This window comes from Coenobita brevimanus, chromosome 18 (genome assembly GCF_032717465.1).
Source record: "Coenobita brevimanus isolate Jiangsu-jjx chromosome 18, ASM3271746v2, whole genome shotgun sequence".
Classification (NCBI taxonomy): domain Eukaryota; kingdom Metazoa; phylum Arthropoda; class Malacostraca; order Decapoda; family Coenobitidae; genus Coenobita; species Coenobita brevimanus.
Window position 1 is genome coordinate 18,567,175 of NC_136971.1, and position 144,179 is coordinate 18,711,353.

At 45.2% G+C, this 144,179-nt stretch overlaps 1 protein-coding gene across 1 annotated transcript; it reads left to right on the top strand.

The window, feature by feature from the left end:
• The first annotated feature begins 29,079 nt into the window (after positions 1-29,079).
• LOC145391410 (glucose-induced degradation protein 4 homolog) lies at positions 29,080-101,630 on the top strand. The gene is made up of 4 exons (XM_080266017.1): positions 29,080-29,267; positions 48,641-48,808; positions 75,298-75,530; positions 99,863-101,630. The coding sequence occupies exons 1-4, from the start codon at positions 29,112-29,114 to the stop codon at positions 99,924-99,926; spliced, it is 621 nt and encodes a 206-aa protein (XP_080122143.1). The 5' UTR covers positions 29,080-29,111; the 3' UTR covers positions 99,927-101,630.
• Positions 101,631-144,179: the final 42,549 nt, after the last annotated feature.

Here is a 144,179-nt window from a genome sequence, read left to right on the forward strand (position 1 = left end):
CTAGGCAATTTGGTCCAGACATAAGGTGAAGGGGATTAGTCATTGCCTCTGAGTGGCATCATGTGAACAGTAAACCTTACCTTCAGGAGGGACGTGAACCGTCGTGGATTACAACAGCCTGGAGCACCTTAATCCATTAAATCACCATTCTTGATACTGAATACTTTGCCACTGCAGACTCACCTCCAAAGCACACCCTGATGCAGTTTTCTTGGAGCCTCTGTATTCAGACCTGTATTTTTTGTCATGGCCTTCATAACACCATTCATTTTACATCCCTGAGCAATTTTGTTCTTCATTTCCTCTACATATTTACTTAACTTTTCTTTTACCGCTCCTAGGTCCTTCATATCGAGGCTCCTATGACATATTAAGGCTCCTATGACTCACGCAGCTAAATAAAGCCGTCTAGCAGTAACTGAAAAACAACACCAGAATTGTCCCAATTGCAGACCGTGGGAGGGATAATGGTGATGATATTATCTCCTTCAGGCTCGTATGACTCATTCTCAGCCAAATAAAACTGTCTGGCCTTAGGTGAAGAAAATGCTAGAGAAGGAACGAGCATGAGATAGTAAAGGTGCGAGCTATATTTTGCCATCACTGAAGTCAAAGATCTTGACAGATTCAGTTGGTTTTCTCAGTTAACATAAAAGTGGACATTCGCCTCTGTCAGGCGTTTGGACCGGAAAACTGTTTATCCTAAGTGATGTATAGAACGTACAGTAATTGTTTACGAAGTTACGTGCAATTTATTAATATGTAAACAAATGCTTATTTGATGAACGATGCATACAAGCTGAGTGATAAAGCTGAACACAGAAACTACTTTTATATGCTGACAAATATCTCAACCCCTTTGTCACTGACTTATTACGTAAGAAAAATGTAAATGAACACGGCTGACTTATTGAGTGTCAGCCAAAATATTGATTTGTTGTTTTTTAGAGCAATAGGTCAAAAGCCATGGGTACTTGGCAAGGTCAACTTGAGCAGTTCTGATCCGATTTACACCAGACTTACTGGAAGGGTTGAGGGTAAGGCAGGAACGAAAGGAGTGGATTTTGAGAACATCAGTTAGAGGGCAAGGTTACAGGGAAAGGCCAAGGGTCAAGGCTACTGCGCAAAAACAACTCAGTTTTGATCTGATCTGACCCAAACTTGATGGGGGTATTAAGGGTCAGACAAGAACGGAGAGGTTCAGTTTTGAGACGAATAAATCAAAGGTGAAAGTTACATAGCAGAGTCAAGTATGACCCATGCATCTCTCTAGACCAGGGGTGGGGAACCTCTATTAAGGGCCATTAGGATATTTTTAACATCATTCGCGGGCCATACAAAATTATCAACTTAAAATCAACTGTAGCCCAGTACATAATATACTGTGTATATATATTCGTTCATTAGCTTATGAAATTGCATTTATGAATCGCCTCGCGGGCCTGATCAAATGGTTGTGCGGGCCTAATATGGGACGGAGGCCGGACGTTCACTATCCCTGCTCTAGACCTATGGATTCTCTACGTTAAGACAGATCCCACATAATGTATACCGACGGCGTCATTCAGATTATAACGTATCCGGAACGGTTGCGATCAACGCTGACAGTCAAAACACTATAACAGATCAACAAGGGAGGTCGTCGATTGCTTAAACTGCGCCGCATCATAAACAATCGAAGGGGGGAAGGCTGGTAAAATAATAATAATAATAATAATAATAATAATAATAATAATAATAACAATAATGATAATCATCATCATCATCATACAGACCTCCTTTCCCACCCTAGGGTAGGGCTGGGAGTAGCAATGTCTAGATAGCCCAGACTTGCCCAGTCTAATGGGCCATGTTTCCATTCACTCATCTTTCAAGCCCCCGGAATCCTGGCACTAACGGATACGCCAAGAACATTCACCACGCTTTGTAGCTTCACATAAACGAATCCGACAAAGCCAATCCCGACATTTCCACGTTAAAAAAGGGTGCCAAATCCCTGATCATGTGCTTCTCCTCACAACATTCATCTATCCAGCTCGATCTCTTGTCAGTTCCCTAGCCTCACCGATTGCCAAAGCTCTTCCTCACAAACTCATCCACCATATCTCTCCACCTTCTTGGCCTACTTCACCTCCTCCCTCCTTCAAGTTCGCTCAGTTACACTACTTTTACCACTCTATTGTTATCCATTCTCTCCATATGACCATACAATCTTAGTACACTCCAGTTCTGGTGTCCACCGACTTCCATATTCCACATCTTTCACGAATCATATTATTTCGTACCCTAGCCACCGTCTGTACTCCACATACATTCCTCAGCAGTCCCATCTCCACTGCTCTTGCTCTCGACTTTCCATTTTCATGTCACATCATAGTCTCACATCCATATGTTAAAGATGGCACTAACACTCATTCATGTAAGCCTCGTGCAGCTGCAACACTCAAGCCTCTGTTTCTTATCAAGGCCTTCATTGCACCAGTTACGTTTCTTCCTTGTGTCACTCTACTTTCAACTTCTTTTGCACATTTTCCTCTCTTTTCTATCACAGTACCCAGGTATTTAAACTCTCTCACCAATTCCAGTCTCTCTCCATTCACTGTAACATCGCACTGGGAGTCACCTTCTCTCTCAATAACCATCACTTTACTCTTTTCTACATTTACTTTCAAGGCACGACGCTCACAGACATCAGCAAACCTGCACTAGCCTACCAAGTTCTTATCCGGTATTTGCAAGAAGTACTGCATCATCAGGATACAGCAAATTTGAGATATTCCATCCATCACCATTCACTACCAACGCCATCCCCCTCTCCATTACTCTTGTTTTTACTGCTCTCATCACCCCATCCATATATATATATTGAACCATGGGGACATCACACAACCTTGTCGCACGCCCATACCGATCGTGAACTATTCACTTAGATGCCCATTAACCCTTACACATGCTTCACTACCATCATAAAAACTCGACGGCATCTAGTAGCTTACCATCTACACCGTACATATGCAAAACTTTCCACAATCCTTCTCTGTCCACTTTGTCGTATGATTTTTCCAGATCCATGAATGCCATAAACACCTTATGGTCCCTCTCATAAGCTTTCTCTGCTTTCTGTCTCACTGCAAATAATTGATCCACACTTCCTCTGCCACTCCTAAAGCCACCCTATTCATCACTCACTAGGACTTTTGATATCTCTCTTACTTTCTTAATAATAATTCTTCTGTATACCCTCCCTACCGCACTCAATAAACTTATGCCACGATAATTCTTGCATTCACTTCGCTCACCTTTTTTTTTGTACAGGGGTATAATCACAGCCTTTTTCCACTCTGCTGGCACACCTTCACTCGTCCATGCCTTCTTATATATCTCCAACAAGCACTTCATTCCACTCTTTCCACTACATTTAAGCATCTCTGCATGCACCTCATCAACACCAGCTGCTTTCCCATTTTTCAGCCACTTCACAGCACTCTTCACCTGTGCTAATGTCACGTCTCCTGGCACTGCATTCCCACTTTGCACCCCCCCCCCCCAAAACTAATCATGTTTACAGCTGCTCTGCTCTCTATTCCCATTCATCAGGCTTTCAAAATATTCTTTTCGTCTGGTCCTTACTTCATCCCCATGGGTTAATAATCTACCACCTACATCCTTCACACCATCACATTTCTTTCCACTTTCACTTCTACATTTCCGCAGCTGTTTCGAGAATAACTTCCTATTTTCAGCGAAGTTTGCATTACTTTTTCTTCCTAGATTATTATTTACCTCCTTCTTTTTCCTCTTCACTAGTCTCTTTACATGCTTCTTGCTCTCGATATATTCAGTTCATATTTCAACTGAACCCCTGTCCTCATGCACTTTAGCCACTTCTTCCTCATTTCCTCCACCGCTCTCATAATCTCATCATCCCACCATGCCGTACCTTTCTTCTTTGTTGTTACTCTTGCCACACCACACACCGCTTTAGAATTCCTAACTAAGCAATCCCTATATGCATTCCACAGGCTGTCCAGATCCATTTCATTCCAGTTCACTGATTCTAACTCTTCAACTTTGGTCCTGTAATCATTTGCCATTTCTTTGGTCCTCAGCTTTTCAACTTTCAGACTTTCTCCCTGACTGCTCCTTTCTCTCCTGATCCACCTCACTCCTCTCATCTTGGTCTTGCATACCACAATCATATGATCTGACAGACCTCCACATCGTTCTCTCACGGCCCTCGTATCAGCAACCATTCCCATCATCGACTTCTCTACGAGCATGTAATCAGTCAAGCTTCTTTCAACACGATCCCCGTTTTCTCTATACCATGTATATTTATGTGCATCTTTGTGTTTGAAATACGAGTTACAAATGCACAACCTCCTCTCCTGACACATATCCTTTAGTTGCTTCCCATTGTCATTTTCTCCTGGTACTCCATAACAACCCATTATATCATCCTCAGAACCAGTGCCTACTCTTCCATTCATATCCCCCATTACGATCACATTATAGCTCCTTGGCTTTTCTCCCACAACTTCATCCAGTTCATTCCAAAACCTGTCTTTCTCACATTCCTGTCCTCGCACGGTGCATACACTACAATGACTGCAACTTTCACTTTCTCAAACTTGAACTTGACATACACCTCGAGCTGACACATTTGTAGGCTTTCACTACACTCTGCCACACCTCATTCATCAACAAGGCAACTCCTTCCTTGCATCTTCCTCGCCCATTCATTCCCGATCTTACACATTTCACACCCTCCCACTCCTCCACTTCACACCCTTCCATCTTCGTTTCACACAATGCCATCACTGCATATCTCACACTCTTGAACACATTCACCACTTCCACCCTCTTGCACTCCTCATTGACACCTCTCACATTCCACATGGATATGCGAATCTGCCCATTTGGTTGGGGCTCTGGGCAATAATAAGGCCCTGCGAGGCTCTCTGAAACGACTGCCATTATTAAGTGATTTTAGATAAGGGAATCTGTGGGACACTTAACCCCGCAGGAAACCCCGGTTATATGGTTACCACCCAGCACAGTAAATGATTTCCTGGGTACAGGAAACCATTTGGCTTGTCACTCAGTGTTACTCAGTAATAATAATAATAATAATAATAATAATAATAACAACAACAATAATAATAATAATAATAATAATAATAATAATGGGCGTGATAAACAGAGGAATAAGTGCAATGTACTGAAAAATTAGGTGGACGGTGGAGTTCGGCCGGTGGGTCAGGAAAGTATACCACGTGAAACAGTACTGTGGGATTAGTAGATACAGTACAGTGCAGTGAAGGTTAATTTCAGGATATTCTGCTAGAAAGATATGTCGTGAGTAAAGAAATGAGCTTGGGGGACAAAGAAATGGGTGAATTTAGCTTGAATTATGGTACAGGGAGGGGAGGATCCATGAGAGAATGCGCCGTGAAAATGGTTGACGTAGGCATAGTGGTTCGAGTGCAGTGAAGGTATTTTAGGACAAGTATTTACTCTGCGGACTCCTCTTCCTCGGCTTTTTTTTTTTTTTTTTTTTTTTTTTTTAAGCTTTGATGTTGTTTGATCGTAAACGGGTTGATCTGATGTAGGTGGTTGGATTGTTTACTTAAATGTTAAATTAACCTCGTCAATCCCTATCACTGGTTGGGCTATCTCCGCGACGAGCGTGACTTTGGCCACCATACTGAAACACCATCCTCGTCGCCTCCATCATGGTAATGCATTTGGAACACTGTTTTTAGCTTGCTGTCTCTGTTTCTCTGTTGCTTCCGTAAGCTGCGCAGTGGATCCTGGAACTATTTTCCGGATTCATCGGCTGATTTCAAAAGGCGCGGGCGTCAGGCGTGGTGCATAAACGTAGCTGCCACTACATCAGCGCTGCCCTGGGGCCCTGGCGGTGGGCACACCAACTACGTTGCGCTGCCCGTGAGAAAGCCCTTCCATACCTTCGATATATCCGTGCTCCTGTAATGCTGTGTTTTTAAGGCGACTTCTCGTCGTAAAAACACTAGCTACTGAAGTGGGGTCCTCTTTCTAGACCGGATGTAAAGCACTAACAAAGGAACAGGACATAAAAACCAGGCAGTATACCGTATCACATCTATTACCTAGGTCCTACTCATAACAGTACACATAGAATGATATTTAGGATACAGAGACACAGAGATACAGAATTAACACTTGGCTTCACAGAATGATCATATGCATTATCACTATTACACAGGGAGATCGCGGGTATTCTTTAATAGAGTTCTCATGTCACTTGGAGGTAATATATAAATGGGGTTGTTCACTTTATGTTCTTGAATGGGATTCTTATGTCACTGGGGGGTAATATATAAAAGGGGTTGTTCACTGCAAGAATACCGAGATTGAGAGTCTGGTTCAAGGATATTACTATAATAGAGGTAGGGTGCGGATAGCGACACTCGACACTGTCACCTGGTCACGAAGACACGTACACTTATCTTTCAACTCGCCCGCGCTCCTACCTCTAGACTCACAGAGAACTCTCTGGTTCCTTGATGTGGGGAGGGACTAAACCAATTTACAAAAATACACTTTCTGCCCTGATAGCACTAGATTCTAGTGGGCCACTGTTTAATATATTCTACTGTGTAGGCACTGTCACTGTTCTCCTGTTCGCTGTCACTGTCACTGTTTCCCCTTGTTTCCTGGGTTTAGTAATATCACTGTTGCACTTAGGATACAGGGAGGCTCTCCCGTCTGGGGGCCTCCACCTGAGAGGCGGCCCTCGTATTAGGGCCGCGCCGGTGGGGTGCAGGGAGGCCCTGTGGTCTGGGGGCCTCGACCTGATAGGTGGTCCTCAGGACTGGGGCCGAACAACCGGAGCAGTCGGGCCTGTTTCCTCCGACTCCGGGGAGTGAGGGAGCCTGGATCGCCTTCGTCGTGGGTTGTGGAGTCGGGCCTGGGCGTCCTGGGACTGCGGGTACCAAGAGGGAGAGGCACCGTCAGGACTGGACTGCGGCAGCGACTCCTACGGGGCTCCGGCAGGAACAAGGAACTCCCGGGTGTGGGCGGTAGGTCCGATATCGGGCCTTGCCACCACTCTAATGTCTCATCCAGGACTATATTCCCGGATGGCGACGAGACGAAGGGCTCCCCGAAGGGAAAGAGGCTAGAGGAGGACTCACACTGCCCGTGGTCTCTCGAGTGTGTATGGAGGCCTGAGCCGGGGATCTCCTTCCCCTATTGCACACCTTGGCTGTGGCCGTGAACTTGCCCGGCGTACGTGGTACACCTATAGGGTGATCGATGTCGCCCTTTTGCCGTGGCAAGGTACCGACGGCGTGGTGTTCCTCCCGTAGTAGGAGACAAGCCAGAGGGAGGGGCACAGAGGCTGCACTCTCTCCAATACGGACTGATCCTACCTGCAGGGAATTCTCTACCCTGGTACGTGCCCCGGCCGGAGCCGAGTGTCTGCCCGTACGGAAGACGACTAACGGGCGAACTGGTTTGCCCGTCCGTTGCGGCTGGGTACCGACCCCGGGACGCCACTTCCGTAATAGGGTAGTGCTACACGTACGGTAGCAGGGGCTCTTTACCCTGGACCGTATTCTGGCCGTAGCTGAAGAACAGCAGGAGAGGGATGCACTAGGGCAACTCTCTCTCCCTGGTGTGTTAAGGCCGGAGCCTGGGGTCGCCTTCCCCTTTGCACACTCTGTTAGGCTGTAGCCTAGGTCTGTCAATCTCTTTACTTTTATTTAGGCCGTAGCCTTGGGCCTCCTGCCCTAGAGGGTGTAACAAGACTGTCAATATGGTGTTACCTGGGACTGATTTAGCTTCAGTCCCACCCCTATTCTGTCGATCACTGCTCTGCCTGCACAGTAGTTCACTTCCCCTGATCACCTGGGGTTGGGGCACTTGCGGGGAATAGGGACCCAGGGCCGTGATGCCCTGATGACCCTCTTGCCCGAGGTCACTAAACTCACTGGTGTGTCCTCCTGGGGTGGTGGTGGGGTGGCGGCTCGGTGGTGGTGTGGGGGGTGGTGAGGTGGGAGGTCTGGCGGCGGGCACGGCGGGCATTTTAGCTCCATACTGCAGAGCTCGGTGAACTGAGTGGGAGGAGGTGTTTAGGTCGGATATGTTGAGTGCCACTGCTGAGCATGGCAAAATAGTGCGATCTGTATGCTAAAATCTTTTTGGTTTCATTCCACAAGGTTAGCTTAATATCTAACAACACAGTAATATTTTTACAGCCTACACTACCAAATCAGTCCAATCAGGACAAAAATAAATAAATAGATTGTAATGTTAGGTGTTTTAGGGTCGGCTTCCCGTCCCTCTAACGCCTAGTGTGAAGCTGGGTTCTCAATCTAAACCGGAGCTTAGACAAATAGGAGAGAGGCAGGACACAAAAACTCAAGGCAACAACCTCACATGTGTATTACTAATTCTACAGTGGAACGGGAAGATGTCACGAATACAGATACACTGGACAATTATAATTCTTAGGCCTAGATATGGGTTATTAGTATCGGGTAGGATACTACTCAGGTCAAGGTCGGGTAAGATGAATATCACTTAGGGCAGAGGTTTATATACTATTATTGCAGGAAGTCCAAGTTATATATTTGTGGAGTGGGTGGTACTATTTCACTGTTGGTAATCATTACTTTAACACTGGGGTCTGTGTAAGATTTTTAAAATGCGTGCTCCCCCCGCCGGACCCCCCACCCCAGCCCTGCCTCCACCCCAGGAGGACACCACGGTGGGCCAGGAGAATGCGACACTGGACCAGAGCGAGACTGACTCAGGTGCGTCCCGACCTTGTGTCCCTCTTCCCCTCAACCTGCCCAACCACGACGTTGCAGGAATGTGAAACTACTTCTCGGCTGGACCAGCCCTCGTCAGGATTGGGGTGGGACTGTTCCAGATACAGTCCCATGAAGCACCGTGTTAGCGGCCACTGTATGTACCGGGGAGGGAACAGCCACTGTACATCCCTCAGCTGCTTCCCCCTGCAGCCCCACGATGACGGCCACTGTACGTGTCGGGGAAGGAACGGCCACTGTACGTCCTTCTGCTGCAGCCACATCTGGAGCCTGCCTCGGTGTGACGGCCACTGTACGCACACCGATAGGCAAAGGCAGGAGGAGTGGAACTGCGACGATGGCCACTGTACACATCAGGGAGGGAACGGCCACTGTACGTCCCTCATCCACCTCCTCCTCCTCCTACAGGAGTAGCACTGCAGTAACGGCCACTGTACGTACCGGGGAGGGAACACCCACTGTATGTCCCTCAGCTACTTCCCGTTGGGCAGGCAGACCTGCGGCAACAGCCATTGTATGCACCAGGGAGGGAACGGCCGCTGTACGTCCCTCATCTGCCTCTTCCTCCTTTGGGAACAGCCCTGCAGCGATGGCAACTGTATGCGCCGGGGAAGGAATGGCCACTGTACGTCCTTCTGCTGGTACCCCAAGGGGCTGTGGAACCACGACGACAGCCACTGTATGCGTTGGGGAAGGGACGGCCACTGTGCACCCTTCGTCCACAGTCCTGAGGGTTCTTCCAGAGGAGAAGGTCCCTTGAGCGGCCCACTCTCCACCCCTCAGCTGTGTGGGACGCCCTTCAGTCTCTCCCTCCAGGTGTGGTTCCCCGGAGGTGCTGCCGTTCCAGGAATGGTGGTGAGGTCCTGTCGCTGAAGGCAGGGTTGACGCCCTCCTGTCTGCTCCTGGACGACGCCGGATCCTGACGGATGCCCCGTGGGCGAGGTGCTGCAGCCAACCCCTGATGGCACCCCCACCTATAGGCAACTGAAGTCCCAGGCCTCCCAGGGCCAGCCCCCGGACTCCAGGGCGGGACTGCTCTGGCCCCACTCACTGTCAGCCCTCCGCCAGGAGCAAGAAGTGGCAGGCCTGACTGCTGACACTGTTTGGTCCCAGTCCTGAGGGCCCCTTACCAGGTCGAGGCCCAAGCAGGAAAGGGCCTCTCTGCACCCCAGAACAGACACAAGCCCAGACTGCGATGCCCCCGAGAGCTGTCCCGTGCCTTCTGCAGGAGGGCTCCCCAGTAGGGCTCCCTCCAATCCCCGGGCGCCACCTCAGTTAAGCCCAGACTTCTGTATGTGGTATAGAAACAGTGAGACCAAAACACCACCCATAAAGTGTCTCTACCCCAGTTTGTCCAGAGTGCTGTGTTATTGCCTAAGCGCCCTAGAACCAGAGTAATGTACCAGTGTATGGCCAAGAGACCAATATACCACGCAGAGTCCAAAGAGACCGTGTGTATGAACAGTGTCACCATATCTATGTGATATTCTCTTGTGTAGTAACTCAGGTGTAAGCACAGTGCCCGTGAGATATATTGTACCAGTATTAACTGACCTGTCACTATACCCCCTCCACATTCAATGTACCATTGTATGTATATTGTAAGGAAGTGGACTAAGGCAATATATGTGTTAAGGTGTCTTGCCGAGTTTTTATGCCCTGTTCCTTTGTAAGTGTTCTATTTCCGGTCTAGAAAGAGGACCCTGCTCAGTCGCTGGTGTCTTTAGTACGAGAAGTCGGTCTAAAAACACCCAGCATAACAATTTTAGTATGATGCGGCATTACTAGATGGTAGCATATTCACTGTAATAGACCCGTATTTCACTGCTTGGCCGTGTTCACGGTTTCACTGTTACTTGTATTCACTCCACCACTTTTATATTGCCACTGATGTTTCTCTCACTGACTTCCTGTATATGGTTAACTCACTGCTCTGCCTTCACGTCGCTAAGTCACAGACACTGTGCTCTCACTGTCATTCCTTTCAGGTCTGGGTGTTGTGGCGGTCAGGTACGGGCGGTGGAGGTGACCCAGCCTCTCTACTGACGGGGCTGGGTTCTGCCAGGGGCCTTTGTGTTCAGGGGCCACGGGATCACGCGTAGGGGCGTCCTCTCTCATCTGGGGCTGTGGGTGGTGAAGGGTCCCGCGCTTTCGGGGCTTGGGGCGGGAGTACGGCCCTCAGGGCTGGGGCCGAATAACTGCCTGATCTTCTCGCTCAGGCGCCTGACAGAGGACAAAGATCTCCGGTGTCTGGGTGTAGGGAGGTCCCGCCCAAGGGTCCTGGGGGTAGTCTGGAGGTCCCGAGGGCTGTGGTCCCCGGTGTCCAGAGACGCCGTCAGGAGGGGGCTGCAGCGTCGGCCTACATCGGGGTCAGTCAGGCGAGTCCTCTCCAGATCCGGGTGCAAGGTGAAGAGCCCGGTGGAAGTCACCGGTCCTTTTCAGTACTCCTCCAGGCTGGGGGCCTGGAGTCAGCACCTGACAGAGGAGCAGCTACCGGCCGTCTCCTGCCATAGGGCCAGGCTACTGGCCGTGGCCTTCTCAGGGCACAGCTGCAGGCCGTCGCTAAGGCCTGGCTACTGACCGCGGCCTGGGGGAAGGAGCGGCTATGGGCCGACTCAGGGACACCTTCAGAGCAGCTACAGGCCGTCTCCTGATGAAGGCGTGAGAGGCTACAGGCCATCTGTTTGTCTCCAGAGCAGCTGAGGCTACAGGCCATCTGTTTGTCTCCAGAGCAGCTGAGGCTACAGGCCATCTGTTTGTCTCCAGAGCAGCTGCAGGCCGTCTCCTGTAGGAGGGTCGAGCGGCTACAGGCCGTCTTGTTAGGGACATCTTCAGAGCGGCTACATGCCATCTCCTGACGAAGGCAGGATTGGCTACAGGCCGTTTCCTGATTCCCTCTGGAGTGGCTACGGACCCTCTCCTGCAAGAGGGTTGAGCAGCTACAGGCCGTCTCGTTAGGGGCACCTTCAGAGCAGCTACAGGCCATCTCCTGACGAAGGCTGGAGGGGCTACAGGCCATCTCCTGTTTTCCTCCAGAGTGGCTGCAGCTCGTCTCCTGTAGGAGAGTTGAGTGGCTACTGGCCGTCTCATGGGTGCTGACTGGAGTTGGAGTTACAGCTCCATCCCGAAGTTGGTTGGGGATGGCTCGTCTGGAAGGTAGTCTTGTATTCCTGCTATGGTGGTGGCGGGTGAGCTCCAGGTCATAGGGGTGCGCAGCCCGGGCAGACTTATGTCGTTGTCACCCTGAGTCCCGGTGCGCTGTCGGTGCTCCTCGGTGAGCTCCTTCTGGGGGTGTTAGGTCGCCCTCTGTGGCACTATACTGCATTTTATAGATAGATAAATAATTACGTAAAAGATGGTGAAAAGGAGAGAGAGAGAGAGAGAGAGAGAACATGTAAAATCAGTTTTAACCAATGATTATTTCAAAGTTTTCTCCAGCAACAACAAAATAAGTTCATGTCCTCATTTACCTGGCATCACACACACACACACTGTATATATATATATATATATATATATATATATATATATATATATATATATATAAAATGCCGAGTATAGGCTCCAGGGGCGATATGACACCCCCAGAAGGAGCTTACAGAGGGGCAGACAGCGCAAGGTCCAGCTCAGAGCGAGAGGGATGTAAGTCCGCCCGGGCCGCGCTCCCCTATGACCCAGAACTCGCCCACTGCCATCATAGCAGGAAACCGCAACTACCTTGTGGGCAAGCCGACCCTCGAAAGGATCGGGGTGGAACTATTCCTCTAGCTCCAGGCAGCACCTCTGCAACGACCAGTAGCTGTGCCCTTTTTGAGATGGCCTGCAGCCACTCACACCTTCTTCAGGAGACGGCCAGTAGCCGCTCCCGACTTTGTCAGGAGACAGCCGGTAGCCACTCCGAAGATGCCCCTGAGACGGCCAGTAACTGCTCACCCCTCCCTCAGGAGACGGCCGATAGCCGCTCCCACCTTCATCAGGTGACGGCCGGTAGCCACTCCAAAGGTGCCCCTGAGACGGACGGTAGCCACTCACCCCTCCCTCAGGAGACGGCCGGTAGCCACTCCGAAGGTGCCCCTGAGACGGCCGGTAGCCTCTCACCCCTCCTTCAGGCGACGGCCGGAAGCCGTGCCCCTAAAAGGCCATGGTCAGCAGCTGGACTCTATGGCAGGAGACGGCCAGAAGCCGCTCCCCCATCAGGTGCTGCCACACCCCCACAATGTAACATCCTCCAGGAGAAGGGTCCCAGTCCTGAGGACCTGTGGAGAGGCCCTGTACTATCCCCAGGGTTGTTCTCCGTCCAGCCGGCTCCAGAGGGACCCTACCCTATGGACTCTGACAACGGTCGACACCTGATAGCATCCCCGACGGCAGGGGACCACAGCCACCAGGCCCCTGAGGCCACCCCCAGGACCCCCAGGCGAAGCCTATCCCCACCCCGATGCAGACGACCCTCATCCTCTGTCAGGCGCCTAAGTGAGCGCTTCAGGAGGCTGTTCGGCCCCAGCCTTGAGGGTTGCACTCCAACTCCCAGCCATGACAGTGCAGGGCCACTTTGCCGCCCACAGCCCCGGACAAGAGAGGACGCCCCGACGGTTGATGCCATGGCCACTGGATACAGAGGCCACAGGCAGAACTCAGCCTCCATCGGGAGTCAGGCTGTGAGGCATCCTGCCGCCCCCCCTCCCAACTAACCTCGCTGCTGCCCCACCGACAGTGAGTGACAGTAAAGAGTGCAGTGACAGTGTAACAGTGACTTGAATATCGGGCAGTGTATTATTCGAGGGAACCTAAGTCCAAGGCCTATTAATGTGTAATAGTTAGGATTTGGGCAGACAGTGAAATAGTGCGAACAAGAAGAAAGATCTAATACGACTGTGGTGATTTCACTGAACATCAGACGTGGCCTTCGTAATGTAATTCCTCTTCACTGCAAGACCTGTGGATTAGTTGCCCAGCCTAAATACAGTTCATATTTCCCTCCAAGTAACAGTGATCTATTCCCCTGCCCAAAAGACTGCAAACACAGTTCATTGTGCCATTCATATGCTATCCTGAACTATTGTTTAAAAAGTATTCTGCGTGATATTACTGTCGATGATACTTGCACATGACTTATGATTACCCAGATTCCTGTTGTTGTGACATCTACCTGTTCCACATATAGAATTAGTCAATACACGTGTAAGGTTGTTGCATTGAGTTTTGTGTCCTACCTCTCTCTTATTTGTCTAAAGTCCGGTCTAGAAAGAGAACCCAGCTGCACACTAGGCGTTCAAGGGACGGGAAGCTGATCCTTAAACACCTAGCATAACAATATATATATATATATATATATATATATATATATATATATATATGTGTGTGTGTGTGTGTGTGTGTGTGTGTGTGTGTGTGTGTGTGTGTGTGTGTGTGTGTGTGTGTGTATGGAGTCTCTGTGGTACAGTGGTAAAGTGTGCGTTTTTCTACACTGAAGAAGGAGGTTCCCGCCCCGTCACGGTAATAAACTTTGGGAGCGTTCTTCTGGCTACATACTGTATTGGCGGACATCAGGGGTGCTGTGGTTGAACCAGTGTCGCATACTATAAAGTATGCTTGCACCCAGCTGGCCTGTGCGGGCCGATTACACTTGGTTCACAGACTTCACACACATCCAGAGCCAGTCCAACATTACAGTACAATTACAAGCACTTCTCACCCTACATACAATCTCTGCCAGACAGCCTAAGCCACTTGGTAGAGATACAATGGCTGTATCGTCCCCGCTTTGGCTGGGATAGGCTGGTCCTGCAGCAGACATTCAAACGGCTGATGATATATATATATATATATATATATATATATATATATATATATACAGTATATATGAAGTGCCCTCCCCCATGGGAAACCCCGGTAGGGGTCCACCCCCAGGAGAACTCACGGCCCAACACCCACCCCAGGGGGAGACCACAGGGAGGCAAATAGGGCGTGCATAAGGCCCAGGCGAGACAGGCCTATGTCTCCCACGACCTTCTGCCCCTGTTCCCCTCAACATGTTCACGAGCAGGAACGCCGCCCCCACAGACTACTCTGCAGCCGAGCTAGCCCTCGCCAGGATCGGTGTGGGACTTGTCCTAGTACAGTCCCAGGCAGCACCGCAGTGATGGCCACCGTCCACACTGGGAAGGAAGAGACAGCCACGGTTTCTGCTGCTGCTCCCTGTAGGACTGCGGTGACGCCACTGTCTGCACCGGGAAGGAAGGGACGGCAACCATACACCCTTCACCTGCAGCCGCTCCTGGGAGCAGCACCGAGGTGACAGCCACCGTCCGCATCGAGAAGGAAGGGACGACCACCTTATGTCCTTTGGCTGACACCCCAGAGAAAGGCAGGATCATGGTGATGGCCACCGTCTGCACCAGGAAGGAAGGGATGGCCACCGTACGCCCTTCTCCTGCTGTCCCAAGGGCCAGTGGAACCGCAGTGATGGCCACTGTCTGCACCAGGAAGCAAGGGACAGGCACCATACGCCCCTCGTCCACTGCCCTTGCGACTACCCCTCCAGAGGAAGTCCCTTGCTCAGCTCACCACCTACCCAGAGGCTAAGCAGGACGCCCCCAGGTGCCCAGTGGCACCCCTAGGCCTCTGAGGCATGACCGACCCCCCAGCTCCACTGGCAGGCAGTCCTCCTTCAGGAGCAGGCAGAGGCAAGCATGCCTGCTCGCCCTGTTCCGCCCCAGTCCAGAGGGCCGCCTTCCTCACTGATGCCCCACTAGGGAATGGCCTCCCTCCATGGTGACCAGCTGCCCACTCTGGACGACCCAGCCCCCAGCAGTAGTTCCGAGCCTCCTGCGGGAGGGCACATCTGTCGAGCTACCTCCCACGCCCAGACGACACCTGTAAGCAGCTCAAGTCCACAGAAGCACAGGGCCAGAGTCAATTATTCCAATTGTGTCCCCTTAACCTGACCTGTGTATCATATTAATATTGCATCTGTTCTGTGTGTAATTAAAGTAATATACGTGTAAGGTTGGTTGACCCGAGTTTTTATGCCCTGCTGCTCTTGTTGTGTATTCTAGATCCGGTCTCAAAGGAGAACCCCAGTTCAATAGATAGTGTTCTAAGGACGAGAAGTCGACCTAAGAACACATAGCATAACAAAATATATATATATATATATATATATATATATATATATATATATATATATATATATATATATATATATATATATTACTGCTTGCCTGCAAAGCTTTGATGGACTAACAGCCCTTCCATCACAAAATGTTTGCAAATACCTTTATCTTCGTTTCCATACCATTATTCAATCCACAATGACCAATTTTGATCAGTAAGCCGGAAAAATTATTTTTGCACATTTTCGCGTGTGGCCATTTCCTACAATTTTGCGTCGTCGTGTCGCACTCGATCACAAAAATGTTGGTTTGGTATATTTCTGACACTCCCTGGACTTACCCCGACCTAATGAAAAAAGAATTAGGTCGATACCTATTACTGTTCTCGTGAAAGAAACGAACAAACGCACCAACATTTTCCTGTGTCAAGATTTCCGACAATGTTGCGTTATTGCGCTACGCGCGATCGCCAAAATTTTTGTTTGGTATTTTTCTGACATTCCCTGGACTTATCCCGAACTAATGCAGAAAGAATTAGGTCGATATCTGTTATCGTTCTCTTGAAAGAAACGAACAAACGCAGAGACAGACACATACATAGCCTGGCTTTATCATTTAGATACAGTGCTCCTAACTTACATAGCCTATTTTCAGATACCACTGAGGGGAACACAGTCACTGGAGCCCAAACAGAAAGATCAGTTACGTGACAAAAAGGACTAGGTAAGACGGGGATGTGAGAAGGACATGCTGAAAAATTCCTACCAGTAGCGATACTCCAAAATTCATCGTCCCAGCAGATCAAATCCAAGTTCCCCATGATGCTGATCCCCAAACATCATAGAAAACGTCAAATTAGAAGGGGAACTATGTAACAGAAGATAAGGAGCCTTGCTATCTTTGGTGCTGGAGTTGGGAGAGTATGGATACAGTTCATGTCAAAATCATCCGGCTTTATTACTTATGTTAACCTATTATTACCATTACAATATTTTGCAAAAGTAAAGTAAAAGCATTGTACACTGAATTTACTCAGGTAAAAAAAAAAAAAAAAAAAAATCATCATCATCATTATCCGGACCTCCTACCCCACTCAAGGGCAGGGTGAGGAGTAGCAATGTCCAGACAGCCTAAATTTACCCAAACCAATGGGCCACACTTCCATTCACTCATCATTCAAACCCCCGGAATCCTGGCTCTATCCGATACGCCAAAAACATTCACCACGTTCTGTAGCGTCACATAAACGTATCTGATTGAGTTAATCCGGACGCTGCCACGTTAAAAAGGGGTGCCAAAATCCCGGTGCACTTCTCCTCACAACATTCATCCAGCCAGATCGATCTCTTGTTAGTTCCCTAGCCTCACCGACTTCAAACCTCTCTTCCTCACACACTCAACCACCATATCTCTCCACCTTCTCCTTGGCCTACCTCGCCTCCTCCCTCCTTCAAATTCGCTCAGATATACCTTTTTCACCATTCTATTGTTATCCATTCTCTCCACATGACCATACCATCTCAGGACACTCTCTTCGATTCTGGTGCCCACCGACTTCCTCACTCCACACTTTTCACGAATCATATTATTTCGTATCCTATCCACCCTCTGTACTCCACATACATTCCTAAGCAATCCCATCTCCACTGCTCTTACTCTTGACTTTTCATTTTCATGCCACACCAACGTCTAACATCCATGAGTTAAAGTTGTCACTAACACTCACTAATGTAAGCCTCTTACAGCTGCAACACTCAAGCCTCTGTTTCTTATGAAGGCCTTCATTGCACCGGTTACTTTTCTTCCTTGTGTTACTCTGCTTTCAATTTCTTTTGCACATTTTCCTCTCTTTTCTATCACAGTACCCAGGTATTTGAACTCTCTCACCAATTCCAGTCTCTCTCCATTCACTGTAACATCACACTGGGAGTCACCTTCTCTCTTAATAACCATCACTTTACTCCTCTCTACATTAACTCTCAAGGCACGACGCTCACAGACATCTGCAAAACTTTGCACTAGCCTACCAAGTTCTTGTCCGGTATTTGCAAGAAGTACTGCATCATCAGGATACAGCAAATTTGAGATATTCCGTCCATCACCATTCATTACCAACGCCATCCCTCTCTGCATTACTCATGTTTTTACTTCTCTCATCACTCCATCCATATATATATTGAACAACCATGGAGACATCACATAACCTTGTCGCACGCCCACACCGATCGTGAACCATTCACTTAGATGCCCATTAACCCTTACACATGCATCGCTACCATCATAAAAACTCTTGACAGCACCTAGCAGCTTACCAACTACGCCGTACATGCACAAAACTTTCCACAGTCCTCTCTGTCTACTTTGTTGTATGCTTTTTCCAGATCCATGAATGCCATAAACACCTTATGGTCCTTCTCACAAGCTTTCTTTGCCATCTGTCTCACTGCAAATATTTGATCCACACATCCTCTGCCATTCCTAAAATCACCCTGTTCATCACTCACTAGGACTTCTGATATCTCTCTTCATCCATCCATCATCCAATCCTACATTGCCCCATGAGGAGTGTAGGGGCCCTGGGCTAAGCTGTTGGTCCCGACATTTATGATGAGAGTGACCAGCCTCACTCATCCCTGAGTGGCATTACATGAGCAATCAACCCCAACCACCCCTTGGATAAACCTTCACCGGCTCAATCCGATTGGAGCACAATAATTACTCACTAACCCACCAGGCGCCAAAATTTACTTTATAATAATTCTTCCATATACCTTCCCTACCACACTCAATAAACTTATGCCACGATAATTCTTGCATTCACTTCGCTCACCTTTATTTTTGTACAGGGGTACAATTGCAGCCTTTTTCCCCTCTGCAGACACAGTTTCACTCATCCATGCCTTCTTACATATCTCCACTTCATTCCACTCTTTCCACTACACTTAAGCATCTCTGCATACACCTCATCAACCCCAGCTGCTTTCCCATTTTTCAGCCGCATCACAGCACTCTTCACCTGTGCGACTGTCATGTCTCCTGGCACTGCATTCCTTCTCTGCACACAACCTAAACCAATCCTATTTCCAGCCGCTCTGCTCTTTCTACTCCCATTCGTCAGGCTTTCAAAACATTCTTTCCATCTGGTCCTTAATTCATCTCCATGGGTTAATGATCTACCACATGCATCCTTCACACCATCACATTTCTCTTCGCTTTCACTTCCACATTTCTGGACCTCTTTCCAGTATAACTTCCTATTTTCAGAGTAGTTCGCATTCATTTTTCTTCCTAGATCCTCATTTACCTCCTTCTTTTTCCTCTTCACTAGTCTCCTTACGTGCTTCTTGCTGTCATTATACTCAGTTCTTATTTTAACTGAACCCCTATCCTGTAACCACTTTAGCCACTTCTTCCTCTATTCCTCCACCTCTCTCTCAACCTCCTCATCCCACTATGCCGTACCTTTCTTCTTTGTTGAACTCTTACGACACTACACACCACTTTAGCATTCCTAACTAAGCAATCCCTATATGCATTCCACAGGCTGTCCAGATCCATTTCATTCCAGTTCACTGATTCTATCTCCTCCTCTACTTTGGTCCTGTAATCATCTGCCATTTCTTTGACCCTCAGCTTCTCAACTTTCAGACTTTCTCCCAGACTGCTCCTTTCTCTCCTGATCCACCTCACTCCTCTCAGTTTGATCTTGCATACGATAGTACTGATCTGACAGACCTCCACATCGTCCTCTCACGGCCCCCGTATCCGCAACCATTCCCATCATCGACCTCTCTACGAGCACGTAATCAGTCAAGCTTCTTTCAACACGATCCCCGTTTTCTCTATACCATGTATATTTATGTGCATCTTTGTGTTTGAAATACGAGTTACAAATGCACAACCTCCTCTCCTGACACATATCTTTAGTTGCTTCCTATTATCATTTCCTCCTGGTACTCCGTAACAACCCATTATGTCATCCTCAGGACCAGTGCCTACTCTTCCATTCATATCCCCCATTATGATCACCTTGTAGCTCCTTGGCATTTCTCTCACTACTTCATCCAGCTCATCCCAAAATCTGTCTTTCTCTTACTCCTGTCCTCACACGGTGCATATATGCTACAATTACTGCCACTTTCAGCTTTTTCAAACTTGAACTTGACATACATACACCTCGAGCTAACACATTTGTAGTCTTTCATTCGACTCTGCCACACCTTATTCATCAACAAAGCAACTCCTTCCTTGCATCTTCCTCGCCCATTCATTCCCCATCTTACACATTTCACACCCTTCCATTCTTCCACTTCGCACCCTTTCATCTTCGTTTCACACAATGCTATCGCAACATATCTCGCACTCTTGAACACATTCACCACTTTCGGGACTTTGGCGAAAGCTTTGCCATTGCACTTGACATCTCAAAGGCTTTCGATCGAGTCTGGCATTAATCTTTAATTTCCAAACTGCCCTCCTACGGTTTCTATCCTTCTATCTGTGCCTGCATCGCTAGCTTCCTTTCTGGTCGTTCTATAGCCGCTGTTGTAGACGGCCATCGTTCTTCTCCTAGATCTATCAACAGTGGTGTTCCTCAGGGCTCTGTCCTATCACCAACTCTCTTCCTTTTATTCATCAATGATCTTCTAAGCTGTACATCTAACCCTATCCACTCATACGCTGATGACTCCACCCTTCACCTTTCCATTCGGTTCCCGCAACGCCCATCTCAACAGTTACTTCAACAAACAAGGGCTGAGGTTATGGCACACCTAATGTCTGACTTGGCTCGTATCTCTGACTGGGGTAAAAATAATATGGTTGTTTTTAATGCATCTAAGACTCAGTTCTTACACCTATCAACCCGATAAAATCTTCCACAGGTATACTCTCTAATGTTTAATAATATTCAGCTTAGTCCTGCATCATCCTTGAACATGCTTGGGGTTTCATTTACTCGGGACTTATCTTGGAAAGATCATATTACATCTCTTGTAAAATCTGCTTCCAAGAGATTGGGTATGCTAAGCCGACTCCGCTCTTTCTTTACCCCTGCACAATTGTTGACTCTATACAGGGGTTTTATCCGCCCCTGTGTGGAGTACAACTCTCATGTGTGGGGAGGCTCCCCACATACAGCTCTTCTCAATAGGGTGGAGTCAAAGGCTTTTCGTCTCATTAACTCTCCTCCTCTTACTGACTCCCTTCAACCTCTGTCTCTTCGCCGCACTGTTGCATCTTTATCTCTTTTCTATCTCTTCTTTAATGGTCACTGCTCCTCTGAACTGTCTGCTTGCATTCCTCCACCTCTACGACGGGCGCGTAGCACCCGTCTGGCAGCAAACTCCATCCCTTTTCTGTCAACTCTCTAATGCAAGAGTTAACCGTTACCCCCAGTCTTTCATTTATGCAACAGGTCAACTCTGGAACTGTCTCCCTCTGTCTGTATTTCCTGCTGCCTATGATCTCCAGTCTTTCAAACGCAGTACGTCCAGGCATCTCAAAATGATCGGATCTTGAATTTGGCTCTCTATTGTATTTTGTTTTTCTCTTGGAGGGAACTGTTACTGCGGGCTCATGGCCTTTGGTTCCTTCTTCCTCGCATAAAAAAAAAAACTTCCACCCTCTTGCTGAAAGTGTAAGCTAAACTTTAATTTCTCACTGAACTTCATAGCTGATTATTTGGTGTCGGAACAAGTGATATCGGCAGAAATAGAGACAGGCGAATAAGGCAGGGGATCTGAGGGGGGGGGGAGCAGTCCCCCAGGACTATAGGATTTTTTTTTTTTTTTTTTTTAACACGGCTGTACTACGAATAGATTTCTGTCAGGAAAGGAACGTGGTGTGAGGGTGGCACACTTCCGTTATCAACCACAGCTGTATTTATCTACGCATGGAGCAAGGAGATGAATGTTATACTTAAATATTATTTATTATGATTATTAACCAACCTACCCAACTTAAAAAAAAAAATCTCCCCCCAAAATACGTTCAAATTTAGAATCAGCTTATAAAAATCTGTGCTAGGAACGAAATTGACAAAGTGGGGGAACATGCACCAAACACAAGAGATCCGATAAGCTTATCAGCACCAGAAAATGAGGATCGACTATCAACTACTAAGACTGCAAGTCAGCAGTCGAAGACTGATCCTCAGGGGCTGCCCAGCTCGATCTGCTGCGTTACGAGACAATGGGTCTAAGTCAAGACGATCTGGCTTGAGATATATTTCCATTCTGGATGACTTATGCTCAGTAAATTGTTGTATGAACAGACTAGCTTAGGAAGCTTTATATACCTGTTGAGCGTAAGATGACAACATAACCTGGAACAAGAGAAATCAGTATTAGGCTAAAGATGGTGAGAATACTGTACAAGACTAGTTAATAGAGGAGACAATGTGATTTACAAAATAGGAGCAACGTCTCCACATGAGTTAAAGCATGAGTGGAAGCAGCTCTAAACACCACACTATTGTCCACCACACCCAGAAGAAATATCGTGACCAGAACAAGTGTGTGTGTGTGTGTGTGTGTGTGTGTGTAATTCACCGGGTCGGTCAGGATCACTTGATGGTCGTGATCGTCAGCTTTTACCCTCCCGGAAGGGAGCTGAGAGCTCATATAGTCCGATCTAAGGACAAGGCTGTGACCTTCACACACCCACACACCCGTCCCCTTGCTCGAGGAGGACAGTAACCACCCACTTCGTCAGTGAAACTTTTCGCAACCTGAGCAAGCGAGAACGTTACCACTGGTGTGTGTGTGTGTGTGTGTGTGTGTGTGTGTGAACCATTGGTTTATATTCAATATTCATATAATGTCTATGCTCTAGCTTTCAAAACACCTTTGTGTTCTTACCTAATTGTATCTTTACAGGAATGAGTCAAGCTCGTACTGTCCCGTGTCTTAAACCATATTTATCGTACATATCCTTAAATTTGTGAATTGTTTTGGCACACACTATTTCATTCGGTAGTGCATTCCATTGATCAATTGCTCTGTTTGGGAAACCGAATTTCCTTACGTCTTTATCACCTCTCTTCTTATGCAGTTTTTTGCAGTGTCCTCTTGCTGACGCTTCTCCATATGTTAAGTAATCATTTATGTCTATTTTCTCCTTCCCTGATATGCACTTATATAGCATTATCATGTCACCTCTTTTCCTTCTCTCCTGTAGTGTTGGTAGATTCAGTTTATTTAGTCTTTCTTCGTAGCTTAGGTCCCTTAAGCTTGGTATCCATCTTGTAGCGGCCCTTTGAACTTTTTCAATCTTGTCTATATGCTTTTTGAGATGAGGACTCCAGACTACTGATGCATATTCCAGGGTTGGTCTAATGAATGCTGTTATTATCCTTCTTAGCATGTCTTCATTTATGTATGTGAATGCTATTCTCATATTTGCAAGCAGTGTATACATGTTCCGTACCTTCTCGCTGATGTGGTCAGCCGGAGATAGTCTGTTATTGATAATCACACCCAGGTCTTTCTCTCTTTCTGATGTGTATAGGGTTTCATTTCCTAACTTATAATCCCAATCAGGTCTTTTTCCACTTTTACCAAACTTGATTACATGACACTTGTCCACATTGAATTCCATTTGCCATGTACTACTCCATTCATGAAGTTTATTTAATTCTTCTTGTAGCTCCCTACAAGAGTCTGTGCTAGTAATTCTCCTTTGTATTTTTGCATCATCTGCAAACATATTCAGATAGCTCTCATTTCCAGTGTTACTGTTTATATCATTTATGTACACTAAAACATGATTGGTGCCAGCACCGAACCCTGTGGTACTCCACTAGTCACTTCTTTCCATGATGAGTAGTTTCCTCTTAGTACTGTCCTCATTTCTCTTTTCATGAGAAAGTCTTGCATCCAACAAAACAGTTTGCCTCGAATTCCTCCTTGATGGTACAGTTTCCATAAAAGTCTTTGGTGTGGTACTGTATCAAAAGCTTTCTTGAAATCTCAATAGATACTGTCCACCCATCCTTCCCTTTCCTGTATTGTGTTTGATACTCTGTCATAGTAGCTCAACAGATTAGTAACACATGATTTTCCTTTTCTGAAACCAAACTGTCTTTCTGTTATCATACTGTGTTCTTCTAGTTGATTTACCCAAGCTTTTCTTATAAGTTTTTCTAATACCTTGCTTACAACACTGGTCAGTGATACTGGTCGGTAGTTGAGAGGATTTTGTCTATTTCCTTTCTTGAATAAGGGGACAATATTTGCTTCTATCCAAATATCAGGTAGTTTCCCCTGACTCAAGAATTTCTTGAAAATTAAAAATAATGGTTTACTTAACTCCTTTGCACATTCTCGTAATACCCAACATGAAATTTCATCAGGACCACTTGCTTTTCCTCTGTCTAATCTACTTAACTCCTCCTGTATTACTTTTTCTGCTATTTGTATATCTGGTAGTATGTGTGGACATGCGTGTTCCACATAGTCCCTCTCAAAAATTTTTTCTTCTGTAAAAACTAATTGGAAATTCTTATTTAGTGCTTCACAAATATCTTTCTCTTGTGTATAAGTGATTCCCTCGTCCGTAATGGATTGTATTATATCTTTTACTTTGGTTTTGCTTCTAATATAGCTGTAAAACAGCTTTGGTTGATCACTACTTTTATTTATTACATCCTCCTCAAACTGTTTTTGGGCTTCCCTCCTTATTCTTGTATAGTCGTTTCTTGCCTGTTTGTAATTATTATACGCCCTTTCACTATTGTGTCTTCTGTATCTATTCCACAACAAATCTCTTCTTTCTTTTGATTTTTTACATTCTGTATTGAACCATTTCTGTATTTTCTTATCTGCTTCTTTGTGCTGTGGGATGTACTTCTGGACTCCTATTTCATAAAATTCACAAAATTTTCTATATACAGCATTTAAATCTTGTCCTCTAGGCTCATTTTCCCAATCAACTTCTAAGAAATACTTCTTTAGGTCTTGATAATTTCCCTTTTTATAGTTTAGGCTCTTTTTGTAACCGTCATTGCTGTTTACTATGTCATATGCTATCCTGAAGTTATAATTTAGTACTGCATGATCGCTTTTGCCGAGTGGAGGGTGATATATTAAACTGTCAATGTCATTCTCTTGCCTAGTAAATATTAGATCTAGCACTGAAGGTACATCAAGTCCTCTTTTTCTGGTGGTTTCCCTCACATGTTGCGTTAAGAAAAAACTCTTGTACGAGATCCAGGAGCTTTTGGTCCCAACAGCTTTCTTGGCTATTTATATCTAGAGTATTCCAATTTATATTTGGACTGAAGTCCCCAGTTAGTATAATTCTTTCCGATTTCTCTTCCATTTTATGTAGCAATGATCTTATACTCTGAATTGTACTCTCTGCCAGGTCCTCATAGTCGTCTCTTTCCCATGTGTTTAATCTGGGTGGTATGTACAAATTGGCTACAATTACTTTACCTTCAGATGTGTCGATCTCTACTGCAATCAGTTCTACTTGTGATGGTATATCTAGGTTTATTTCCTTGACTTTTAGATTTTTCTTAGTTAATATTATAATTCCTCCTCCTTTTTTTAAATTTCTGTTTCTTCTCCATATATTGTATTCCTCTAAGTTTAGTATGTCATTGGATATCCTTGGTGTTAATTTTGTCTCAGTTAAGCATATTATTTGTGGTTCATTTTCTCTGACATAATCACTCATCTCTAGTAATTTAGATACCATTCCATCCACATTTGAGTACATCAACTTTATCATCTTGTTTATATACTTGTCATGACATGGTTCTACTACCTTCCTCCTTTTTCTTCCATCCTGTTTGTGTACGGTACCACTTTCGTACCTGCAATCCTATTACTTTGTAAAAATATTTCTTCTTCTCCTCTTCTGATCTTCCCTCATTTTTTGTTTTTGCTTCGTCCCTTTTCTCTTTCAGTAATTCCAGTTCCTCTTGTGTTAGGCATCTTTTTATCCATACATTTTTGAACTCTTTTTCCATAAGATTCTTTGCGTTTTTTAGTATCTCTTCCACAGTGTTTACACTCTGGAAAGTCACCTTTAGAGGCCTTGTCTTGCTTTTCTCGTATTTCCCTAACCTTTTATGTTCCTCTATGTCTTTACTACAGATTTCCTCTGATACTTCTTTCAGTTAAGCTCATTACATTTGCCATCTCCTTTTGTCTCTAGTGATCTTGTTTTTAACTTCTTCCTCTTCTATACCAGTGATTACTATTGATTTATTTATTTCTACAGAATCTCTGACTAACTTTGGATTGTTTTGGATTATTCTTTTCACTTCCTTTTTAATGCTTTTTTCTTCCACCCTTGTTTCTAAGTCTTTCTTTACTTTCACCATTTCAGCATACGTGGTTTCTACATCATTTTTGTAGCTTTGCACAGCTTCATTCACCTGTGTTATCTTCTCCTCAATATCACTGCTCTGGTCCATAAGACTGCTTGCTTGTCTAATTGTCTCTGTGTCATTTTTTAACTCTTGCATAACACTCTCGTGATTGACTACTGTACTTGCTATTTCACTCACTTTCTTCCTAGCGTACTCAATTCCACTGTTAGTTCACTGATGGTTGTGTCTTTCTTATTGGCCTCCCTTCCTAGTTTTTCTATCTCTTCCTTTTGCAAGTGCATTTGCTTCTTTATTTCATCAATTTCATTTTTGAAAGCCATTTCTAGTTTGTGTACACGTTCAGCCAGTCTATTGTGAGTCTCCACTTCAACCAGTTCTTGGTAGAAATCATCATTTTGCTTTTTACTTTTATCCCTTTTCTTTTCCAAATTTGTTTTACTGAAGTATGTATCCATTTTGTAATACTAAATGAACAGAGTATGTACTTACAGAGTATGTACACTTTCCCCGTGTTGCTGTAGTATAAACAAACCCAGCTGACTCAACGCATCGTGGTTCTTTGTTCTGTTTGAACCAGTCTTATTTAAACTTATTATTTCTTTTCCTTTTAATAATGAAAAATCATTTAGTCTAACCTGGTCCAGAGCTTGACTCATTCAAAGATACTAATTTAGGTAATGCCGTGTTGGTCTGGTATGGAGTGCCGGTGACGGACGTCTACCTCCGATGATTCCCTCTGTGTGTGTGTGTGTGTCAAGGTTCCTTTTCTGCCTGTAGCCTGGTTACCTTCCTGCTCATCCCCCTCCTCTCTGATCGGTCCGTTTCGAAAGAAAATTAAAGATACCGTACCAAGACATACATTGTAAAACAGACTACAACCCATTTTTTTAAAAGTCTGATCATTAAACTGTTGGTTTTTGCTCTCGCCTGGCATTTTCACCATTTAAAATTTTCCCAGTGCCCAGTGCTGTAGCAGCCGTGGCTCAGTGGGTTAGAGCGCTCCACTCTGACTGATGGGTCGGAGGATTGAATCCATCCAAGGGTCATTGGTAGACATCAGGAAGGGCATCTGGTCATAAAATGCTACACGCTTTAATCCAAAAGTCCTCTACCCAGGGGCATCGCCTTAGCCTTTCGGGGATACCTGGTGTAAAAAAAAAAAAAAAAAAATCCGTGCCAGTCGCTCGCCACGTCCACAGGCGACAGCTTCTTGTCTCTCGCATTCATGGATTTACTTCCTAATCTGACTGATGCTTAATAATTATGTCAAGCGGTGATGAGCAGTAGGAGAGTGAGTATGGAAGTTATGAAGTCACTGCATGATAGTATTGTGATCCCTACCCTGACGTATGGAAGCGAGGCGTGGACCTTGCTAGAGGGGAATAAGTCAAGAGTGAGAGCAGAAGAAATGAGTTGTCTGAGAGGAGCATGTGGAGTGACATGGTGGGACAGGTTGACGATTGAAGTGAAAGAACATTGTGGGGTGGATGTGGATATGATTGAGAAAGTTAGGAGAAATACACTGAGGTGGTTTGCACATGTGAAGAGAATGGAGCCTACTTCTTCCTTAGCCTTTATCATTCTTTTTCTGTGTCTGCCCTCCTCTCTTCCTATTTCTCCCATCTTTCCTGTCACTTCTTATTGCTTTTCTTTCCTTTACAGGTGCCTTTACATTGAGTGACAAGCTAGTGGTGGCGACCATGATCTACTCACTTGATGTAGTGCTGCCTACTTCCTCCTTAGCCTTTATCACTCTTTTTCTGTGCCTGTCCTCCTCTCTTCCTATTTCTTCCATCTTTCCTGTCACTTCTTATTGTTTTTCTTTCCTTTACAGGTGGCTTTACATTGAGTGACAAGCCAAATGGTTTCCTGTAAGCCAAGAAACCATTTACAACGCTGGGTGGTAACCATTTAACCAAATCATACGTGCTCCCTACGTGTCAGCAAGTGGGTTGGTGGAGGGTTAGTGCCCCTCCCCGTAAAACAAATAACTCAAAAGTCAAATGGCCACCCCTTACGGGATTATGGCGTCTGGCAATAGACACATAGACGAGCCAAATGGTTTCCTGTAAGCCAAGAAACCATTTACAACGCTGGGTGGTAACCATATAACCAACCCATACGTGTTCCCTACGTGTCAGCAAGTGGGTTGGCGAAGGGCTAGTGCCCCTCTCCGTTAACTCAAAGTCAAATGGCCACCCGTTGCGGGATTTTGGCGTCTGCCAGTAGATAGATGTACATTATATAAATCATCAGTCATTTAGAGGCCCATAAAGAAAGCGTGGAGAGGGGGCCCGCGACTGGACCTCCCCCCACCTCCGCCCCCCCAAATGACACTCCTTCATGGCATGATGGGATATACTAAAATAATTCAACGTATATTCTACCTCCCCTCTGCATGGGCTGACTGAAACTATGCCAAAAAGTATTTCGCAGTATATGAGTAGTTTATAATTTTCATTGTGTGTGCATTTATTCATTGTTACCTGGAAGAAAGATGTTTATGCGATAAGATGGTGCGATAATGTTATCCTAGATAAGTAACCAGGGCAAGATAAATACGCCGTGACTTCGTAGTTTCTCCTGAACTGACAACCTCTAGGCGCCTCTGATTCAGGTTCCAGTAATATTTACTTTGCTAATCTGTGGGTATTAATGGATTGATAATTTTCACACTGACAATATTTGATATTTCTGTTCGGCTTCTTGCACTGTCTTCGAAATTATGGGACAGTTAAAAGTAAGGATAAATGAAATAATTTTTAAAAGACAGTGAACTTACCAGCAGGAATAAGGTCTTGTTTATGTTGAAGGAGCAGCAGAAGGGGGTCTACCATGCCTGTTAAAACGGAGATGTCGTCGCTCGATCCGCCTCCCCCAGCAAACTCTGGTCAGCCTGGGGTCACAAGAAGCCTCCTCTACAATGGGTCAAGGTTCCAGGGTCATCAAAAATCCAAGGGTCAATCTTACGACGTGGAGGTGGTGTTGCAGGTCAGGTCATTCAGTTCTTTTCTCTCCAAGGGAGGGGCATTGCGTATTATCAGTTAACTAAGCCTATGGATTTATTTAAGGAATCCTTTATTATGAAAGTAGGCATTGATTCTTGAAAACAAGAATCCGTGAATATCGGAGAGCCATACAAGTCGACTTCGTGTCACTTTCGTATGTGGTAGACGATAGTGAAAGTGGAATCATCGTGAGTGATTTGGCCTTGCTCAGAATATTCTTCCTGGTTTCTTAAACAGTAGATGGCCGGAGCTCATTCATAACCAGAATAAAGTATCTGAAAGTTACAAAAATGAGGTACATAGTGATTTTTTTGTGGAGAGTTAACATAAGGAAGACTACTTAAAACCCTTGCCTAATAAAATCGTCTGGTGGCAGTTAAGATTTCTCCCATCCTGAAAGGCAGGGTACCCAGATAGTGTTTTCATATTCCAGTATGAAAATGTACCAGTGTTTGATGTTAAAATAGATAATGTGCTGGTGTCCTATTTACAAATGTTGAGGGTTAAAGGTGTCAAGTGATTAACTTGCAGGGGCTTGTATTAAAACATAGTCAGATGGGTTAACATAATTTTGTAATTAATCACAAACAATAAGCAGGAGAACCAGGCTTCCAAACTTCATCAAGGCACGCTGCAAGTACTGATGAGGCTAAATAGGGATGTCAGGGGACTCACAGATAAACATTGGCCCCATTCTCCTAGCACAGTCCTCAGACAGCTGCATAGTACAGTACTAAAATACAAGTAAAATAACACATAAAAAGTAAACTGAAATTTCATCACAATATATATATATATATATATATATATATATATATATATATATATATATATATATATATATCATCATCATCCATAACTAGTCCACTGCTGATCATCATCCATAACTAGTCCACTGCTGAACAAAGGCCTCCCCCAACCTTTTCCATGAATTCCTTGACTGGGCCAATCTTGCCATGTTTTCCCTGCAAATTTCTCTATCTCATCTCCACCTCCTGTCTGGCCTTTTTCTGTTATGCTTACAATCTCTTGGTGTTCAGTCTGTCAGCCTCTTGTTCCATCGGTTATCCCTTATTCTTGCTATATGGCCTGCCCACCTCCATTTCTGTTCTTTTATAACTTCTATAATATCTTTGACTTTAGTCTGCTCTCTCACCCAAGTTGATCTTTTCCTGTCTCTTAAAGATATTCCCAACATTGACCTTTCCATTGCGCTCTGAGAACAGATTAATTTATTTTCCATCGATTTTGTCAGTTTCCAGGTCTCACAACCATGCATCATAGCTGGAATTATACATTCGTTATATACTTTTCTTTTCATACAAATTGGCAAGCTACTTTTCATAATGTCTCTATGTTTACTGAAAGCTTTCCATCCATTTGTTATGCATCTTTTTATTTTGCTCTCATGATCTTTTGTTAATTTTAGTATTTGTCCTAAGTAGTTGTACTCCTCAGCTTCTTCAAGAATTTCAGTGCATATTCTGATGACACTCTTTGGTGTTTGTGGATTAAACATTACAGTACTTTAGTTTTACATTGGTTCATCTTCAGTCCTACTTTCAGACTTTCTCTGTTCAGGTCATTTAACATTTCTTGCAATGCCTCCGCTGTTTCTGAGATTAGGACAATGTCATCTGCAAATCTTTAATGATTTAGCTTTTCTCTTTTATTTTTCCACTGCTTAGTGGAAATAAAGTTATTTATTTATGTATTTATTTATTCTTGAAATACCTTACTTTCTAGGCATGCTGTAAATAATTTTGGTGAAATTGTATCTCCCTGACACATGCCCTTCTCAATCTTAATTTTTTCCGAGTCCTTATGTAATTTAACTGTAGCAGTACCCTCTTGATATATGTTTTCGAGCAGTTTTACAATGTTCTCATTCACTCCTTGTTCTCGGAGTGAATTTATAATCACTTTGTGCTCCACTGAATCAAAAGCCTTTTCGTAATCAACAAAACCTAAGCGCAGTGGTTTATTATATTCTAGTTTTCTCAGTTAGCTGATTCATTGTATGTAGATGATCAGTGGTTGAATACCTGCTTCAGAATCCTGCCTGTTCACGAGGTTGGTTCTCCAAAATTGTTGTTATTCTGTTCATAAGGACTTTAGTGACGAGTTTGTAAATGACTGATAATAAGCTAATGGGTCGATAATTACTAAGATCTTTTGAGTCACCGTTTTTGTAAAGTAACTCTTACATTACACCAAGTTTTGGGAATTTTCTTCTGTTTAATTTTTTCCGAGTCCTTATGTACAGTAATTTAACTGTAGCAGTACCCTCTTGATATATGTTTTCGAGCAGTTTTACAATGTTCTCATTCACTCCTTGTTCTCGCAGTGAATTTATAATCACTTTGTGCTCCAAATTTATAATCGCTTTGTGCTCCACTGAATCAAAAGCCTTTTCGTAATCAACAAAACCTAAGCGCAGTGGTTTATTATATTCTGTAGTTTTCTCAATTAGCTGATTCATTGTATGTAGATGATCAGTGGTTGAATACCTGCTTCAGAATCCTGCCTGTTCACGAGGTTGGTTCTCCAAAATTGTTGTTATTCTGTTCATAAGGACTTTAGTGACGAGTTTGTAAATGACTGATAATAAGCCAATGGGTCGATAGTTACTAAGATCTTTTGAGTCACCTTTTTTGTAAAGTAACTCTTACATTACACCAAGTTTTGGGAATTTTCTTCTGTTTGATACAGTGGGTAAATAAGTGAGCAAGCCTATTTTGTACTTCTACTCCTGCATCCAACAGTAAATCTGTTACTATTCCATCTTCTCCTGGAGCCTTCCCTCTTTTCATATTTTTAAGACAAATATTTACTTCGTCTGGCGTTACCTCAGGTATATCACTTTTGTCAACTGAAAAGTTAGCTATTGGTACTACTGTCATTGGTGCATACAGTTCTTTGTAAAATTCTTCAACTCTCTTCACCATCTTATCTGTGCATTTAATGATTTCACTGTTTTTTTCTTTCAGTGATGTCATTTGTTGCTTTCTTAGTGCCATTTTACTTTGGACCTGTTTCAGACTTTTTCCATTTTTGATAGTTTCTTTGATCCGATCCATGTTTCTCTTTCTTTTTTCTTCTCTTTGACTTTTATTGATAAGCTTATTTAATTCTGCTCGTTCTGTTTCATCATTCTTTGTTTTTACTTTCATTTCCTTTGTTTTTTTTCGTAAGCTCAAGTGTCTTATGAATATTTCCTGGCTTTAGTTGCATTAGGCTTCCCCACTACCTCCGCTGATTCTCTTTGCACTTTTGTTAGTCTGTCATTCAGCTCATCAATGTCACCCTCAGCATTGCTTAGAGCCTGAAATCTGTTCCTTATTTCCAACTGAAAGGCTGGTTTGTTTTCATTTACTTTTATTGGGCATATCTTTTTATCTTTAATCATCTTCTTTCTTTCACTTCTGAAATTGAATCTGGCTGTGCATCCCACCATTCTATGATCACTCCCTATATTTACTTTGTTGATAACTGTGACATTTGTGATCGTGATATTCTTATCTGCTATAATGAAGTTGATTTCATTCTTTGTTTCTCCATTTGGGCTTCTCCAGGTCCACTTTCCCCCTGTTCTTTTGTGGAAGAATGTGCTTATTATTCTCATGTTGAACATTTCAGCAAAATTTACAAGCATTTCTCCTCTTTCATTCCTTTCTCCCACTCCAAATTTTCCCATACATGCTTCTCCATTTTTTGACCTCCCAACTTTTGCATTGAAGTCTCCCATGATTATAGTACAGTACAGTATATGTTGTCTTTTCTTCTTCCATATTCTGGGAGATGTCATCATTGAATGTTTCTATTTCTTCATCTGAGCTTTGTGAAGTTGGTGCATATACTGTACTTGTATTATTTTCAGGGTATATTTTTTGCACAGTCTAATGACAACAAATGCTGCTCTGTCAGATACACTGCTGAATTTAACAATGTTGTCTGCAAGATTTCTGTTAATTAGATATCCTGTGCGACTAAGTCTTTCATTTTCCCTTCCTCTGTAGTAAAATAGGTGGTTGCTGTCTTTGAGCTGAATTACTTTTTCTTTTTTTCTGTGGATGTCTCTCAAACCTACAGTATCCCAACTAATGTTTTCCAGTTCAGCCATTGGGTTATCAAGTTTGTAATCTGCGAGGCTTCTCACATTGTATGCATAGATCTTCATAGATTTCAGTTTGTTTAACCCCATAAACGCGGCCGTGAACAGTCGACCCCCCCCCCCCGAGTGGCGGGGTTGTATCGCGGTCTGAGTACCTGTAGGAAAATATTAGCCAAAAATCAGAGATTAACCCTAGAACATTATACTTGGTATGGCAGATAGTACTTACATTCAGCTTTCTCCAGAGGCAGTTGTTGAGCCTTCGTGGACTACCTAAGGACTTGTGGAGACTTGCAAAGTTGGGTAACCAAATCTTCACTTTCACACCTCCAGCAACCCGGTTTCCCCTCTACCACAGCCTCATTCTGTCACAGTAAACTTTATACTACAACGTAAAGGTAGTTTGGAATCCGTATTTGTACAATAAGCACTGAAAATAAGGCTAAAATCAACGGAGCGTACGGCTGACATGCACCGTGGTGGCGGTCTTCCCGTCACTCAACAAACATTTCCATTTTCACAGCTAAAAACATGTATACTACATTATTTTCAATCATATTACTTCCCAAAAGATCACCACGGCGCGCTTTTTATTCTGCCTTACACCCGCCACTTTATTCTCGTTCCTGTCGGCCGCTTGCACTGACTGGGAAGAGCTAGAACTCGTCATAATGTCACTTTGAAAGCCTGCAGTAAACTGACGCTAAACAGGGGCAAATCGTTAGAAAAAAAGCTAGTGTTACAACTGGGAAAACAAGTGTTTCCTATTAGCATAAACTGCTTGTGAGAGGAGAGCGCAGATTTACAGTTCTGAGCGCTCAGAGCGCTGCCATGTATCACAGCCAGGCTGGCCGGGCCGTGGTGGGGGTGGGGGGACGGGGGAAAAACGCGATACTTGGCAACAACTGAGGTCAGTAGTACAAAGGTAAAGTATGCTAATTGTAGCTAAAGGGTGGTGGTACTGATAGACAATACCAGCTGGAGCCTGCTTGCCCGCGGTTATTCAAAATTTACTAGAATCGCAAATGTGACGATCCGCCGTTATGTCCTTTTTGCCGAGCGTCGCAATACCAGCTGGAGCCTGCTTGCCCGCGGTTATTCAAAATTTACTAGAATCGCAAATGTGACGATCCACCGTTATGTCCTTTTTGCCGAGCGTCGCAAACGAGACGATCCGCGTTTAAGGGGTTAATATCCAAGAGTCTAATTTTCCAACATATATATATATATATATATATATATATATATATATTTGGGTCTGGTTAGTACTTGGATGGGTGACCGCCTGGGAACACCAGATGCTGTTGGCATCCCTACGTGTCAAGTGGGGTTGGTGGAGGATTAGTGCCCCTTCCTGTAAAACAATTAACTCTGAGCCCTTGGCCACCCCGTTTGGGATACATGGCGTCTGGCAATGAATGAATGAATGAAATATATATATATATATATATATATATATATATATATATATATATATATATATATGTGTGTACACACACACACACAGTGGAATTTCAAATTTCAGTGGGAATATGTACCTAGAAATCACCGTGAAATTCAAATCATCAAAATTTAAACTGAACTTGTTATGGGAAAAATTAGTTTGGGTCCAGGGATTCCGAACCTGACTACCTAAAATCATGATTTTTTGCCCACACCTCCTGTAAACTTTATGAACTATTATTGTGGTTAAGTAACTATTTCTGCATTGTATTGCCATATTGTCTGCACGTGTATGCTTGGTGTATTTCTGCCCTTTCCTGTATTGCCATTTCTCCTTTGGCTGTGAAGATTTAGAGGTGCCAGGCTGCTCTCGTCCATTACCACTGCTATCCGAAGAACCACTCTTGCTTGCCATCTTGAAACAGGTAAGTTGTGACGAAAATACAAAGAAATACATACAACTAAATTGCAGTGAAATGCATGTCCACATGTGGAAGGTACAGGCTGAAAGTGCAGCACTTGGCTGTAGAGGGCTGGCTGCTGGCAGGACAGTTGCAAAATGGCCGCCAACAGAGCATCGCCTTGCACATGGCTTGTTGTTGGTGGTGCCTACTACCATCTGGGAGCTCTTGTCTTTAAACATGACTGTTTTTTTTCTCAGTCTCTATTGTTCATTTGTATGTTGCTTCTTATATTCATAATTACTGTACTGTACTTCTCTGTTTCAGTATTCTGCCTACTGTATTTGCTACCACCTATAAATCATTTTGTTTTAGTATTTCTACTGTTGATTCTCTTCCTTTAATTTCTGTTGTTATATATTTGAGTTATTAAAGTATTGATTAATTAATAATAAGTATATTTATAGAATGATGGGGAATCGTCCAGGGTGTGAATTGTCTTGACGGGAAATCGTCCATGTTTTGATGGGGAATTATTTGACGGTGAATTGTCTCGGAACCATATCATCGTATGCTTCATATACTGTGTGAATAAATGATGTTGATTTTCATTCTCCTCTTGACACGTCACATACGATATTAGGTTAGGCTCATACTTTTTCTTATAATTTTCCTCCACTTCTAGCATTTTGGTTCGCATCAAAAATATTATCTATTTGTTTTGGTTGGAGAAATAGGTTTTTGGTGTTGGAAACGTTGGAAGAGGGGGAGAGAAGTGTAGATGAGATGTGGGAGGATGTGAACAAAGTTTTGCATGAGACTGCTGAATGTACGATTGGAAGGAGACATAGATTCAGGAGAAAGAAATGGATATCAGAGGAAACGTGGGATATGATAAAAAAGAGAGGTGAGGCTAAATTGAGGAGTGAGATGCAATGCGTTGATGAACGAGAGATTGAATTAGCAAGAGCTGCGTACTGGAGTTTGAATTCAGAAGTAAGAAGGTTAGCTAGGAGAGATAAAAGAAGATGTGTGGATGAAAAGGTTGCAGAGACTGAAATCTTAATAAACAAAAATGATGGACAGAGTCAAAGAATAGCATATGAATCGATTAGAGAACTGAGTGGTAATGCAGATAAACGCAAGGAAATACCAGTTAGAGACAGGGAAGGAAATTTATTGACCAAAGATGGAGATATTAAAAATAGATGGGAAGAGCATTTTGAGACAGTTCTTAATAGACCAATACCACCAGAAGAGGATATACCGTCTGCTCAGGAAGATTTAAATATAGAAACAGGAGAGTTGAGGCTTGCAGAAGTGGAGAAAGCAGTAAAACAGTTAAAGAATAATAAGGCACCAGGGGAGGATGGTTTATTTCCGGAAATGTTTAAAGTGGAGGGGGATAGATTAATAATGATCTTGACCAAGCTATTCGATAAGATATGGGTGACGTGGTTACTACCATCAGTTTGGAAGAACGGTGTAATTGTTAAAGTTCCGAAGAAGGGAGACCTGAGTGAATGTGGTAATTGGAGGGGAATCTCTTTGTCACTGATAGCTTTGAAAGTTTTCAGTAGAGTGTTGTTAAATAGGTTGGAGCCGGTGGTTGAGCGTATTCTGAGGGATGAACAGGCTGGTTTTAGAAAGGGATGTGGTTGCAATGATCAGATCTTTATAGTTAGGCATTTGATGCAGCAAGTTAATGAAATGAGAGTACCGTTAAGTCTTTGTTTTGTTGATTTTGAAAAGGCTTTTGATAGTGTTTCGAGAGAGACTATGGGGAAGATCATGAGACATTATGGAATACCAGAGGAGTTTGTGAGGGTCATTATGAACATGCATGAGGACACATTTTGTAAAGTGATGGTTGATGGTTGTCTGAGTGATTCGTTTGAAGTCAAGTCCGGAGTAATTCAAGGTGGTGTTCTATCACCTTCACTATTTATATTGGTCATTGATTACATTATGAAATGCGTTGGAACAGAAACCGGTGCAGGTATACTTTGGGGAGAGAACAGGAAACTTTTGGATTTAGATTATGCAGATGATATAGTTTTGATTTGTGATGGGCCAGAAGAGATGCAGAGAGTGTTGGACTGTTTGGTGAGTGAAGGTCGCAAGGTGGGTTTGGTTATTAATTGTGGAAAAACTGAAATAATCAATATGAATATGGAAAATGCGCAGGAATGTGTAACTGGAGGTATGGTTGTAAAGCAAGTTGATAGGTTTAAATATTTAGGTACTTGTTTAGCCAAGGATGGGTCTTTGAACTTTGAATTCGAGGAAAGGTTAAAGAAGGCTAATCAGGCAATGGGAATGCTTAAAAATATTTGGAATAATAACAATTTTTCTATGCATACAAATATCAAACTTTATAAGGTAATGGTTAGGAGTATCTTAATTTATGGACAAGAGTCTTGGTACAGCACAGTGACTACGGAAAATAAATTCTTGGTGTTTGAAAACAAAGCACTTAGAAGAATATTAGGAGCTAAGTGGTGGGAAAGGATACCAAATAGTAGAATTAGAGAAATAACGGGAGTGCAGCCGGTCGATGAATATGTTAGGTTCTCACGATGGAAGTGGCTAGGACATGTGTATAGGAGACAGGGAATAGTACGAGGTACACCAGGGTGGGTGGCACTTGGTAGGAGAGGTAGAGGAAGGCCAAAAGAGACGTGGATGAGGACAATGAGACGGGAAGCTGGAGATGAGTGTTGGGGAGATCTTGAGGAGTTAGCACAAGATAGGATGTGGTGGTGTGAGTTCATCGAGGCCCTATGCATCCCCGAGGGTGCCACAGGAAATGATTGATTGATTGATTTGGTTGGAGTCTGGCCCTGAGTGCACGTCACATACGATATTAGGTTATGTTGATACTTTTTCTTATAATTTTCCTTCTTCTAGCATTTTGGTTTGCATCAAAAATAGTATCTTTGCTTGTTTTGGTTGGAGTCTGGCCCTGAGAGCATCGAAAAGTAAGGTAGGTAGACCACTCCAAAATGCATCAAAATTTGATTCATTGAATTCTAAACTGTCAAAATTTGAGATTCCACTGTATATATATATATATATATATATATATTTATATATATATATACACACACAGTAATCCCCTCAATATCCGATGTTATAGAGCCTAAGGCACGTCCGGAAAGTGGTCCTGTCCGGATATTGGGCCCCAGCCTCCTGGACTTGTACTTATGGACCCTAACTCAGAAAAACACCTACCGTATACAACTCCCTCTGGACATGCATTGGACCTATTTAAGACCCAAATCACACCAATAGAGGACATAAAAGACTGAAATAAATGCAAAAGAACCATAAAATGAGGTTTTAGAGGTGAGTTTATACAATATTAAACATTCTGGGTACTTAAAAGAAGTCCCTGGCTCCTGGACTGGTAGTTATGGACCCTAACCTAGCCTAACTCAGAAAAACACCTACCTACTGCACATGCATAGCACCTAAGACAATATTCACACCAATAAGGTACATAAAAGAGCGAAATGAGGTTTTCGAGGTAAGTATGTGAAATACAGTACAATATGAAACATTCTGGGTACTTAAAGCAAGTCCCTGGCCATCTCGATGAATAACCTGCCTCCTCCCAGACTCTGACAGTAAGAAGGAGTTCCTGAAGCACTTGCAGTACACTGTTCATGAAGTTTTGCACTGAACTTAGTCATTTGCACTCAGAATTCCATTCTCTTAACACTGTGCACTCTTGTCTTACTTGCGCTCCAGTGTATCTTAATGAAAAACATGTTGCACTCTGCACTTAAAGTCTTTCCACTCATAAAACCATTTTCTAAACATAACACACTCTGGTTAATTTACGTTACATTGAAAGTCAATTAAATCTTTGTCTTTTCACTCAGAACTCAAATTCCCTAACACTATGCACTATTTTTTTTTTTTCACTGCACAACACTGTAATTTCCCGTGTGGTCTTGTGGAGAAGTTCCAGGCGTCTAATCACTGTCAGAGTCTGAGCGTAGCTCATGCAGGTGACCTAGGGGTGCATCGCTGGGTCGTGGTGATGGCGTACCCACTGCAGACGACTCTGAAGAGAGGCGCAAACTCATGTCGAGTGGTGATCCACCGTGCCTGATGTGCTGGGCTGTGGCTCGGAGCATGAGGGCCTGTCTTGGGGAGGCAATGGATTGGAGCCAGGGCTGGGCTCAGCGATGGTCACGGGCCTAAAAAAGCTGTCAGTGGTTGAGTGACGCAAGGAATGACGATTTTGATGATTAATGATGCGCTGCCTGAAAGCACGCACTTCCTCCACAAGTCCCAAGGGCCCCATCTCCCTGTCGCAGTCCAGGTGCTCCAGGTAGTCCAGAATGAATTCTAGGTGTTCCCGGAGTGCGCTCAGCTTGGGGATGACTGGAGTAGTGTCACGCTGAGAGGAGTCCGCATCATCATCGCCATCCTCTTTGGAATCTTCAAGCTGGGCACTCACACCTGCAACTGGAGATGCAATCTCGATATCAGACAATGTCTGATACCCAGGATCGCCCTCGTTGTCATCCAACCACTCACGCACTTCGTCCACATCAGCATCGTACTCATGCGCATGTAGACATGCATGGAAGTCATCCACGTCAAAACCTAGGATTTTGTGCTCCACATCCGTTCCGAGAAGCAGATGAGACCAACCATTTTCTAGAGTCTTGACAGGGATTTCCTTCCATGCACTGGCCCAGTTGTAGATGGCAGACTTGATGTTGTAGCGGCGAAGGTTTTCCGAAGTCCGCTGGCCCCACGTGTCCCGTCCCTCCCTGCGCTCGTCCTCGTCCTCGAGAACAACCATAACCTCGTCCTAGAACTTCTGTCGGTACAGCCTCTTCGTTGCCACGATCACTCTTTGGTCCATTGGTTGGATGAGAGCAGTAGTATTAGGTGGCAGAAACATGCACCTAATGCGCCCATTCTCAACCACCAAGTCCTTGTCGCACGGGTGAGCAGGTGCATTGTCGAGGAGAAGGAGGGCCTTTACCTTGTCGCGTGGGATTCCCAGTTTCTCCGTCTGGTAATGGATGACCTCCTTGACGAAATGGTGGTGGAACCAGTCTCTGAAGATGTAGGCTGTGAACCATGCCTTCAGGGAATGGTACCAGACGACAGGAAGGACATCCATCACCCCACAAAGACACCGAGGCTGCTTTGCACGACCAACAATAACGGGCTTGAACCGGTGCATGCCGTTAGCATTGGCACAACACAAAGCAGATATCCGTTGCTTGCAGAGCTTGCGGCTAGGTACACGCTTCTCCGTCTCCTCAGCTAGAGTGTTCGTAGGCAAAGAGCGATAGAATAAGCCAGTTTCGTCAGCGTTATAGACTTGACCGAGAGTGAGGCCCTCCCTGTTGATCAAGCGCTTCACCTTGTGCTGAAACTCCTCTACTCCATCCTCGTTGGCGTCCAAAGTTTCACCATGAGACTTACGGTTGGTAAGGCCATGTCGTAACTTGAATGCGAAGAGCCAACCTTCGGATGCCTTGAAGTCTGGGGCATCGTGAAGCCTTGCGAACCTCTCAGCAGCAGGCTTCAGCTCCATGCCACGCAGCACCACCACAAAAGCGAGCATGTGGGCGGCCATGACGATGAGCATGCACACACAATGAGAGATGGGCGGTAAGTGGGGAGGATGCAGGGGTGCTGTAGCGGACTTCGGTGGAACGATGCACCAAAACACATTTGGCCCACGCTGCGCGTGCCAACTTCAAATTACAGGTGGGAATAATCAAATTTTTTTCGAATTTTTTGCAGTTTTTGGCCCATTTGGGGAATATTGGATCCTGGGACGAAAATGTCCAGTAATTGGGGATGTCTGGAAATTGAGCGTCCAGATATTACGGGGATTACTGTATTATCACATTATTATGTCTTACATGGTTGTGTTCCATCACCAAATTCGTCTCATACTACCTGCTTGTGACTTGATTCTAAATGTTGTGTACTTTTTTCACAGCAGTGCACCAACCTACCTTCCTAAAGCCAGACGCCACAATCTCATAAGGGGTGTCCGTTTGTCTCTGAGTTAGTTATTTTATGGGGAGGAGCACTAAACCTCCACCAACCCAGTTATTGACACATAGGGAACATGTATGGGTTGGTGATATGGTTACCACCCAGTGATGTAAATGGTTACCTGGCTTACAGGAAACCATTAGGCTTGTCAATTGGTGTAAAGCCATCTGAAAAGGACAGAAGTGTAGCCTAAAAAAAAATGACAGGAAAGATGGGAGAATCAGTAAGAGAGGAGGTCAGGCAGAGAAACTTTTTTTGAAACAGCGACAGTACACCCTCGATATAACTAACTGGTACCAGACCCTTGACGTTAAATCTGAACACCATGCTGTTCAATAATTTCCCAGGCATCGTGGCTTTTACTGAACAAAGATCATTAAATATAGTGTTGTTTGGCTGTACACTCATACACAATAACATACAGTACAGCCAGGTCTAAATGGCTCGTTTTCTCAGTAAATGCTTTATTTACGAACATGTGTTTATTCTTACATTTCAGGAAGTAATTGCACTGCAAATAAAGACTGCAAGTAGACCTTGGATAAATCTGTGTTTGTTCGTCACACCACTCTGGTCAGTGTTTCCTGCACTGAACAAAATTCGTTAAATGAATATGATGTTTGTCTGAAGGTGGTCGTTTAAAGATGGTTCGGTAAGTTGAGGGTGTACTGTACAGTGACTCTGGGTAACATTTAATAAAAGAATAAAGAGCTTCTTACCATGAGGAGGAAAGGAAGGGTTTAGTATGGGTGACCAGATGTTTGCTAGTAAGGTCAGTCTGTACCAGGTAAGTGTAGCCATCAATTTAATTTAAAAGCTAATTTTGGACAATGAAAATGGCCGCAATTTAATAAAGTATGGTATCTGAAATTTATATGTGTCCAAAATTTGGACATTAAAATTTTTGTGGTTAGAATGAAGCTGACCCTCATTACGCAGAGAACTGGTGTGAAATGAATCACTTATATGATGACAAAAAGGTTAGGATTTTTTTTTTTTTTTTTAATATGATAGAATTTTTGCCCACATGGTGATTGTGATCCCATATGAATTCTTGTTGGTTGACATACAGTTGCTGTTTTTGCGTATACAGTCACTTTTATGCAAGTCTGCAGCCATTTGTTTGTTTCAAGGTGGCATTTGCACTTGTCACTACTGGGTGTGTTTGAGACAGTGATGGAACAGTTGTGTGGTGTTTGAGTTCAAGCAGCTAGGGAAGGGCAGTAACGTGAAATAACTACCAGTTTAAGTACATTGGAAACTTGTTTTTAATCATATTTTTGGTGGTGAGCGGCAAGTGAAGTACAGTGAAGCGAAATAACAACCAGTTTAGGTGAGTTGCAAACTGTTTGTAGATTTTGTTGGATGGGTGACTTTTGGCCAAAAACATATCCCCATTGACCTGACGTTAAAATTGACGATATCGAATTATGACAAATCGTTATGCAGTGGATTTTTTCAGATACATCCTCATCTGAAAGGGGGCATGCTGTACTCATACATGATAAACATCTCCAGCTGAAGTCTCTACTGCAGAGTTACATTAGCATCTCTCAGCTCCTTGCCTTTCCTTCAAAAGGAGGATGGTGGTCTGGAGGAAAACAGCAGCTTCAGCCTTCAGTCCACCCAGTTTATGCTCAGATGAGCCTGTGGTCACAAGAAACCATGCACACTTATTCTTTCTGATGTTATTTTGCAAACTTTAACACATCATTAGAAGTGTATGATTAACCCATACCATCCCAGGTATTTTTGCAATTTAATACCCACCTGGTCCTGGACCAAAAATGGAAAAAATTTTTATAAAAAATAATCCAAAAGGACACATAATTCAAGGAAAAGCAAAAAAAGGTACTCCTTATAGGAGAAACAAGAGCAGGATGGCCATCTGTTGTGTTTTTAGCCCAGTTTCCTAAGCCATGAGTGCCGTATTCCCGCCCAGCTGGGAGGGATGAGAGAGAACAGGCGAGGAGAACGAGGGATTCCCCGTTCGCAATATCCTCTTCCACTGGCTCATATTCCTCCCCAGAAGAGTCATCTAGGTCTTCCTCTTCAGAAGAATCACTAAATGAAGGGACAGAAAGGCCCATATGACCATTTCAGCAGCCTCCTATAGCCCAATGAGGCAGAAAAGTGGCATGATTTTTTCAGCATTCTGACACTGTGATGGACAGTGGCACACTGATGTTACCCACTCATGCAGAACCAAACTCATTGCCACAAATGCTTGGGCACAGTGTTGCCAATATGTTAAGCTACACGTTAGCAAAAAATTAGCTAGATTGAAGTGGTTTGAGACACGCTACAGCGCTCGAATTTAGCTGTTGGCACCATCACGTCACTGGGATTAATTGAGATATTTTGTACTGTCGGCACCATGCCGATGGCGGGATGGTACGGGTTAAATAATTTTTGAAATTTAGCCATTGTAGCAAGACAACTAGTTGTCTGATAGCATACTCTTGTTGCTGAAGTGCATCTGCTGAACATAATGAACTTGCATCTTGAAAATTATCATCTGCTACACATGCATAGAGATAATCATAGTACTGTACATTTCTTGTTGTGCTCCTAGCTTGTGTAAAATTTGCATCTGGTGGACATTATGCTGAAGTTGTTTTTCTGTTGCAGTCCACTACTCTCCCATCTGGGAATAGGGAGAAATTGAGGGGTGTTTGTTTAGCCAGGCAGTGGAACCACCTTGTTATATTGATGACATCATGGAAAAGTGTCCTCTTCAGCACTACTTTCAGTAAGCCCTCTTGTGGGAAGCCTCCAGCACTGAATCCAAACATCCATCCATCCATCCATCCATCATCCAATCCTACATCGCCCCATGAGGAGCGTAGGAGCCCGGGGCTAAGCAGTTGGTCCCGGCATTTAAGATGAGAGATACTATCCCAAAAAATGTTTGGTCTGTATGGTGGTTGCAAGCAGTTGACTGAACAACGGGGTCAGTCTAACTTAATCTGGCACTGTGCAAACACTTCTGCTGCCACAGCGCTGCTGCTGACCTAGTCAATTTTATTTTCATGATGTAGCCTAATGCAGCGTGTTATGCTTCTTAAATTTTATCTTAGTGTGGATATTATCACGACCCAGATATGTTATAATTCTCTTATTGACCATAGAAAATGTGTTTAGTTTCATTTTTATCAGTCAGAAGCTGTTGGAGGTATTGTTTATTGAAGTTCGATGAAGGAGAGTGTTAAATGTTGGAGTAAAATTAGTTTTCCATGACTGACTGTTTACATAACCATAAAACTACTTCCAGTACCAAAAGAAATTCTTTATCTAAAACCACTTGGGTGCAACACTCCAAAGAAACTTGTTCTAGTCAGCCCTTAAGGTAACTGCAGCTTATTTTTTAGCTGAGTTAAGATGATGATGCTTTAGAAATGGATTGTTTTAACACCTTGGCTTCGTATCTATCTATCTATCTATCTATATACCTAGGCTGCTTCCCCCAAGGAAAGGGAGGTAGCCGAGACAGGACGACACACTCCCCATTTACTCATCCATTCAAACACATTCATTCGCATCTTAGCCCCAAAGGGGAGAACGGACAGATCCTCACCGCCCCACACCGCACAAGGGTCAACTGCGCAATGCAATCAGTGACATCAGCAGCAGGGCCTGACAGCAGAACTGGTTTACCCCTGCCACATCATAACAGACCCATCCCCTTACCCGCACCTGACCTGACAAGCTGATCAGACCAAATGTGGGAGAATATCCCCTCAGGGCTGCGTCATCACTTAATCATTCACAATTTCTATCCATTTATTTCTGTCACGCACAGCCACTCTTCCTTGCTCAACAGACATTCCTCTCGCATCCAGTGCTCTCTTCACACTGTCCATCCATCCTATTTGTGGTCTTCCTCTCAGCCTTACACCTCTCACATCAGATCTAGTTATCTTTTTCACCAGTCGCTCATTATCCATTCTCTCCATATGCCCAAACCATCGCAACACCCTCTGCTCAACTCTACCAACCATCCCCCGAACAACTCCAGTTCTCCTTCTCACTTCATCATTTCGCACTTGATCCATACGTGTCACTCCACACATACTCCTCAGACACCTCATCTCCATTACATTCAAACTTTTCCTCTCTGCTACACCTATATTCCATGTTTCAGCCCCATATAATGCAGTCGGTACCACAACACCCTCATATAGCCTTCTCTTTACATCCATTCTAAGCGAACGACATCTAAACACTTTTTTCATTCCTTCCAGCACCTTTCCTACTTCATTTATTCTAAACTTCACTTCTGCATCTATTCTTCCATCCACAGCAACATGTGACCCTAGATATTTAACACTCTACCTCCTCAAGCAACTCGCCATTCAAAACTATATTCATCCCCCTACCATCTACCAACCTTGTACACTTCATCACTTTACTCTTATTCTCATTTACTTTCAATTTCCTCCTTTCACATACCCTTCCAAACTCCTCTACCAACTGTCTCAATCTCTCCTCTGAATCAGCCACCAGTGCAGTATCATCTGCAAACAGCAGCTGCTTCAGATTCCACTCTCCACCATCAACATTCACCAGACTCAGACCTCCACCTAAAACTTGCATTCACCTCCCTTACAACACCATCCATGTAAATATTAAACAACCAAGGCGACATCACACATCCCTGTCGCAGCCCCACTCTCACAGGAAACCAATCACTCACAGCATTTCCCACTCTTACACACGCTCTACTATTTACATAAAAACTTTTCACCCCTTTTAATAACCTACCATGAAGTCCATACAATCTTAAAACAGTCCACAAAGCCTCCCTATCAATTGTATCATACGCTTTCTCTAAATCCATAAATTCCCAAAACACATCCATGCCTTTCGCTAAATACTTTTCACACACTTGTCTCACAGCAAACACCTGATCCACGCATCCCCTCCCTCTCCTAAAGCCACACTGCTCATCACCAATCACTCCCTCTGTACCCTGTCTAACTCTCATAATTAACACTCTACCATACACCTTGCCTACAACACTCAACAGACTTATACCCCTAAAGCTAGTACATTCATACTTATCACCCTTGCCTTTATACAATGGGACCACACAAGCACTTGCCCAGTCAATTGGCACCATACCTTTCACAAAGCACACATTCAACAATCTTACTAACCAGTCAACAATAGTCACTCCACCACCCTTCAGGCATTCCACAGCACACCCATCCATACCTGCTGCTTTCCCTGTTTTCTTCTCCTTTACTGCCTTCTCCACTTCCTCCTTCGTGATCAAAGAGTCATTCAACTCTCTCAACACATTTATTCCTTGCACCCTTCCATCCGCCACAATCTCAGCCACCCTTTCCTCCTCTACATTTAACAATCTTTCAAAATACTCTGCCCACCTCTTCCTTACTGCATCCATCTCAATTAACATCCTTCCATCCTCTGCTTTTACTCATTCTTCCTTCCCAGACTCTCCCTTTCGCACCCTTTTCACCTCCTTCCAAAACATTTTCTTATTCTGTTGAAAATTCTCTGTCAGCCGCCTACCCCACCTCTCATCTGCTGCCACTTTAGCATCACGCATAGCCCTTCTTGCCCTATTCCTCTTTTCCTTATACCTTTCATATGACAACTCATCCTTCCTCTGCAGCCACACTTCATATGCACATATCTTCTCAGCCACAGCCATACTTACTTCCTCGCACCACCATTCACTTCCTTTTCTTACACCACCACCCACACGTCTCACACCACACACCTCTTCTGCATGCCCCACCACAGCACTCTTAAACAACTGCCATTCCTCCTCCACACTGCCATTTTCCCGATCTTTCACTACGTTCCACTCATCTTTCAATTTCTCCTGATACTCTATCTTTTTCTCTCTTTTATCCAGCTCACTCACTTTCAAAACCTCCCTGCCACGCCTAACCCTCCTAGCTCTCACCCATCTCTTTCCTACTCTTAACTTTCCCTCCACTAGGTAGTGGTCAGACATATCTCCACCCTCCCCTCTCAGAACTCTCACATCCAACAATCTTCCTTTTACATTCCTAGACACAACCACATAGTCCATCAAAGCTCTATCAATAACCCTTCCACCCTCCTGTCTCACCCATGTATACTTATAGATATCTTTCTTCTCAAACAAAGTATTTCCATTCACCATCTCTCGCTCAACACACATCGCTATCATTCGTTCCCCATTTTCATTTCTTCCAGGCACACCATGCATACCAACTACACCTTCAACTGCTACATTTCCCACTCTAGCATTCAGATCTCCCATCATTACCACATTCACATTCGTTCCAAAACTCTACAGACACTCATCAACATCTTTCCAGAATGACTCCCTCTCTTCTTCATCCCTTTCACTACCAGGCCAATATGCACTCACAAACACCCACAACTCACGTTCAAATTTCGCTTTCACCCACATCAGTCTCGATGACACCTCCTTCCATTCAATCACACACTGCTGTACTTCCGGACTCACTAACAAGGCCACACCTTCTCTTGCCCTTCCTCTGTCAGCACCTGACTATCTTCCATTCACACTTCCAAACATAGACTCACCCTTCCCTTTCATCTTCGTTTCACTCAAAGCTAACACATCCAACTTTCTTCTCACAAAAATTCTCCCAATCTCCTCCCTTTTAGCCTCAATCGTACTACATCCACGCACATTCATAGACCCAATCTTCAGGGTACGGGGATAACTCCATCCCCCAACCTTTTCTCTGGCCTGTCTCTTTTTAGGAACTAAAAAACAGAGGAGGGGGTCCCTAGTCCCCTCACCCCGCCCCTTTTAGTCGCCTTTTACGACACGCAGGGAATACGGTGGCAATATTCTTCCTAACACAACCTGGCCGCAGAATAGTAGTACCACCCCATAGTGCGGCCAGATTGTGTCCCCCCCGCCACAGGATATATTGTGAACTTTTCAGTCATTTTTTGGGCTTGCTGCATGCTTATGCTTGATAAGTGGGTTGTGAATCTTCAGTGTGTAGTGTAAACTTTGGCTGAGTAAAATGTTATGTTTGATTAGGTATAAGTGGGTCAAAACACATGGTGAAAACACAATTGTTTTTTAACTTTTTCCTGCACCACGGACAGGAAAAGTTTAGGGCCGCCGCGACCTAGGGTTAAATACATGTTAAGTCAATTAGCTCTTCAGATGTTGTGGATACGTATTTGTTGATTAACACAGATTTATTCATTACAGGGTATTGTGGTACTGTATTTGCCAGTTTTAGAGTTTTGTCCATACAGTGCAGTTATTCTATTCACGTAAAGACTAAGATGGGCTAATTGTAGACAGCCTGTGTGTGACGATAATTTTATTTTTATCCTTTTCAACAGCATGTAGATGAAGCAAATTCATACCTATGTGGCTACCTCAAGATTAAGGGCCTGACAGAGGAGTACCCAACCTTAACCACCTTCTTCGATGGTGAAATTATTAGCGAAAAATTCCCCTTCCTCACACGTAAATGGGATGCAGATGAAGAGGTCGATAAAAAACATTGGGTGAGAACTTGGCCATAACTTTCTGTATATTATGCACTGTAGGGTAGAAACATTTACTAGTTCCTCCTTATTTACATCAGATTCATTCATTCCTGATCTTTTGCATGTTGTTGTTGAGTTCTTTATGAAAGTTTTATTACTGCAGTACTTGCATCTTCTCGAGTTCTGTGGAGCTTTGCTACAGGTTCTTCTGTAATATGCAAGTTTACAGGGAAATTAAATACACAGTTTTTACTTTTACTGTGATGTTTTCTAGATAGTCATCCTTATAATATTCAGTTCCTTCTTTTCCTCCCAGGAACCTTTCTGAAAGAGGCTGGCCATGACAGAACTGTCTTTCTACCATCAGTACTTTATTCTCACATACCTCTTCCTCTTTATCTCACTTCTTTTTCTTATTTCTTAACCAAAGTTTATCTGAATAATGTTATTGTGGTGGTGGTGGTGATGTGACTCCAGATTGGTCGGGATGTAGACCTGGTGGACTGAATTAAACAAGACACTTCAATTGGGTACTCACACTGATCTTTTGTTGAGAGTATATGAAGAATTGTGTTGTGGAAGAGAAGTGCATTATTTAAGTGTGTTGTCATGTGATGGTTAGCAGTATGATGTTGGCAAAATGGATTGTTCATGAGATGAATTTAGTGTTGGTACTGAAGCAGTGAAGGGTGTTAGGCATATCATAGCATGGTTAGATGAAGGTACATATCTTAGGGAAGGATAGGTTCCATGGGATGAATGTCTGGTGGAGGTACATGAAAGATGCTGTTTGATTGTAGGTTTTGGATGGCTGTAGTGGCTATGTGCCTGTGTACTGTACTGTATTTGAAATATAGCATTGGGTAGAGGGGGGGGGGGATGCTATTGAGTCATTGTGTATAGTGTTTAGAAATTGTGTTATTGTACTTTCTTGAAGCAAGGGGTTCAGACCTTATGGAAGGAGTGTAAGGAAAATGACATTTTGTATAATTGGAGACCCTCTCTGCCAGGTTTCAGGCAGGATTGGGTTCTTGAGGGTCAGCCCCAAGTGTGGCACCCAAAACCATTTGGCCTTTTTTTTTTTTTTCCCCAGGGGTCCTGGCCAAAGTCTCTATGTAGTCATGGTTTTTAACCTTGGAATGCGAAATGTTGCATAATGGTAGATGTTCATGCTGGCCTTGTTTTAGGGTATGTCCTCATTGAGAGCAAGAAGGCGGGCTCAGGCGAGAATGGGGATGGGCTGGAGCTTTTGTATGTTCGCACTTGGAAAGAGAGCCACGGTGGTGGGCACAAATTGCCATGGCAACGTCATCTCGTCACCTTCAGCGACTGCAGGCGGCACGATACCTGGTGCAAAGAATAAAAAATGGCCTACCTACGAAAGTTGCTGTTGCAGGAAAACAGCATACTGAAGCATGAACTGCATCTTAAATGAGAGAAGCGGTGGGTTCACCAGATAAACAAGGAGAGAGCGACATGGTAAATATTATCATCTCACCCCACGAATAGAAGAGGACACTGAAAATTTTTATGAGTATTTCCATATGAAGCCTGACACTTTCCACAAGAGGTCTAGCTACTGGATCGTCTTTTTGAGGAATGTCTTTTGCATTTAGGATGAGGAAAACAAATATTGCAGACATTGTCACAAAAGTTTGCACAGTAATTTGGGATGAACTAAAATCTTTATACATGCCAGTTCCAGATGAAACAATCTACAGATGGTCAACTGATGAATTTGCATCAAAATGGAGTTTTCTCAGTTGCTATGGCTGCATTGACGGCAAACATGTACAACTGAAGTGTCCTAATGGTAGTGGGTCTGTGTTCTCCAACTACAAACAATTCTTTTTGATAATCTTACAAAGTGTGTTTGATGCAAACTGCAAATTTTTTATAGATGTTGGAGCAAGCAGCAGACAGTGTGATGGAAGGGTGTTTAGGGAAGTGATCATTACATACACCTTGAAATGAATGCTTTCAAATGTCCCACTCAAAGAAAGCTACCCAACTCTTTGCAGAAAGTTTAGTATGTTTGTTTGGGGGATGAAGCTTATCCCCTTCTTTGGTATTTGATGAGACCTTGCCCTAGACAAGGCTTAAACCACGACAAAAGAGTGTTTAATTATTGTCTGTCGAGAGCCAGAAGATGTGTTGAGTGTGCTTTTAGAAAATGAGTAAAGCTATTGAGACATCAGTTGAAGAAACAGTACAGATCACAAATGCTGTTTGTGTCTTACACAACATGATCTTCAAGAAGGAATAGGTGCAACAACCACTCATTTTGGTGATGAGGGAGAAAATCTAGGCAATGTGCAGTTTTCTAACTCAGCAGAAAAAAGTTACACAAGAATGGCAAAAAATGTGGGAGACATTTTCACAGAGTAATTCTGCTCAGATGAAAGCTCAGTACCCTGGCAAAATCACACAGTTTTAGCTTAATTTACCTGTCTAGTGCTATAAAGTATGCATATGGCCTTACTGAACCATTTTGTATCAAAATATCTCTACCATCTCTCACCATACTGTTAAAACTATAAATTGACTGCTATTCACCCATAAACAAACAACAAATTATACCACGAGATTAGTATGCATATGTAGAATTAAACTCCTATTTTTTTGTCCAGTCCTCTTCTATTGCTGTGCAGTATATGCTTTGTTACTGTGGTTAATATGAGATGCATCCCATATAGATGGTGTTAGTGAAGCTTCAATATGAGCTGCTGTATATCCATTCTTCGCGCACGGTTGAAGTGAGAAAAGTTAACTGTCAACTCTTCCCGCTTGAACCTGCGCGACCTTGTGCTGTTGCCAGCTCGCAATCGCTGGCAGTACGGCCACTTATATAAAGCTACTATGGTTTGAAATCTCCCGCCCCAGCCCGCTGTCACGCATGCCCACCTTCTTGCTGTCAGTGAGGATATACCCGTAGGCAGGGTGAGACTCCTGATGGCCACCCTTCATGAAGGGGGACTGCTCTCATGGGAGGGAATATTATAGTTTTTATACGTGCATACAAAATTTTGCACAACAGAACACTTCACCCAGATAAAAGTTTACAGAGGGCAGAACTCTCAGGATTTGCCCTACTACCATCTCTGTAAATAATTATTCCTTTCCCTATACGATATTGCACAGGTGGGTGCAGCTATTAAAGGTGTCCTTTGTCTTGTTTCTTTCATTGTGTAGGAGATGGTGCAACATAAATTTACAAGGCATGAATGACTTGTACTGAGGCAATGAACTTTTTTCCACTCATGTTTATGTGGTAGTTGACTTTTGTTCCTTGGTGCAGGTGATGTAATCATACAGTATAGGATTTTTGTACAGTAGCCAATATATACATATGACAGGATGGGTCCAGTGACATCCAGAGTTGAATGTTTAGCTCTTGGTATCCAAGGGAGGAGTGTAATGATCATGCATACCTAAGTCATGATATGAGTTCTCATATAAAGCTGTTTGTTATTAACAACATATTTACTATAAGTTTGGCAAAATATCACTAAACTGAACTTGTCACCCCCACATGAGTGAAACCACACGCATCTCCAAGTACTGGAATCCCCCCTTATCTGAAAAGGTTCAGTCAAAGAAAGTGCATTCAGATATTGGGTTTTCAGGTAATGACAACAGTATACCATGGGTTTATGGTTTATGTAAAGTAGTGCTGGTCAGTGCACAGCAAATAGAAGGTCTGCACCCACACTTCTGCACTTGTTCTTTGGCCTCTTCCACACCACACTTCCACACACCTCTTAAGTTTTCGCACTTCCGGACAGCTGCACCCACACCCAAGATATATTTATACTGTATATATATATATATATATATACAGTGAAATTTCTAATTTCGATGGACATGCGTCTCAGAAAATCACCGTGAAATTCAAATCATCGAAATTTAAACTGAACTTTTTATGGGAAAAATTAGCTTGGGTCCGGGACCTCCGAACCTAATTATCTAAAATCATGATTTTTTGCCCACACCCCCTGTAAACTTTGTGAACTGTTATTGTGGTTAAGTAACTGTAGTTCTGCATTGTATTGCCATACTGTCAGCAAGTGTATACTTGGTGTATTTCAGCCCTTTCCTGTATTGCCATTTCTCCTTTTGGCTGTGGAGATTTAGAGGTGCCAGGCTGCTCTTGTCCATTATACCACTCCTGCTTGCTATCTTGAAACAGGTAAGTTGCAACAAAAATACAAAGAAAATACATACAACTGAATTGCAGTGAAATGCATGTCCACATGTGGAAGGTACAGGCTGAAAGTGCAGCACTTGGCTGTAGAGGGCTGCCTGTTGGAAGGACAGTCGCAAGATGGCCGCTGACAACAGAGCATCGCCTTGCACATGGCTTGTTGGTGGTGGTGCCTGCTCTCATCCAGGAGCTCTTGTCCTTAAACAACGTGACTGTTATTTTTTCTCAGTCTCTATTGTTCATTTCTATGTTGCTCCTTATATTTATAATTACTGTATTTCTCTTCATTTCAGTATTCTGCCTACTGTATTTACTACCACCTGTAATTCATTTTATTTTAGTATTTCTACTATTGATTCTCTTCCTTTAATTTCTCTTGTTATATCTTCGAGTTGTTAAAGTATTGATTAGTTAATAATAAGTATATTTATAGAATGACGGGGAATCGTTCAGGGTGCGAATTGTCCAGACGGGAAATTGTCCATGTTTTGACAGGGAATTATCTTATGGGCGAATTGACTGAACGGTGAATTGTCTCGGAACCATACATCATATGCTTCATATAGTGTATGAATAAATGATGTTGATTTTCATTCTCTTCTTGACACGTCACATACGATATTGGGTTAGGCTCATACTTCTTCTTATAATTTTCCTTCACTTATAGCATTTTGGTTCACATCAAATATATTATCTTTGCTTGTTTTGGTTGGAGTCTGGCCTTGAGAGCACATGTCACATATGATATTAGGTTATGTTGATACTTTTTCTTATAATTTTCCTTCACTTCTAGCATTTTGGTTCGCATAAAAAATATTATCTTTGCTTGTTTTGGTTGGAGTCTGGCCCTGAGAGCACGTCACATACGATATTAGAGCCGTGATTTCACGAGAAATAAGTCAAATGTTCTGATTGACTGACCAACTCAGCTGGGTTGATCTTCGGCAAGTGATCGCCTATACAACAAACTATCAGCTGATCACTCTCCCTCCTCCTGCTCACTCACTGACAACAACAAATATGGCGACATAAGTAATAAACAATGTCTACCTGTATATGGAAAGCATAGAAGCAACTGCATGACTCGTCGGCGAAGAGGTGAAGGTGCGGCCTTATTCTTTACCAACATCCGCGGCCTTACCACAAATTTAAACTCAGTTCATTTTTTCCTTCAGTCCGTATCCCCTTTGGCCCTTTTCCTCACAGAACCACAAATCTCACCCTCTACTGATATATCTCCATTTTGTTTTCCCGGTTACCATCTCCTTACAAACTTTCGAAACAAGGGCGGCACCTGTTGTTATATCAAATCCCAATATGCAGTTGATACTATTTTAAACTTCACTTCATCCAGTTTTGATTACTCATTATATAAATTAAATTGCCAAAACTTTACCAAATATATCTGTGTAGTTTATCGTTCCCCCAATGCTTCTTCGGAACCCAGTGTATTTGATTCCATATCCACTCAGTTGAGTAACCTTGACCTTGCCCTTGGCAGTGAAATTACCATTTTGGGTGATTTTAACATACACAATGTTGAATGGTTATTGCATTCTGCCCGGACTGACGATGCTGGTCTAGAATGCGAGCTGTTTGCGGAATCGTTTAATCTCACCCAGTTGGTAAAGCAACCAACCAGAATACCTGATAATCCTGACCATAATGCCCATCTCTTGGATTTATTCTTGACAAATAATCCAGATCAATACAGGATAGAGGTACTGTCACCACTTGGATCCTCTGACCACAATCTCATCAAAGCCTCATTAGTTAACCCTCCTACACCTCCCCATTCCGAACCTGTCAGGGTGACCCGATGGCACTTTGACAGGGCAGACTGGGATGGATTTAGAAATTATCTTGCTGATGTTCCATGGCAGTCTTTCTTCTCTAGTGATCCCAATATTACCCAGTCCCACATTTGCGACTTAATACTAGCTGGTATGGATTTATTCATACCAAGTCAACAGTTCACTAAAAGATCAAACTCTCCAAAATGGTTTGATGGCAGTTGTGCCAGAGCAACAGCCCAAAAGTCATTAGCATATAACTCTTACTTAAAATCAAAAACATCTGAATCACTCTCCCAATTTAAAATTGCTAGAAATCATGCAAAAGCTGTATTAAATCTATCTAAATCAAACTTTCTTCAAAAGCGAGCATCAAAACTACTTAACAACCCTAATGACAATAGAATATTCTGGTCAACTCTTAATTCTTTCAATAATAACTTTAACAAGTCATCTTCCATTCCCCCACTAAAATCTTCAGATGGCAATATTACAAATGACCCACGTGGGAAAGCAGATATCTTTGCTAGTACCTTTGCAAGAAACTCTACCATAGATGATACCAGCCAGAATGTCTCAGTACTGGAACTTGATTCTCCCGAAATTGCCCCACTTAAAGTACAGACAAGATTCGTAAAATCCATCCTAGACAATTTACCTACCAACAAAGCTCCAGGCCCAGATGGAATTCCTCCAATTGTTTTGAAAAAGTGTTCCCCTGAACTTGCCTCTGTCCTAGCCAAATTATTCAGACTATGCATACGTACTTCTTTATTCCCAAATTCATGGAAAGAAGCCAATATCCACCCATTTCTGAAGAAAGGAAGTTCGTATGACCCCTCCAATTACAGACCAATAGCTGTCACATCTTCTCTTGGTAAGGTATTTGAAACTTTAATTAATAAGCATATTGTTAAACATCTTGAATCCAACAACTTAATTAGTGATAGACAATATGGTTTTCGCCACGAAAGATCCACCATTGACATACTCAGTCTCTTAACTCATACCATCCATCAATCAATTGATCTTTTTGGAGAAACTCATGCAGTAGCTCTTGATGTCTCTAAAGCTTTCGACAGAGTATGGCACCGTTCCCTGCTGTCCAAACTCCCTTGCTATGGACTAACGTCTTTTGTTCCTTTGATTTCTTCTTATCTTAGTGACAGGAAAATAAGAGTAAAAGTAGATGATGTATATTCGAATTTCCACTCAATTAACGCTGGCGTGCCGCAGGGATCAGTTCTGGCGCCAACCCTATTTCTGGTTCATATTAATGATCTCTTATCTGTCACTCACAATCCCGTTCACTCATATGCAGATGACTCAACACTACATAGTTCATTCACAATCAGACATCCATTTACAAAGTCTAATATCTCTACCTCTCAACTCAGTACAGCCATCTCCATAAATCAAGATCTAGCTACAATCAGTGAATGGGGACAAAACAACCTTGTCTCTTTTAATGCTAGTAAAGCTAAATATATACAGTTTACTAATAGACAGATATTGCCAGATTCGTACATTACCTTCAGTGCTACTAATATTCCCATCTCCAAAAGTATTGAAATTCTTGGTGTCTCACTTAACAGTGCCCTCAGCTGGACCTCTCATGTCAGATCACTTGCTAAGGCCGCCTCAAAGAAACTTGGATTGTTGTACAGAGTCCATAACTTCTTCGCCGATGAGCAGTTAGCTATAATTTATAAGAGTCATGTGCACTCTCAGCTTGAATATTGCTCACCCTTGTGGAATGGTTGTGGAGAGGTTGCATTGAGACAACTGGACAAAATTCAGAATAAAGCTGTTAGAATCATTAACAACCCTGCCATTACATATAAACTACCTCCCCTGCAAGTAAAAAGGAATGTTGCCTCCCTTGCATTATTTTACAGATATTTTTTTGGCAAGTGCTCAGACGAGGTTGCGTCCATGGTGCCGCCTCTCCATGCCTTCCCTCGTGCTACACGGGCATCTGGTAGCGCTCATGACTGGAATGTCACTCAACCATATTGCAGAACTTCTGCCTATCAGAATTCTTTCATTCCCCGAACTGCATCTCTCTGGAACTCGCTTCCCTAGAGTTGTTTTCCTCCAAATTTCAACCCACAGCTTTTCAAGTCTAACTGTTACAGATATTTTATGAATGGAGGACACCAGTAGTCTGGTGTATGGATTTTTTTTTTTTCCCCCATTTGTTTTTCCTTCCTCCGTTCTGTTATTTAAAAAAAAAAAAAAAAAAAAAAAAATGTAATGACATTACAAACATTTTTGTCATTGTAACACCAGCCACACTTCATTCGCAAGCTGACACTATTATCGAAATGTTGAGCTTGTAAATCTTTGGACCTGTCTGCCTTCACCACATATATGGTACTCATCAGAAGTATTGAGTGCCCTGCGTCCCTCCTACGAAACAAACCTTTCAACATTGAAAAGACATAAATAATGCATTTTATTTACTTTTAATGCTTCATAGGGTATCCTTTACGCTTCTTCACGGACCTGAGACGTTTTGGAAGTGAAAGGACGAGGCTCCTGATGTGCTGGAGGGGTATTTTCTCCCAGGAGTCACGAATGGCGACTTCCAGCTTAGGTAGAGAGCTCATGTCCTTCCCTTGGAGACTCTTCTTTACGAGGTACCAGAGGTTTTCAGTCGGGTTGAGGTCTGGGCTATTTCCTGGCCAGTCTTTCGTGAATGATACCTCGCAGTCACGAAGCCAATTGGTGACTGATTGGGCCATGTGAGCAGGTGCACCGTCCTGCTGAAACACTCGTGCACCTGTTAGCTCGAAGGAATCTGGTAAATGATCACACAGAAGCCCCAGGTAAACATCCTGATTCACTCTTATGTTCTTGGGAAGCACAACAAGCTTCCCCAAACCTTGACCAGAAAAACAAGCCCATACCATGAGTGAATCAGGATGTTTAACTGTGCTTTCCACATACCGTGGGTCAAGTGGGTCACTACCTTTGCGTCGTACACATGTGCTTCTCTGTTACAGGTGACACTAAACGTTGCCTCATCAGACCACAGCACTGACAACCATTGCTCCTCACCCCAGTTAAGATATTTATTAGCAAAGGCAAGCCTATGAAGTCACTGGTTTTTTGTGAGAAGAGGCTTCTTCACAGGCCTGTGACTTGTGTAACCAAGTTCAAGGACCCTACGAGACACTGTTCTCACAGACACCTCACCAAACACTTCTGGGTTGCTCTCCTTTATTTTCCTTGCTCTCACACGAGGATTAAACTCCACTGCACGTTTTAAAACATTGACAGACCTTGGGGAACTTTTCCTAGGCCTACCAGACCGCAGTTTCTTTGTGGGAACTTCACCACTGTTTTCTACTTGAAACCGAGCGCACCAACGACTCTGTCAATCATGCCACACCAACCAATTCACTAATTTCCTTTGTCTGGTGGCCTGCCTCCTTTAGAGCAATGATCTGGGATATGATTTCACTCGATAGTTCACGGGTAGGTCGTTTCGTTCATTTCGTTTCGTTTCGTTTCGTTTTTAAAGGCTCCAACATGCTTGCATGTGTCGGCCTTGGTCACGTAATGGTGGCTCTCCACGCTGCACGATCCATTGCAGCCTCCCTGTTCAGTCCCTTAACCCTAAGGTCACACTTAATGACCTCGTCCCATGTCTTTCTCGGTCTACCCCTCATAACCCCACCCCCAATATTAACACTTCTCACCTTCCTCACCCAATTATCATCCCCCATCCTCTCCACATGTCCAAACCACCTCAATCTACCTCTCCTCATCACAACACCAATACACTCCAGTCCCATCCTACCTCTCAACTCTTCCATTGTAAACCCAGCCCCTCCAGGCCTTGGACGCAGGGACGCACTGCACATCCACCTAATCATTGTCATTTCTGTATGTCTGAGCCGGCGAATGTCTTCCTCCTTCACTGCCCAGGTCTCACTGCCATACAGCATTACACTCCTAACACATGCTGCATACAAAGACCCCTTAGCACGTAGGGAGAGCCCTCTCAATGTCAGGAGAGGCAAGAGCTCCCTGAACTTCTTCCAACCACTTCTCACCCTAGCCACAGAGCTAGCTCCAGCCCCACCTCCAGCACACAACATGTCTCCCAAATAACAAAACTCTTCCACACACTCAAGAGATTCACCAGCAAGTTCAATCCTTTCACGTCTGACGATCTCCACCTGCTCACCCCGGCACGCCGTACACATAAAATCAGCATTATCTCGCAGTCTACCTCTGATACCACTACATCTCTTATGCACCCATTTATCACACACACCGCACAAGATGGAATTACTTCCCATGCCCTTGTGGCAAACTGCACATGGCCACTCTCCCTCGTCTTTGACAGTACCGCCACCAACCCTAGATATCATCACTTTTGTTTTATCTGCATTTACCCTTAAACCTTTTTCCCCCACACCATCTCTCCACTTCCTAAACCTTTCCTCCGCCTCCCTTTCATTCTCTGCAATCAACACCAAATCATCAGCATACAACAACTCCCACGGGAGTCCGTTTCTTAAGTCACGTGAAAGGGCTTCAGGTACCATGATAAACAACATGGGACTCAAGACTGACCCCTGATGCACACCAACATTCACGGAAAACTCATCACTCAAATCTCCATTCACTCTCACCTGGGTGTGAGCACCCACATACATGGCCATAACCACCCTAACCAGACACTCCTCCAAGCCAAGCTTTCTCATTGCCCACTTCACCACCTCTCTAGGGACTCTGTCAAAGGCCTTTTCCAGATCAAGAAAAACAAAATAAAGATCCCTTCTCCTACCAATATATTTTTCCTGAAGCTGTCGAACAATGAATATGGCATCAGTGGTCCCCCTACCCGGCATAAACCCAAACTGCATCTCATCAATATTCACTCTTTCTCTAATCATACCTTCTAAAACTCTCTCCATTACCTTCATTATCTGATCTAAAAGCTTAATACCTCTATAATTTCCTCTTTCCAGGGCATCACCCTTCCCTTTATACACATTTACAATTACACTCTTCAGCCAATCATCTCGGACAACACACTCATAAATAATCCTATTTATCAGGTCAGTGACTAAACTCACCCCTATATCGCCTGAGACCTTCAACATTTGCCATAACAAAGTGGTGAAGGCCAAAACACTGCAGGACATTTGGTAAAAAATGGCACAATAAGAGAGGGAGACGTGGCGGAGGTCCTCTCTCTCTTAGGCAGCCCTTAGGCAACTGAGGCGGGAACCAACCAGCGCGTCGGAAGGCCTCAGGGTACTGTGACGTCATGCTAGCGACGCAAACTTTTGGCTTAATTTTTACCCACAGAAATGGGTGATTCTTTTTTGGCTATAAGTATTGCGCGCCCGGCGGTAGGCGCTCGATAATTTTGACGAGCACTGTATTTTGAGTACTTTAATTTTGTGAAGAAATTTGCATGGTTAACTAAATAATAACCACCATATAATTCTTATTTACTTAGCCATGATTAAATGTGAGGAAAAGTGGGAAGAATGTGGAGAAGTACTGAGAATCAGCTGAGCAGTGTTTACGTTTGCAATCCAACAGCAGCAGGTTGGAAGGGGGCAACATTGCTCCCAACCATTGTTGAGGTGAAGTCAGCCTGAAGGGTCCCGGTTGGAATTTGATGATGTCACAATGTCGGCTTTTGTCCTCGCCTGGACAAGAAAATGGTGCCAAAGTCAACATTATGACGTAACAAGTCAACAGAAGTATACTTTGGTTGACTTTTAATTTTTGTGAAATCATGGCTTAGGTTAGGTTCGTACTTTTTCTTGTAATTTCCCTTCACTTCTAGCATTTTGGTTTGCATCAAAAATATTGTCTTTGCTTGTTTTGGTTTGAGTCTGGCCCTGAAAGCATTGAAATACGCGACTTTGCATCAGTAAGTAAGGTTGGCAGACCACTCCAAAATGCGTCAAAATTTGATTCATCGAATTTCAAACTGTCAAAATTTGAAATTTCACTATATATATACATTATAAACTTTTATCGCAAGGAAATATATAAGTTTTTATTATTATTATTATTACGGTAATACTTTTGTAAATTTTTGTTTTATATTCAGTGTTCAATAGAAAGTTTTAATACAATAGTTTTTTTTTTTTTTTTTGAGAGAGAGAGGAGAAATTTACTAGAATACAATACAATGTCATTGACTCTATCGGATATGTTTTTGTGAAGCTACAGAACATGGTGAATGTTTTTGGTGTATCAGATAGAGCCAGGATTCCAGGGGCATGAATGGTGAGTAAATAGAAGCATGGCCCATTGGATTGGGCAGATTTGGGCTGCCTGGTCATAACTGCTCCTCACCCTGCCCTAGGGTGGGAAAGGAGATCTGGATGATGACACTATCATTTAATTTTATTATATACTAATACTTCATCATCATTATCATCATCATCATCATCATCATCATCTGGACCTCCTTTCCCACCCAAGGGCATATTACTTTATTCACAGCTACTCAGATACAAAAGATAAAGTACAAAAGTGTATTTGTTAGTGGATATTGCCGTTAGTGTGTGTGTGTGCGCACACACTTCGGTTACCTCCCGAGTGGTGACATCACTGGAAGGGTCCTGTGGTGTATAGGCAGGGCCTAGTCAGTTGGCTGTGTGAAGCTGGTGGGTGGGGTTGTTTTGCATTCTTATAGTATTTATGTTTATTTTTACTAGACACTATACATTATACAGTTCACTTTAGCACTCCTTCACCTTCTCCTCCTCCTCCTCATTCTCCAACTTCTGTAATATATTGCCAGCTGGGTCACCAGATTTTGTCTATTAGGCTGTCATGACTGATCGAGTGATCTAGGCACATTTGCCGTCCGATTTGGAGAAAAAGGAAAATATTCGGCTGGGACACCTCATGCCTGCATGATCACTGATTGCAGTTATTAGTATTTAGTATTTAATACTACGGTATTTATCATCTATGATCAGTTTGCCATGCAAATGCTGTGTGATCAATGTCCCTTCACATTTATTTTTATTTTCTTTTTGAAGTGTGCGAACGGATGTGCGGACCAATCCGCACTTCCTGACCAACACCTCCACACCTTTTTACTGAGATGGCCACACACCGCACCTCCGCACACCATTTCGCACTTCCGCACAGTGCAGATATGCGGTGATGCAGAAGGTGTGCGGAACTTGCCCAGCATTGATGTTAAGTGGCCATGGAGTGTTACTGTATGAGTTTATCCAGCCCCTTAACATCATCATAATATAGTTAGTAAGCAGCACAGCACTGTCAGCAGAAGTCATACAATATTCACCTAATGCAGCACAATACAGTGTACAAAAACAGAACATTCATAACAGTAAATTTGAACTTTACCATTTGTGTTTGGTCACAGCCACATAACAGTAAATTTGAACTTTACCATTTGTGTTTGGTCACAGCCACATAACAGTAAATTTGAACTTTACCATTTGTGTTTGGTCACAGACAGTAAATTTGAACTTTACCATTTGTGTTCATTCATAGCCATTTTGGATCACCTCCCTCCTAACAGTATAGCCTGCTGAAAGATATAGCTTTACTCTAACTTTATCCAGCCAGTTGTAGCATCCAGTCATAAGCTAGTCAATAATGACCTTAAGCAGCACAACATTAGCAATGGAAGTTGCATTGTTGTTGTTGTTGTTGCTTAACCCCAGTCCCTTCGGCCGAGCAGACCCATTGAGCACAGATAAGCAACTGCATCTGTGGAGTCATCCTGCAGTAGCAGTAGGGATCCAGCACCCATTATGGTAGACAGCACCTCACCAGGGTTGAACCAGGGACCTTCTCACAGTGAGGCGCAGGTAAATATGGGAAGGTTAGACTTTGGAGTGGATGCTGCAGCCACTCCATCAGGGGTTCATGGCATCATCATGCTTAGGTTCCCCTTCAGCGACAGTGCCAGGCATCGCCACACTTAGATTCCCCGTCAGTGACAGTGCACAATGTGAACAGTCTGAGTTAAAAAGAGACCACACAATCACATACAACTGATGCTGTGTCAGCACAGTGTTTAATGTTGCCAGCTCGGCATTTTATCAGGTAGATCGTAGACTGTAGCACAAGTCGAACGTGGTAGTACTCCTGAAGTGGATGGAAAGCTGGTGATAGAGAGAACTGGAGCTCCCATTTCACCACCCCTCATGACCAGCTCCTTATCATCTCCCTCTGCTGAACTCATTCAGTGTTTTAGTAACACAGAGAATCCCAACATTACTCTCCTGTACATTTTCCCCAAGTGTTTGCGTCAAACTACATGCACATATCACGCCACACTTCCTGTTTCAGAATTTAAAAGTGACATTACAACACCCATCCTGTTGGTAAGTGGTGGCAGCCATTATCCACTCACATGAAGCAGTGCAGCCTACATCATCATCACCAGTATCATTCCATCTCTCTGTCTGCCCTCCTCACCACCTACTTCTCCCTTTCCTTCCTGTCTTTCTTTTTATTACTTCAGGTGGCTCTACAGAGGAAATAATTTACAATCCTTGGTTGTAACCATGTAACCAGATAACGTGGTGATGTGGAGCCTGCTATGGTGTCCCTGCTAACTGGGTGGACACAATTGCAGCGTTCATCCAGGAACCAAATTTAGCAGTGCCTTGTTGTGGCAAGCCACTGTCACCTACAAAGGGACATCAGTACACTGCATAGGACATTGGAGTCTGTGGGAGTGAGGATAATAAAGATCCCACCATCTGCCCTTCTCAGTGGTAACCGATATGTACTGAACCATTTAAGGCCATTCCTCATATTTTCTCTGTTGAACACCATCTCTCTTCCCCTAAACCTCACTTTCTTTTCCTCATTTCCTCACAGATTTAGCTGTCTGAGGCAACTGAAAGGAAACCCTTCTCTGTATCGTCTTGCTTTCTTGTAATACGTTTGCTCGGTATACTTCTCACTACTGTTTTTACGGTTGATTCAATCACATTAAATGACTTGGCTATGTTATAAACTCTTCACAGAGGATTGAAGACAGTGGTTTGGCTCATATGTTCTTTCTCAATGAAATAATAGTCATCAGATTGACTCTAGGTGGTATGAAGTGTGTAAGTGTGGATTTGTATGCATGTGAAGTGGAGTCATAGTTCCAGGGCTTGAATAGCGAGTGAGTAAGAGTGCAGCCCATTGAGTTGGGCAGCCTTTGGTTAGTTTCTCCAGTCATTCCCCCCCCCCCTCTCTCTCTCTCTCTCTCATCATAGGGTGGAAAAAGAGGTATGGATGATGATTATGATGAAAGTATATTGGATAATAACTATCATATGCTTTGCAGGCTACATGAGTAAAATATCATAAACTTTGGCATATATTGGCTGCACTGAAGCATCTGTGGAATCAAAATTATCTTATTTCATTTTTACATCTTAGTTCAAGCTACAGTCTCATCTTATTTATTATGTTCATTTATCAAAGTGCAGTTCATCTTCAAAAATTTTTACAGTATTCTCTTTCAAGTTTAACCCGGCAACTGCTGCATAAGGTTTCTTGGTCTGTCCCCCCATGCGCAAAAAAAAATATAAGAGAACATTTTTTTTTCTCAGAAATAATGAAATGAAAGAGTGCTTGGAAAAGTAAAGGAAAAACATATAGGAGTTCATTATTTACATTAGTTCAACCGTGGTGAAGTAATGGAGTTACGCATCTAACCTTTCCCCTTCATACTAGTAATAGGGAGATACTGAGGATGCGTGGGTGGTGGCTGGACACGTGGCTGGTGATGGAAGTAGCTCAGGTGAGATGCCAAACGACAATAGAAACACACCCATTAAAAAAAAGAGAGAGAGAGAGGAAAAAAATGCTCATATGATGTGTGTAGCAGCTACACATTTTCCATCATAAAAAGTATGTAGCAGCTGTCGGGTTAAGTATCATTCTTATTGTAAGTTTGGACTTCTAATGGTGCTAGTTCATTTAGGTGTGGGTACCTATCATCCACTCACTCAGTGTAGACATGCCATATGATCTCTACACTGAGTGACAAGCCAAATGGTTTCCTGTACCCAGGAAACCATTTACTACACTGGGTGGTAACCATATAACTGGGGTTTCTGGTAATGGTTAAATGTCCCCCAGATTCCCCTATCCAAAATCACTTAATCATGGCAGTTGTTTCAGAGAGCCTCGGAGGGCCCAATACCTGCCCAGGGCCCCAACCAAGTGGGCAGACTCGTGTGGCCATGTGGAATGTGAGAGGTGTGAATGAGGAGAGCAAGAGGGTGGAAGTGGTGAATGTGTTTAAGAGTGCGAGATATGCCCTGATGGCATTGTGTGAAACGAAGATGAAAGGGTGCGAAGTGGAGGAGTGGGAGGGTGTGAAATGTGTAAGATCAGGAATGAATGGGTGAGGAAGATGCAGGGAAGGAGTTGCCTTGTTGATGAATGAGGTGTGGCAGAGTGAAATGAGAGACTACAAATGTGTCGGCTCGAGGTGTATGTATGTCAAGTTTAAGTTTGAGAAGGTGAAAGTGGCAGTGATTGTAGCGTATGCACCGTGTGAGGCCAGGAGTGAGAGAGTGAAAATCAGGTTTTGGGATGAGCTGGGTGAAGTAGTGGGAGAAATGCCCAGGAGCTATAAAGTGATTGTGATGGGGGATATGAATGGAAGAGTATGCACTGGTCCTGAGGATGACATAAGGGGTTGATGGAGTACCAGGAGAAAATGATAATGGGAAGAGACTAAAGGATATGTGTCAGGAGAGGAGGTTGTGCATTTGTAACTCGTATTTCAAACACAGAGATGCACATAAATATACATGGTATAGAGGGAATGGGGATCGTGTTGAAAGAAGCCTGATTGATTACGTGCTCGTAGAGAAGTCGATAATGAGAATGGTTGCTGATACGAGGGCTGTGAGAGGATGATGTGGAGGTCTGTCAGATCATATGATTGTGGTATGCAAGATCAAGCTGAGAGGAGTGAGGTGGATCAGGAGAGAGAGAAGCAGTCAGGGAGAATGAGTGAAAGTTGAGAAGCTGAGGATCAAAGAAATGGCAGATGAATACAGGACCAAAGTAGAGGATGAGTTAGAATTACTTAATTGGAATGAAATGGATTTTTTTCTTTTTTTTTTTTCTTTTTTTTTTTTTTAATGTGAGGAAGAAGGAACCAAAGGCCATTAGCCCGCAGTAACAGTTCCCTCAAAGAGAAAAACAAAATACAATAGAGAGCCAAATTCAAGATCCGATCATTTTGAGATGCCTGGACACACTGTGTTTGAAAGACTGGAGATCATAGGCAGCAGGAAATATAGACAGAGGGAGACAGTTCCAGAGTTGACCTGTTGCATAAATGAAAGACTGGGAGTAACGGTTAACTCTTGCATTAGAGAGTTGGACAGAAAAGGGATGAGAGTTTGCTGCCAGACGGGTGCTATGCGCCCGTCGTAGAGGTGGAGGAATGCAAGCAGACAGTTCGGAGGAGCAGTGACCATTAAAGAAGCGATAGAAAAGAGATAAAGATGCAACAGTGCGGCGAAGAGACAGAGGTTGAAGGGAGTCAGTAAGAGGAGGAGAGTTAATGAGATGAAAAGCCTTTGACTCCACCCTATTGAGAAGAGCTGCATGTGGGGAGCCTCCCCACACATGAGAGTTGTACTCCACACAGGGGCGGATGAAACCCCTGTATAGAGTCAACAATTGTGCAGGGGTAAAGAAAGAGCGGAGTCGGCTTAGCACACCCAATCTCTTGGAAGCAGATTTTACAAGAGATGTAATATGATCTTTCCAAGATAAGTCCCGAGTAAATGAAACCCCAAGCATGTTCAAGGATGATGCAGGATTTAGCTGAATATTATTAAACATTAGTGGGTACAACTGTGGAAGATTTTGTCGGGTTGATAGGTGTAAGAACTGAGTCTTAGATGCATTAAAAACAACCATATTATTTTTACCCCAGTCAGAGATACGAGCCAAGTCAGACATTAGGTGTGCCATAGCCTCATCCCTTGTTTGTTGAAGTAACTGTTGAGATGGGCATTGTGGGAACCGAATGGCAAGGTGAAGGGTGGAGTCATCAGCGTATGAGTGGATAGGGTTAGATGTGCAGCTTAGAAGATCATTGATGAATAAAAGGAAGAGAGTTGGTGATAGGACAGAGCCCCGAGGAACACCACTGTTGATAGATCTAGGAGAAGAACGATGGCCGTCTACAACAGTGGCTATAGAACGACCAGAAAGGAAGCTAGCGATGAAGGCACAGATAGAAGGATAGAAACCGTAGGAGGGCAGTTTGGAAATTAAAGATTTATGCCAGACTCGATCGAAAGCCTTTGAGATGTCAAGTGCAATGGCAAAGCTTTTGCCAAAGTCCCGAAAGGAGGATGACCAGGAGTCTGAAAGGTAGGTGAGAAGATCGCCAGTGGAGCGTCCCTGACGGAACCCGTACTGACGATCAGAAAGAAGGTTGTGATAGGAAAGATGCCTTAAAATTTTTCTATTGAGAATTGATTCGAAAACTTTTGAAATACAGGACGTTAAAGCAATTAGATGATAGTTGGAGGGTTGGGAGTGGTCACCCTTCTTTGGGACTGGTCACCCTTCTTTGGGACTGGCTGAATGAAAGCAAACTTCCAGCAAGAAGGAAAGGTACAAGTTGACAGACAAAGGCGAAAAAGTTTGCCTAGGCAGGGTGTAAGCATAGAAGCACAGTTCTTGAGAACAACAGGAGTGACCCCATCAGGCCCATATGCCTTGTTAGTACTGAGGCCAGTGATGGCAGAAAATACATCAACTGAAGAAACAAAATGGAGAGGAGAGGAGAAAGTGTGAGAGAATGGGAGTATGGATGGGGTATATGTGCAGGAGTAGATGAGAATGAGAGGGCAAAGGAAGGAGTGTGTATATTTGTGAGTAAAAGATGGAAGAAGAGCATAAGACAGTATGGATCAGTTGGGTCAAGGATTGTGTGGGTAAAGTTGAAAATTGGAATATAAATGTGGGCAATTGTGTGTGTGTATGCGCCAACGCAAGATCGTGCTAGAAAAGTGAGAGAAGAGTTCTGGACAAATGTGGAAGTGTGCATGGAAAAGTTTGGAAAGAATGAGAGAGTGTTTTTGATTGGTGATATGAATGGTAAAGTTGGTAATGTGAAGATGGATGGAATAGTTGGTGAGTGGGGTGTGCCTGCCGAGATAGATGAGAATGGGAGTGCATTAGTGGACATTTGTGCTGGGAGGGGGTTGGTGATAGCCAATACCCTCTTCAGGCATAAAATGATCCACAGGTATACATGGCGAGTGATGAGAAGGGTGGGTGGTGAACTGAATGAAAGGAAGGCAATGATTGATTATGTGTGTGTGGATGAAAGGATGCGAAGATGTGTAAAGGATGCAAGAGTGTATAGAGGCTGGGGGAGTGGACTTTCTGACCACTACTTGGTGGTGGCCAGAATTAGGATGCAAGTAAGATGGAGGAATAGAAGAAGGGAAAGACGAGGGGAAGGAGTAGTTGCAAGGAGAGTGGAAAGGTTACAAGAGGATGAGAAAAAGGCAGAGTATAAGAGAGAAGTGGAGGAACGATTGGGCAAATATGAATTGGGGCAGATGGGAGACGTGGAAGGTATGTGTAAGATATTTACAGAAGAAATATGTGCAGCATGTGATGTGGTGTGTGGAAGGAAGAGAAGACGGAGGGGGGTGCAAGGAACAGCGTAGTGGACTGAAGAGGTGAAACAGGCTGTGGCACAAAAGAAGAAAGCATACAATGAATGGATGAGAAATAGGGGCGTGGAAGAAGTTGAGAGGCGGAAGAGAGAGTTATATGTGGAAAGGAAGAGAGAGGTGAAAAGATTAGTAAGAGAGAGTAAGAAGAGAGTGGATGAGGAATTTGGAAGGAATTTGAGTGTAAAGTGGAGAGACTGTAAGAAAATGTTCTGGAGAGAAGTGAAAAGAGTAAGACAGGGTGGAAGTGAAGTTAGCAGGGGAGTGAAAGATAAAAATGGTAGATTACTAGTGGAGAAGGGAGAAAAAGTGAGCAGATGGAGAGAACACTTTAAGGAATTGTTGAACGTAGAGGATGGAAGTAATGTGAGTACAGTATAAGTGGCTGGGGAATGGCTGGGAGAAGGAGGGAGATGAGAAGACAGGAAGAAATCAGTAGGATAGAAGTTGTGGAAGCAATGAAGAAAGTTAAATCGGGGAAAGCCACAGGAATTGATGGAGTGTGTGGTGAAATGCTGAAGCATGGGGGAGAAATAGTAGTAGAATGGATGTGGAAGATGTGCAGATTGGCCTGGGAGGAAGGTAGAGTCCCGGAGGATTGGAAGTCAGGTATAATTATTCCCTTGTACAAAGGAAAAGGGGAAAAAGAAGTGTGTGGTAATCATAGGGGCATTTGTCTTCTTAGTATAATAGGAAAAGTGTATGGTAGGATACTTATAGACAGAGTTAGAGAAAGAACAGAGAAATTAGTTGGAGAAGAACAGGGAGGCTTTAGGAAGGGAAGAGGTTGTGTAGATCAGATATTCATTCTTAGATCTTTAGTGGAAAAGTTTCTAGAGAAGGGAAAAAAGTTGTATGCGGCTTTCATGGATTTGGAGAAAGCATAATTATGACAGGGTGGATAGACAAGGATTGTGGAAAGTGTTAAGAATATATGGAGTAGATGGGAAGTTGTTGAATGCTGTGAAGAGTATGTACGATGGTGCGAAGGCTGCAGTGCGTGTGGATGGTGAACTAAGTGAATTTTTCTCTTTGAAAGTTGGTTTGAAACAGGGATGTGTCATGTCTCCATGGTTGTTCAATCTGTACATGGATGGGGGTAATAAAAGAGGTACAAGGTAGGGTAGTGGATGTTGGAGTGGCCCTGGTGAGAGAGGATAGTGTTTGGAAACTCCCTGTACTGTTGTTTGCAGATGATACTGTGTTGTTGAGTGAAGACGAAGGGGAGCTGCAAGGCTTGGTGGATGAGTTTGAGAGAGTGTGTAAGAAACGGAACCTAAAGGTGAATGTAGGGAAGAGTAAAGTGATGGTCTTTGCGAGAGGTGAAGTTAGTGAATGTACAGCGAGGTTGGATGGTGAGGAATTGGAAAATGTGAGTACGTTTAAGTATTTGGGTAGTGTGATGAGTAAGGATGGAGGTTTGGAGGGTGAAGTGCTTGAAAGGGTACAGCAGGGAAGAAAGGTTGCTGGTTCCTTGAAAGCAGTGATAAGAAACAGGGAAGTGAGCATGGAAGTGAAAAAGTTACTACATGACAGTATTGTGATACCAACTCTAACGTACGGAAGTGAAGCTTGGACATTGTTGGAAGGACACAAGTCAAGAGTGAGAGCAGTGGAAATGAGTTATTTGAGAGGAGCCTGTGGAGTCACGTGGAGAGACAGGCTGACGAATGAGGATATAAAGGAGCGTTGTGGTGTGGATGTGGATGTGATAGGAAGCGTTATGAGGAACACACTGAGGTGGTTTGGCCATGTGGAGAGGATGGAGGGTGAAAGACTGACGAAGAGAGTGTATGTGAGTGAGTTGGAGGGGGGAAGAGGGAGGGGGAGGCCGAGGATGAGATGGAGGGATGGGGTGGAGAGGTATATGAGAGAGGGGGGTGTGAGTTGGGAGCAGGGCAGTGAAATGGCGGGGGACAGGGTGACTTGGAGGCGATTTGTTTGTGGCCACCCCAAACGGGATTGAGGCGTCTGGCAATAGATAGATAGATAGATAGAAGAAATTTTAATGTCAGCTATGAGGAAGTCAGAGGGGGGAAGTGATGGAGGAACAACACCAGAATCGTCTAAGGTGGAATTGGAGGAGAAAGTCTGTGAGACGAGATCTGCTTTATCAGTAGAAGAAATAGCTACAGAACCATCATAGTAGAAAAGAGGAGGGAAGGATGATGAAGTAAAGTTGTTTGAAAGATTTTTGGCAAAGTGCCAGAAGGAGCGGGAAGAATTTGAGTTGGAGAGTTGAGAGCATTTAGAATGGATGAAATTATTTTTAGTAGAGCGAAGAACAGACTTAGCACGATTCTGGGCAGAAACGTAAAGATGATGTGATTCAGGGGTGGGTTGGCTCCGGTACCTTTTATAGGCCCCCTCCTTGTTGCGGACAGCATTAGAACAAGCGTGATTAAACCAAGGCTTTCTTGCATTAGTCAAAGGATATGAGAAAGGAGTGTATGCTTCCATGCCCGAGAGAATAACCTCCATAATGCGCAAGGCACACTCAGATGGCTCCCGGCCATGAAAGCAATAATCATTCCAGGGAAAATCAAAGAAGTACTGCCTGAGGGCCTCCCAGTCCGCGGCTCCAAAATGCCACAGACGATGTTTCCCTGGAAGGTCCACAGGCCGTACCGGAGTGATAGGACAGGTTAAGGTAATAAGGTTGTGATCGGAGGAGCCCAATGGAGAGAAAAGATTAACAGAGTAAGCAGAAGGATTAGTTGTGAGGAAGAGGTCAAGTATGTTGGAGCTCTCTCCAAGGCAGTCACTGGGGAGCGCATATAGGGATTGCTTAGTTAGAAATGCTAAAGTGGTGTGTGGTGTGGCAAGAGTAACAACAAAGAAGAAAGGTATGGTATGGTGGGATGAGGAGGTAAAGAGAGCGGTGGAGGAAAAGAGAAAGAAGTGGCTAAAGTGGTTACAGGATAGGGGTTCAGTTGAAATAAGAAATGATTATGTTGAGAGCAAGAAGCACATAAAGAGACTAGTGAAGAGGAAAAAGAAGGAGGTAAATGAGGATCTAGGAAGAAAAATGAATGCGAACTACTCTGAAAATAGAAAGTTATTCTGAAAAGAGGTGCGGAAATGTAAAAGTGAAAGCGGTAAGAAATGGGATGGTGTGAAGGATGCAGGTGGTAGATTATTAACCCATGGAGATGAAGTAAGGACCAGATGGAAAGAATATTTTGAAAGCCTGATGAATGGGGATAGAGAGAGCAGAGCAGTGGTAAACATGATTGGTTTTGGAGGTGTGCAGAGAAGGAATGCATTGCCAGGAGACGTGACACTCGCACAGCTGAAGACTGCAGTGAAGCGGCTGAAAAATGGGAAAGCAGCTGGGGTTGATGAGGTGTATGCAGAGATGCTTAAATGTAGTTGAGAGAATGGAATGAAGTGCTTGTCGGAGATATGTAAGAAGTCATGGATGAGTGAAACTGTGTCTGCAGAGTGGAGAAAGGCTGTGATTGTACTCCTGTACAAAAATAAAGGTGAACGAAGTGAGTGCAAGAATTATCGTGGCATAAGCTTACTGAGTGTGGTAGGGAAGGTGTATGGAAGAATTATTACAGAGAATGTAAGAGAGATATCAGAAGTCCTAGTGAGTGATGAACAGGATGGCTTTAGGAGTGGCAGAGGATGTGTGGACCAAATATTTGCAGTGAGACAGATAGTAAAGAAGGCTTGCGAGAAGGTCCGTAAGGTGTTTATGGCATTCATGGATCTGGAAAAGCATATGACAAAGTGGACAGAGAAGGATTGTGGAAAGTTTTGCGCATGTACGATGTAGAGGATAAGCTGTTAGGTGCCGTCAAGAGTTTTTATTATGGTAGTGAAGAATGTGTCATGGTTAATGGGCATTTAAGTGAATGGTTCACAATCAGTGTGCGCATGCGAGAAGGTTGTGTGATGTCCCCATGGTTGTTCAGTGTATAAATGGATGGGGTGATGAGAGAAGTGAAAACACGAGTAATGGAGAGAGGGATGGTGTAGGTAATGAATGGTGATGGATGGAATATCTCAAATTTGTTGTATGCTGATGATGCAGTACTGCTTACAAGTACCGGACAAGAACTTGGTAGGCTAGTGCAGAGTTTTGCTGATGTCTGTAAGCGTTGTTCCTTGAGAGTAAATGTAGAAAAGAGTAAAGTGATGGTTATTGAGAGAGAAGACGACTCCCAGTGCAATGTAACAGTGAATGGAGAGAGACTGGAATTGGTGAGAGATTTCAAATACCTGGGTACAGTGATAGAAAAGAGAGGAAAATATGCAAAAGACGTTGAAAGTAGAGTGACACAAGGAAGATAAGTAGCTGGTTCAATGAATGCCTTGATAAACAGATGCTTGAGTGTTGCAGCTGCACGAGGCTTACATGAAGGAGTGTTAGTGCCAACTTTAACATATGGATGTGAGACTATGGTGTGGCATGAAAATGAAAAGTCAAGAGTAAGCTCAGTGGAGATGGGACTGCTGAGGAATGTATGTGGAGTACAGAGGGTGGATAGGGTACGAAATAATGTAATTTGTGAAAAATGCGGAATGAGGAAGTCGGTGGACACCAGAATTGAAGAGAGTGTACTGAGATGTTATGGTCATGTGGAGAGAATGGATAACAATACAGTGCTTGTCAGAAGTATCGAGCGCCCTGCGTCCCTCGTATGAAACAAACCTTTCAACATTGAAAAAACATATAAATAATGCATTTTATTTACCTTTAGTGCTTTGTAGGGTATCCTTTATGCTTCTTCATGGACCTGAGACGTCTTGGAAGTGAAAGGGTGAGGTTCCTGAGGTGGTGGAGGGGTATTTTGTCCCAGGAGTCACGAATGGCGGCTTCCGGCTTAGGCAGAGAGCTCACGTCCTTTCTTTGGAGATTCTTCTTTACGAGGTACTGAGGTCTGGGCTATTGCCTGGCCAGTCTTTCTTGAACAATACCTCGCAGTCACCCCAATTGGTGACTGATTTGGCATTATGAGCAGGTGCACCATCTTGCTGAAACACTCGTGCCCCTGTGAGCTTGAAGGACCCTCGTAAATGATCACACAGATGCTCCAGATAAACGTCCTGATTCACTCTGCAGTTCTTGGGAAGCACAACATTCTTCCCCAAACCTTTACCAGGAAAACAATCCCGTACCATAAGTGAATCAGGATGTTTAACTGTGCTTTCCATGTAACCTGGGTCAGGCGGGTCACTTCCTTTGCGCCAGTACACACGTGCTCATCGGGTACAGGTAACACTAAATGTTGCCTCATCAGACCACAATACTGACAACCATTGCTCCTCACCCCAGTTAAGGTATTTGACTTCAAAGGCTAGCCTACGAAGTCGCTGGTAACGTGTAAGAAGAGGCTTTCTCACAGGCCTGTGACTTGCGTGACCAAGTTCATGGACCCTTCGAGACACTGTGCGCACAGAAACCTCACCAAACACTTCCGGGTTGCTCTCCTTTATTTTCCTTGCACTCATGAGGATTAGACTCCACTGCACATTTTAAAACATTAACAGACCTCGGGGAAGTTTTCCTAGGCCTACCAGACTGCGGTATCTTTGTGGGAACGTCACCACTGTTTTCCACTCGAAAACGGGCGCACCACGTACGCACTGTTGATTGAGCCACGCCAACCAATTCACTAATTTCCTTCGTTTGGTGGCCTGCCTCCTTTAGAGCAATGATCTGGGTTATGATTTCACTCGATAGTTCACGGGTAGGTGGCATAACAAAGTGTTGAAAGCCAAAACACTGCGAGACGCTCGGTAAAAAATGGCGCAAAAAGAGAGGGAGACGCGGCGGAGTTCCTCTCTCTCAGGCAGCCTGTAGGCAACTGAGGCGGGAACCAACCAGCGCATAGTAAGGCCTCAGGGTACCGTGACGTCATGCTAGCGGCGCAAACTTGTGGCTCAATTTTTAGTACCAAAAACGGGTGATTCTTTTTTGGCCAAAAGTATTGCGCGCCCTGCCATAGGTGCTCGATACTTCTGATGAGCACTGTAGAGTGGTGAAGAAGGTATATCTGAGTGAATTCGAAGGAGGCAAGGTAGGCCAAGGAGAAGGTGGAGAGATATGGTGGATGAATGTGTGAGGAAGAGAGGTTTGGATGTTGGTGAGACTAGGGAACTGACAGGAGATGGAGCTGGCTGGATGAATTTTGTGAGGAGAAGTGCATGATCAGGAATTTTTGGCACCCCTTTTTAACGTGGCAGTGTCTGGATTGACTCTGTCGGATACGAGTATGTGAAGCTACATAATGTGGTGAATGTTTTTGGCGTATCCGATAGAGTCAGGATTCCGGGGGCTTGAATGATGAGTGAATGGAAGCGTGGCCCATTGGATTGGGCAATTTTGAGCTGTCTGGACATTTCTACTCCTCACCCTGCCCTTAGGTGGGAAAGGAGGTCCGGATGATGATGATGATGATGATGATGATGAGTTCATTTAGGGGTTCATAGGCCTAAGGTGAGCCAGAGATTCCATAAATATATTCTAGTGTTTCTCTTTAGTCGGGGGGGGAGGGGGGAGGGAGTCTAAGGACTTATTTTAATGGATGATGAATATGGCCTCTTTAGAAATATACACCACAGTTTTCAGAAGCTGTCGGCTGTAGTTTGGCAACAGTGTCTGTTGACAGTCCCCCACCCCCCTCCCCAGTATTTTGTGAACAGTGTTAACAGTACAGCTAATGTGTATTGTAGACTGCATCTTGTGGTATCAGGATATTTAATATTTACTGCAAGTTGTATTCTTCCATTTAAAAGGAAGTTTGATAAACTGTACATTTTTCATTCAGTGGATAATACATATATTTTCTGTTGCAGGGCAAATTCCCACCGTTCTATCAATACACTAAAACCTTCAACTCTGACACATTCGACTACAGTGTGCTTCGAGATTCTGAGCATGTGTTTATGAGATGGAAAGAACACTTTCTTGTGCCTGACCACACTGTAAAGGATATAAATGGGGCCTCATTTGCTGGGTTTTATTACATCTGCTTCCAGAAGAGTGCGGCGACTATCGATGGATATTATTACCACAGAACGTCAGAATGGTGAGTTACTTTGGGTATACTTCATCCATTTATACTGATCCTTTATTTATATCTTAACCTTCATTACCTTCCATGCCATGCTGTCTTATTTATGTTTAACTGCCTTCTTTTCCCACATCTCTGCTTGACTTTAAGCTCTTTTACGTATAATGTACCCTTTCCAGCACCTTATTTTTATCCATTCTTTATTGACCATACCATTGATATACTCTGTCATACCATTTCAGTACACTTCCTCTCTGCACTTCTTTAACAAATCACATTTACACTCAGCACATTCCACTAGTCCCATTTCCATTGCTCCTACTCTTAACTTTTCACACCTGCCATACCAGTCTCACATGCATACGTATTCAGGAAGGTAACAGACATACATGCAGTCTGCCTAACACCGGTCACCTTTTTCCCTAAACTTTTCTGTTTTCCACTTCCATTACACATTAGCCTCCCTTTCTGTTAATGTTTTGTTTTGTTTCTTGTCATATATGAAGGCATGAGCATGCTGGCATGCATTGGCCTTGGTCATCTTATGGCAGCTCTCCATTCTGCTCAGTGCAGTTTCCTTGTTCAGTCCCATATCCTTGAGGTCACACACTATGACCATTTTTCTGGTCTTCTTTGGTCTACTCCTCGCAACCCTATCCTCAAGCTTCACACCTCTTACCTTCCGCACTTAGTCGTCATCATCCATCGTCTTAGCTTGCCTAAATCACCTCATTCTACCCGTCCTCATCACATCGTACACCTCTCATCCTTCCTGTCAACTCTTCAATTTCAGTTCTAACCTTCCCAGGCCTCTCATTCAAGAATGTACTATGTATTCATAATTTCTTTATATTTGAGTCTACAAATATCCTCTTCCTTTGCTACCCAGGTCTCACTGTCATACAGCATTAGCCTGCACTAATAACACATAGCAACTACTCAAACAGCAAAACATACACAAGAAACAAAACTATGCAGAACACAAAAAACATCTACATTTCATAATTTCACCACCATTAGACAAGACCGGGCTGATGGCAGTGGTAGTGGACTCATCACCTTGGTACACAAAGCCATCAACTTTTGATACTAGTGCACATACAGAATCAGTTCTCCCCCCACATGACACCACATCAGAAATACAATCAATTAAAATACGCACTGGTAACAAATCACACATAACAGTTGCCAATACATTAATTCCTTCCCAATCATTCCCCACACAATTACTCTCCTCAAACACACAACATAACTAACATACCTGTCATCCTGAGTGGTGGTTTCAACATGAAAGCGTCGGCCTGGCATGTCAACAATCGTGACGCAGACAGAGGGCTAGTACTACAATCCCAAACAGATAATCTTTTCATCCTCATCAATCTCCATCAACATACCCATAACCCACACCAAGCCCTCTTCCTCCCATCATCCCCAGACATCACCTTTTGCTCCCCAAACCTCGCCCCCACAACATCCTGGAAAGTGGTCACTCTCCTTATAATTAACAGCATGTTGATTATTTTCACGCTATGTAGGCTAGCAGATTAATCAGAGAGAGCTGACAATCCACCATCTCCATCCTGTGTATCCACATACATGTGAAAAATCCTTTTGGTAATGCATTATTCTGATTCATTACCAAATGAATTTTTCATTACCAAATTGGCCCACATTTGGTAATGAAAAATACCAAATGGCATCCCTGACATGGGAGAGGAGAGGGGGGAGGAAGGAAAGGGTGAAGGGACCGTGATGTAAGATGCTGTTTGGCACCGCGCGGCAATTTCAAATTACGGGAGGGGGAATTTTTTATTTTTTTATTTTATTTTTTTCTTTTTTTGGCCATTTTTGGGATCTGAAGGTCCAGGCCCACAATGTCCGGTAAGTGGGGTGTCCGGAAAGTGGGCATCCGGATAGTATAGGGATTACCGTATATATATATATATATATATATATATATATACCCCCTGGGGGTAGGGGGGTTTTCAAGAATACTCCCCCAGTATCCCTGCTTGTCGTAAAAGGTGACTAAAAGGGTTGGCGAAGGGTTAGTGCCCCTCCCCGGAAAACAACTAACTAAAAAAACAAACAAGAAGCCTCGGACAAGGACTGACCAAACGATGACGACCCAGGACCGGACAAAGGACTTGGTAATGAGTACATGGAATGTAAGAGGAGCGAATGATGAGGTGAAAGAGAGAGAGATTGTCCAGGTGCTCGAGGGTGCGAAAGTGGATGTATGTGGAATAACTGAAACAAAATGGACAGGAGAAAGTGTGAGAGAATGGGAGTATGGATGGGGTATATGTGCACGAGTAGGTGAGAATGAGAGGGCAAAGGAAGGAGTATGTATAGTTGTGAGTAAAAGATGGAAGAGGAGCATAAGACAGTATGGATCAGTTGGGTCAAGGATTGTGTGGGTAAAGTTGAAAGTTGGAATACAAATGTGGGCGATTGTGTGTGTGTATGCGCCAACGCAAGATCGTGCTAGAAGAGTGGGAGAAGAGTTCTGGACAAATGTGGAAATGTGCATGGAAAAGTTTGGAAGGAATGAGAGAGTGTTTTTGATTGGTGATATGAATGGTAGAGTTGGTAATGTGAAGGTGGATGGAATAGTTGGTGAGTGGGGTGTGCCTGCCGAGATAGATGAGAATGGGAGTGCATTAGTGGACATTTGTGCTGGGAGGGGGTTGGTGATAGCCAATACCCTCTTCAGGCATAAAATGATCCACAGGTATACATGGCGAGTGATGAGAAGGGTGGGTGGTGAACTGAATGAAAGGAAGGCAATGATTGATTATGTGTGTGTGGATGAAAGGATGCGAAGATGTGTAAAGGATGCAAGAGTGTATAGAGGTTGGGGGAGTGGACTTTCTGACCACTACTTGGTGGTGGCCAGAATTAGGATGCAAGTGAGATGGAGGAATAGAAGAAGGGAAAGACGAGAGGAAGGAGTGGTTGCAAGGAGAGTGGAAAGGTTACAAGAGGATGAGAAAAAGGCAGAGTATAAGAGAGAACTGGAGGAACGATTGGGCAAATATGAATTGGAGCAGATGGGAGATGTGGAAGGTGTGTGTAAGATATTTACAGAAGAAATATGTGCAGTATGTGATGTGGTGTGTGGAAGGAAGAGAAGGCGGAGGGGGGTGCAAGGAACAGCGTAGTGGACTGAAGAGGTGAAACAGGCTGTGGCACAAAAGAAGAAAGCATACAATGAATGGGTGAGAAATAGGGGCGTGGAAGAAGTTGAGAGGCGGAAGAGAGAGTTATATGTGGAAAGGAAGAGAGAGGTGAAAAGATTGGTAAGAGAGAGTAAGAAGAGAGTGGATGAGGAATTTGGAAGGAATTTGAGTGTAAAGTGGAGGGACTGTAAGAAAATGTTCTGGAGAGAAGTGAAAAGAGTAAGACAGGGTGGAAGTGAAGTTAGCAGGGGAGTGAAAGATAAAAATGGTAGATTACTAGTGGAGAAGGGAGAAAAAGTGAGCAGATGGAGAGAACACTTTAAGGAATTGTTGAACGTAGAGGATGGAAGTAATGTGAGTATAAGTGGCTGGGGAATGGCTGGGAGGAGGAGGGAGATGAGAAGACAGGAAGAAATCAGTAGGATAGAAGTTGTGGAAGCAATGAAGAAAGTTAAATCGGGGAAAGCCACAGGAATTGATGGAGTGTGTGGTGAAATGCTGAAGCATGGGGGAGAGATAGTAGTAGAATGGATGTGGAAGATGTGCAGATTGGCGTGGGAGGAAGGTAGAGTCCCGGAGGATTGGAAGTCAGGTATAATTATTCCCTTGTACAAAGGAAAAGGGGAAAAAGAAGTGTGTGGTAATCATAGAGGCATTTGTCTTCTTAGTATAATAGGAAAAGTGTATGGTAGGATACTTATAGACAGAGTTAGAGAAAGAACAGAGAAATTAGTTGGAGAAGAACAGGGAGGCTTTAGGAAGGGAAGAGGTTGTGTAGATCGGATATTCATTCTTAGATCTTTAGTGGAAAAGTTTCTAGAGAAGGGAAAGAAGTTGTATGCGGCTTTCATGGATTTGGAGAAAGCATATGACAGGGTGGATAGACAAGGATTGTGGAAAGTGTTAAGAATATATGGAGTAGATGGGAAGTTGTTGAATGCTGTGAAGAGCGTGTACGATGGTGCGAAGGCTGCAGTGCGTGTGGATGGTGAACTAAGTGAATTTTTCTCTTTGAAAGTTGGTTTGAAGCAGGGATGTGTCATGTCTCCATGGTTGTTCAATCTGTACATGGATGGGGTAATAAAAGAGGTACAAGGTAGGGTAGTGGATGTTGGAGTGGCCCTGGTGAGAGAGGATAGTGTTTGGAAACTCCCTGTACTGTTGTTTGCAGATGATACTGTGTTGTTGAGTGAAGACGAAGGGGAGCTGCAAGGCTTGGTGGATGAGTTTGGGAGAGTGTGTAAGAAACGGAACCTAAAGGTGAATGTAGGGAAGAGTAAAGTGATGGTCTTTGCGAGAGGTGAAGTTAGTGAATGTACAGCGAGGTTAGATGGTGAGGAATTGGAAAATGTGAGTACGTTTAAGTATTTGGGTAGTGTGATAAGTAAGGATGGAGGTTTGGAGGGTGAAGTGCTTGAAAGGGTACAGCAGGGAAGAAAGGTTGCTGGTTCCTTGAAAGCAGTGATAAGAAACAGGGAAGTAAGCATGGAAGTGAAAAAGTTACTACATGACAGTATTGTGATACCAACTCTAACGTACGGAAGTGAAGCTTGGACATTGTTGGAAGGACATAAGTCAAGAGTGAGAGCAGTGGAAATGAGTTATTTAAGAGGAGCCTGTGGAGTCACGTGGAGAGACAGGCTGACGAATGAGGATATAAAGGAGCGTTGTGGTGTGGATGTGGATGTGATAGGAAGCGTTATGAGGAACACACTGAGGTGGTTTGGCCATGTGGAGAGGATGGAGGGTGAAAGACTGACGAAGAGAGTGTATGTGAGTGAGGTGGAGAGGGGAAGAGGGAGGGAGAGGCCGAGGATGAGATGGAAGGATGGGGTGGAGAGGTATATGAGAGAGGGGGGTGTGTGTTGGGAGCAGGGCAGTGAAATGGCAGGGGACAGGGTGACTTGGAGGCGATTTGTTTGTGGCCACCCCAAACGGGATTGAGGCATCTGGCAATAGATAGATAGATAGATAGATATATATATATGTATATAGTGGTAGGTGGTGGCGACCATCATCCACTCGCTTGATGTAGTGCTGCCTACTTCTTCCTTAGCTTTTATCATTCTTTTTCTGTGCCTGCCTTCCTCTCTTTCTCTCCCATCTTTCCTGTCAGTTCTTATTGCTTTTCTTTCCTTTACAGGTGGCTTTACATTGAGTGACAAGCCAAATGGTTTCCTGTTAGCCAAGAAATCATTTACAACACTGGGTGGTAACCATATAACCAAACCATACATGCTCCCTCCGTGTCAACAAGTGGGTTGGTGGAGGGTTAGTGCCCCTCCCTGTAAAACAAATAACTCAAAGTCAAATGGCCACCTCTTACGGGATTATGACGTCTGGCAATAGATAGATAGATATATATATACATATGATGAGTCACCCCTAGGCAGAAGGAAGAGGAAAAAGTGAAGGAAAGAAAAACAGAAGATGGATGACTTTACACCCCCTTTTGTCTTTTTTTCCTTCATTCTTTCCTCATTCTTTTGTATATGAGTAACTGTACACTGAGTGACAAGCCAAGTGGTTTCCTGTACACCAGGAAACCATTTACCACACTGGGTGGTAACCATATAACCAAATTATGGCACCTGGTGGTTTAGTGGGTAATTAAGGCGCTCTAGTCAGTTTGAGCCTAAGTTTATATCCAAGGGTTGGGGTTTATTACTCATGTAATGCCAGTCAGGGATGAGTGAGGCTCGTCACTCTCATCTTAAATGTTAGGACTAAGTTGCCTAGCCCCAGGCTCCTACACTCCTCATGGGGCTGCATAGGATTGGATGATGGATGAATGGATGGATATATATATCTATATCAATCTATCTATCTGTCTATATATACAGTAATCCCCGTACTAACTGGACGCCCACTTTCCGGACACCCCACTTACCGGTCGTTGTGGGCCTGGACCTTCGGAACCCAAAAATGGCCAGAAAAAGAAAAAATCCCATCAAAATCTGAATTTTTTCCCACCCATGATTTGAAATTGCCATGAAGCGCCGAACAGCTGTTTACACCACGGCCCCTTCACCCCTTCTTCCTCCCTCCCCCCTCCCCTGTCAGGGTTGCCATTTGGTATTTTTCATTACCAAATGTGGGCGAATTTGGTAATGAAAAATTCGTCTGGTAATGAATCAGAATAATGCATTACCAAATGGATTTTTCACATGTATGAGGATACACAGGAGGGAGATGTTGGATTGTTTGCTCTCTCTGATTAATTTGCTAGCCTACATAGTGTGAAAATAATCAACATGCTGTTAATTGTAAGGAGAGTGATTACATCTACTTCCACTTGTATATATAATTAGTGAAGAATAAATGCTAGCTTTACAAATTTGGTAATGAAAAGTTAAATTTGGTACTGAAAATTGAGGAGTTTGGTAATGTGGCCATTGCAATCTGGCAACTCTGTTTCCCTGTCACCAGCACTCCCAACAGTTGCTGCCTAACTTCGATTGCGAGCAGATGCTTATCGTAATGGATGCCACACGTGCTCGTTTTTTGTGAATAAACAGTGAATAAGCTGCAATACCTCGCCAGTAGACCACATGGGAATTTACAGTGTTGTGCAGTGTTAAATTAGAATTTAGAATGCAAAGGATTACCTGTGGAGTGCAAATATACGGTTGAAACTGGTGGTTGAAACTGGCGTGGTGCACTTAAGAACAATGTGCAGTGTTAAACAATTATAACTCACAGTGCAAAGAATTAAGTGCAGCACGACACTGGATTACTGTAAGTGCTTCAAGAGCATTTTCACCACTGCCAAAGCCTTAGAGAAGGCTCCCACAGACGTGCTGTAAGTACCCTGGCTGAGGTACAGTCACTTCTAATTCCTCATTCTTTGGTTCCTTTTCATTTATTTCATGCTTTATGTCCATTATTGGTGTGAAAAGGGTCTTAACCTCTAAAACGCGGGTTGTCGCGTTTGCGACGCTTGCCAAAAAGGACATAACGGCGGATCATCGCTTTTGCGATTCGAGTTAATTTTGAATAAACGCAAGCAAGCAGGTTCAAGCTGGTATTGTCTATCAGTACCGCCACCCTTTAGCTACTATTAGCATACTTGACCTTTGTACTACTGACCTCCGTTGTTGCCAAGTATCTTTTTTTTTTACCCCCCCCCCACCGCGGCCCGGCCACCCTGGCTGTGATATATGGCAGCGCGCTGACTGCTCAGAAATGTCAATCTGCGCTTTCCTCTCGCTTGTTTCCCCGGTTGTCACACTAGCTTTTTTTCGCGCGGTTTGCCCCTGTTTAGCGTCAGTTTACCGCAGGCTTTCAAGGTGACGTTATGTCGAATTCTAGCTTTTCCGAGTCAGTGCCTTCAAGCCCTCTGAAAAAGGGCTTTGTGACCTCTACCCCTTCTAAACCCTTACTAGGGAGTGCAAAGGGCCTGAGTGAGTCTGCTATAGGCCTAGAATTACTGAAAGCCTCTATGGACTACGGTAGTGATGTTGGTGTGTTGTCGAGCCTTGCAGAATCAGACACTTTGTTGAGTGCTGAGTCTGAGGTGCAGGAAGAGACAATTGCTGTGCCTAGTACCTCGTCAGGCAAGGCTCCAGTGCAGAAAGGAGTGGCGTATGGCAAGGGGGCAAAGAGGAAGCGAAGTGGTGACCCCGGTTCCCAGTCATTGTTCTCCGCAGGCTGGCCATTGTCCCCAACCTCAGGTCAGGCCGCCACCATACCGCCTCGCACCCCCAGCCCCATTCTCTCGTCATCGTCTGCTGTGATTTCTCCAGAGTCTTCGGAGTCTCCTTCACCACCTCGGAAGGGAACTAGGCAGTCTGGTAGTCGTAGAGGTTTCTGTAGGCCCCGTGTTCGTGCTGGCATGAGTAGAAAAGTGTCTCCTAGTGCTGAAATTAGTGGTAAGGTTTATCGCACTAGGCAACTCACCAACCAGCCTACTGTGAGTGACCTTGAACCTTCTCCCACTCTCTCCACCACCACCACAACCGCACATTCTCGACCTAGCTCACCCACTGCCACACGGCCTGCCTCACCCACTGCCTCACCGCCTGCCTCACCCACCGCCACACGGCCTACCTCACCCACTGCCTCACCGCCTGCCTCACCCACTGCCACACGGCCCGCCTCACCCACTGCCACACGGCCTGCCTCACCTTCTGATGCACCCATCCACTCCCAGCCTAGGCAGGGCACTCTGGACGCCTTCATGTGGTCTGAGGGCTCTGATTTTGTGCCAGAGGATCTGCCCTTTGATTCAACTGGGTGTGGGATCCAGGCTGACTTCCCTGTCCCAGAGGGTGGCGAATGCTTGGACTACCTGTTGGCCTTCCTGGATGACGAAGTCATGCAGCATATTTGTACCGAGACCAACTGGTACGAAGGACAATGTGCTGCAGTTCGTGAAGGTGAAGGTGCAACGCCATCCACGTCGCGGATGGCAGCATGGGTTCCTGTGACGATCCGGGAACTATTTGTATTCATCGGCTTGATGCTTCTCATGCCACATAACTGGAAGCACAAGCTCGAGGAGTACTGGAGTGCTGACGACCTTTGCCCCACACCCATCTTCAACAAGTACATGACTCGGGATCGTTTCAGGCAACTCATGACGTACCTGCACTTCGCAAACAACGATGAGCCTTCTCAGACTGACCCCCTATGGAAAGTGAGGGAAATCCTGACAATGATCAAGGACAAGTTTATGACGTTCCTTCGGCCCTTCAAGAAAGTAGTGATCGACGAGTCCTTGGTTTTGTTCCGGAGCCGTCTTCGGTTTGTGCAGTATATTCCTAGCAAACGCCACCTCTTTGGAATAAAGTTTTTCGTGCTGTGCGACTGCAAGACGGGGTTCATCCTAGACTTTGTCATCTACACCTTCAGCAATATGGACTTGGACAAGACCGACCCCCTTGGATTCTCTGGTTCTGTGGTGAAAGTACTTCTGGAAAAGTACTTTGGCGGGAATCATGTCCTGTATACGGACAATTATTATACAGCACCGAAACTCGCTAAGTATCTTTCAGAGCACGGCGTCGGCTCCTGTGGCACTGTCAGGAGCAATAGGGCACACTACCATGCCTTCCCCGAGGCTGCAAGATCAAAGCGGGGAGACGTGCACCTGAAGAAATCAGAGAAGATGCTGGCGATACGGTGGCACGACAAGAGGGTCGTCAATATGCTCACCACAGTACACAAGGGGGAAATCCAAGCCACAGGGAAGGTCAGCAGAAGGACTGGCGAGCCTGTGATGAAGCCTGATGCTGTAATTGACTACAACATCAATATGCGGCTGGTGGACAAGTCTGATATGATGATCGGAGAGATTGACTCCCTGAGGAGGAACCGGTGCTGGTACAGGAAGGCGTTCTTGCACTTGCTTGATATGTGTATGCTGAACGCCTTCATCCTGTATAAGATCAAGAACAGGAAGCCAGCTAACTACTCTCTCAGGTGGTTTTCAAAGACTTGTGTCTACCAGCTGCTTCAGCGTTTTGGGCAGGTACTGCCATCAGGTCCCAGGCGCCACTCACAGACACGTCCAGACCACCTATAGTGCCAGGACTACCTTCAGCGACACCGCCTGGAGCCACTGCCTAGCACTGCCAAGAGGAGAAAAGCACTGAGGAGGTGCTATATTTGCAGCCACACAAACCGGCAAGAAGGAACTTTTAGATGCACCTCCTTGCAGTGCAAAGAGTGTCAGATTCCCCTGTGCGCTTACCCGTGTTTCATTGACTACCACAGCCTGAGTAGATATTGAAAATAAGGGTGGAAATATGTAAATAATATTGAGAGTGACAGTGATACTAGTGCTTAGTTTTCTTGTATGTACTGACAGTGACAGTCAGTTGAGTGTAAATTAGTGTATGTAGTTGCAAAAGCACTGACAGTGACAGTGATTTCAGTGTAAATTATTGTACATAGTAATAATATAAGTATTGAGAGTGACAGTCACTCCAGTGTAAGAAGTTGAAAGCATATTTTTCTATTCTGTGTTATGACAATGACAGTTTGGTGTGTAGGAAAAATTATTTTTATAAGTAATGACAGTGACAGTGATGAATTAGGCACTAAACTGACAGCGAGAGTGAAAGTGAGCGATAGAAATGTAGTGCGAGCGGCCAACAGGAACGAGAATAAAGTGACTGGCGTAAGGCAGAATAAAAGTGCGCCGCGGTGGTCTTTCTCATTCCCGCTTCACAATACTGGCAGTGACAGTGATTTTTATGGCTGTAATAGTGACATGCGAGCCTTTGGGAAGTACTATGATGGAAAATAATGTAGTATACATGTTTTTAGCTGTGAAAAGGGAAATGTTTGTTCAGTGACGGGAAGACCGCCGCCGCGCTGCATGTCGGCCGTATGCTCCGTTGATTTTAGCCTTATTTTCAGTGCTTATTGTACAAATACGGATTCCAAACTACCTGTACGTTGTAGTATAAAGTGTACTGTGACAGATTGAGGCTGTGGTAGAGGGGAAACCGGGTTGCTGGACGTGTGAAAGTGAAGATTTTGTTACCCAACTTTGCAAGTCTCCACAAGTCCTTGGGTAGTCCATGAAGGCTCAACACCTGTCTCTGGAGAAAGCTGAATGTAAGTACTATCTGCCATAAAAATTATAATGTTCTAGGGTTAATCTCTGATTTTTGGCAAATATTTTCCTACAGGTACTCAGACCGCGATACAACCCCGCCACATGGGGGGGGGACGGCTGTCGACAGCCGCGCTTTAGGGGTTAAATAGGTTTAAATAGGTGCTATGCATGTCCAGTAGGGATTTGTATAGGTGTTTTTCTGAGTCAGGCTAGGTTAGGGTCCATAAGTTCAAATCCAGCAGGCAGGGGCCCACTTTCCGGATGGGACCATTTTCCGGACATGCCTTTGACTCTGTTACATCGGATAGTGGAGGGATTACTGTATATATATACAGTAACTTCTCAAATAACACGAGGGTTATGTTCCTGGAGAGGTCGCGTTATCAAAAAACGCGTTATTTAAACATAATTTTCCCATAAGAAACAGTGGTAATATTGGGGGTTACGTTCCTGGACTCTGGGAAAGTCTACCCATTTGGGAAGTTATGCTACTCTAAACTTAAAAGCAACAATATTAATTTGAAAGAAAATCCACAAAAAACAAAAACATTATATTTGGGGAGAAGTAAATATTTGAGCCCTAGTTGGGCCAAAGTGTTGTTTACTTTTCCCCAGATACATACAGTACTGTTTTTGTTTTTTTACTTGGATTTTCTTTCAGTTTTGCTTCTTTCATGGCATTGTGAAAGTTCTTCAACATTATTAATGCATTAGTAGGTCACAGAAACAGTACAGTAAAAGCAACATTTTTGTTATGGTAAGCAGGTCACAAACACTAACAACATGCAGCATCACTTCATCAACGCATCACTCGTCATCTGCTGCTGTCCCTCCTCACCCTTCTCCCCCACCCTCACCCCTCCCCCACCTCGAAATGCTCTTGATTTGTAGACTTAATTTACCATAGTGAAACAGATACAATATACAGTAATCCCTCTACTTTCTGGACGCCCACTTTCCGGACATCCCCACTTGCTAAACATAATCGTCCCGGGATCCAATATTCCCAAAATGGTCCGAAAACCGCAAAAAATTCGAAAAAAAAAAAAAAAAAAAAGATTTTTTCCTGCCCGTAATTTGAACTTGGCGCTTGCGGCGCGGGACAGCTTTGTTGTGGTGCGTCATTCCTCCGACATCCACTAGAGCGCCCCTGCATCCTCCCCACTTTCCGCCTGTCTCTTGTCGTGAGTGAACGCTCGTCGTCATGGCTGCCCATGTGCTCGCTTTTGTGATGGTGCCTTACCTGCTGCAGGCACTCCTGTTGTTCTCGTGCCTCTCCTTCGTGTGTGTGATGATGGCCCCGCCACCTGAGAAGAGGAAGAGAGTGGCATTGACTCCAGAGAAGAAGCGGGAGATATTGGAGAAAGTAGATGCGGGATGGTCTTCGTCATGCATCCTCCGTGAGTTCAACCTGGCCCGATCTGCTTTGTTTGATATTAAGAGATCCCGAGACAAACTCATGCAATACATGGCTGACTTCTCGTCGAAAAGCAAACGCAATGTGGATAGGAAGATGATGTGTACTCCCAAGTTTGCTGAAGTCGACCGCTCCACGTTGATTTGGTATCGACAGCGACGTGCTGCTGGTGTGATGGTATGTGGTACAGAGCTGAAGGCTGCTGCTTAGAAGTTTGCAAGGCTTCACGACACCCTAGACTTCAAGGCATCCGAAGGTTGACTCCTCGCGTTCAAGTTACGACATGGCCTTACCAACCGTAAGTCTCATGGCAAAGCTTTGGACGCTAATGAGGATGGAGTAGAGGAGTTTCGGCACAAGGTGAAGGGCTTGATCGACAGGGAGGGCCTCACTCTCAGTCAAGTCTACAACGCTGACGAAACTGGTTTATTCTATCGCTCTTTGCCTACAAACACTCTAGCCGAGGAGATGGAAAAGTGTGTACCCGACCGCAAGCTCTCCAAGCAACGGCTATCTGCTTTGTGTTGTGCCAATGCTTACGGCATGCACCGGCTCAGGCCCGTTATTGTTGGCTGTGCAAAGCAGCCTCGGTGTCTTCATGGGGTGATGGATGTCCTTCCTGTCGTCTGGTACCATTCCTTGAAGGCATGGTTCACAGCCTACATCTTCAAAGACTGGTTCCACCGCCATTTCGTCAAGGAGGTCATAAATTACCAGACGGAGAAACTGGGAATCCCACGCTACCAGGTAAAGGCCCTCCTTCTCCTCGACAATGCACCTGCCCACTCGTACGACAAGGACTTGGTGGCTGAGAATGGCCGCATTAGGTGCTTGTTTCTGCCACCTAATACTACTGCTCTCATCCAACCAATGGACCAAGGAGTGATCGTGGCAACGAAGCGCCTATACCGACGGAAGTTCCTGGACGAGGTAATGGTTGTTTTCGAGGACGAGGACGAGCGCAGGGAGGGACGGGACACGCGAGGCCAGCGGACTTTGGAAGACCTTTGCCGCTACAACATCAAGTCTGCCATTTACAACTGGGCCAGTGCATGAAAGGAAATCCCTGTCAAGACTCTAGAAAATGGTTGGTCTCGTCTGCTTCTCGGAACGGATGTGGAGCACGATTTCCTAGGTTTCGACGTGGATGACTTCCATGCACGTCTACGTGCGCACGGCGACGATGTTGATGTGGACAAAGTGCTTGAGTGGTTGGATGACGACGAGGGTGATCCTGGGTAGCAGACCTTGTCTGATATCAAGATCGCATCTTCAGTTGCAGGTGTCAGTACCCATCTTGAAGATTCCGACGATGATGCCGACCCCTCTCAGCATGACACAACTCCAGCCATCCTCAAGCTGAGCGCACTCCGGGAACACCTAGAGTTCGTTCTGGACTACCTGGAACACCCGGACTGCGACAGGGAGATGGGGCCTTTGGGACTTGTGGAGGAAGTGCGTGCTTTCAGGCAGCTCATCATAAATCGTCAGAATTGTTGTTCCTTGCGTCAATCAATGATTGACAGCTTTTTCAGGCCCATGGCCCCTGCTGTGCCCAGCCCTGGCTCCACTCCGTTGCCTCCCCAAGATAGACCCTCATGCTCTGAGCCACAGCCCAGCACATCAGCCACGGTGGAGTCACCGCTCGATGTGAGTTTGCGTCTATCTTCTGAGTTGTCTGCGCCAGTGATGGAGAGTGAAGATTTGTCCATGATGGAGATCAGCTGGGTACTGTGTGCCTTTGATAAATTCAAGGAAGAATTCAAGGACATCGAACGCTCTCAGTTGCGAGTGGAGGAGGTGATGGCTTCACTGGACAGAACCTTCCGGTACTACACAGACAAGCGCAACCAGGAAGTAATCAGATGGAAGCAAACCCTCATCACCCGTTACCTGTGGCTTGAAGAAAGTGAGGAATCACTCCCTTCAACATCAGAAGAGCCATATCCTGAGGAGGATCAAGAGGAGGATCTGATGTCTGAGGTGTCAGAAATAGACTTTGAAGGGTTTATGAACGAAGTGGAGTGCATTAGCTAGTGAAAGTGTTGAAAGTGCTGGGACGAGAGTGTTGAGGAAGGTGGTGTGTCGAGTGGTGTGGTGAGTGATGCAGGAGATGTACACTAGGTGCCTCATCCTGCCTCAGATCCCCTTCTTACCTCCATCAAACCTGTTGTCCTCATGGGTTAAGGTGAGCAGCCATATTCTTGTTGGTTTAGCTAAGCCATATCCTTGTTGATTTAGCAAAGCCTTAATCTTGTTGGTTTACTTTATCTTAGGTAATATGTCTTCGATAGTTTCCCTGTACAGTACAATACTTAGGTTTGGAAAGAGTATCAAGCGTTGCCCACGAAGGGGGGTGCTGCTTATATGTAATTTTTTCCGTAAGTTTATGTATTCTGAGTATGCAAATTCCTAGTACGCGATGTCCTCTGCCGCCTGTATATTCGCGTACTGTTGGTACCTACCGTACAGTCAGGGAAAGTTCCGGATTACCCACCTCACGGAGCACTGGTGTGAGAAGAGTGAATGTAAAGCAGCAGCCAGACCTTGTGTGTCTGGTAACTGTGAGCGTGAAGGAGTGGGAGGTGGGGAATTGGGGTCAGAGGAGAGTTTGGTGATAGGTTGGGAATCACGTGTAAGTCTGCAGTGTATGACTTGGATGGTGTGTTTGAGTTAATTTAGTAAGGATAGATGACAGTATGATACTAATATTTTATTTTAAAAACTATGTACATGTCTGTAGAGGTAGTGTTATCAGGAAAGTTATGGAAGTTTGCTGGGTTTGGACAGAGGTTTGAATGCTTTCATTCCCTCTCGACTTTAACATGAGACGTTTCCTCAAGAGGTATTCGTAACGATATAACATATATTTATATTTTGTGTTGACTCGAGTACGAAGCCACTGTATCATATATATATATATGTAATATATACAATAGAACCTCTCTCATTCGGACTATATGGGGGGAAGGGTTGTCCGAATTAGCAGATTGTCCGGACCATCAGGGTAACCTCCAGTTCATACCAAAAACTATCTACATATGGTATGCTTGTTAATTATTAACATATGTGGCATATGTCAACCCTACATAACTGCAAAAGATGAAAGGATACTAAAATAACCAAACTAATCATGTACGATAGTTTTGTATTGCATAATTTACAGGTAAGGCCATGACAAGAAACTAGCCTACATTTTAAATTGTAGTAAGTGACTAAGGCCCGTGTAGGCAAAAAAAGAAATTAATTAATTAACTGTAATATTTGGAATAAAAATAAAACTTATGTAGGCAAAAAATACATTGTCATCTTTGGCATATTGATAACGCCCATATGGGCAAGAAGCTAATGTTTGATGTACAAGTAAAGCACATTTAAATACAAAAAATAACCTACAATAATCACTAAACACTGCAGAATATTCTGACCCATTTTTGTGTAAGCAAACTCCCACTTTTAACACCTTTATTCATTGCAGAAGCTACACTTGCATTAAGGGGCATGGTAAGGAGGATTAACTTTTGAAATACAGCGTAAAAATATAAATGGTTGGTGAACTAGTTGATGGAACAAATGCTAGTGGGTGTTTAAACAGGCGCCCATGTTGCGACCTAGCGTGATCCGAGACTAAACGAATGATGATCGCTTTCCGCACCGATACTGAAAATGACTTTAGAATTACTTTCAACATATTTTTAGAGCTTATTATTTTTAAATTTTGTCCGAATTAACAGAAATCCGGATTAAAGGGGTCCGGACCAAAGAGGTTCTACTGTATATATATATATATATATATATATATAGATAGATAGATAGATTTATAAGTTCTTATAAATTTATTTAAATAAATTATTCTCTTTCATCCCACTATAAACATCTGCCAGGAAACATTTCCTGTGTTGTTCTGGTAATTATTCATCTCAAACTTAGAGTCTAGGTTAGTGTGTAAGAAAAATTAAAAAAAAAAAAATCTATGAGTGAGGTTTTCCTTTTCCTTTTGACAGAATGACATCGTTTCGTTTCGTTTTTAAAGGCTCCAACATGCTTGCATGCGTTGGCCTTGGTCACCTAATGGCGGCTCTTCATGCTGCATGAACTATTGCAACCTCCCTGTTCAGTCCCTTAACCCTGAGGTCACACTTAATGACCTCATCTCATGTATTTCTCGGTCTACCCCTCATAACCCCACCCTCAATATTAACACTTCTCACCTTTGTCACCCAAGTATCATTCCCCATCCTCTCCACATGCCCCAACCTTCTCAATCTACCTTTCCTCATCACAACACCAATACACTCCAGTCCCATCTTACCTCTCAACTCTTCCATCGTAAACCCAGTCCCCACAGATCTTGCACGCAGGGACGCACTGCACATCCACCTAATCATTGTCATTTCTGTACGTCTGAGCCTGCGAATATCCTCCTCCTTTACTGCCCAGGTCTCACTACCATACAGTATTACACTCCTAACACATGGGCGCATACAAAGACCCTTAGCACTTAGGGAGAGTCCTTTCAATGTCAGGAGAGGCAAGAGCTTCCTGAACTTCTTCCAACCACTTCTCACCCTAGCCACAGAGCTGGCTTCAGCCCCACCTTCAGCACACAACATATCTCCCACATAACAAAACTCTTCCACACACTCAAGAGATTCACCAGCATGTTCAATCCTTTCAGGCCTGACAATCTCCATCTCTCCCCGACACGCCATACACATGAAATCAGCATTATCTCGCAGTCTACCTCTGATACCACTACATCTCATGTGCACCCATTTATCACAAACACCGCACTAGATGGAATTACTTCCCACTCCCTTGTGGCAAACTGCACATGGCCACTCTCCCTCGTCTTTGGCAGTACCGTCACCAACCCTCGATATCATCACTTTTGTTTTATCTGCATTTACCTTTAAGCCCTTGTGCCCTGTACCATCTCTCCACTTCCTAAACTTTTCCTCCGCCTCCCTTTCGTTCTCTGCAATCAACACCAAATCATCAGCATACAACATCTCCCACGGGAGTCCGTTTCTGAAGTCATGTGAGAGGGCTTCAGGTACCATGATAAACAACATGGGCCTCAAAACTGACCCATGATGCACACCAACGTTCACGGAAAACTCTCCATTCACTCTTACCTGGGTGCGAGCACCCACATATATAGCCATAACCACCCTAACCAGCCACTCCTCCAAGCCAAGCTTTCTCATTGCCCACTTCACCACCTCTGTAGGGACTCTGTCAAAGGCCTTTTCCACATCAACAAAAACAAAATACAGATGTGAGTACGTTTAAGTACTTGGGTAGTGTGATGAGTAAGGATGGAGGTTTGGAGGGTGAAGTGCTTGAAAGGGTACAGCAGGGAAGAAAGGTTGCTGGCTCTTTGAAAGCAGTGATAAGAAACAGGGAAGTGAGCATGGAAGTGAAAAAGTTACTACATGACAGTATTGTGATACCAACTCTAACGTACGGAAGTGAAGCTTGGACGTTGTTGGAAGGACACAAGTCAAGAGTGAGAGCAGTGGAAATGAGTTATTTAAGAGGAGCCTGTGGAGTCACATGGAGAGAAAGGCTGACGAATGAGGATATAAAGGAGCGTTGTGGTGTTGATGTGGATGTGATAGGAAGCGTTATGAGGAACATACTGAGGTGGTTTGGCCATGTGGAGAGGATGGAGGGTGAAAGACTGACGAAGAGAGTGTATGTGAGTGAGGTGGAGGGGGAAAGAGGGAGGGGGAGGCCGAGGATGAGATGGAGGGATGGGGTGGAGAGGTATATGAGAGAGGGGGGTGTGAGTTGGGAGCAGGGGAGTGAAATGGCGGGGGACAGGGTGACTTGGAGGCGATTTATTTGTGGCCACCCCAAACGGGATTGAGGCTTCTGGCAATAGATAGATAGATAGATATTTTTCTTGAAGCTGTCGTACAATGAATATGGCATCAATGGTCCCCCTACCTGGCATAAACCCAAACTGCGTCTCATCAATATTCACTCTTTCTCTAATAATATCTTCTAAAATTCTCTTCATTACCTTCATTATCTGATCTGAAAACTTTATACCTCTATAATTTCCTCATTCCAAGGCATCACCCTTCCCTTAATACACATTTACAATTACACTCTTCAGCCAATCATCTGGGACAGCACACTCATAAATAATCATATTTATCACATCAATGACTAATTTCACCCCTATATCTCCTGAGGTCTCTGTAACTATCACTCCCAGTGAACATTACAAAAGCAAAGGCAAAGAAGCATACCTTTGACAGTAAACATGTATTATATGTGCTGTAATGTTGACAGACTCAGAGAACTGTATTATACCATACAAATAACATATTGCTTTTGAACTTTGGGAGAATGTCAGATGCATTATCATTGGCTATTGTTACTGTGACGTGAGAAACTCTCCAAACCCTCCCATCTCTGGCCATCCTCCCTCCCACTCACTGTTACCAGACATGTGGGGTCTGGCTGCTGCTTCGTGACTATTTGTCGACCACCAGTGCTCCGAGCAGTGGGTAATGCGGAACTTTCCCTGACTGTACATATAGTGTAAAAATGAAGAAGCATATGCAAGATCTATATGTGCATGTATATATACAGTATATATATATATATATATATATATATATATATATATATATACACACACAGTAATCACTCCAATATCCAACGTAATAGAGCCATAGGCAGGTCCGGATAGTGGTCCTGTCTGGATATTGGGCCCCAGCTTATGGACTTGTACTTATGGACCCTAACTCAGAGAAACACCTATACAACTCCCTCTGGACATGCATAGCACCTATTTAAGACCTAAATCACACCAATAAGGCACATAAATGACTGAAATAAATGCAAAAGAAGCATAAAATGAGGGTTTAGAAGTAGGATCATACAGTATTAAACATTCTGGTGACTGGCTCCTGGACTGGTACTTATGGACCCTAACCTAGCCTAACTCCGAAAAACACCTTCCTACTGCACATGCATAGCTCCTAACACCCTATTCACACCAGTAAAGGACATTAAAAAGTGAAAAGAGGTAAGTATAGTATGGAAAAAAGTACAGTATGAAACATTCTGCCTACTTACAGCAAGTCCATGGCCACCTCGATGAATAACTGCCTCCTCTCGGCCTTTGACAATAAGAAGGATTTCCTGAAGCACTTCCAGTTCCCTGTTCCTGAAGTCTTGCACTGAACTTAGTCAGTCGCACACAGAAGTCCGTTCTCTTCACAGTGCGCACTCTTGTCTAACTAATGCTCCATTGTAACTTACCAAGTGTTGCATTCTGCACTTTAACTATTCCCATTCTTCTAATAATTTTCCAAAGCCAAAACAAACAAGTCTATTTACGTTAAATTTTGTTCCAATTGAGTCTTTTCTCTCACAACTGTAAATCCTTAACACAACACACTGTTTTTTTCACTGCACAACACTCTAAATTCCTGTGTGGTCTAGTGGAGAAGTTCTTGCTGTTTATTCACTGTCAGAGTCCGAGAGTATCACTGGCAGGTGACCTAGGGGTGCGTCGCTGGGTCGTGGTGATGGCATACCCACTACAGACGACTCTGAAGACAGCCGCAAACTCACGACGAGCGGGGTCTCCACCATGGCTGATGTGCTAGGCTGTTGCTCGGAGCATGAGGGCCTGTCTTGGGGAGGCAATGGAGTGGAGCCAGGGCTGGGCACAGCGGGGGTCACGGGCCTGAAAAAACTGTCAATGGTTGATTGACGCAATGACCGACGATTCTGACCATTGATGATGCGCTGCCTGAAAGCACGCACTTCCTCCACAAGTCCCAAGGGCCCCATCTCCCTGTCGCAGTCCAGGTGTTCCAGGTAGTCTAGGACGAACTCTAGATGTTCCCGGAGTGCACTCAGCTTGGGGATGGCTGGAGTAGTGTCCTGTTGAGAGGAGTCCGCATCATCGTCGCCTTCCTCATCGGAACCTTCAAGCTGGGTACTGACACCTGCAACTGAAGACGCGATCTCGATATCAGACAATGTCTGATACCCAGGATCGCCCTCGTCGTCATCCAACCATTCACGAACATCGTCGCCGTGCGTACCTAGCCGTGCATGGAAGTCATCCACGTCAAACCCTAGAAAATCGTACTCCACATCCGTTCCGAGAAGCAGATGAGTCCAACCATTTTCCAGAGTCTTCACAGGGACTTCCTTTCATGCACTAGCCCAGTTGTACAGCGCAGACTTGATGTTGTAGCGGCTAAGGTTTTCCAAAGTCCGCTTGCCTCGTGTGTCCTGTCCCTCCCTGTGCTCATCCTCGTCCTCGAGAACAACCATCACCTCGTCCAGGAACTTCCTTCGGTATAGGTGCTTTGTTGCCATGATCACTCCTTGGTCCATTGGTTGGATGAGAGCAGTCGTATTAGGTGGCAGAAACATGCACCTAATCCGGCCATTCTCGGCAACCAAGTCCTTATCTCACGAGTGGGCAGGTGCATTGTCGAGGAGAAGGAGGGCCTTTACCTGGTCGTGCGGGATTCCCAGTGTCTTCGTCTGGTAATTGATGACCTCCTTGACGAAGTGGTGGTGGAACAAGTCTTTGAAGATCACAGCTGTAAACAATGCCTTCAAAGAATGGTACCAGACGACAGGAAGGACATCCATCACCCCACGAAGACACCGAGGCTGCTTTGCGCGGCCAACAACAATGGGCTTAAGCCAGTGCATGCCGTTAGCATTGGCACAACACAAAGCAGATATCCGTTCCTTGGAGAGCTTGCGGCCAGGTAAACGCTTCTCCGTCTCCTCGGCTAGAGTGTTCATTGGCAGCGAGCGATAGAATAGACCAGTTTCGTCTGTGTTGTAGACTTGACCGAGAGTGAGGCCCTCCCTGTCAATCAAGCCCTTCACCTTGTGCCAAAACTCGTCAACTCCATCCTCTTTAGCGTCCAAAGCTTCGCCATGAGCTTTACGGTTGGCAAGGCCATGCCGTAACTTGAATGCAAAGAGCCAACCCTCGGGTGCCTTGAAGTCTAGGGCGTCGTGAAGCCTGGCGAACTTCTCAGCAGCAGCCTTCAGCTCCGTTCCATGTACCATCACACCAGCAGCACATTGTTGTCGATACCAAATCAATGTGGATCGGTCGATTTCTGCAAACTTGGGAGTAATTTCACCTTCCTCTCCACGTTGCGTTTGCTTCTCGACGAGAAGTCAGCCGTGTACTGCATGAGTTTGTCTCGGGATCTCTTAATATCGAACAAAGTAGATCGGGCCAGGTTAAACTCGCGGAGAATGCGGGAAGAAGATCACCCCGCATCTACTTTCTCCAATATCTCCCGTTTCTTCTCCAGAGTCAACACCACTCTCTTCCTTTTCTTAGGTGGCGGTGCCATCATCACACACACTAAGAGGAGGCCCGAGAGCAGGAGGAGTGCCTGCAGTAGGTAAGGCACCACCACAAAAGCGATCACGTGGGCAGCCATAACGATGAGCATGCACTCGCGGCGAGAGACAGGCGGAAAGTGGGGAGGATGCAGCGGCGCTCTATTGGACGTCGGAGGAATGACGCGCCACAACAATGCTTTCTCGCGCCGCACGTGGCAAGTTCAAATTACGGGCGGGAAAAATTCGTTTTTTTTTGGGGGGGGGGGGTTCAGACCATTTTGGGAATATTGGATCCTGGGACGATTATGTCCGGTTAGTGGGGATGTTCGGATATTGGGCGTCCGGATATTAGAGTGATTACTGTATATGTATATATGTATATATATACAGTATATATATCATCATCATCATCATCATCATCATCCAGACCACTTTCCCACCCTAGGGCAGGATGAGGAGTAGCAACATCTAGACAGCCTAAGTTTGCCCAGTTCAATGGGCCGTGCTTCTGTTCACTCATCATTCAAGTCCATGGAATCATGACTCCATCAGTTAGGCCCAAAAAAACTTTCACCATGTTCTGTAGCTTCACATATACCTATCAGATAGAGTCAGTCTGAATGATGTCACGTATGCCAAATCCCTGGCTATACGTTTTTCTGCACAAAATTCATCCAGCCAGCTTGATCTCTTATCAATCCCAACTTCCATACATCTCTTCCTCACACATTCATCCACCATATCCCTCCACCTTCTTCTTGGCCTACCTCGCATCCTCCCTCCTTCATGTTCACTCAGATATACCTTTTTCTTCACTCTATTGTCATCCATTCTCTCCACATGACTATACCGTCTCAGTACACTCTCTTTGATTCTGGTGTCCACAGAATTCCTCACTCTGCATCTTTCACGTATCACATTATTCCTTATCCTATCCACTCTCTGTACTCCAGCCTCAGCAATCTCATCACCACTGCTCTTACTCTTGACTTTTCATTTTCATGCCACACCATAGTCTTACATCCGTATGTTAAAGTTGGCACTAACACTCCTTCATGTAAGTCCTGCACAGCTGCAGAACTCAAGCTTCTGTTTCTTACCAAGCCCCTCATTGCACCAGCTACTTTCCTTCCTTGTGTCACTCTACTTTCCACTTCTTTTGCACATTTTCCTCTTTTCAATCACTGTATTTGAACTCTCACCAGTTCCAGTCTCTCACCATTCACTGTAACATCGCACAGGAAGACACCTACTCTCTCAGTAACCATCAGTTTACTTTTTTCAACATTTACTCTCAAGGCTCGATGCTCACTGACGTCTACGAAACTCTGTATTAGTCTACCAAGCTCTTGTCCGGTATTTGCAAGTAGCACTGCATCATCAACATACAACAAATTTGAGATATTCCATCCATCACGATTCATTACCAATGCCATCTGTCTCTCCATCACTGTTGTTTTTACTTTTCTCATTACCCCATCCATATATATATTGAACAACGACAAGGACATTACACAACCTTGTCGCACGCCCAAACTGATTGTGAACCAATCACTTAGATACAAATTTACCCAAACACATGCCTCGCTACCTTCATGACGGCACCTAGCAGCTTACCATGTTTTTTTTTTTTTTTTTTTTTTTTTTTTTTTTTTTTTTTTTAATGTGTTCGACTCTGGGCATAGGCTTCACAGCCTGCTATCAAGGCCCAGCAGTCCTCCTACATACCATACACCTCTTCATGTACACCATACATGCGCAAAACTTTCCACAATCCTTTTCTGACTACTTTGTCATATGCATTTTCCAGATCCATAAATGCCATAAACACCTTATAGTCCTTCTCACGTGCCATGTCCACTATCTACCTTACTGCAAATAATTGATCCACACATCTTCTGCCACTCCTAAAGTCACCCTGTTCATAACTCACTAGGACTTCTGATATCTGTCTTGCTTTCTCTATAATAATTCTTCCATATACCTTCCCTACCACACTCAGTAAACTTATGCCACGATAATTCTTGCACTCTCTTCGCTCACCTTTATTTTTGTATAGGGATACAATCACAGCCATTTTTCAACCTGCTTGCACAGTTTCAGTCCTCCATGGCTTCTTACATAGCTACACCTCATCAGCTCAAGCTGCTTTCTCATTTTCTAGCTGCTTCACAGCGCTCTTCACCTGTGCGAGTGTTACGTTTCCTATCACTGCATTCCTTCTCTGCACATCCACAAAACCAGTCATGTTTACAGCACCTCTGCTCTCTCTATTCCCTTTCATCAGGCTTTCAAAATATTCTTTCCATCTGGTATTCTTTCCATTTGGTAGTACCAACAGTATATAGTTGTTGCAACCCCAGGCTCATCTGAACATGAAGCCAGTGAACCTTTCGGGCTGAAACAGCAACAAGAACGACGACTCCTAATAATAAGAAGAATAAGAGTAATAATAACAGCAACAGTGTGATTAAGAATATAGGCCTCATCCCTCGTTTTTCATATTTTCAACTTATGGTTTTGGTTATATGTGAATGTGTTAACCACCACAAAATTCTCCAGTTGAAGGTTTATTATGGCATGATTACGCGTAATTTGTTGTAAATCATCATATTACAAGTCGATTCTAATGTCTGGTGATGTTTTAGGGCTATGAGGGCCCGTTAAGGTGGGTTTTCATTATTTTTGGATACTTGCTGTTCATGGGTGTGTCTTCCCAAATGCCCACAAAAAACGAGAGATTAATACACCATCAGATTGAAGGGATTAACACTATTGCATTGTATTGGCATGTCACAGCTGTCTTGTTTTCTGTCAACAGGTATCAGTCACTCAACTTGAAGCATGTACCAGAGCACAGCGTCCAAATCTACGAGTTCAGATAAAAGTGGAAAGTGCATTCCCCCTCCCCCCATCCTCCTCTCAAGTCTATCTGTAGGTGATTTATTACATATTTGACTTACTTTCCTCTTTAAAAAAAAATTGACGTGTAGGTTTATATGAGATTGTTTATTGGAATGTTGTCCTCATATTAGCATTATGCTGTGTTATAAGTACAGTACAGTTCTTGTGGTGGTGCATAAATCTTCCCAGGGTGGGATTCTCTAGCATGTTTACAGTTGATTCCCCGCTTAACCTGATTTGTTTTTGCAGGAATGAGAAAAGTGGAAGGATTCAACATTCTCCTTCCTTTGTCTTCTTGGAAAATATTTCTTGAAGAAAAATTATCATGCATCTAAGATTTGTTTTTGTAGGAAGGACATGGAAAGGAGAATACTGTACAAAGTTCCCAGCTCCTTATCCAATCTTTGTACAATAACAGATCTGAGCTACAAGAGGGAACTGATCATAAACACGTTAGTGAATCTGGGCCCTGTACTGTAAGCCAGCACCTGGCAGAAAAGTATTTAATCTTTGCAGTTGTGTCAAAAGAGTATTATTCTGTCATGTTTTATTTTAGGGATTCAGTTTTGGCAAATATTGCCTGTATTTAACCCCTTGAGTCTGGGTGACATCGTTTTAGTTCTTTTCTGCTGCTGCAAGACGATTTCATTCAGCTTAGGAAAGGCTTCAAGTATTGTAGGGGTTCATTAATGCTATATCTGATCTGTCCAGTTCAGAAACCCTATTGTAAGTTGAAGAAAATAGTTAAGACAGAGCTGATGTAAAATATTAAAATATGTCACCAGATGGAAGAGGTTAAAAAATAATTCTTGCATTTACAAAAGTTTACCATGCATCTGGTCAGAGTTCTGTTGATGGAGACAAGCCACCTAGTTGTTCTCAGTGTTAAGGAGTAGGTGTTTACCAGTAATTCTCATGCCATTATATATCCATATGTTTGAATGTATGACAGTAATTATGTATCTTTTTACTCGTGGCTTGTCATATTTGGCCAGTAAGTGGGGCCGCATTTCATATTATTTTGTTTTTCTAATCATGTCACATTTTGAAAAACTGTTGACGGATCGTTACTAGAGAAAATATAATATTGTGAACTACTTGAAAAGGTTGTTTCATTTGTTCCATTTTTATATCAAAGCTCTTGTTATGATACATTTCATTTGTTCCATTTTGATATCAAAGGTTTTTTTATGGTACGATTATGTTGTCTTTTAGGAGCTTAAAGTGTGTTTGCCATATCCTTGAAGAGTTTCTTTGAAATTCTAGGTTTTTCTGAGATGGTGATAGTGAGTAATGGTTGTCTTGCAGTATAGCAAAAAATATATGGTAGCCCTTCAGTCCAGTGACATACTTACCGTTTTATTCTTGCTACCACCAGATGATTTAATTCAGATTAGGGGAATGTCTTGCAATGAAGTGGCTTGTGAAGGCTACATCTAGCCACTCAAATCAAAGTCAGTCTTAATGACTAAAGTCATCTAGAGAGAGCAAGGGCAAAACAAAATACGTCATCAGATTGTTGGATTAAGCTCTGTATGATATTATATGTATATATTTGGACTATCATTCTGAAGTAGTTTCATTGAACATGAGGATTTTTTAGCCCAGTACAGGTTTGTTTAAGTGAATCACTCATGATACTGAAGTACTGTATAATACAGGGTAGCTAATTAATAGAAATGAGATATGTAAATATAATCCACCACTGAGTTGTTTTAATGTATTTGGATCTAACAACTGTGACCCTTTTTACTCAGACCTTACCCAGTCAGCTCTGGTGAGTGGGGAGTCATCCATATCCCACTGATCTCCTAAGCCATCCAGTCTGGAGGGAGTACTGACATTTATATATGAAATATTATAAATCCATTTAGTGATCATACAGTAGGTATCAGAACCAACCCACCCTTGAATCATATCTTTCTTATGTTTCTGCCCAGAATCATGTTAAAAACAATTTCATCCGCACTAAATGCTCTCAACTCTCCAACTTGAATTCATCCCGCTCCTTCTGGCACCTTTGCCAAAAATCTTTCTAACAACTTTACCTCACCATCCCTTCCTCCTCTTTTCTACTTTGATGGCTCTGTAGCTATACCATCTGCTGATAAAGCAGATCTCTTTGCTCAGACGCTCTCCTCCAATTCCACCTTAGACGATTCCAGTACCGTTCCTCCATCACTTCCCCTCTCTGGCTTCCTCATGGCTGACATTAAAATTGCTTCGGCTGATGTATTTTCTGCCATCACTGGCCTCAATACTAACAAGGCTTATGGGCCTGATGGGTTCCCTCCTGTTGTCCTCAAAAACTGTGCTCTTGTACCTACACCCTGCCTAGGTAAACTCTTTTGCCTTTGTCTATCAACTTATACCTTTCTTTCTTGCTGAAAGTTTGCTCTTATTCAGCCAGTCTCAAGGAAGGGTGACCATTCCCAACCCTCTAACTATTGCCCAATTGCTTTAACATCGTGTGTCTCAAAAGTTTTTGAGTCTATTCTTAACAGAAAAATTTTAAATCATCTTTCCTATCATAACCTTCTTTCTAATGGTCAGTATGGGTTCCGTCAGGGACGCTCCACTGGCGATCTTCTCACCCACCTTTCTGACTCCTGGTCATCCTCCTTTTGGGACTTTGGCGAAAGCTTTGCCATTGCACTTGACATCTCAGAGGTTTTCGATCGAGTCTGGAATAAATCGTTAATTTCCAAACTGCCCTCTTACAGCTTCTGTCCTTCTATCTGTGCCTTCATCAATAGTTTCCTTTCTGGTCATTTACAGTTACTGTTGTAGATGGCCACCATTCTTCTCCTAGATCTGTCAACAGCAGTGTTCCTTAGGGCTCTGTCCTATCACCAACTCTCTTCCTTTTATTCATCAGTGACCCTCTAAGCCGTACATCTAACCCTATCCACTCATACACTGATGACTCCACCCTTCACCTTTCCATTCGGTTCCCTCAACATCCATCTCAGCAGTTACTTCAACAAACAAGAGATGAGGCCATGGGACATCTAATGTCTGACTTGGCTAGTATCTCTGATTGGGGTAAAAGTAATCTTGTTTTTAATGCATCAAAGACTCAGTTCTTGCACGTATCAACCCGACAAAATCTTCCACAGGAGTACCCACGAATGTTTAATAATATCCTGCTTAATCTACATCATCTTTAAACACACTTGGGGTTTACATTCTCTTGGGAATTACCTTGGAAAGATCGTGTTACATCTCATGTAAAATCTGCATCCAAGAGATTAGATGTGCTAAGCTGACTCTGAACCTTTTTAACCCCTGAACAGTTGTTGACTTTATTCACGGGTTTTATTTGCCCCTATTAAGAGTACAACTCTCCTGTGTGGGGAGGCTCCCCACATACAGCTCTTCTCAATAGGGTGTAGTCAAAGGCTTTTCGTCTCGTTAACTCTCCTCCTCTTGCTGGCTTCCTTCAACCTCTATCTTCGCCACACAGTTGCATCTTTATCCCTTTTCTATCACTACTTCAATGATCACTGCTCCTCTGAACTGTATGCTTGCATCCCTCCACCTCTACGACGGGCGCGTAGCACCCGTCTAGCAACAAACTCTCATCCCTTTTCTCTCCATCTCTAATGCAAGAGTTACCGTAACTGTTACTCCCAGTGCTTAATTTATGTAACAGATCAACTCTGGAACTGTCTCCCTCTGTCTATTTCCTGCTTCCTATGATCTTCAGTCTTTCAAATTAAGTGTGTCCAGGCATCTCGAAATGTCCACCGGTGTTATGCTAGGTGTTTTTTAGGGCGGCTTCCCATCCTAAGAACGCCTGGCTTAGTATTGGGTTCTTTTCAAGACTGGGGCTACCCCACAAATAATAGGGGGAACAGGGCATAAAAACTCAAGGCAACAACATACACGTATACAGTATTCACAAATCTTACACAAGGGCAATAGGATGTCTCACAACATTTCTAACTCATCAGTTCTTGGGTTGCTGAATGGGGCAAGCGTATCTCACAGGACACGTGATAGACACAGTTCACAATTCAGGGTGGTACAGTTTACAATACGAATCTTGGTGCCTTGGGATTATAATTTTTATACAGTCTCTGGATTGATGGCTCCGGGTCACATGAGAGTCTTTATGGTCACCATTGTCACGATCACTGAGGGGTGCACTGGCTTGATCTTGTTGCCGAGGAAAAAAGGGGGGGAGGGGAGAATTTTGGTTGACACAGGTGCAAAGGGGGAGAGGGGGGTCATGCTGAGCAATAGCGATCACTACTTTTTACACGGGAGCCTTGCTTCTATAGCACTGCACTTTAAGTCACTTTCTAGGCACAGTCACCTCATGAATCCACTTTTGGCACTTTCCTATATGTCAATGCACTGAACCACACACTGAGTCACTTATTGTCCAGGTAGGTTGGTGTCGTACCCCATGGGCGTGATGAAGGGCCCTGGGTGCTGAAGACTGGGGGCAGAGGTCTGGCTGGCAGAGCAGGGGCCAAACAACTTCTCCAGATGCCTCCGGAGCTGCTGGGTTGGAGATCCACGTCGCATCGGCTGGGGGTGGGGTAGGCCTCGCCCTGGGGAGCTGGGGGCACTGTCAGGGACCTGGGGGGCTGCGGTCCGCTTCTGGGTGCTCCGCCGTCAGGAGGGGATTGCAGCGTCGTTCCAAGGAAGGGTCCGTCAGGGGCAGGTCCTCCTCAGGGGCCGACTGCAGGGAGAACAGCCCCGGGGATAGTACAGGGCCTGCCACCAGGCTGTTAGCGGTGGACTCCCTGGCTGGGGACTGGTACTACTGCAAGTGAATGTGGGAGGGCGACGTGCGGGCATAGAGCGGCTGGAGGCCTTCGCCTTTGTCCTATCATCAGGACCGCCACCGACACTGCGGGTAGTCCAAGTGGAATGGCTGGAGGCCGTCTCTTTAGAGGAGCGGCTTGAGGCCGTCTCAAAAGTGGAGCAGCTTGAGGCCATCTCTTTAGTGGAGTGGCTTGAGGCCGTCTCTTTAGTGGAGTGGCTTGAGGCCGTCTCTTTAGTGGAGTGGCTTGAGGCCGTCTCTTTAGTGGAGTGGCTTGAGGCCATCTTTAGTGGAGTGGCTTGAGGCCGTCTCTAAAGTGGAGCGGCTTGAGGCCATCTCCAAGGGGCTGTATGGAGCGTAAGGTTCAGCTCCACCCCGATCCTGACGCAGGCCGGGCTGGCGAGAGGGTAATGCACCCGGGCTAAGGTGTATAGGTCGGGTCGGTTCCGGGGAGTAGGGGCGCGTGGCTGCCTGGGACTTGCACCCGTATAGTACGGGCACACCGTACGCTCCATCTAACCCTCTGTTGTTGCCTCCTGGGAGTGTCATGTTGCTGCTAGATGTTATCATTTCAATAATATTAACACAACCACTGTTGCTGCTCCAACATCCACCACACATACAAATATTGTTACCAAACATTATTTATTGTTACTGGAATCCATCTATCACATATCAACATCTGGTGATTAAGCTACGTAATCTGCACCCATATATAAACTTCCTTTCGTCGAAACTCCCTCTCCCTACCTCCCTGTCCCCCTCATAAACATTACTGTGCGCCATCTGTTGGACAAAAATGGCACTTTCAGATGCTTCGTTTTTCGATTCTCAGGTGTTCGGATTCACACAGTGGCTGGTTGGGGGAATGAACTATTGTTCATGATAGTACAACGATATATACAACAGTACGGAACCAAGCCTATTGGACTTTGATGCATGGTCGTGAGGAGCGTAGACGTGTTCTCTGTTGCGCTCTTCTGTAGTTTTCAGGGCTGCCTCACCGGCATTAGCTTTTTTTTTTCACCCTTCTGGTGACACTTAGGATTAGCTAGTACTAATTTTCCTCCCTACCCTTTCTAGAGATATAGTAAGTGTCTACTTACTAAGATTACCTTTGCTTACTCGCCCACGGAGGGTCCCCCCCACTAATCGCTCTGGGGTGTGAAGTAACACGGTCGGGCCTCCCTGGAGTGGTTTGAGAGGACAATCTTAGCCATAGGTGTGTTGTCCTGGTTTTTTTGTCCCTTGTTTGTTTTTTCTCTTTCTTTCCACTTCCCCCTTTAGGGGGAAGTGGTCACTATGGCAGACGCCACTGCTGCCTCCCCCTCCTTCAGGTGGGGAGGTAGTCCTGACCGACCCCCGACTGTCTCACGGACGGACTACCCCCAGACTGAACGGCCCCGGACACGCCCTTTGCTAGACATTGATGTAAAAAAATGCGAGTTTTGTTTTGTTGCACGCGGTTGGTTCTACTCCCCTGTCCAGCCTCAATCCCTTCATTATCAAGAAGGTGATTGATGGATGTGCAGGAGAGGTAGAACAGGTCAAAAAACTTGCTAGCGGAGATCTCCTAGTAAAGACTGCAAACTCGTCCCAGGTTAAGGATTTGATGAAGATGAGCAAATTCCATTGCTATGATGTTGTGCCGACGATCCCTCACTCCATGAATTCCTGCAAGGGAGTCATCACTTGCAGGGACCTCATGGTCATGGAAGATGACGACATCATACGTGAACTTGCTCATGAAGATGTAATTGAAGCCCGTTTCATCACGAGATTTTCCGAGGGCAGGAGGACGAAAACGGCAACTGTTATAATGACTTTCGGTAAAGTGACTCTCCCAACCCTTATCAAAGTGGGGTATGAAATTGTTAACGTAAGGACATACATCCCTAACCCACTTCGTTGTTTACGATGTCAGTTATATGAACATCATGAAAAGTCTTGTCGGGCTTCTCAATCAGTCTGTGGCAAGTGCGCAACGCAAGGTCATGATGCTGACCATTGCACATCGGAGGGTGTCAGCTGCTTTCACTGCAAGGGTGCTCACTTCACTTCCTCTAGGGATTGTCCCAAGTGGAAGGAGGAGAAAGAGGTCTGGCGGTGAAGGCGACTGAGGGCATCTCTTTCTACGAAGCAAGGAAAAAGGTGAAGGAGTTGCATGCAACTCCCACACCGAATAGGTCCTATGCTTCGGCAGTGATGTCCCGCCCTGTGATGTGCACTGTGGAGACGCAGACTGATCTCGTGCTTGTTGATCAAGTCATTCACTCTACCTCCACCTCCACCTCTAAACCTCCTGTAAGATCCAACTCTCTAACTGACCTCCCTAAAGCTTCATCAAACTCACAGGCCGCTGCTGCTTCTCAGTCAGTCAAACCTAAATCGAAGCCTGACAAGACTGTAAAACATAACTTCACCACCCTTTCAAAGCCACGTCCTCATGTCCTCCCTGCTCCTAGCCCAGCGAGGGAGAGGAAGAATAGCTCTTCCTCGGTGGAATCTGGGAGCCTTGTTATTGCCGATAAAATGAAGGTTTCCGTCAGCAAGCACCGGGAAAGGTCCCCCGGTAGCCACTCGCCTGGTCGCGGGGGGCATAAAAAAACTAAACACACTGGCTCCCCTCGTAAATCTTAAACCGCCGCATTCACTATACTACAGTGGAATTGTAGAGGTATTGGGAATAAGTTACACAATATAGCAATCTTGCTTTCTATACACAGGCCAGACGTTATTTGTTTACAGGAGACGCGCCTGGAGGATCACCCTGATCCTCCACAATTCAAAGGCTATCACTCGTATAGAAGATATGAAGGTCACGGAGTAGCCATATACACACATAAATCACACCCACAAACGGAAGTGATTCTAAATTCTACTCTGGAAGCGGACGCGTGCAGAGTAAAATTTAATAACACGTATCTGTCTATTTGCTCTCTGTACTGTCCTCCACATGGCCCCATTGATAGTGATGCTTTAAATTCACTAGTTAATCATCCCCCTGGGAATAAGTTAGTGATGGGCGATTTTAACGCCCATCACTATCAATGGGGTAGCTTGAGGATTGATGGTCGTGGGGAGCAAGTAGCCGACCTAATACTACAGTCCAACCTCTGTATTCTGAACGATGGTAGAGCGACTCGTGTAGATGATCGTACTGGTAACTTTTCGGCCATTGACTTATCTTTGGCGTCCCCTGGTATACATCAAGATATTTTATGGAATCCTTATGACGACTCCTTGGGAAGTGATCATTTACCCATCTGTCTTTCTTATACACGCGACATCATTTCGGACCCTCCACCTCCAAAATTTAACTATAAGAAAGCAGATTGGGGATCCTTCTCAAGGATCGCCAATTTAGATATATCTGGGGAGACCATAGATGTTAAGGTCGAAAATATAACTACTTCCATATTACACGCAGCTGAGGCTGCTATTCCCAAGACTTCTACAGTTCATGCGAAGCATAGAGCACATTGGTGGACGCCGGATTGCCGACAAGCATTAAGAAAACGCAATAGGAGATAAAGGATTTTCGATAGTCAGCCCACTGAGGAAAATTTTATTGCATACAAACAGGCACGGGCTGAGGCAAGGAGAATAATAAGAAGGGCCAAACGTGACTCCTGGCGGTCCTTTGTGTCCACGGTGACTCGTACAACACCATTACGTAAAGTCTGGTCCACCATAAGAATATTAAATAATAAAGGCCCATACTTCCCAGTCACCACTTTGCACATAAATAATAACATCTATGACGAGCCCGTGGACGTTGCTAACATCCTCGCCAGGAGTTTTTCTCATGTAAGTAGCTCATCCAATTATGATCCGCGTTTCCATCATAAACGCACGGCTGAGCTACAGATATTAGACTTTGCCACAGAAGACGTAAACTCCCCGTACAACCAAGAGTTTGCGCTAGATGAGCTGCTCCTTGCCCTTAAATCCTGTAAAGACACCAGCCCTGGACCAGACACCATCACGTACGGTATGATCCAGCATCTTAATCAGGACAACCTGATTAAGATGTTAGCATTGTACAATGAGATTTGGGCGTCTCGAACGTTCCCAAACTCATGGCACTTTGCGCACGTCATACCGATACCCAAAGAGGCTGGTCGTCTTATGAATCCCACTTCATTTCGTCCTATTGTGTTGACTTCTTGTCTATGTAAGGTCATGGAACGTATGGTTAACAATAGGCTTCATTTTGTTTTAGAGTCGAAGAATTTGTTAAATGATCAACAATGTGGCTTCCGTAAATACAGAAGTTCACTAGATCATTTAATGAATTTGGAGCATTGTATTGCAGAGGCATTTGCCAATAAAGAATTCATGATAGGGGTGTTCTTGGACATCCATAAAGCCTATGACATGACCTGGCGACACGGTATACTAATTAAGCTCTATGCTTATGGTTTAAGAGGAAATTTACCTGTTTTTATTTCAAATTTCTTAAGGGACAGAACTTTCTCTGTCAAATTGCCCCGTAACGTAACATCGGATATATTTATCCAGGAAAACGGGGTGCCACAGGGAAGTGTGCTTAGTCCTACTTTATTTAGTATTATCATCAATGATATTCTGTCATCAGCTCCCATCCCGAGGAATCTTAAATACTCGCTCTACGCTGACGATTGTGCAATATGGCACTCTTCCCGTAATGCACAATTTTCGGCTGGACGGATTCAAGCAGCCCTTGACTCCGTCCACCAATGGGCCTTGCAGTGGGGATTTAAGTTTTCCGTACGTAAGTGTGCCGCTATAGTTTTCACTAATCGTAACGTACCTAATTTGTGCTTAACTTTGGATAATCAGGCGGTACCTTTTCAAAATTCTGTAAAATTTTTAGGAATACATTTTGATCGTAGAATGAATTTTAAACTTCACGTTAATACTTTGTTTGCTCGTTGTGATAAACCGTTAAATGTCCTCAAGTACCTAGCGGGTACTACCTGGGGTGCCGACAGAAAATCTTTATTAATGGTGTATAAGGCCCTTATTCGATCGAAGCTTGACTATGGCGCACAGGTGTATGGCTCGGCATCCGATGCCACTCTGAAAGGATTGGATGTGTTACAGAATAAATGCTTGCGAATGTGTCTTGGAGCCGTCCGGTGTACCCGTGTGACTCGTATGGAAGTGGAGGCGAATGTGCCTCCCCTCCGTATTCGCCGTGACCACCTGGCCTTGTCCTACGGCATAAGGACGTTAAGGAAAAGTAATATCGGCAATGTGGCCTGTACCCCCCTGCGTCAATACCACCACCTTCTGCGGGGGGTGCGTCGGCCACTTGCCGCTCGCCTCCACTTACTGACTCAGGAGCTTGATGTGGACCCCAGTGACTGTGACAAGTTGGTGCTTAAAAATATAGCGCCTTGGGAGCCACCCGGCTTTACAGTCGATGTTACATGGCTCCCAGCACCAAAGGCCAAGGCGCCGGAGGCGGAGGTCCACCACTTGTTTCGTAACATCATTGTTCGTCACTTGGGGTCCCATCAATTGTACACCGACGGCTCCAAGTCGAGTGAATGTGTGGGTGCAAGTGTGTGGTCGACTGAATGTGCCTTCAGGTATCGGTTGCCGACTCATACATCTGTGTTTACTTCAGAACTTTTTGCTATTGACAAAGCCATAGACTATGCTCTCAATTCTAGGCATGACTCATTTGTCATATTTTCAGATTCAAAATCAGCTCTTCAGGCAATTGCATCTTGCACTACGGACTGTCATGAGATCCAGGGCCGCATCGTTAATAAGTTGCATTCATGCAACAAGTCATTCACGCTGATCTGGGTGCCTGGTCATTGTCGTATCTACGGCAATGAGCAGGCTGACTTACTTGCAAAGTCGGCTGTAGAGCTCGAGGAGACTTGGGACGTTCCTCGTGATCTACGGTCGAGTCTCTCTCTCGGAAAGAAATCAATAAATCTTCTGTGGCAAGGTCAGTGGACCAGACTAAATATTCCAACTTGTAAGCCGTACCTGGGCGACTGGGACACTGCCAACCGTCCCAGTCGCCTAGAAGAAAAAGTGTTGGCACGGTTACGGCTTAATGCCACCATTTTAACCCACATAAAACCATATATGGAAAGACGCTTCCCACCGCACTGTGACATCTGTAATGCGGTGTTATCTATCAGTCATCATATCATCCTGCGCTGTCGGCGATTTATTCGTGAACGTGCTTCACTTATAAATTACTGCGGCGCAGTAGACGTCCCCTTCACCGTTTCCACCATCCTGGGTGATGGGGACATTGTAATGACTGATAAATTGATGGCTTTCTTGAGAGAGACCGGACTGATCAGAGTGATGTGACTTTTTTACTGCGTGGTTATGGTTTTTATGAACAGTAAATATGTATATATTGTAATATTAATTAGGGTTGACAGTTGACATATTTTAAATAGTTCCTCCTCCCACCGATCTACTTCTAATATAGATGTCCCCTACATTAAGCCAAGTTCCTCGCCTGACAGTCACCAGCTGATGAGTGCAAGTGTGCAATATAGGAAGGTATTGGGCACTTGCAGTCGATGGTGGTCTGCTGGGCGAGGTTCTTCACTTTTTGTACAAATTATGTAAATACATTATATTATCTTGCTTAAGTTATTCTAATTAGGGACGACAGCTGACGTATATGGAAATGTTCCTGACTCGTCTGGTTCCCTTTCATATATTGATGTCCCCTATATTAGGCTGTGCCTCGACTGACAGTCACCAGGTGATGAGTGCAGGTATGTAATGTAGAAAGGCATAACATATCTGCAGTCGATGATGTTCTGTTAGTCGAGGTATTTTTACCATTAGTGTAGGTCTAGCTATTTGTCTCTGTAGGATTTAGTATAGGTTAGCGATTTGTCTGTTAGGTGATTAGTTTTAGGGTCTTTAGATTAGTTTTTCTTTATAATATAAGGTATTAAAAATATAAAACCAAGAAAAAAAAAATAAGATTAAAATTATTATTATATATATGTACGTTTGCATGAAAGTGTGTCTGTATGTATGCATGGAAGTGTGTGTGTGTGTGTGTGTGTGTGTGTGTGTGTGTGTATATATATATATATGTTTGTATATATATGTATATATGTTTAAATGTATATAAATATATATATGTATATATATATATATATATATATATACTGTATATATATATATATATATATATATATATATATATATATATATATATATGTATATATATATATATATATATATATATATATATATATATATATATATATATATATATATATATATATATATATATATATATATATATATATATATATATATATATACACATGGCCTTAATAACCAGGGGCTTCGGCCCCAATGGTTGATAGGCCGGGAAAAAAAAAAAAAAAAAAAAAAACAAGCCTATTCGAGGACTTTGATGAATGGTCGTGGAGAAGGAAGACGTGTTTCTAAGCTCTCCTCTAGCTGCAGGGTTGCCTCACCGGCGTTAGCTTTTTCTTTTGTTCGCCACTAGGGCGTTTTTCATAAAGTTAGGTTAGCTAGACCTCATTTTCTTCCCTGGCCTTAGTAGATATAGCAGGTGTCTATATCTAATTACTGAGATTGCCTTTGCTTACTCACCTCTGAAGTGTACCCCCCACTGATCTCTCTGGGTGTGAGTTACACACAGGCGCGTCCTCCCGAGAGTGGTTTGAGAGGGTAATCTCAGACTAGGTGTGTTTTCCCCAGGCAATTTCTCTCTTGGTTGTTTTTCTCTTCCTTCCCACTTCCCCCTCACGGGGGAAATGGTAACTATGGCGGACGCCACTACTGCCTCCTCCCCCCCTTGAAGGGGGGGAGGTAGTCCTGACCGACCCCCGACTGCTGCACGGACTGAACGGCCCCAGACACGTACCCGCCATGACATTCATGTAAGTAATGCCGAGTTTGTATTGATTCATGCGGTTGGTTCCACTCCCCTGTCCAGCCTCAATCCCTTCATCATCAAGAAGGTGATTGATGGGTGTGCAGGAGAGGTGGAACAAGTGAAAAAACTTGCGAGTGGAGACCTCCTCGTAAAAACCATGAATTCAGCTCAGGTCAAGGATTTGCTTAAATTGAGGAAGTTCCATTGTCACGATGTCCAGACAACTATCCCCCACTCCATGAATTCCTGCAAGGGTGTTATCACCTGCAGGGGTCTTGTGCTTATGGAGGAAGAAGAAATTGTACAGGAACTTTCTCAGCAAGATGTCATAGAGGCGAGGTTCATTACCAGATTCTCGGAAGGCATAAGGACGAAGACCGCAACAGTTGTTCTCACTTTTGGCAAAATATCTCTTCCAGCCATTGTGAAGGTTGGATACGAAATTGTAAATGTTAGACCATACATCCCGAACCCCCTTCGTTGTTCAAAATGTCAGCTCTATGGACACCACGAAAAGGCTTGTCGGGCCTCCAACATCGCGTATGGCAAGTGCGCGGCTGTGGGTCACTCTGCTGACAACTGTACATCCGAGACCGAGTGCTACTTTCACTGCAAAGATGCTCACTCCACTTCCTCGTGGGCTTGTCCCAAGTGGAAGGAGGAGAAGGAGGTCTGTACAGTAAAAGCAACACAGGGCATTTCCTTCTACGATGCTAGGAAGAAGGTGAAGGAGTTGCATGCAACTCCCAAGCCTAATATCTCCTATGCATCAGCGGTTGTTTCCCGACCCGTGATGTGCACCGTTGAGACACAGACTGATCTAACATTCGCTCCACATGCCCCACACTCTACCTCTCAGTCTAAGCCTCCTGTAAGCTCCAACTCTCTGACGGACATCCCTGTTGCGACTTCCTACTCCCAGGCTGCCGCTGCTCCTTCGTAGTCAGTGCGGCCAAAATCGAAGCCAGACAAGTCTGACAAGATAGACCACCCTCACTAAACAGTCACGTCTTCATGTCCTTCCCGCTCCTGGTCCAGCGAGGGAGAGAAAGAATAGCTCTTCCTCGGTGGAGTCTGGGAGCCTTGTAATTGATGAGAATATGGAGGTTTCCATGAGTAAGAACCGGGAAAGGTCCCCCGGTAGCCACTCGCCTGGTCGCGGGGGGCATAAAAAAAACTAAGCACACTGGCCACCCTCGAAAATCTTAAACCGCCGCATTCACTATATAGCAATCTTGCTTTCTATACACAGGCCAGACGTTGTTTGTTTACAGGAGACGCGCCTGGAGGATCACTCTGATCCCCCACAGTTAAAACAGTACCACTCGTATAGAAGATATTGTTATGCTGAGTGTTTTTAGGTCGACTCCTCGCCCTAAAAACACTAGCGACTGAGCGGGGTCCTCTTTCCGGACCGGAAGTAATGTAATGCTGTGTTTTTAAGGCGACTTCTCGTCGTAAAAACACGAGCTACTGAACCGGGGTTCTCTTTCTAGACCGGATGTAAAGCACTAACATAGGAACAGGACATAAAAACCAGGCAGTATACCGTATCACATCTATTACTTAGGTCCTACTCATAACAGTGTACATACAATGATATTTAGCATATAGAGAAACAGAGATACAGGATTACACTTGGCTTCACAGAATGATCATATATATTATCACTATTACATAGGGAGATCGCGGGTATTCTTTAATGTCACTTGGAGGGTAATTATGCAAATGGGGTTGTTCACTTTAATTGATTGTATGGAATTATTATGTCACTTCAGGATAATATAAAACTGGGGCTGTTCACTTTAAGAATACTGAGATTGGGAGTCTATTTCGAGGATATTACCATAATAGAGGTAGGGTGCGGATAGCGACACTCGACACTGTCACCTGGTCACGGGGACACGTACACTTATCTTTCAACTCGCCCACGCACCTACTTCTAGACTCACAGAAAACCCCCTGGTTCCTTGATGCGGGGAGGGACTGAATTATTTGACAAAATACACTTCTTACCCCGATGGCACTAGTTTCTAGTGGGCCACTGTTTAATATATTTTCCGTGTAAGCACTGTCACTGTACTCTGGATCACTGTCACTGTCTCTGTCTTTCCCCTTGTTTCCTGGGTTTACTAGTTCACTGTTTCACTTACTGTCAGGGAGGCTCACCTGTCTGGGGCCTCGACCTGAGGGGCGGCTCCTGTACTAGGGCAGCGCCGGTGGGGTGCAGGGAGGCCCTGTGGTCTGGGGGCCTCGACCTGATCGGTGGCCCTCGGGACTAGGGCCGAACAACCGGAGCAGTCGGGCCTGTTTCCTCTGCCTCCGGGGAGTGAGGGAGCCTGGATCGCCTTCGTTGTAGACTGCGGCGGCAGGCCTGGGCGTCCTGGGACTGCGGGTGCTCAGGGCGCCGTCAGGGCTGGACTGCGGCAGCGTCTCCTGTGGGGCTCCGGCAGGGTCAAGGAACTCCCGGGTGTGGGCGGTAGGTCCGGTATCGGGCCTTGCCACCACTCTAGTGCCTCTTCCGGGCCTATAAGCCCGGATGGCGACGAAGGGCTCCCCGAAGGGAAAGAGGCTAAAGGAAGACTCACGCTACTCGTGGTCCCTTGAGTGTGTCTGTAGGCCTGAGCCGGGGATCTCCTTCCCCTATTGTGCACCTTGGCTGTAGCTGTGAACTTGCCCGGCGTACGGGGGACACCTATAGGGTGATCGATGTTGCCCTTTCGCCGTGGCAAGGTACCGCCGGCGTGGTGTTCCTCCCGTAGTAGGAGACAAGCTGGAGTGAGGGGCGCAGTGGCCACACTCTCTCCAATATGGACAGATCCTACCTGCAGGGAATTCTCTACCCTGGTACGTGCCCCGGCCGGAGCCGAGTGTCTGCCCGTACGGAAGACGACTAACAGGCGAACTGGTTCGCCCGTCTGTTGCAGCAAGGTACCGACACCGGGACGCCGCTTCCGTAATTGGGTAGCGCTACACGTACGGTACCAGGGTCTCTCTACCCTGGAGCATATTCTGGCCGTAGCCGAAGAGCAACTGGAGAGGGATGCACGAGGGCAACTCTCTCTCCTTAGTGTGTTAAGGCCGGAGCCTGGGGTCGCCTTCCCCTTTGCACACTCTGTTAGGCCGTAGCCTATGTCTGTCAATCTCTCTTTATTTAGGCCGTAGCCTTGGGCCTCCTGCCCTTGGGCCTCCTGCCCTAGAGGGTGTAACAAGACCGTCAGTACGGTGTTACCTGGGACTGAATTAATTTCAGTCCCACCCCTGGTCTGACGATCACTACCCCGCCCGCACAGTAGTTCGGTTCCCCTGATCACCTGGGGTTGGGGCACTTGCGGGGAATAGGGGCTCAGGGCCATGATGCCCTGATGACCCTCTTGCCCGGGGTCACTAACCTCACCGGTGTGTCCTCCTGGGGTGGTGGTGGGGTGGCGGCTCGGTGGTGGTGTGGGGGGGGGTGAGGTGGGAGGTCCTGCGGCGGGCACGGCGGGCATTTTAAGTAAAGCACCAACAAAGGAACAAGACATAAAAACTAGGCAGTATACCTTAACACATCTATTGCCTTAATTCTAAAATCGTTACAATATGATACAGTGATATTTAGGATATAGGATACAACAGGGACACAGAGTTAAGTTGGGATGACACGAGATACCTGCACTCAACACACGATATGATACACATATAACAATGGCTTTAGTTCTATAAGTGTGGATGACCGTCTTTCATTTAAACCCAAAATATCTATATTCACAGAAGCAAGGGGAATACACAAGATTAAGAGTCTGGGGGAGGAATATTACTATAAGGAAGTCAGGGTGTGGATCATGACACTCGACTCAGTTAACTAGCCGCGGCGACACTCTTCACAGGTTTTGGTTCTCCCGCGCACCCTGATTGACATTCACACTTACGGGAAGTTTCTTTATTCTGGGAGGGTGATAGTACTTTACTTATTATTATTGAATTACTTTCCTTTAAGGGACATGTGAGTTTGTTGGGTTAAATAACACTAGCCGCTGGTTTCACATGGATCACACTCTGTCACTCTGTCACTGTTCACTGTTCCTCTTTCTCGGGTTTACTTAGGTCTAAGGGGCGTCACTGATTTACCCGTGTTTCCTGGGTTGGTTCACTCTGTCACTCTGTTCGAGGGGGAGGACCTCAGGGGGACTCTGCCTGTGGCGGGCAACACACTACCCGCAGGGGGAGTCACTGCCCGGGTCCGGTCCGTCGGTGAGTTGCAGGGAGGCCCTCCTGTCTGGGGGCCTCGACCTGAAGGTAGACCCTTACCTCAGGGTCTCGTCGGTGGGGTGCAGGGAGGCCCACCTGTCAGGGGGCCTCGACCTGAGAGGTGGCCCTCGGGGCTGGGGCCAAACAGTTGGAGGAGGCGGGTCTGGCGTCGGTGGCTCCGCGGGGTGAGGGGGGCAGAGTTACCCTCGCCTGCACTCTGCTGGGCTCGCCTGGGGGTCCTGGGGCTGCGGTGGACTGCCAGGGGACGCGCCGTCAGAGTTGGGCTGCGGCCTCGTCTCCTGCTGGTGCCTGGGGAAGACAGAAATCTCCCAGGAGTGGGAGGCAGGTCTGGTCTCGGACTTTGCCTCCACTCTGGTGACACCTTCGGGGCAACTCTCCCGGGTGGTGTCAAGCTATTCCCACAGGGGAACGCGGAAGGTGGAGTGCATACGGAGACCGTGTCTTCTCCTACATACCGGGAGGGAAGCACAGAGGCGACTCTCTCTCCTGACTCTGTCACAGCCGTGGCTCCAGGTTGCTTTACCCTGGGACCCACTTTTCGCTTTCTACTAGGGCCTCCTGCCCTTGGAGTGGCAGAGGGTACTGGCCCCTTGTGGCGCACCAAAGGGCCTCCTGACCTGGATGTGGCAGAGGGTATTGTTCCCTCATGGCACACTGTAGGGCCTCCTGCCCGGGATGTGGCAGAGGGTACTGGCCCCTCGTGGCGCACCAAAGGGCCTCCTGACCTGGATGTGGCAGAGGGTACTGGCCCCTCGTGGCGCACCAAAGGGCCTCCTGCCCTGGATGTGGCAGAGGGTATTGCTCCCTCGTGGCACACTGTAGGGCCTCCTGCCCGGGATGTGGCAGAGGGTACTGGCCCCTCGTGGCGCACCAAAGGGCCTCCTACCCTGGATGTGGCAGAGGGTATTGCTCCCTCGTGGCACACTGTGGATGTGGCAGAGGGTATTGCTCCCTCGTGGCACACTGTGGATGTGGCAGAGGGTATTGCTCCCTCGTGGCACACCGTGGATGTGGCAGAGGGTATTGCTCCCTCGTGGCACACTGTGGATGTGGCAGAGGGTATTGCTCCCTCGTGGCACACTGTGGATGTGGCAGAGGGTATTGCTCCCTCGTGGCACACTGTGGATGTGGCAGAGGGTATTGCTCTCTCGTGGCACACTGTAGGGCCTCTTACCCTGGACGTGGCAGAGGTAGGGACACCTCGTGGCTCACTGAAGGGCCTCCTGCCCTTGAGGGGTGTAACTATGGCCGTCGCCAAAATGTTACTAGGGACTGACTCTTGTTCAGTCCCACCCCACTGCTGTCGATGGTTGTCCTGCCTGCTAGGTTGTTTCCGTTCCTGGTTCACCTGGTGTCGGGGCAGTTGCGGGGAAAAGGGGTACAGGTCAGTGGTGGGTGGGTGACCCTCTTGCGCTGGGTCATTAGCCCCCCCGTTGTCTCTTCCTGGGGTGGTGGGGTGGTGGTGGCCCGGTGGTGGGGCGGGGGGTGGCGGGGTGGGTGGTCTAGCGGCGGGCATTTTACCACCGTCGTCGTTGAAAAAGTCACGACCTCGTGACTGCAGGTGGTAGGTGGTGGAGGTGAACGTCTTGTGGGCCGGGGTGAGGTGTTGCAGGAGGTTTGTCCAGTGGTGGGTTATGGTGTTTGGTTCTCGGGTGGGGTTGAAAAAGAGACGGATGGAGGATGGGCGGTTTGTGTGGCGTAGGAGGCGGAGAAGCTGGGGTGTCTGTTGGATCTTGATGGGTGGCTGGTCGTAAGGTAGCCAGTGGATTCGGGTGATCCTCATCGTGGTGGTTGGTGCCTGGTGTGAGGACAGTAGCTGTATGTTGGAGAGTGATGGGGGGTAGGTGTTTTTGTGGAGAATGGGTCTGTGGGAGGAGCATTGCACTTTAGGGAATTGGGATTTGGGGGTTTTCCATCGTGCTTGATGGAGAGGGAGGGTGATGGGGGAGATGTTTGGGGGAGGGGGGGTTTGTGGTGGTGGGTGGCGGGCTGAGTGTGCACTGGGGGATGGTCGCGGGGGAGGGGGAGAGTGTTTGATGGGGTAGGTAGGGGAGTGGTGCGGGTGCAGGTGGCAGGGGGTTGAGAGGTGCGGGGTGAGGAGGTGGTGGCTTGAGGGGGCGGTGGTGAGGCAGGTGGTGGGGGCGACGTGGTGTGGGAGGTGTTAGGGGAATGGGTGATAGAGAGAGGTGTGGGAGGCGGTGAGTGGGTGGTGGTGCTGGGCGGGGGTGGCGATGGGGGCGGTGGATGTGGTGAGTCGGGATCAGGTGTGATGGGGGGTGGTGTGGTTGTAGGTGAGGAGCTGGGTGGGGGTGAGAAGTAGTAGGAGTAGGGGTTTGGGGGGTAATTCTCGGAAATGTCTGTGTGGCCAGGTGTGTGGGAAGAGGTGCGGGGCGTGCGGGTGTGGGGGTGGTCATTGTTGGGTGGGTGGAAGGGTCGCACGTGGCAATTCCGATATGTGCGTTGTTGGCTTTGCTGATTTATGATTACTTGATAGCGGTTGGGGACTTGGGTTATGGTGAAGGGGCCGATGAGTCGGGGTGAGATCTTATTTGGGGTAGGGAGTTGTGCCACGACAACGGATTGGCCAGGTTTGTAGGGGTTGGTGTGGTTGGTGTCGGGCGTAAGGTCATATTGTGTTTGCAGGTGGTGGAGGCGCCGTTTGAGGTGGTGGAGAGGGTCTGTAGTGGGGGGCGGGGTGGGTGGCTGGAGGTGGTGGCAGAGGGGTAGGAGAAGCAGGGTTTCCCCGAATACTCGCTCGTGTGGTGTTATGCCGTCTTCTCGTGGGCATGTGTTTAGGCCCCATTGTACAATTTTGACATGGAGAGGCCAATCTTCATTTCCTGTTTGCATGATGCGAGTGCGGACCTGATTGAGCAGGGAGCGATGACTTCTTTCACAGATGCTGTTGCCTTGGGGCCAGTAGGGGGATGAGTGGGAGATGTGGAACCCGAATATTTTTGCTAATTCTTGTCAGACTTTTCCTGTGAATTCTGGTGCATTGTCGGAGTGCAAGGTCTGGGGAATGCCAAAATATGGGAGTACGTGGCGAGTTAAAGCATCTGTGACGGATACTGCACTGTGATCTTTTGCGGGGCATGCTATTATGAATTTGAAATAGACGTCTACGAAGGTGATTATGTATTTATATCCTGTTTTGGGCATGAGGGGTCCGACGACGTCGAGGGAAAGTAGTTGCCAGGGTTTTGTTGCTGTTAGTTTTCCTGAGGGGCCTGGTGTGTGGGTGATGTATTTCCCTAAAGCACAAGCGCGGCAGGATTGTATAATGTCCTTGGCGATGGTGGAGGGGTTTGGTGTCCAATACATGTCATTGAACACTTGGATGAGTTTCTTAGTGCCCAGATGAATGCCACTGTTGGCATGAAGGTACAGCATGGTGTCGTGGGCGGTGGTGGGGCTTAGGACAATGTAGCCATTGGGGTCGAACAGGTGTTCCTGGTGCAGGTGGAGTTTGTTGAAAATGTTTGGCGGGATCCAGGTAGGGCGTTGCTTATCTTGCCACATTTGGATAAGGTCTGGTTCTGCTGAGATGGCATTGATGGGTAATCAGGATACGGCGTCGGCATTTGTGTGGAGCTTGCCTGGATGGTACGATATTTCATAGTCGTATTCCTCGAGAGTTTCTCGCCATCGTATGAGTTGTGCGTTGGTGGTGTTGGATTGGCGCAACCACTGTAGGGATTGGTGATCAGTAATGATAATCACATGGGTGCCTGAGATGTACAAGCGGAAGTAATCGAGTGACCAGATAATTCCTAGGCAATCACGATTGGTGGCTGCGTAATTCCTTTCTGCAGGGTTTAAGGTGCGGCTGGCACAGGCGATGATGTGCTCGCGGCCGTCTTGGACTTGGGCATGAAACGCCGGTAATAGGAGGTTAACCCTAGGAAGGCTCTGGTTTCGTGCACATCACGGGATGGGGGAATGTCGGCGATTGCACGTAGCTTGTCGGGGTCGGGAGAGATGCCCTCTGCATTGATCAGGTGTCTGAGGAAGGAGACTGATCGTTCAGCTAAAACACATTTTGTGGGTTTTAGCTTGAGCCCGGCCTGGCGTATACGCTGGAATACTTGTTTAAGGCGGTGGAGGTGGTCGGCCCAGGTGTGGCTGAAAAAGATGACGTCATGAGGTAAGCTAAACGGGTTTCCCAGGTGAGTCCGCTCAGAACAGATTCCATGAGGTGGGAGAACGTGGCAGGGGCTTTGCAGAGTCCGAAGGGAAGGACGTTAAATTCATAGTGCTTCCCGTTTGATGCTGAGAAGGCGGTTTTGTGTTTGTCATCAGGGTGGACTGGAACCTGCCAGTAGCCTGGTTGCAGGTCTAGGGTAGAGAACCATTTCGATCCGTGGAGGGAGTCTAGAGAGTCGTTGATCCTGGGTAGTGGTGTAGCATCTTTGATTGTAACGTCGTTCACTCTGCGGTAATCGACGCAGAAACGCATGGTTCCGTCCTTTTTTTGCACGAGTACTACAGGTGAGGACCATGGGCTAGTGGAGTTTGAGATGACACCGGCATCGAGCATTTCCTGGACCTGCTAGTCTTCTGCCCGTTGTTTGTTTTTTTTTCGGCGCGATGGTTGGCGAATGGGAGGTCCGGTAGTGTGAATCTCGTGGCTGAGATAGGTGGTGTGGCCAAGATCGGTCGGGCCGGAGGAGAAAGTCCTGAAAGTCCAGGAGTAGTTGGTGGAGGCTGTTTGATTGGGAAGGGGATAGATGTGATGGTATGTTGGGGAGAGTGGGGTGATTGGGGGGTGGTGTTGAGCATGGTTCTGCCTCTTCTGTATCACCAATGATGAGTCCTCGAGGCAGAGTTAAAGGTGCTGTGGTGAGGTTTGCGATACGGATTTGGTGGGCGTGGGGGGGAAGGAAAGTAGGGGAAACTAAACAGGATGATAGGGGTCCAGTGGGGATGGATGGTGAAAAAAGGACTGATGTGCCTGAGGGTCTGGTGAGTGTCACCCATGCTTCGTGGTGAGGTGGAATGGTAATGGTGGAAGCAATAATGGCAGGGAATGAGGGAGAGGGGGGTAGCAAGGGTGGAATGGGAGATGGGGTTGGAGGGGGATGAAGCGAGGCACTGAGTGAGGCTGGGGTTGGGTTACATGTACAGGTGGGTTGGGGCGGGTGAGTGTTGTAGGGTGGTGTGTGTGTGTGGGTGGTGTGGGGGTGGTGGTGTTGTTTTTCCTTCGTTTTTTTTTTCCTTGTTGATGGATGCTTGGTTGGGGCGGGCTGAACTGAAGTGGAGGCGACGTTGATAACAATCGATGGTCGCGTGGAGTTTCTGAAGGAGGTCCAGCCCAAGGTTAAAATGCGTGACTTACAGAACAGTGCCCCCGAAATATACCATAGTGCCCCTGACAACGGGGCAAGCAAGATACAGCCCAGTATGCCCGGGAATGTGCCGACACCCCCACACAGACCCCACGGGGTAGCTGCCACCAGTCGGAACAACTCCCGCCAACAGCGACATATGTCAGCCCGGGCCGTGCGCCCCTATGTCACGCAGCCACCACGCCGTCGCCGTCGTAGGAGAAGGACACTACCTTCATGGGGTGGGATTGTTGAGCCAGCTAGGGGTGGAGTTGTTATAGACACTCCAGACAGCGCCCCTCCTCGTGATATGGCCTATTGTCGCTCCGAAAGTGCTCCGGTAGAGACGGCCTATTGTTGCTCCCGCCCTTGTGAGACAGCCTATTGTCGCTCCGAAAGTGTCCCGGTAGAGACGACCTATTGTCGCTCCCGCTCTCGTCAGACGGAATATTGTCGCTCTGAAAGTGTTCCGGTAGAGACGGCCTATTGTCGCTCCCCTCCTCGTGAGATGGCCTATTGTCGTTCTGAAAGTGTCCTGGTAGAGATGGCCTATTGCCGCTCCCCTCCTCGTGAGACGACCTACTGTCGCTCCGAGGGTGCACAGAAGGAGGCAAGGAGCGAGACGTCACCCCGGCAGGAGACAAGAGCCCAGGCCTCCCATCCCAGAATGGCCCAGACAGACCTCACAGCTTCCCCTGGCCTCCGCTCCCTACGTCTGGCTCTAGAGCAGACACACCTGACAGGCCCCAGTGGAAGTCGATGCCGCAGCCCTCCTCTGTCGGCGCCCCTAGATGCTGGAGACCGCAGTCCACAGTCTCTCTCGGTTCTCCCCAGGACACCCGGGCGCAATCTCCATACGCCCCTACGACGACGTAAGGCTCCCACTTCCGGCCGAGACTTACAACAGAGGTTCCTGGAGCTATTCGGCCCCAGTCCCGAGGGCCGCACTCCTGAGCTCAGCCCTGGAGCCACGGCTAGCCCAGGACGCGAGAGGACACCCTTACGAGTTGTCCCGTGCCCTCTTGGTACGCCTCCCCTTGGTGGTGCCCGGCAGGATTGCCGACGACATGTTCCCGCCTATCCCCACGATGAATACGTGTGATGTTACAGTGCGAGTGATTTAGGTTGTGATTTCCCCTAGTATAGTATTGTGCAGTTAATATAGTGAATATCGGGGCGAGTAAGATCACAGTGAGAGCCTAAAGGACGAGTGTGTGGAACAAGATCTGATGAACTATATGAGTGACGTCCCTTATATACAGTTAGTAAGCCTGTGCCGCCTGGAGATTCCTCCGTAGTGACATACCCCTACTACTGTGACCTCTAAAGAAATATTACGAGAGAGTATTAGTGATATTCCCCCACTCACGCTGCCCGTAAATCTTGTACGCCACTCTCTCATCCCAGTATCTAGAGTAAGTGTAAATCAAGAATAAAATCAATTACCAAAGTCCCTTTGCTAGTGGAAAACGTGTATTCTTAATTGTTAATATTTGCCTCTCTCCAGTATTACCATAACTCCTCCCTGGCCGTCACAAGTCACTCCCCGCACCCTCCCCTTTCCCCCCCTTGTGAGACTCACCCCCCCCCCCCCGCGCCTCCTGCGCGGCTATATTCACTGCACCCTTAATACACTAGGATTGATTGTGTTGTCATTAATGTCAGATAAGTAAGTATCCTGCGAGATACCCATGTTCTAGGTAAGGTTTTATATTGCTATGTATTATGCTGTAATATCTGCTGATTTGTCCTGTGTCTGATTGTGGTAATATACGTGTAAAGGTTATTGCCTAGAGTTTTTGTGTCCTGCCTCTCTTTATTGCACTAAGCTCCGGTCTCGAAAGAGGACCCCGCTCCACGTTAGGTGTAGTAGGAATGAGAAGTCGAGCCTAATTTCACCTAGCATTACACTGGTGGCCAGTGGTGGTTCTAGACCCGGGTGTAAAAGAGAGGTAATCAGGAATATTTGGCAAAATGGCAACTAAGCCGCACGTTCAGTTACCCAAATTTGACCCCGACCAGTATGATATACACACATATCTGGCAATAATTAAACCCTTACTGGATAATGGCTTTGAAAATGACCAACAAAAAATTGCAGTCACACTACCACTGTTGGGTAAAGCGGCGGCGAACATAGCACCGAAAATCGTCCCAGAACTCACCTGGCAGAACTTTACAAAGTTCACTGTACAAGCCATCACCCCATCATTAGGGAAAGTAGTGGCTCTATCCCAATTGGATAGTTTTTCATTCGACGGGGATTTAGATAATACCCTGATACAGGCAAGACGCCTGGTTACTGCTGCCTACCCGGAGGCAGATGAGGAAACCCGGGATCAGCATACATTTAACACTCTGCTCAGAGTACTCCCAAGTGTTGTTAAGCAACACTTCATTATCCATGACCCAACAGGAGACATGGATAGAGATATACAGCTGATACGGCGCCTCCTGACCGCCTGCCCTTCCCCACAGCAAATCAATGTTGTTAAGAAATTCCCCACCCGACCCCCGGTTCCCCCAGCCATACCACGTCCACCTCTGCCTCACACCAGCCCGACCCCGGTGCCTAGCCCGCCCAGGGCACACCCCTCCCGTTGGCGCCCCGCCCCGCGAGAAAACCCGAACCTAATTCTTATCAACCCATGGGAATTCACAGCCTGCAACTCCCGCTGCCCCCTTCATGACATACGGGACCAGCTTAAAGCTGCTCGCCGCAGAATCACAGCCCCGGGTTCACGTAAAGTGTCCGTCTTAGAAGGTGAGGCCCCAGGGGACGAGCTGACGCCCGTGGACGAGCACCATTCAGGAGAACTGGAGCAGGAACAGGAGAATGAAAGCCCTAGCCAGCTGGATTTTTAGGCCTGCCCTCGCACCAACCCACGGTGGCGGGGGCCATCACCCCTAAGTATTCCCCCCCCAGTATACCACAAGATGAAAATACACGGCGTGAAGGCCAGACTGCTAGTCGAAACGGGAGCGGCCAGGTCCTGCCTTTACAGCCACTATTTCTCCCGCTACAAATCGCAGTTTGGCCCACTCCGCCCTACTACCACTCACCTTGTGGACGCGGGGGATGGCCCCCTGCCCATTCGTGGGGAAACTCGGGCCCTACGGGTCGACACCCACCAGCCGGTGTCCACCCAACACCCATTCATCATTTTTTATTCTTCCTGCCGGAGTTATGACGGGTATTTAGGGCTGGACTTGCTCCAAAAACCCGGAGCCACGATCGACTGTCGCCACCGACAACTCCAGTTCCGCCCCCCACCCCGTTCCACCCCAGCCGTTTGCACATGCACGCTGCGGCCCCGGCCAGAGGATTCCCCCCCTTCCTCCCCCCAGTGCCCCCCTTCCCCCCCTTTCTCCGCCCTCCTCTCCTCCCCCTCCCGTGCCTTTCCACCCCACTCCTGCTCCCTCTTTCCCCGCCACCGTCTCCGCCGCTGTTACCATCCCCTCCCACCATGAGGCATGGGTGCCCCTTAACAGGCCCTCAGGTCCATCCGTTTTGTTCTCCCCCCTCCTCCCCTCCGGACCCCTTTCTGCCTGCCTTGTGTCCCCCACCTTCCTCCCACCCCACCACGCCGCCATCCTCATCGCCAATCTCGCCCCGTCCCCTCTCATCCTCCCCAAGGGGCTTATCATCGGAGAGATGGAGGAAGCCGAGCCCTGTGCCCCATCCTCCTCCCACCTCCCCACCCCTCTACCCCCCATCCCTGACCATCTCTCCAACCAGCAGTCAGACACCCTACGCCGCCTCCTCCTGGATTTCCAGGATTTGTTTGCGACAGGACCAGCAGATATAGGGCATACCACGTATCTGTTGCACAAGATTCATACGACAGGCCCACCTATACGACAACCTTCCCAACGTAAGAACCCTCGACAGAGAGAAGAGGAGGACCGCCAGGTGCGCGAAATGGTAGAGGCAGGTGTTATCTCCCCCTCCACCAGCCCATGGTCCTCCCCCGTCGTTCTAGTAAAAAAGAAAGACGGCACGATGCGATTTTGCATCGACTACCACCGTGTGAAGGACGTCACCATTAAAGATGCCACCCCCCACCCCCGCGTTGATGATTCCCTAGACTCCCTCTACGGGGCGTCTTGGTTTTCTACCCTCGACCTCCAGTCTGGATACTGGCAGGTCCCCGTCCATCCGGACCATCGAGGCAAGACGGCCTTTTCCACCAGTAATGGCAAACATTACGAATTTAATGTTCTGCCATTCGGCCTCTGCAACGCCCCTGCCACTTTCTCCAGACTAATGGAATCTATCTTGAGCGGCCTCACTTGGGAAATATGTTCAGGTTATCTTGATGACGTCATTGTTTTTAGACAGGCCTGGGCCGACCACTTGCAGCGCCTCCGTCGAGTTTTCACCAGAATTTGCCAGGCAGGCCTCAAGCTACATCCTTCTAAATGTGTCCTGGCCGCTAAAACCGCCTCATTCCTGGGATATACTATTTCCCAAGCAGGAATTTCCCCACATCCCGACAAGCTCCGTGCCATAGCGGACATACTGCCGCCGCAGGATGTCCACGGCGTCCGCGCCTTCCTGGGACTCACGTCCTATTACCGTCGCTTCGTGAAGGGATTCGCGCAGATTGCCAAGCCTCTTCACGATTTGACACGAAAAGGGGAACCTTTCCTCTGGACCGAGGACCGGCGAGCTGCTTTTCAACAGCTAAAAGACAAGCTTGTCTCTGCCCCCATTGTGGCCTTCCCCGACTATGCCCTCCCTTTTCGCCTCTACACCGATGTGTCCCTTACCGTGATAGGCACCATCCTAGCCCAGGTACAGGCCGGCAGAGAACACATCATTGCCTGCGCCAGTCGCACTCTGAATCCGGCTGAAAAGAATTATGTCGCCACCAAGCGAGAATGCCTCGGCATAATCTGGGCCCTCCAATATTTTAAGGCTTATCTTTCTGGGACCCAAGTCACGATAATCACCGACCACCAATCACTCCAGTGGTTACACCAGTCGGACTCCCATAACGCCCAACTCGTCAGGTGGCGCGACACCCTAGAGGAGTTTCAGTACGAGATTTCATACAGTCCCAGAAAGCTCCACACCAATGCAGATGCCCTCTCCCGCCTCCCCATCCACGCAGTACAACCAGACCCGGACCTCCTACAACTCTGGCACCACAAGGAACTGCCCCCCTGGATCCCTGCCCACCTATTCCCTAAGCTATGCCGACAGGGCGACCACCTCCTAACCCCGTCTGGGCATATCCTCTTGGCCCCCAATGTGGCATGTGACACCCTGCGCCACCTCCATGCCCACAACGGCATCCACTTGTTCACCAAAAAATTATTACAGGTGTTCAATGACATTTACTGGGCCCCAAATCCCTCCACCCTCGCCAAGGAAAGTATCCAGACTTGTCGCGCCTACCCGCTTGGAAAAGATATCACCCGGACCGCCAGACCATCGGGCCATATCACCGCCCACAAGCCCTGGCAACTCCTGGCGATCGACGTAGTAGGCCCTCTTCCCCTCAAATCTGGATATAAATACGTGATCACTTTTGTAGACACGTACTCAAAATTCGTAGTAGCCTGCCCGGCTAAGGAACATCATGCCGTCGCTGTCCCCGATGCCCTTCTCCGACACGTGTTCCCTTACTTTGGCATCCCACAAGCCATCCATTCCGATAATGCCCCCGAGTTCTCCGGAAAAGTCTGGGAGGAGCTAGCCAGGATTTTCGGATATAAGATCTCCCACTCCTCACCATACTGGCCTCAAGGGAACGCCGTATGTGAACGTAGCCATCGTACCCTTATCAATCAGCTACACACCCGAATCGAGGCTACAAAAGACGACGATTGGCCGGCGCATGTGAAAAATGTCCAGTGGGGCATGAATTCATGCCCCTGAGAAGACGGGATTTGCCCCCACGAAAGAATCTTTGGGGAAACTCCCCTCCTACTACCCCTACATCCCCACCTGCAGCCGCCAGCTTCTGCTCCCACTACAGACCCGCTACACCTGCTAAAAGGGCGGATATACCACCTACAAAAGAATCTGGACCTTGGACCCGACACAGCCTCCAACCCCTTCAACCCGAGTGACACAGTCATCGTCGCCCAGCTCCCCACAAGCTCGCGCCCCGCTTCACGGGGCCCCACACAATCACCCGAGTCCCCAACCCATACCAGGTGGTCATAGACTATCACGGCACTCCCCGTACCCTCCGCAACCGCCACGTGCGGCCTTTCCGCACGCCCACCTTCCCCCCCCCGGCCCCACACCTCCAGCCCCCTCCAGCCCCCGCACCACCCTCTACAGTCACATATGAGTGCTACGTTTCCTCCTCACCCTCCCACTCCACCCCCCCTACCACCTCCGCCTCCCCAGCTGCCACCACCCCCAGCACCTCACCTGACGCCTCCCCCGCCACCCCTCCCTCACCCTCACCCCTTCCCTCTGTCGCCCCCCCCTCAACGCCCACTCCCACCTCTTCCGCCCACGCCACCGCACCCTCACCACAACCCACTACCACCACCCCTCCCCCACCCACCATGCGTACACCCACTCCACCAACACCACGCCCCACCGCGCCCACAACACGCAAAACAACCCGCCCACCCCATATGCCCACTTCTCCTCCCACCTCGACCCTCAAGACCACCACCACCCGCTTGGGCTGCCTCTCACGCCCACCCGACCGATACACACACACCCCTACACCACCCACCTCTCCACGACTTCACACCATCAAGCTACATCAGGCCCAAATCCCCTCTACCTGTACACCCCAGAGACTCAACGCCACATTACCACAGCACAAAACCCGGCCCTTACCCTCGGTATCCAGCATTCAGCTTCCGACCACATCGACAGCCACACCAAGCAAGATGATAGTGAAGTGGGCTGAATGGGTGCCTACCCTTGGCAGGAACAACAGACTCCGCGGGCCACACCACCTGCTAACCCTCCTTCAGTTTACCACCGCCACCTCCACACTCTTCCTCACCTGCGACCCGGAGCAAGAAGAAAACCCCTACACCGTCACCTGGCAAACCGTGCTGCAACACCTCCAGCCCGTGTACACCACCTCCAACACACAAGCATTCCACCTCCAGCCATGAGGAGGTGACTTTTTACAGGGGGAGAGTGGTAAAATGCGTGACTTACAGAACAGTGACCCCGAAATATACCATAGTGCCCCCGACAACGAGGCAAGCAAGATACAGCCCAGTATGCCCGGGAATGTGCCGACACCCCCACACAGACCCCACGGGGTAGCCGCCACCAGTCGGAACAACTCCCGCCAACAGCGACATATGTCAGCCCGGACCGTGCGCCCCTATGTCACGCAGCCACCACGCCGTCGCCATCGTAGGAGAAGGACACTACCTTCACGGAGTGGGATTGTTGAGCCAGCTAGGGGTGGAGTTGTTATAGATACTCCAGACAGCGCCCCTCCTCGTGATATGGCCTATTGTCGTTTCGAAAGTGCTCCGGTAGAGACGGCCTATTGTCACTCCCGCCCTCGTGAGACGGCCTATTGTCACTCCGAAAGTGTCCCGGTAGAGACGGCCTATTGTCGCTCCGAAAGTGTCCCGGTGGAGACGGCCTATTGTCACTCCCGCCCTCGTGAGATGGCCTATTGTCGTTCCGAAAGTGCTCCGGTAGAGACGGCCTATTGTCGCTCCCGCCCTCGTGAGACGGCCTATTGTCGCTCCCGCCCTCGTGAGACGGCCTATTGTCGCTCTGAAAGTGTCCCGGTAGAGACGACCTATTGTCGCTCCCGCTCTCGTCAGACGGCCTATTGTCGCTCTGAAAGTGTTCCGGTAGAGACGGCCTATTGTCGCTCCCCTCCTCGTGAGACGGCCTATTGTCGCTCCGAAAGTGTCCTGGTAGAGACGGCCTATTGTCGCTCCGAAAGTGTCCTGGTAGAGACGGCCTATTGTCGTTCCCCTCCTCGTGAGATGACCTATTGTCGCTCCGAGGGTGCACAGAAAGAGGCAAGGAGCGAGACGTCACTCCGGCAGGAGACAAGAGCCCAGGCCTCCCAAACCAGAGTGGCCCAGACAGGCCTCACAGCCTCCCCTGGCCTCCGCTCCCTACGTCTGGCTCTAGAGCAGACGCACCTGATGGGCCCCAGTGGAAGTCGATGCCGCAGCCCTCCTCTGTCGGCGCCCCTAGATGCTGGAGACCGCAGTCCACAGTCTCTCTCGGTTCTCCCCAGGACACCCGGGCGCAATCTCCATACGCCCCTACGACGACGTAAGGCTCCCACTTCCGGCCGAGACTTACAACAGAGGTTCCTGGAGCTATTCGGCCCCAGTCCCGAGAGCCACACTCCTGAGCCCAGCCCGGGAGCCACGGGTAGCCCAGGACGCGAGAGGACGCCCTTATGAGTTGTCCCGTGCCCTCTTGGTATGCCTCCCCTTGGCAGTGCCCCTAGCCCGGCAGGATTGCCGACGGCATGTTCCCGCCTATCCCCACGATGAATACGTGTGATGTTACAGTGTGAGTGATTTAGGTTAAGTGTGATTTCCCCTAGTATAGTATTGTGCAGTGACTTAATATAGCGAATATCGGGGCGAGTAAGATCACCGTGAGAGAATAAAGGACGAGTGTGTGGAACAAGATCTGATGAACTATATTTATGAGTGACGTCCCTTATATACAGTTAGTAAGCCTGTGCCGCCTGGAGATTCCTCCGTAGTGACATACCCCTACTACTGTGACCTCTAAAGAAATATTACGAGAGAGTATTAGTGATATTCCCCCACTCACGCTGCCCGTAAATCTTGTACGCCACTCTCTCATCCCAGTATCTAGAGTAAGTGTAAATCAAGAATAAAATCAATTACCAAAGTCCCTTTGCTAGTGGAAAACGTGTATTCTTAATTGTTAATATTTGCCTCTCTCCAGTATTACCATAACTCCTCCCTAGCCGTCACAAGTCACTCCCCGCACCCTCCCCTTCCCCCCCCGTGTGAGACTCACCCCCCCCCCCGCGCCTCCCGCGCGCGCCTATATTCACTGCACCCTTAATACACTAGGATTGATTGTGTTGTCATTAATGTCAGATAAGTAAGTATCCTGCGAGATGCCCATGTTCTAGGTAAGGTTTTATATTGCTATGTATTATGCTGTAATATCTGCTGATTTGTCCTGTGTCTGATTGTGGTAATATACGTGTAAAGGTTATTGCCTAGAGTTTTTGTGTCCTGCCTCTCTCTCTATTGCACTAAGCTCCGGTCTCGAAAGAGGACCCCGCTCCACGTTAGGTGTAGTAGGAACGAGAAGTCGAGCCTATTTCCACCTAGCATTACAAAGGTATCCATCATATTGACTACATGAAGAATCAAATATGATGAATGGGTGGTTGGTGGAGACTTGTTGGTGAGTGTTGGTTTGTAGGGCCCGGGTTTCCCCACGGATGGGTAGGGGGCCATCTCCCGCGTCTACGAGGTTGGCTGAAGTGGGGAGGAGTGGGCCGAATGCTGAGATGTGGCGGGAGTAGAAATGGGAGTAGAGGCAAGACCTGGCTGCTCCCGTATCCACCAGTAATCTTTCCTTGACCCCGTTCAGCCAAATCTTGTTGTAGACTGGGGGTCTGTAGTTGTGTGAGGTGGCCCCCGCCACCGTGGGGAGGTGCGGGGGCGGGCCTAAAAATCCATCTGCTGAGGATGGGTGAGATCGTCGTGTTCGTCGTCGTCCGGACCTTGGTTGAGCAGCGGTGGCGTGTCGTCCTCCTGGACGTCGTCGTCAAGTGAGGAGACTTTCTTACTCCCTTGGTGGAGATTTTTGCACCTGCTTGCCTTGAGTTGCTCCCTTATGTCGTGCAGGGGGCAGGTGCGACTGCAGGTCGTGAATTCCCAAGGGTTTATGGTAATTAGATTGCCTTGTTCCCTGGGGCTTGGGCGCTTCTTTTGTGGGCAAGCTCTGGATACTGTGGGAGGCGGCTCTGTAGGCGGCTGGTGAGGCGGCGGCTTAGGTTTTGGTGGGGGGTTGTGATTTGTGGGAAATCTTGTTACTGCATGAAGGGGTTGTGGTGTGGGACGGGCGGCGAGGAGACGTCTGACGAGTTGCAGGTCCTGATCCATGTTCCCTGAGGGATCATAGATAGAGAAATGCTCCCTGACTGTGCTAGGGAGAATCCTCAGCAGAGCATTGAATGTGTGAGTATCCCGAGTATTCATTTCTGCCTCGGGATAAGCGGCGCTGACGAGGCGCCTAGCCTGGACGAAAGTGTCGTCCAGGTTACCGTCGTAGGTGAGGGCATGTCGCCCTGTCCAATGCCACTTCACTGCCTTGCTACCATCTCACACTGTCCCCTCTCATATACATCTCCATTCCACCCCTCCATTTCATCCTTGGCCCCCTCCCTCTCATCCCCTCCACCTCACTCGCATACCCTCTCCTTGTTGGTCTTTCGCCCTCCATCCTCTCCACATGGCCAAACTACCTCAGTATATTTCTCCTAACGCTTTCTGTCACATCCGGATCCACACCACAACGCACCTTCACTTCCTCTTTTGGTTGACTGTCTCTCTATGCGACTCCACGTGCTCCTCTCAAATAACTCATTTCCACTGCTCAGCTCACTCTTGACTTGTCCTCCCAACATGGTCCAAGCTTCGCCATGCAGCGACTTTCTTACATCCATGCTCACTTCCCTGTTCCTTATCACTGCTTTCAAGGAACCAACAACCTTTCTTCCCCGTTGTACCTTTCAAGCATTTCAGTCTCCAAACTTCCGTCGTTACTCTTTACACTACCCAAGTACGCATTAATCGCTCACATTTTCCATTTCCTACTCATCCAACCTCATTGTACACTCAGTGACTTCATATCACTCAAAGACCATAACTTTACTCTTCCCTACATTCACCGTTAGATTCCGTTTCTTCCACACACTCCCAAACTCATTCACCAAGCATTAAAGTTCCCCTTCATCTTCACTTAACAATACAGTATCGTCTGCAAACAACAGTACAGTGAGTTTCCAAACACTGCCCCCTGTCATTAGGGTCATCCCATCATCCACTGCCCTACCTTGTGGAAACCTCATCCATATACAGATTCAACAGCCATGGGGACATGACACTCCCTGTTTCAATCCAACATTCAAACAGAAACATTCACTCTACTCACTATCCACACGCACTGCAACCTCATACATACTCTTTACGGCATGCAACAACTTCCCAGTTACTCCGTATATCCTTAATACTTGATTCGCTTTTCGTTGACAAACTGGGGAAAGAAACACCGACGTGGGACTTAGTGTGTATTGACGTTTCCCCTCATGGCTTCTTCGGAATACAACTGCTGAATATACACCACATTTCCTGTATATATAGCAGAAGGTAGTGGGGGGGTGAGGGGGGTTGAGGTATTGGCTAGGGGTGGTGGGGGGCGCAGGTAGAGTAAGGAAGGTGAGGTCCTGGGGAAAGGGATTACAGACCTCGGCACAAGGACGGAGAGAAACAAGGGATAGGTGAAGTGGGAAGTCCTTAGGAAGAAGTAAGGAATGTTGGGTAAGGAAATATAAGTCACAAAGGGATAGGGATTGCCGATCCCAGCACAGGTGTGTGTGTGTGTGTGTGTGTGTGTGTTCTTACCTAATTGTATCTTTACAGGAATGAGTCAAGCTCGTATTGTCCCGTGTCTTAGACCATATTTATCGTACATATCCTTAAATTTGTGAATTGTTTTGGCACACACTATTTCATTCGGTAGTGCATTCCATTGATCGATTGCTCTGTTTGGGAAACTGAATTTCCTTACGTCTTTATCACCTCTCTTCTTATGCAGTTTTTTGCAGTGTCCTCTTGCTGATGCTTCTCCATATGTTAAGTAATCATTTATGTCTATTTTCTCCTTTCCTGATATGCACTTATATAGCATTATCATGTCACCTCTTTTCCTTCTCTCCTGTAGTGTTGGTAGATTCAGTTTATTTAGTCTTTCTTCATAGCTTAGGTCCCTTAAGCTTGGTATCCATCTTGTAGCGGCCCTTTGAACTTTTTCAATCTTGTCTATATGCTTTTTGAGATGAGGACGTCAGACTACTGATGCATATTCCAGGGTTGGTCTAATGAATGATGTTATTATCCTTTTTAGCATGTCTTCATTTATGTATGTGAATGCTATTCTCATATTTGCAAGCAGTGTATACATGTTCCGTACCTTCTCGCTGATGTGGTCAGCCGGAGATAGTCTGTTATTGATAATCACACCTAGGTCTTTCTTTCTGATGTGTATAGGGTTTTATTTCCTAGCTTATAATCCCAATCAGGTCTTTTTCCGCTTTTACCAAACTTGATTACATGACACTTGTCCACATTGAATTCCATTTGCCATGTACTACTCCATTCATGAAGTTTATTTAATTCTTCTTGTAGCTCCCTACAAGAGTCTGTGCTAGTAATTCTCCTTTGTATTTTTGCATCATCTGCAAACATATTCAGATAGCTCTCATTTCCAGTGTTACTGTTTATATCATTTATGTACACTAAAAACATGATTGGTGCCAGCACCGAACCCTGTGGTACTCCACTAGTCACTTCTTTCCATGATGAGTAGTTTCCTCTTAGTACTGTCCTCATTTCTCTTTTTATGAGAAAGTCTTGCATCCAACAAAACAGTTTGCCTCCAATTCCTCCTTGATGGTACAGCTTCCATAAAAGTCTTTGGTGTGGTACTGTGTCAAAAGCTTTCTTGAAATCTAAATAGATACTGTCCACCCATCCTTCCCTTTCCTGTATTGTGTTTGTTACTCTGTCATAGTAGCTCAACAGATTGGTAACACATGATTTTCCTTTTCTGAAACCAAACTGTCTTTCTGTTATCATACTGTGTTTTTCTAGATGATTTACCCAAGCTTTTCTTATAAGTTTTTCTAATACCTTGCTTACAACACTAGTCAGTGATACTGGTCGGTAGTTGAGAGGATTTTGTCTATTTCCTTTCTTGAATAAGGGGACTATATTTGCTTTTTTCCAAATATCAGGTAGTTTCCCTTGACTCAAAGATTTCTTGAAAATTAAAAATAATGGTTTACTTAACTCATTTGCACATTTTCGTAACACCCAACATGAAATTTCATCAGGACCACTTGCTTTTCCTCTGTCTAATCTACTTAACTCCTCTTGTATTACTTTTCTGCTATTTGTATATCTGGTAGTATGTGTGGCCATGCGTGTTCCACATAGTCTCTCTCAAATTTTTTTTTCTTCTGTAAAAACTAATTGGAAATTCTTATTTAGTGCTTCACAAATATCTTTCTCTTGTGTATAAGTGATTCCCTCGTCCGTGATGGATTGTATTATATCTTTTACTTTGGTTTTGCTTCTGATATAGCTGTAAAACAGCTTTGGTTGATCACTACTTTTATTTATTATATCCTCCTCAAACTGTTTTTGGGCTTCCTCCTTATTCTTGTATAGTCGTTTCTTGCCTGTTTGTAATTATTATATGCCCTTTCACTATTGTGTCTTCTGTATCTATTCCACAACAAATCTCTTCTTTCTTTAGATTTTTTACATTCTGTATTGAACCATTTCTGTATTTTCTTATCTGCTTCTTTGTGCTGTGGGATGTAATTCTGGACTCCTATTTCATAAAATTCACAAAAATTTTTATATACAGCATTTAAATCTTGTCCTCTAAGCTCATTTTCCCAGTCAACTTCTAAGAAATACTTCTTTAGGTCTTGATAATTTCCCTTTTTATAGTTTAGTCTCTTTTTGTAACTGTCAGTGCTGTTTACTATGTCATATGCTATCCTGAAGTTATAATTTAGTACTGCATGATCGCTTTTGCCGAGTGGAGGGTGATATATTAAACTGTCAATGTCATTTTCTTGCCTAGTAAATATTAGATCTAGCACTGAAGGTACATCAAGTCCTCTTTTTCTAGTGGTTTCCCTCACATGTTGCGTTAAGAAAAACTCTTGTACGAGATCCAGGAGCTTTTGGTCCCAGCAGTTTTCTTGGCTATTTATATCTAGAGTATTCCAATTTATATTTGTATTGAAATCCCCAGTTAGTATAATTCTTTCCGATTTCTCTTCCATTTTATGTAGCAAGGATCTTATACTCTGAATTGTACTCTCTGCTAGGTCCTTCTATTCGTCTCTTTCCCATGTGTTTGATCTGGGTGGCATGTACAAATTGGCTACAATTACTTTACCTTCAGATGTGTCGATCTCTACTGCAATCAGTTCTACTTGTGATGGTATATCTAGGTTTATTTCCTTGACTTTTAGATTTTTCTTAGTTAATATTATAATTCCTCCTCCTTTTTTTAAATTTCTGTCTCTTCTCCATATATTGTATTCCTCTAAGTTTAGTATGTCATTGGATATCCTTGGTGTTAATTTTGTCTCAGTTAGGCATATTATTTGTGGTTCATTTTCTCTGACATAATCATTCATCTCTAGTAATTTAGATACCATTCCATCCACATTTGAGTACATCAACTTTATCATCTTGTTTATATACTTGTCATGACATGGTTCTACTAACTTCCTCCTTTTTCTTCCATCCTGTTTGTGTACCACTTTCGTACCTGCAATCCTATTACTTTGTAAAAAAATTTCTTCTTGTCCTCTTCTGATCTTTCCTCATTTTTTGTTTTTGCTTCCTCCCTTTTCTCTTTCAGTAATTCCAGTTCCTCTTGTGTTAGACATCTTTTTATCCATACATTTTTGAACTCCTCTTTTTCCATAAGATTCTTTGCATTTTTAGTATCTCTTCCACAGTGTTTACACTCTGGAAAGTCACCTTTAGAGGTCTTGTCTTGCTTTTCTCGTATTTCCCTAACCTTTTGTGTTCCTCTATGTCTTTACTACAGATTTCCTCTGATACTTCTTTCAGTAAGTTCATTACATTTGCCATCTCCTTTTTGTCTCTAGTGATTTTGTTTTTAATTTCTTCCTCTTCTATACCAGTGATTACTATTGATTTATTTATTTCTACTGAATCTCTGACTAACTTTGGATTGTTTTGGATTATTCTTTTCACTTCCTTTTTAATGCTTTTTTCCTCCACCCTTGTTTCCAAGTCTTTCTTTACTTTCACCATTTCAGCATACGTGATTTCTACATCATTTTTGTAGCTTTGCACAGCTTCATTTACCTGTGTTATCTTCTCCTCAATATCACTGCTCTGGTCCATAAGACTGCTTACTTGTCTAATTGTCTCTGTGTCATTTTTTAACTCTTCCATAACACTCTCGTGATTAAATACTGTACTTCCCATTTCACTCACTTTCTTCCTAAGGGTATTCAATTCCACTGTTAGTTCACTGATGGTTGTGTCTTTCTTATTGGCCTCCTTTCCCAGTTTATCTATCTCTTCCTTTTGCAAGTGCATTTGCTTCTTTATTTCATCAATTTCATTTTTGAAAGCCATTTCTAGATTGTGTACACGTTCAACCAGTCTATTGTGAGTCTCCACTTCAACTAGTTCTTGGTAGAAATCGTCATTTTGCTTTTTACTTTTATCCCTTTTCTTTTCCAAATTTGTTTTACTGAAGTATGTATCCATTTTGTAATACTAAATGAACAGAGTATGTACTTACTGTGTGCACGCTTTCCTGGTCTTTCTGTAGTATAAACAAACCCAGCTGACTCAACGCATCGTGGTTCTTTGTTGTTTCAACCAGTCTTATTTAAACTTATTATTTCTTTTCCTTTTAATAATGACAAATCATTTAGTCTAACCTGGTACAGAGCTTGACTCATTCAAAGATACTTATTTAGGTAATGCCTCTGGCCGTGTTGAGCTTGTATGGAGCGCCGGTACAGACGTCCACATCCGACGATGTGCATGTGTGTGTGTGTGTGTGTGTGCGCTCGCGCACAAGTGTTGTATATGTGGGCAAGAAGCTGAGTGAAGAGAGGGTCGAAATGTCATAAACCTTAATTACTTTAAGTTTCACGATACCTTGTGCAAGCAAAGTTTTGGAATGGCTGTGGGGTCACCACTGAGTGATGTGTTAGCTAACCTCTTCATGGAATCGCTCGAGTCTGGTCCCTACAAACGGTTCATCCCGAACACCGTCACGTGGCTGCGGTATGTTGACGACATCTTGGTCACTGCACCCAGACGTTTCGACATAGACAATCTAAGGGACAGACTTAATGAAGTGGAACCGTCAGTTCAGTATTCCCTTGAAGACGAAGCTGACAGTTGCATGCCCTTTCTGGATACTCTGCTCATTAGGACCGACAATAAGCTGGCATTCAAAGTGTATATTAAAGCCACAATAGGGATGACTTTATTCACTATTATTCCAGCCATAACGTTAGAATAAAGAAAAGTGTATTAACAGGGTTCTACCTCAGAGCCTTGAGGATTTGCAGCGAAGATCATTTGAAAGATGAATTCCAGTACATAGGTAGACATTTTCTAAACTGAAGTATCCAAAAGACATGTTATCCAGTGCCAGAAAACATGCCAGGGCTATCAGGGAACGGGCAACGGCTGAGAAATCCAGTGATGTGACACGGATAATCCTGCCCAATAACAATACGAGCAACAGCATTGCTCGGTTTTTAAGAAATTCAGGAACTGAGGTAGCTTTTAAGACATTTCAGACAGTGGGTGATCTGGTCAGACACGAGGTACGAACCAGCAACACAGGCGAGAGAGGTGTTGACTCCATTCCATGTAGGCTACAGTATGTGATAAGGTTTACATAGGTGAAACAGGGCGTGATTTGGAAGAGAGAATAAAAGAACACAAGCATGCAATGAGGGTACAACACCAACAATGCATGTGTAGCTCCCAGATTTAATACAGGTCACGTAATGAAATGAGAAAATGCAAAAATTTTGTACAAGGAAGCAGACTTAAAAAGACGCAAATGTCTGGAGGCAGCTGTTATAGTATGTTCCAGTACCACTCAACAGAACAGCGGATCTTATCCCCTATCGGATTCTGTGGCCTAATATATTGTCAATAGAAGAGCTTCCTGCCCCCCCCCCCCTCTTAAACTCAAAACATCATCCCTTCTTCCTTCCCTCCCATCCATCCCCATCCCCTCTCTTCACTCAGTTTCATGCCCACATATACAACACTTGTACACACACACACACACACACACAGAGGGATTCAAGCTAGGTGGACGTGTGACACCGGCGCTCCGTACCAATCACGGCCAGTGGCATTACCTAAATAGTATCTTTGTATGAGTCAAGCTCAGTACCAGGTTAGACTAAATGATTGTTCATTATAAAAAGGAAAAAAAAAAATAATAAAGTCAACAAGACTTGTAAAAACAGGAAATAGAACCAAGACGAAAGAATACGCTGAGTCATCTCTGAGGTTTGTTTACAACAAGACGGAGATTGTAAGTATATGCTTTGCACTTTAAGTATTGCAAAATGGATACATACTTCAGTAAAACAAATTTGGAAAAGAAAAGGGATAAAGGTAAAAAGCAAAATGATGATTTCTACCAAGAACTGGTTGAAGTAGAGACCCACAATAGACTGGTTGAACGTGTAAACAAACTAGAAATGGCTTTCAAAAATGAAATTGATGAAATAAAGAAGCAGATGCACTTGCAAAAGGAAGAAATAGAAAAATTAGGAAGGGAGGCCAATAAGAAAGACACAACCATCAGTGAACTAACAGTGGAATTGAGTACACTTAGGAAGAAAATTAGTGAAATGGCAAGTACAGTAGTCAATCACGAGAGTGTTATGGAAGAGTTCAAAAATGGCACAGAGACAATTATGCAAGTTAGCAGTCTTATTGACCAGAGCAGTGATATTGAGGAGAAGATAACACAAGTAAATGAAGCTGTGCAAAGCTACAAAAATGATGTAGAAACCACGTATGCAGAAATGGTGAAAGTAAAGAAAGACTTAGAAACAAGGGTGGAGGAAAAAAACATTAAAAAGGAGGTGAAAAGAATAATCCAAAACAATCCAAAGTTAGTCAGAGATTCAGTAGAGATAAACAAATCAATAGTAATCACTGGTATAGAAGAGGATGAAGTTAAAAACAAGATCACAAGAGACAAAAAGGAGATGGCAAATGTAATGAGCTTACTGAAAGAAGTATCAGAGGAAATCTGTAGTAAAGACATAGAGGAACACAAAAGGTTAGGGAAATACGAGAAAAGCAAGACAAGACCTCTAAAGGTGACTTTCCAGAGTGTTAACACTGTGGAAGAGATACTAAAAAATGCAAAGAATCTTAAGGAAAAAGAGTTCAAAAATGTATGGATAAAAAGATGTCTAACACAAGAGGAAATGGAATTACTGAAAGAGAAAAGGGAGGAAGCAAAAACAAAAAATGAGGGAAGATCAGAAGAGGACAAGAAGAAATTTTTTTTACAAAGTAATAGGATTGCAGGTACGAAAGTGGTACACAAACAGGATGGAAGAAAAAGGAGGAAGGTAGTAGAACCATGTCAGGACAAGTATATAAACAAGATGATAAAGTTGATGTACTCAAATGTGGATGAAATGGTATCTAAATTACTAGAGATGAATGATTGTCAGAGAAAATGAACCACAAATAATATGCCTAACTGAAACAAAATTAATACCAAGGATATCAAATGACATACTAAACTTAGAGGAATACAATATATGGAGAAGAGACAGATATTTAAAAAAAGGAGGAGGAATTATAATATTAACTAAGAAAAATCTAAAAGTCAAGGAAATAAAACTAGATATACCATCACAAGTAGAACTGATTGCAGTAGAGATCGACACATCTGAAGGTAAAGTAATTGTAGCCAATTTGTACATGCCACCCAGATCAAACACATGGGAAAGAGACGACTATGAGGACCTGGCAGAGAGTACAATTCAGAGTGTAAGATCATTGCTACATAAAATGGAAGAGAAATCGGAAAGAATTATACTAACTGGGGACTTCAATACAAATATAAATTGGAATACTCTAGATATAAATAGCCAAGAAAACTGTTGGGACCAAAAGCTCCTGGATCTCGTACAAGAGTTTTTCTTAACGCAACATGTGAGGGAAACCACCAGAAAAAGAGGACTTGATGTACAGCCGTCCACACTGCCGCGAGGTACACCACAGAGCGGTGGCAACGCTGGGGAGACATAGTAAAGAAGCAAGTGAAACGCTTCGAAACCCTCCCCCCGATTGAAGCACAGGTGCGCGCTGTTGCTATGTTACCGAGGCGATGAGTATGATCGACGTTAGCATGGTGTAAAAATGCTGAATAGCAATATTATCTGTGATAATAAACACTTAAGACTGAATATTTGTATTGAATGACCTCTTACATCACTCGTAACTCGTACGATATGTGGATTATGGCTCCCATTCCCATCTCTCCCTCCCACCAGTGACTGCATCGAATGAAGTTCGAAAACTTGAGGTTCCGGGTTACCGTCTTGGCCAGCGTTGCCAACGTTCTGTGATGTACCTCGCGGCAGTGTGGACGGCTGTACCTTCAGTGCTAGATCTAATATTTACGAGGCAAGAAAAGGATATTGACAGTTTAATATATCACCCTCCACTCGGCAAAAGCGATCATGCAGTACTAAACTATAACTTCAGGATAGCATATGACATAGTAAACAGCAATGATAGTTACAAAAAGAGCCTAAACTATAAAAAGGGAAATTATCAAGACCTAAAGAAGTATTTCTTAGAAGTTGATTGGGAAAATGAGCTTAGAGGACAAGATTTAAATGCTGTATATAAAAAATGTTATGTATTTTATGAAATAGGAGTCCAGAAGTACATCCCACAGCACAAAGAAGCAGATAAGAAAATACAGAAATGGTTCAATACAGAATGTAAAAAATCAAAAGAAAGAAGAGATTTGTTGTGGAATAGATACAGAAGACACAATAGTGAAAGGGCGTACAATAATTACAAATAGGCAAGAAACGACTATACAAGAATAAGGAGGGAAGCCCAAAAACAGTTTGAGGAGGATATAATAAATAAAAGTAGTGATCAACCAAAGCTGTTTTACAGCTATATCAGAAGCAAAACTAAAGTAAAAGATATAATACATTCCATTACGGACGAGGGAATCACTTATACACAAGAGAAGGATATTTGTGAAGCACTAAATAAGAATTTCCAATTAGTTTTTACAGAAGAAAAAAATTTTGAGAGGGACTATGTGGAACACGCATGTCCACACATACTACCAGATATACAAATAGCAGGAAAAGTAATACAGGAGGAGTTAAGTAGATTAGACAGAGGAAAAGCAAGTGGTCCTGATGAAATTTCATGTTGGGTATTACGAGAATGTGCAAAGGAGTTATGTAAACCATTATTTTTAATTTTCAAGAAATCCTTGAGTCAAGGTAAACTACCAGATATTTGGAAAAAAGCAAATATTGTCCCCTTATTCAAGAAAGGAAATAGACAAAATCCACTCAACTACCGACCAGTATCACTGAGCAGTGTTGTAAGCAAGGTATTAGAAAAACTTATAAGAAAAACTTGGGTAAATCATCTAGAAGAACACAGTATGATAACAGAAAGACAGTTTGGTTTCAGAAAAGGAAAATCATGTGTTACTAATCTGTTAAGCTACTATGACAGAGTAACAAACACAATACAGGAAAGGGAAGGATGGGTGGACAGTATCTATTTAGATTTCAAGAAAGGTTTTGACACAGTACCACACCAAAGACTTTTATGGAAACTGTACCATCAAGGAGGAATTCGAGGCAAACTGTTTTGTTGGATGCAAGACTCTCATAAAAAGAGAAATGAGGACAGTACTAAGAGGAAACTACTCATCATGGAAAGAAGTGACTAGTGGAGTACCACAGGGTTCAGTGCTGGCACCAATCATATTTTTAGTGTACTGTATATAAATGATATAAACAGTAACACTGGAAATGAGAGCTATCTGAATATGTTTGCAGGTGATGCAAAAATACAAAGGAGAATTACTAACACAGACTCTTGTAAAGAGCTACAAGAAGAATTAAATAAACTTCATGAATGGAGTAGTACATGGCAAATGGAATTCAATGTGGACAAGTGTCATGTAATCAAGTTTGGTAAAAGTGGAAAAAGACCTGATTGGGATTTAGTTAGGAAATAAAACCCTATATACATCAGAAAGAGAGAAAGACCTAGGTGTGATTATCAATAGCAGACTATCTCCGGCTGACCACATCAGCGAGAAGGTACGGAACATGTATACACTGCTTGCAAATATGAGAATAGCATTCACATACATAGATGAAGACATGCTAAGAAGGATAATAACATCATTCATTAGACCAACCCTGGAATATGCATCAGTAGTCTGGAGTCCTCATCTCAAAAAGCACATAGACAAGATTGAAAAAGTTCGAAGGGCCGCTACAAGATGGATACCAAGCTTAAGGGACCTAAGCTACGAAGAAAGACTAAATAAACTGAATCTACCAACACTACAGAAGAGAAGGAAAAGAGGTGACATGATAATGCTATATAAATGCATATCAGGAAAGGAGAAAATAGACATAAACGATTACTTAACATATGGAGAAGCATCAGCAAGAGGACACTGCAAAAAACTGCATAAGAAGAGAGGTGATAAAGACGTAAGGAAATTCAGTTTCCCAAACAGAGCAAATGATCAATGGAATGCACTACCGAATGAAATAGTGTGTGCCAAAACAATTCACAAATTTAAGGATATGTACGATAAATATGGTATAAGACACGGGACAGTACGAGCTTGACTCATTCCTGTAAAGATACATTTAGGTATGAACAATTAGGTAAGAACACACACACAAGTGCTGGGATTAGCAATCCCTATCCCTTTGTGACTTCCATTTCCTTACCCAACATTCCTTACCTCTTCCTAAGGACTTACCACTGAGAGTTGCCAGGTTGGCGGATTTTCCGACAAATTGGGCGGTATTAACTTGAGGCTGGCGGGTAAAATTTAACACTGGCGGTTGGGCGGTTTTTTGAGCGAGTTAATATCTTAACTAAATGCTCTCAACTCTCCAACTCGAATTCTTCCCGCTCCTTCTGG

Coding starts and splice junctions, on each gene's coding strand:
- LOC145391410 (XM_080266017.1), top strand. CDS start 29,112: ATGCCTGTTAAAACGGAGATGTCGTCGCTCGATCCGCCTCCCCCAGCA. Junction 29,268..48,640: donor ACGTGGAGGTGGTGTTGCAG/GTCAGGTCATTC, acceptor CCTTTTCAACAG/CATGTAGATGAAGCAAATTC. Junction 48,809..75,297: donor AGGTCGATAAAAAACATTGG/GTGAGAACTTGG, acceptor TTTCTGTTGCAG/GGCAAATTCCCACCGTTCTA.